At 40.2% G+C, this 144,179-nt stretch overlaps 1 protein-coding gene across 3 annotated transcripts; it reads left to right on the top strand.

The window, feature by feature from the left end:
• The first annotated feature begins 75,832 nt into the window (after positions 1-75,832).
• TRIQK (triple QxxK/R motif containing) lies at positions 75,833-138,275 on the top strand. 3 transcript variants are annotated; one of them, XM_065668583.1, is made up of 6 exons: positions 75,833-75,921; positions 78,195-78,280; positions 90,489-90,562; positions 94,456-94,536; positions 124,402-124,487; positions 134,255-138,275. In XM_065668583.1, exons 4-6 carry the CDS (start codon positions 94,476-94,478, stop codon positions 134,366-134,368), a joined length of 261 nt encoding a protein of 86 aa, XP_065524655.1. In that variant the 5' UTR covers positions 75,833-75,921; positions 78,195-78,280; positions 90,489-90,562; positions 94,456-94,475; the 3' UTR covers positions 134,369-138,275. The 3 variants fall into 3 exon arrangements, with proteins under 3 accessions (XP_065524655.1, XP_065524656.1, XP_065524654.1); XM_065668584.1 differs by lacking the exon at positions 90,489-90,562 and adding an exon at positions 78,486-78,530; XM_065668582.1 differs by lacking the exon at positions 90,489-90,562.
• Positions 138,276-144,179: the final 5,904 nt, after the last annotated feature.

The raw sequence follows: 144,179 nt of genomic DNA, 5'->3' as shown, positions 1-144,179 counted from the left end.
AGAAAAAACTCGTGGGTTGAGATAGAGACATTTTAATACATAAAGCTAAAGCCCTGCATACAGGCAAAGCAAATCAGACCAAGGAATTCATTCGCCACTTCCCATCAGCAGGCAAGTATTCAGCCATCTCCAGGACAGCAGGGCTCCATCACATGTAACAGTTATTTGTGAAGATGAACACCATCACTCCGAGCATCCCCTCCTTCCTTCCTCCACCAGGTTTATATGCTGAGCATCATGTGATATAGTATGGAATGCCCCTTCAGTCAGTCGGGGTCAGCTGTACCAGCTGTGTCCTCTCCCAGCTTCCTGTGCACCCCCAGTCTGTTCACTGGTGGGGTGACGTGGGGAGCAGAAAAGGCCTTGACCCTGTGTAAGCACTGATCAGCAGTAACAAAAAAAAGATCCTGAATTATCAACACTGTTTCCAGTACAAATCCAAACACAGCCCCATTCTAGCTACTGTGAAGAAAATTATCTTACAGTTGGGAGAAAAATACCATCAAAGGTTTTGTTTCAGTGTAGTGTAATACGGCGTCACAAGCATTCCTATCAATGTCACACAGGAACAGGAACATGTTATGAGGTCTGAGTCAGAGAATACAAATTGGTAAATATACCAGCAGTTTTCCTGTCTGTCTTTTTTAAACAATTTCTGGCATTTAAGTTATCTAAAAACTACTTCACAAATCAAAGACTATGGGATGCCAAGAGCAGAGCACCTTGACTTTTGTTTAAACTGGGGATGTTACATATAATTCCTTAAGAAATATCATTTAATGTTCTTAAATTCATCTTCTGTTCATTTAAGTGGAAGCACAGGCACTAAATTTCTAACATAACACTGTCTTGTGTGTCAGCTCATAAGCTTTAAAACCATAAAGTCTTCAAAATGAAAGCAGTTAAAACTGTCAGATATTTTCTCTCACCTGTGCAATGAATTATTTTTTGTATTCTCTTATTTATTCTGTGAAGACAGTCAAGTTCACTTGGATTTGGAATTATTTTCATGTTCTTATTTTAGCAAACCTAAAAATATGTTTTGTTTCCTGAGCTTTTCTTAAGCTGTTAAACCCTAAGCTCACAACAGCTAGAAGGTGCTCCTTATAGAATCATAGAATAGTTAGGGTTGGAAAGGACCTCAAGATCATCTACTTCCAACCCCCCAGCCATGGGCAGGGACACCTCACACTAAACCATCCTACACAAGGCTTCATCCAACCTGGCCTTGAACACCACCAGGGATGGAGCACTCACAACCTCCCTGGGCAACCGATTCCAGTGCCTCACCACCCTAACAGGAAAGAATTTCCTTCTTATATCCAATTTAAACTTCCCCTGTTTAAGTTTTAACCTGTTACCCCTTGTCCTGTCACTACAGTTCCTGACGAAGAGTCCCTCCCCAGCATCCCTATAGGCCCCCTTCAGATACAGGAAGGCTGCTATTAGGTCCCCACGCAGCCTTCTCTTCTCCAGGCTGAACAGCCCAAACTTCCTCAGCCTGTCTTCATACGGGAGGTGCTCCAGTCCCCTGATCATCCTCGTGGCCTCCTCTGGACTTGTTCCAGCAGTTCCATGTCCTTTTTATGTTGAGGACACCAGAACTGCACACAATACTCCAGGTGAGGTCTCACAAGAGCAGAGTAGAGGGGCAGGATCACCTCCTTCACCCTGCTGGTCACGCTCCTTTTGATGCAGCCCAGGATATGGTTGGCTTTCTGGGCTGCGAGCGCACACTGCTGGCTCATGTTCATTTTCTCATCAACCAGCACCCCCAAGTCCTTCTCCTCAGGGCTGCTCTGAATCTCTTCTTTGCCCAGCCTGTAGCTGTGCCTGGGATTGCTCCGACCCAGGTGTAGGACCTTGCACTTGTCATGGTTGAACTTCATAAGGTTGGCATCAGCCCACCTCACAAGCGTGTTGAGGTCCCTCTGGATGGCATCCCTTCCCTTCAGCGTATCAACCGGACCACACAGCTTGGTGTCATCGGCAAACTTGCTGAGGGCGCACTCAATCCCACTGTCCATGTCAGCGACAAAGATGTTGAACAAGACCGGTCCCAACACTGATCCCTGAGGGACACCACTCGTTACCGGTCTCCAGCCGGACATTGAGCCATTGACCACAACTCTTTGTGTGCAGCCGTCCAGCCAGTTCTTTATCCACCGAGTGGTCCATCCATCAAATTGATGTCTCTCCAATTTAGAGAGAAGGATGTTGTGTGGGACAGTGTCAAACGCTTTGCACAAGTCCAGGTAGATGACATCAACTGCTTTACCCTTATCCATCAATTCTGTAGCCCCATCATAGAAGGCCACCAAATTGGTCAGGCAGGATTTCCCCTTAGTGAAGCCATGCTGGCTGTCACCAAGCACCTTGTTGTTTTTCGTGTGCCTTAGCATGCCATCCAGGAGAATGTGCTCCAAGATTTTACCAGGCACAGAGGTGAGACTGACTGGTCTGTAATTCCCCGGGTCTTCCATTTTCCCCTTCTTGAAAATGGGGGTCATATTTCCCTTTTTCCAGTCGTCGGGAACTTCACCTGACTGCCATGATTTTTCAAATATGATGGCCAGTGGCTTAGCAACTTCATTTGCCAGCTCCTTCAGGACCCGCGGATGGATTCCATCAGGTCCCACAGACTTGTGCGCGTTCAGATTTTGCATTAACATCGCTTACTTAATATTGTCTCCAGTATCTCTTTTTAGACTTAAAACCCTCATATGCTTCATCTTGATTATAGAATCATAGAATCATTGAATAGTTATGGTTGGAAAGGACCTTAAGATCATCTAGGTCCAACCCCCCCCTGCCATGGGCAGGGACACCTCACACTAAACCATCCCACACAAGGCTTCATCCAACCTGGCCTTGAACACTGCCAGGGATGGAGCATTCACAACCTCCTTGGGCAACCCATTCCAATGCCTCACCTCCCTAACAGTAATGAATTTCTTAGTTATATCCAATCTAAACCTCCCCTGTTTAGGTTTGAACCCGTTACCCCATTATGTATAGTTTTCTCTTGAACAAGAAACAATCATATGAGATGTTTTGACAGAATTGGGTACCAGGTTCCTCAAATTATAATCAGGTTCTTCATCCGCCAGTGGAGGGGAAAGGGGTATCTCCTGCCACTTCAAAGGCTGTGTCACACAGATAATAACCCGTTACAGCTACTAGAGAAATAATAACTCAGAGAAAAGAGATCTGTGTTACAGAACTAGCCTCAGTTGATGGAGCATGTAGGAGCTGCCGTTTTGGTGGTGAGTGATGGCTGAAGGGGAATATTCCATTTCCCTCTTTCAAAGGAAAGAAGAAATTTCAGGAAAACAAACCTACACAACTTCAAACTGCCAGCAAAGACAAATAAACTCACATTTAGCTATCTTTGTAGGTCTACTATTGCGGTGGAACTTTCACAGAATCACACAGAATCACAGAATCCCAAGGGTTGGAAGGGACCTAAAAAGATCATCTAGTCCAACCCCCCTGCAAGAGCAGGGTAACCTACAGTACATCACACAGGAACTTGTCCAGGCGGGCCTTGAATATCTCCAGTGTAGGAGACTCCACAACCCCCCTGGGCAACCTGTTCCAGTGCTCTGAGGTTACAATACATGTTGTGCCACTTTCCCTAAGCAGTGGTTATGTTTTGGCTTGGGGTATGGTATGAGGTTGCTGTTGGGATTTTTTGTGCATATGTGTGTGTTTTTGTTTTCCCTCAAGCAAGATTTAATTTCTTTTAACAGGCACTGTTGTGCTTTTATAAAATGGTCTGCATGGAAGTGCTGTGATCTGGCTGCCACTGCATGCCCCAGCCATGAATCAGGGCATAGATATTTAGGATCACAAAGGCAAGTGGCAGGTATGCTGTTACACAGTAGATGGCATGGAAACTGATGTAGGGCATTAAAACCAAAGGGGAAAAGTGTTTAAACCTTCCTGAGGGGAGCTCTTTGACCCTGCTAATTGATAATAATAAAGTGTGAGAGAAAGCAGACATTGGTTGTTGTAAAACATGCCTCTGTAAAGAAAGCTGGGGAAAAGAAAAAAAAAGGTTAGGTTTCAAAGCAACTGTTTAAATCTATATTTGCAATGGGTTCAGTGTGCAGTGAAACCAACAAGTGCATCATAGCATTTGTGATTTATCACAACATCATGAGGCAAGCATGAGCTGACAAAAGACAAATGCTGCAGACTGCATCTATCAGAGGGCTGTTCGGGGTGAAGCAGAATGCTTTCTCAGAGAAGCTCATTAAGTCGCTGAGAGACATTGGCCACTCGTGAGTGGTGCGACAACTTTCACAGTACACCTAGAGCAGGAGCTGGCTTTGCAGATGTCTACTGACACTGCTCTGCTCAGAGCCAAGGCAGTGCAAGATATTTATTGCAAGGTGCCGCAGAGACAGAAATTAGCATCACCTGCTTAGGAGGTGCTTGCTGCTTGTGAGCAGCCAGTCTAAGAAGTGGGCTGTATATTGAAACACTGATACATCAATATATGTGATATCCAGCCGTTAATGATTTGTACTGGTGCAAGAGAGCAATGCAGTCAGAATTGTCTATGTGTGTGTATGACATCCGATCCGGAGGTCCTAATGGACTTTATCGGCCTAAGAGCTTTTTCAGGGTGTCATATATGTTGTGAGTGACCTGAGTTTTACTGTTCTGAGGCAGATTAATATTCCAATTTAGTTCAAAGTCACTTTGAAGCACCTACAATTGCTGAACAAGGCTTTGGAATGTTCATTTCACAGAGGGCAACTGAGGGCAATATTGTCATGAACATGTTAAACATGGCCAGAGTCTTCCTATATATTTTTTAATTCTAAATTTAAAGGTTTAATGCCTGACTCCATGCAAGGGTGTAAAGTGTGTGCCAAGAAATTACTGAATTTCTTTATTTGCTGTGATTCTAAATGAATCATCTCAAGTTTGTTACTGATCCGAGATATTGGAAGGGCATCCTGCTTCATTTTCACTGGGAGATAGACAAGGCAGCACCAAATCAGGAACACTCACTCCATTCTGAATTAGTGATAATTTAGTCCACCACCAAGCTAATGCCCCTAAGTATCCACTTTGAACTCTCCTGCTATGACTCAGTCTAGGGGAGGCTGGCAGTGAAGTGTGAGCTGACATCATCAGTTATGATATGTTATAGTTTTCATGTTTCAGGCTGGTTCCAGTTGGTCTGAGCAAAGGTCATAATAAACTTCTTTCTTGAAAGCAAAACGAATGTGACTTAGAAGATTGGAATGCTGGGCTGAATAGATGAAGCTGCAGAAAACCAAAATGCATTCTGTGGGTGCCTGCCTGTTAGTCTGTAATCTAGGAGGTTCTCATCTAGCCAGGTAAAATCATGGGTGCCACCATCCAGCCAGATGGGGGTAGAGACACTGGAAAATCACAGAGAAAGCCAAGATTTGCCTAGCAGGTCTTTCACAGTCATCAGGTTTCATGGGTTCTATGTAGTGCCTTGCCAGAAGAAGCAGGCCCTTGTTTGCCAATGGAGTGATGTAAGGTACTTTCACAGCTTAGTTTCCCTCCCTCCCCATGGAAAGTGGAGAGCAATCCTCCTGTGGTTAATTGAGAGGCCACCATTTGCCGAGGCAGCCTTTGTAGCAAGCCCAGTCATGGGGCTGAGGATGCCTTCTCCTTCACCTCGCAAGCTGCAGGGAGCAGCCCGTGGTGGAAATCTCTCCCAGGAGCCTGAACAGCCACTTTGCTGCTCCTTGCTGCTTTGTTACACAAGCTGCTTTTAACAAGGTAAACACTGTTGTGCTTCCAGCAACAGATGTGCTCAAGGAGCTAAAAAACATCGGGGGTTCCTGATCAACAGTAAAAATCCAAGTCTGAATACAGTCTATCTGAAGCCTTCAGCCACAGTCACTTTCTCTCTGAAGAATCCCTTCAGACACTTTAGTTGAGGTTTCTACCTGTTTGACCTAGCAAGCTGAAACAGCAACAGTGATTTGCTGTGCAGAGATGAAGAGGAACAGAGGCACAATACAGTGAGCTGATCCTCAGCACCATCAGGAGATGCCTCTTTGGTCAAGCTGCTCTTTCACAGCTCTCACCTTTCCCTTCTCTAAACTGGACTTCTCAGGGGTCAGTCCCCTCCCCTGATTCCTAGTCCCACTGTCCCCAAATGCGTCTGCAATGCCTTAGTTTTATGGAAAGTAGGTCATTGGAGAGAATAAGTGTTTGAAAGTGGCTCAGGGAATTCAGTCAGGAATCCAGCTTTAGGACAACATAATTAGTTTGCACAAGTGACAGGAGACTTGTGTGAAATTCTGTTCTTTTTTAAATTATTATTATAAAAAAGATAAATCCTGAAAAATAATTAAAGCCCAAAGATCTTTGAACTTTAAACCCCAGATTTATTTTGTTCTCTGAGAAGCTCTTGGAGGCTTTTTATTGGTGTTTGAATGCAGATATTTGCATAACAGCTGGGTACTTCTGGGGTCCATCCTGATCTCAGCACTGAGAATCCCTTCCACACACTGGTCCTCCTGTCTCTGTGACAGGGGGATCTTCTCCAGGTCACGCCATCTATCGTTGTTTTTCTCAAGAGTAAACATAGTCTCCTTGCAGGTTCAAGTAGAGACACAGTGGCCTTCAAGGCTGAGAGAAGGTGAATCTGTGGTGGGAAGGATGTGTAGTGTCCTTGGAGGATCTTAGGTGCAAACCATAATACAGCCCAAGGCTGTGTTATGTTTCTCATGTAGCCTCCCACTTTGGGGATTACGCTGGCTGCCGTAGCTGGGGGGTGCCCCCAGAGTGTGTTTTGGCAGAACTGTGCTGCCAAGAAGAAGTGTGAGGGCAGTCCTGCAGGCTGGCTGCCCAGCACAGGGCCAGGCCAGAGACCCGGCTCCCTGCAGATCCTCTTGGAGTGAGAAAAGGCAAGACTTTCTAACAAATTAAGTGCTTTTCTGATCATAATAAAAGTTTCTTCTTCCAAATTTTTATGCTGATCTGTTTCTGATTTTAGTCTAGCATCTCTCATGATCCAGAGATTAGATTTTTCGCTCGTGACTCCCCTATTCAGAAAGGTTTATTTTGCCAACAATAAAAATTAGAAAATTATTTTGAACAAAGGGAAGGAGAGAGAGGAAATGAATCCATTTCAAACCTTTAGAGATGGAAACTACCTTTTCCTTCATGCCAGGAGCTCTGCTTGGACTCCACCAGATGTGGGGGCTGGTCCCCAGTGGAGAGCGAACCTCACCCTTTGATGGAATCCACTGAGGCCTCGAGGAGGGACTGTGGGGTTTTCTGCCTCTGAGCCCCAGCTGTCACTTCTTCTGCCACAGGGATGAGCCGAGATGGTGGCGGCTTTGCTTTTGCTGTGGATTTTGTGTAGGGGGTGTTCCAGAAACCCGTTGATGGCAGCAGCTTTAAAATCCCTGTACCAATGCATGGAAACGGCTGCTGGAGCAAACCGAGCGTGTTACCCATCTCTTCCTCTCTTTCATAGGAGGCAGCCTCTCACAGCACAATAGTTCTCATTGTTGCTCTGATTATTTACTCAAGACACTATTTTGTTCTATTTTGTGCATTGTTTATGTTTCATAGTTCAGTACAGGGCATTTAATTTCCTTCCTAAAATTCAAATCTTAGCATTCACATGCTTATTCTGTGGCATGGAAAACCGTATTTCCTTTTTGCAGAAAAATGCATGCCTTTCAAAGTCCTGCTTGAAATCCCTTCTACGGATTCAATGGTTCTTATTAATAGCAGAAAGGCAAATATTTAACACTTCTCCAGTGTGGGAAGGGTAACAGCCCTTTGAATTACAGTGCCTATCCTCTAATTCCTAGCACATGTGGGGTGTCCTCTGTGAACTGAGTGAGAAGACAACTTCTTTTTTTAAAGAAAACTTTACTGAGATAAGCAATTTGCAGTGGCACAGACAATCTGCTCTGTTAAGAATCTGGCACCATTTACAGTGGCTGGAGCAAGAGACTCAGCAGTAGATTAGTGCTAATTTCTCTTCACACAAATAATGGCACTGATGACTCTTGACCATGTGACAGGTTTGTGAGTGATGAGCCCTGAGACTCCAGTAGTGACACTTTTCTTTCTCCACACTGGTAAATTATTCATTATTGGTGCAGCCCTGGGAAAACATAAAAAGAGAGAGCAGGAGAGAGGAGGGATTATGTTGCTAATGATAGAAACTGCTGACAAGTCCATTGGGGTTGGGGCTGGGGCTGGGGTTGGAAAAAAAAAGCTTGCAGTCTATGGGCAGGTTGAGGCATTGTGTTGTTCGCATTTCAGAACACAGCATCCAACGTTCATTTCAGTAATATTCCTGAGAAGTCCAAACATGGATAAGTGTAAAACTGGTGGGAGGAGAGGAAAAGGGGAAGTGGGGTAATAAAAATGCAGGTGCTCCTGGTTTATACCTTAGTCTGATGTCGTTCATTCTGGTTTTTCACTCTATTTATGTGAAAATCACCCTGTACTTTCAGTAGACTCCTTATGCGTAGTGCTTCCAAATGAATACTGTTAAACATTTTCTCCATTCCAGCCCAGGACTAGACACAGTTAAACCTGGACAAAGAATATCTCTGATGGGGGATTTGTGAGAAACTACAAGTTAGGGTTTGCTGAAACCTGTCTGAATGAAAGAGCATCGTATGAGATCCCATGGCTGCTCCTGCTGGTATGTGCTGTGTTGTGAGTCACAACAGGTTGGAAGTATGTTCACAGCATAGTTGCTAAAGCACTGATGAAGCAGTACCAGACTTGTCCAAGTAAGCCAATGAGGGATTTTACCTGTCTTTCATTCCTGGCTGCTAATTTTCCATGTTCTTTCCCTTTTTTTTTTTGGGGTGGGGGGAAGGTACACCACTGGGTGCCATCTTTCTCACCAGCCTACATGCAGTAGTGATTATTTTTAACAAGCCCCTATCTGAGCATTTCTGTTCCACCTAAGATTACTCTTTGCTTCCTCTTTGCTCTCCTGGGCACACAAAACAAACCAGCAGCACAAAAGCAGTGGCAGCCCAATACCTGGAGCTGCAAAGCTTTGAATGCAGGAAAAGAAAAAAACACACCGCAAAGAGATTGGGATGATCTAACGGGAAGAGGATTTGTAATCCACTTGTACAGAGTAGCGCACTGCTACTCAAGCCTGCAATACTATAATAAATTCAACTCATAACATCCACTTCAATAATTGATTTAGGCATAATTTAGAAGAAGAGGTATGATATGCTCCTGTGTTCCAAGGAGTAGTGAAGTGGCTCCTCCACAGGTGTTAGGTAGGAGTACTGAGGGTGCCTTGGGAGCAGCAACAAAGAATGCCCCAATCTGGATGTGGGAAAAGGGTACCAAATTTCCAGCTGCCTCAGCTGCTTCATGGCAATGAAGGAGTTTGGCTAAGCAACTTCGGGGGCTCCCAGCCTCTTTTCAGGAGATGCTATGATCTTTTCTCAAGGAAACAGAGTTTCTTCCACATTCCTTACTCCTTTATATTGAGCCACAGTAGCTTTTACCCCAACTCTGTGAAATGTCCATCTCCAGTGCAGCTCTCTGAATGTCAGGAGCTATTTCAGTCCTCTCTAGGAAGAATTCCTACATCTCCCATCTGTGTCTGCACCTGATGGCTGTCTGTCATGTTGAAGTCTAACCAAGAGAGTGCTTGAAGCCCAGAGAGCAGCTTCGCCAACCCTCCACACTGCATATAAATGCACAGCTTCACTTGCCTGCCTATAGGACTGTTGTCTGGGCACAAGAGCTCCTTTCAGATGAATTTATTCTGTTCCTGTTCATCATCCCATCCTCACAAGCTGATTTGATGCCAGATCCCACACTGAAGGTGAAATGGTCTCCCTCCTTGTCTGGGCTTCTACATGGCAAGATCAGAGGGGGAAAGGCAGTTTCCTTCAGTACCTCTATAGCCTAATCTCGATCAAAGCACCCCAGGGGATACTGCAGTCTCTCAGTATCCCACAGGGTCATAGCTGGCTCTGCCTGGTGATGCAGCTGCTCTCAGACCTGGAAGGACTAGAAAGCAGAAGCAAAGCCAGCAATGGGCTGATGAAGGGAAAAGCAGTATGAAAACAAATTAGAACAGAAAAAGAGACAGTAACAAACAAAACCATCAACAGGATGCCTTCCCTCCCCCTATTCCCATCCTTTGTTTCCTCAGCAGTTCCTATAGTCTTACTGTGCTTGAAAGAGAAAGGAAGAAATAAAATATCAAAATTAACTCCTTGTTAACTAAAGAACAGAAAATATCTCCATACTTGACTTAGTGTCTTGATTTTTCTTTTCTTGAAATTCTTGAATTCTTGCAAAGAATTGCAAAACCAGACTGTTGTTTTTGTTTTTTTTTTTTGCTTAAATTCTATGTAAATAAACACCCCCTGATTCCATACATTGCTTTTTTATATAATGGGTAGTAACAACTCAAAATTAAACCTTCACCATTACTGCATCTGTAGTAAAAGAGAGATGGAAAGACAAGAGAACAATGGCTGTGTCCATGGTCAAGGGAGTTCAAGGGGCTTGGACACAGGAGCCCCCTTTCTGTGGCAGGCTGCCTTTATTGGCAACAGCAGCACTAAACAGCCCACAACGTGGTGAGGGCAGATCAGAAGGAATCTTGTCCACCTACTCCAGCTGAGTCATCTGCTTCTACCTGTTGCTTTGGGAAAAAAGGACACAGTGCTGCCATGACCCACATTCCCGTCTGATTCCAGGAGGAGTGTGAAGCAGTGGCCCCTGTATCTTTCCTCAGGGTCCTAGCTAGCAGCTTGCACATCTCAAAGCAATATTTTTATTATACTTGAATGATAAGCACTTGAAAAGGAGGCAGATGAAACAAGTGCTTAGAGCTCCTTGCTACTGTGCCATCATAACTATGCAAATCTGCAACAGAATTGATTGCTGAGCGGAGCAAAGGACAAGTTATAAGAATGTTGTTCTGTTTAATCGTGCAGGTGTTTTTGTATACAAATATTTGTCAGCCAAACCCTGGGAAATGCTTATTCCTTAAATCTATAAACTAGAAGAAGAAGTAAAAGAAAATGATGACACAGTTCTCAGGCGGTGGAAGCCAGCAGAAACTCCATTTTTCATTTTTAGTACAACAGTAAAGGTTTGGTTTTGGTTTTATTTTTTCCTTTTTTTTTAAAAGTTCTTCAAGGTGATTCATAGCGTTGGTACTTAAAGAGATATATGAGCTCAAGGCTACCTATTTTAAAAGCCTGAGAAACCAACTTCAAGGAGAGATCTCTGAACAATCCATTTAAGCAGACATGCTGCTGCTTCTAGGTGTGTTTGCTTATTTATTTATTTGATGGTCAAAGTGATATGATAATGCTGCAGGATTGGCTGAGTGCTGCTTAAAGTTTGAGCTGATGTCAGAAAGTGCCAGGCAAAATGACAGGGGAAAGTGCATCCCTCATTCATCTCATGCAATGATGGCTGTTTTGTTTGGAGCCACTGAAATGATGCAAATAGAGCTATTTTTTTTAATGTTTCACAGCAGTCTCTTCCCACGCTCTGATGCTTGAAAGGGCCCCCCACAGACAAAATCTGATTTATGCTATTTTTGATTTATATATGTGTTTTTGTTTACTTAGCTTATGAAGCACTTCTTACAAAATCTTTGATTCCCTTATCCATGTGGTGTCTTTGTGCTATTAGTATGTATAACAGACAAATATTTGTCTATTACATGAACAGCCATTCTGTTTAATTTCTGAAATGTTCAAAATATATCAAAGGGATTCAACACACGAAGCATTTTAAGAAACAACATCAACGAAACATCAAGTTGGTTTGGCCAGGAATACAATAATAGCAGTTTGTTTGCTTTGGATTTGCTTTGTGTGTGTGTGTGTGTATGTTTAAGTAAAAAGGAGTGTTTCAGTCACAAAATAGTGGGAAGAAAGCGGGGCTGGGGTTCTTTATGCTTTTGTCCATGATCCAGCATTTTCGGCACATACCTGAGACACTGAGGGAGCAATTGCTGTATGAAGCACCGGACTTCACATTTCCCTTTTCTCGGAAGGACCAGACAAAGGACATGGTGGGGGATTGCTTGGTCTGTCCTGCTAGCACTGTGCCACTGGGGAAACAGGACAAAATATCCACTAGACTGGTCTCTAAACCCCTGGTATCTCATCTCCCTGTTGTTTCTCAGACACTGCTTGGTTCTTTTTGCAGGGCAGGGTGGGGGCATTTGGTATCTATAGCAGCTGGAAGATCATCAACAGGAAGAATTAAGCAAAAACCTGCCTAGGAAAACTTGGTAGTCTGTTGATGCTGCTGGTTCCCTTGAAAAACGGGCTGAGCCTCCACTCCATAGGAGGGAACTGATTTTGAGTCTGACACTTCTCACATGCTTGGATCCCAGCAGTGGATCTGGACAGGGGAAGAAGTGGCATTTCTGTTGTTCCTTGATTTCTTTCCTTTCTTTAGAGGTGACAAAATAAAATATGTGTGTTTGTACGGACACAGGAACCAATGATCAATCAGTTAGCCACTGCATCACACAACATCAGGTCACAGGAGAGAAAACAGTGAGGGAAAAAAATCCAGACGGTGTTCAAATTGCCAAGACCAGCAGTTCTGTGTCTGTAATCTGCCTTCTAGGGGAAAGAGGTATTCAAGGATACACTTAGATAGAGCAAGGGAGCAGAATTTTGGCCAGACTGGCTCCCAGGCAGACACCAGGAAAAAAAGAAAGTAGACCATGCTCCCAAAAACCTCAGTCTTAAAATGACATTTCCATGGAGTATGAAGCAAAAGATATAATTTGTTCCTTCTCAACCCTCTTCATGCCATCATTTGTAGCAGATTAATTATTCTATGGCCACAAGATTACAGGAGACTTGGGGTGGTCAATAAAGAAAGTATTTCAGTTACTGCTCCTTATAGCTTTCCATTATTTTTCTTTCTTGCCAGCTCGAGGTAATATCTTGATTGCCTCCAGTTTGTTTGATGTCAGGAGCAGCACAGTGCTGGCTTGACATGTGCACTAAACACGCTGACAGCAGCTAGGAAGTTCATTGATGCCGGTATGGCAAGAAATGAATGGACTCCAGAAGCAGTAAAATGCACTCTTAGTACATCACAGTGAAGGCTTCACTTTCCCGTGAGATACTGGGCTATTACTTGTCTGTGAGACACACTTCAACACATCGTGTCAAATGGCAGAATCATGAGAAAACTTGCGAAGTATTCCCATTAAGGCTAATTGATTTTTAAATACTCTATTATCCGAAGTTGGCATCTAATTATTTCTTTCAAGATCCTGACACGTTCCTGGTAGCTGCAAGAAGCAATGATTGTTTGGGATGTAGCACTGCGGTGGGCAGCAGAGCATCCGTCTGAAAGGGAAAGACAAGGCTTTTTATATTTCTTCTTACTGACGTGTCTGAGGTTGCTGCAAGAGGAATTGTGGTGCAGTAAAAGATGTGTGAGATGAACTGATGGGAAGCTTGGGGATGTAGTCAGGCTCCAGCTGGAGTAAGACTTTCTATACAGAGATCAAACTGTTCTGGCAGATAATTTATTACCTTTCTCAAACAAATCAGGTTGGCCTTAGGGTCATTAATGTTTATACTGAAGTTCTAATTAAGCAAATATAAACCTTACGCTCAGCAGAGATCACATTAAAAAAGAAAATAATCACAGACCCTTCCTTGTACTCGCCTCTCCCTCTGATTTCGTGATGACAATATTAATGGACTAAAGGCAACAGAAATTAGATCAAATGTTGGAGATACATCAGGGCCAGCCAGGGTCATTGTCTACAGCAAGCACACATCAAGTACAGATAGCTGCCTGGCTGGGCTCTTCTCTGACTTGCATTTTGAGCAGTTATTTCTGTCTGTACAAGAATGGTGTGAAATACCATTAAAGCAAGGAGCTCCATTTTATGTGTTCTGCAAATGACTTCCCAAGGTGTCTGCGCTGTGAGACCGATGCCTGGGAGCTGCTTCCTCACTGCTGCTGTGCTCCTCCCTGCAGAGACCAGCACTCACATCTCGAGCAGTTTGCTGCTGAGAGCTCTTGTGATATTAAGAAAGTGATAAAGGAAGAACAAAAGTCAGTAATCTGTGAATAGTTTGGCCCCAGTATGAACATATACGTGAGCGCTGCTCTAAAAAATCGCAGTGAGCATGTCCTTGGTAGAGGGAAAGGACACAAATGGCAGCTTTGTAGCAGAGGGAAGACTTCTTACCATCTCTTACAGAAAAATCAAAATATGCTAGCTACCTAGAGTATTGCTGTAAAATATGGTTGTGTAGCTCCTATTTAATCACAGAAAAAGACAAACAAGCTGAAATTACTCAGATTTTAACAATTTGCTCTTTGAGATACAGCAATTTCTTCTCAATATCCTGACTTGACATACTGGCTGCTTCATACTTAAGGTTCACTCATGCAGGCCAGCCAAAAATAAAGTATTTCCACGGATTAAAACTGCCTCAAACACATATGGGTTTGGTTTAAAAGAAATAGATGGAGTTTGAAACTATAACTATTTCAGGAAATGAAATACAGTTTTGCGTTTTTGTAAGGTCTTTAAATATTTTATGAAGTACCAATGTTTGCTTGTATTTAAAAAAAAAACCCACCCTCTTATGTATTTTATTATGTACTTTAGTTGGAAAGACACCAAAAAGAGGGGGAGGAAGAATGTTACACCTATGCACAGAACTGGGTTACCAACCTGCATTACTACAACAGGAATATAAAAACATAACAGGACAAATACTGTTAATTTCTTGTGTTTATTTGTTTCACACATTTCTTTGATTAAAAATACACAAATATTTGGTAAGGGAACATTGCCCTGGATGAGATGAAGTAACTGTGTAGTCTAGGTATGAAATAAATGTTCTGTAAAGTGTGCTTTAATCTAATTGCCTAATTACCTTTGCTCTTTATCTGGAAAGACTCACAAGAAGGTGTTCGGAACAAGTGATTATGCTGGGCTGGTAAGTCTTTTGGATCACACTAAGGTAGGTAAATGGGTAAGACCAGACCAGTTCTGGCATCCACATGCAGAGGCATACACTGTAACTACAAAACAGCATGTTCTGAGTCTGTGTTTTCTCTGGGTAGTAGTAGCAGGAACACTGTGTTCATTTAAATTAAACCAGTTCCTTGGATAATAACAAAGTAATTAAAGAAGCCACCAAGGAAAAAGAGCCAATTTATTTGAATCATGTTCATAAAAGCTACAACAAGTGCCTGAAGGTAGAAAATAATGTAGTTAAGATGGCAGATTGATGATTTTTAAAAATGCATCTCGATATTAATTTAAATTATTGTCCCTAGTCCGAGAATAATAATGGATGTGAATTTTTAATTTTAGGATAGGAATGGCTCCTTCAGTTAAGTCAAATTCAGAGAAAAATCTGTCATGTTTGTTGTAAGTCCAATTGGTCTCCAAACCAATATATGAAAATCTGGTCATTTTAATGTATTTCTATTTCCATAACTCTCACTGTAATTGCAAGAGATGTAGACAGCTAGATGACTAAAAACTAATGTTTGATCCTGAAACATGTCAAATGAAGCACAAGAAAAACTGCACTCGAAATCACAGAATCACAGAATCACAGAATCACAGAATCCCAAGGGTTGGAAGGGACCTAAAAAGAAATCATGGGCAAGCTTCTATTCTGCATAAAGTCCTCTACACTTAACTTAAGGTTCTCATATCAATCATAGCTAAAGGCCTAAACAAGGGAAAAAGGAACGGTTTAACATCTTGCACCTCTCCACAATTTCACTGATGCTCCTCTGGTTTCGTTTTGTTGTTCACTCATCGAATCATGGTTGATGTGACAGTTTGTTAGGCAGTGCCTAACAGTTTGCCTGAAGATATTATAGCCTAATATCAAAACGCAAATCAGGCTGATTTATTATTATTGTTACTCACCAGGACAAGGTACTCTTACGTGCCTACTCCTACATATGCTATTCAACCTCTTAACATGAAGGTGGGGTATTTTTTCTCAGGGAAAGCTCTTACTTTAGAAATACTGGGCTCCATCCCCACCAGCACTTTATGGATTTCTAAAAAAATGTTTCTTTGTTATTTTGTGTTGATGGTGAAAAAACAAAATTGAGGTTTGAGAGAATACTATGGTTCGAAAGTACAACAGGGACGACCATTACAAGTTGAGAGCAGCCTTGTAACCTTTTTCTACGTGCCTCTTTTGAGGCTGTCTGAATTACAACACATAACTAGTTTCCACTGATGTTTTTAAATTTTACTAACACATTACAGAAGGCTCATGTGCTCATGTGCTTGTGCAGTAGCCCTCTATGGAGATTTCCCTGGCTATCCGCAGGCTTGGTGTCCCAATACAATTGTGGGGATTCCCAGGCTGCAGCAAATTAGACAGCTTGCTAATTTATACTAACATTACACCCACAGGAAAAGGAGTCAAAGACCCTGGGACTTATGCTATCATTATAGCTCTACTTTTATCATCTAGGCAGAAACAGCTTATAGTTAATTCAGGGAGGAAATCTTAATATTTCTAGCAATACCCAACCTTGGTTCTTTCTTTTCAACAATCTGTTCTGAATACATCATTTCAGTTCATCTGCTACCTACCATCAAACCTGGTATTCGAAAGCAAGCTCATAGAGAACCCACTTACAAGTTTATTCATGTTAATGTAGGGTCATAGGCAGTACAGACACAGGCCAGGGTAGGATGCTGGATCTGTCTCACTGGCTCTGGTGGATGACTGGCACAGAAGGTCTGTTGCTGTCAATGGATACAAGGGAGAAATCCATTCTTATTCTCCATAATATCTTTGCAGTATTTGGCACTGTTGACCTTGTGTCAAGTCTGACAGGTGGCATGAATCCAAAGTAAGTCTTCAACGAGACAAAGACCCATTCTTTCTCTAGTCCCTTTCAACATCTACATGCATCCAGCTACTAAGTGAACTGGGTTTAAAAGCCAGTGATATAAAGATGGCACAGAACTGTACTTCACCTTCCCTATGTACAAATTCTTTGTTATCACTGAGGTTTCTGAGTGCTTGGATATGATCCAGTGCTTTGCTTTTCTAGAATAATGACAATCTCTGCACTTAAGAATAACTTATTGCTACGCAGGAGACAGAACTGATCTATGCAGCAGAAAACCAGGCACAAATGGTCTGTTAGCTGTGCGAAATTCTTTTAGGGTTCTGGCAAAAAAATAGTTTTGCGTAAGATAGTACAAAGCATTTATTGGAAGGATACATGCAGTAATGGTTGAGGATAAAAGAGGGCATAGCACTGCTGTCTTGAATATCTAGGGCAGAAATGGATGTTTCACTATTGCATTTGGGTTTCATTACAGACAGTAGGTAGATATATCACACATACTCAGAGAATCTGGATACTTTCATCCTATTGCAAATCATATTCTGATAAAGTGCTCTGATGTTACACTCCACCACTAAGTGTTGCATACTGATTGATGACAGATAAAAGCTGGCCCGAAAAACTCATCTGGCTGCCCGCAGAAAACACAGCAAACATTTCATAATAAAATGCTGCCTTGCATCATACAGGTTTTAAAACAAAACAGCAAACAAAAGGGAATATGGAACTGAAGAATTGATCTGGGGCACTGCTACTCCATCTTTACCTTTGTGCATTTTCAACCGTAGGTGTCCCACACCGAGCAAAACCCAATGTCGGATTTACTGTCTCACCTTGACTTGGCTCTGTTCAAACCCAGGATTTGTTTAACAGTTAAACTGAACTTAAACAGATGAAGTTTTTTGTCCATAACCCTGGCAGTCACTAGGTATGAGCCAGTGTCTACAGAGCTTATAGAGAGGGTCTCCAGAGCTTATAGAACAGGGTATAAAGCATACTTCTGCAAAGTTTGCTTTTCAGCGCACAATTAATTCTGGGTTAATTTTGACCTCTAAGACCCACCTCCTTTGAATCCTGTATATATTAATAAGCTCATTGCATTTCAACTTGGCAGATGCAGAATCTAAAGAGACAAGACTTGATGTGTACATCTGGCTGGGGGTGAATGCACATGGGATGTACTTGCAACTGTGCAACTGCCAGCTAACCATCTGGTATGATCTGTAAGTGAGGGTGATGTCAAAGTGCACCCTCCTTGCTGGGTCCTCTGGAAATTCACACCTGCGTCTCAATACAGGACAACTTCAAGAAAAATAGTTTCATTATCTAGAACTAGTTTCTCACCCTCTGCTCAACAGAGCCCAGGTCTGCTGTTTCTCAAGACCAGGTTTAAGGCTTATTTTCTTTCCCTCAGGTGTTATTTTTCCTTTTTTTTCAGGGGAGGTTCTTGTGATGGACAAAGGCTTTCTTGCACTGATGAAGCAGGTTTGGCTACACTGGTTAACACAGGATTAGCATCTGTCTACCAGCAGGGATGCACTGTGACATGTCTCAAGGACAGCTGTAGAAAGAGGACTTTGTGCAGACATTTTATACTTCTCTGTTAAAGAGAGTAACTTTCTGTACATGCGGTCCATATATATACAGGGTGAATAAGCGTCCCTTTGTGAAATATTTCTGTAACTCTCTCTCACCTCTGCTACCTAATGTTTCTGCTGTTTTTCAGACCCTCTATAGCCATCCAAGTGAGACAGGATTTCCTGTAAAACTAACACCTCTGGAGCTGTCTTTTTTTTTTTTTTTATTTCAGTAGGGCACTTTATTTACTTATTTTAAAATATTCCCTTTGTGACGCCCTTACACAGGGACTACCATTAAAGTTCCTGCTGCCTTTGGCAGGAGTTGGGTTTTACAAGTCCGAAGAACCCTATGAAAAGACAGTCTCTTTTCCAAAAATTATATCAAATTGAGGATTCCAAGTTTTCTGAAAGCCTTGCTGTTCCCTCACACTCTGTGAGCCTTTTCTTCATTGCCAGTACCAGTCACAGACGTTAAGGGAATGATAGGGATGACTATGCTAGTCAAGGTTTCTGGGCCCTGGGAGCACCTGTAGTCCTTCCTGGCCCTCCCCTGGGGTCATCTTCTACCCCTGACCACAGCCCAGCACCCCATTTCAGTCCCTGCCCTGTGCCATGTTGTAGCTGTGCCCTGCCCAACCCTTCCTCCTGTTGTTTTGCCTTACAGCTGATTTTGTAACATACCTCTTGGAAATCAATTCAGTTTTAATCTGCTGATACAATGCTGAATATTCTCATTATTCATAAATATCTCAAATTTCTCTTCTAGAAAGAAAAAAAAACTTGCTACTAAATACTGCTGGTTATAAGATTTGTAGACTAACTGTACTTTGCGATAGATAAACTCTGGTAAAACATAGTGAAGACTTTAAGTTTCCTGTGCTGTCATTAGGACATTCGAAACAAGATGGACAATTATATGGACAATATACTGTAATACAAATCACTGTTTTCTTCAGAATGCTTCTCTCCTATCTATCTGAGCTTTCTCCTCTTATACCAGGTGCAACAGGCCTAGCCTGGATATAGAAAACACAGCAATACAGGTATCAGTGCTACCTCAGTCTCTGGTGTTAACACCTTTTGTGTTGTTCTGTTGCACTGTACTTTTGAAACAATATAAAATCTCAGGCACTGGGTTTAAGTCAGTCTCTCATTTTAGGGTGTTGGATAAGAGCTCTACAGCATGGGCTTTTGCATTCACCATTTGCAAAGATTGTCTCCCTTTCATTGCCATGTGTGGGATACAGAAGAAAATACAATCTTACACTTGATTTAGTATTCCTTGACACTCACTGAAATCTCATTTCTAGATGTATACATGTACTGACTTCTTGGGGTCTTTGGTAACAGGTGTACATGGATTTTCAGGACAGGAGAAATAAAGAGCAAGCATATTAGGCGATCACAGATAATATAATTTGACCTTTGACTTGTAAGCCTTTATTAGTGGTGTTATTTCTACTTAGCTACTATCAAGCTCTGGTATTAATTTAAGAATATTCAGATTATTTACTTACAGCAGTTTAGCATTTGCACCTAATAGAAACCTTTTTGTTTCTATTACTGCATATGTTGTTGTCATCTTCCGTGCCATGCTTCAGACTGTTCAGATTACAAAACAACCATCGATAACAGACAAAATAATGCATATAACATGTTCATTCTGTGTGGTAATGATAACTTATAAAAACTATTAAAATAACCATATAATTAATTATTAGCCCAGAGTTTATGTGAAGCAAACTCATGTCAGGTCCAAAAGTTTTTATCTTTGATAGTTCAGCAACATTATTTGCCAGTGACCATAATTAAAAATCAGGAATTGTACTCAGTTGTACTGGGAACTGCAGATAGTGTTTTACGTTATCGAACTGGTCATCACTTTCTGAAACAAAGTGACAAGAAACCTCATCAATAAGAGTGTGCTGTGGGGTTAAAGCCTACCAAATTGTTTCATACTCCCAGCTATTACCAATTGCATCAGAAAATACAGAATATGCAATGATTTCCGCTGCAGAATCTCCCAGAAGACTGATAATTGTATATGGCAAAGTTTGAAACATAGGTTAAGTGAGAATGGATGTTTTTCTGTGCCCTTCAGGAGCAGCCGCCAAGGACCTGGGCCGGTTGCTAACATAACCAATATGCATGACTGAGAGATACACAGGTTATTTATAGATGCAAGAATGCAGAATTTTCAGCTTGGAGGTTATTCATACACTTCAAAGCGTGTTTCAGAACTAAATATTTAAATTCTCTTTTCCCTAGAGAAAAAGAAGAGAAACTTGATAAATTTTCCCTGTGGAAATTTTGATTTTGCAGAAACTGCTTTTCTGTCACAAAACATTTTATTGAAAAAACTCTTGAACTGCTCTGGGTGCTCACTTGAAAGTAGGAAAAGAATATTTGTTTAAGTATTTAATGTGAATGGACATGAAGCTTCTGATACTTTTTCAAGAACAGAGCAATTCACTTCCAAGGACATTTATTTCTTCGCATACAAAGTTTGAGAACAATCTAATCCTCTAGTTTTCTTTTGGTCACAGGATATTGTACTTTTTCAACTTTAAATATTAAAGCTGTTTTTAAAGAGCAAGCAGGCTGTAAGATCACGAATTGTAAAAAATGTTGTATTATTCAGTGTAACAATGCACAAATGAATAATTACCAGGGCATAGCTGACCAATTCTGTTGTTGAATATTTTGCAATAAGGAAAACATATCAGGTTTCTCTTCACATAGGGTTAACACTGTATGAATGAATCCCTAGGATAAAGTGTAGCTGATTTCACTTTATTGCAACATGTTTTAACTTTTGTCATCTGTTGATTTTTCCATTGGCCATCTGCAGTAAGTTTTTTCAGCTGTTTCACCTCCTTCACCAGAACACAAGTTTTTTTAAAGGACCGAAAATAGTGGCTTTTCCCTGTGACGGTAAAACCTACATCTATTAATCTACAGCAACTAAATCACTCTTTCAAAGAATGTGGCCAGAATTTAGCAATATGAAGAACCTCTGCCAAGGAAAATCCCATGGAAATATAAGGAAAATACCTGATGTTAACAAACATGCGCTCTCTCACAGTACTACTTTATCTGTATCATTGACCTGATGAAGAACCTTGAACCAGATGCCTTGATCAGTCTCCACCTTTGTTTCCTCGGCCAATCTTTGTCTGGCTGGCTTGTTAAAATGATACACATTTTGACTTATGTGTTTGTATTGCATTTTTTACCCAATCAAGTTCTGCTCATGGTTGGAGCTACCTGATGAAACCAATCTATACTTAATGAGGGTAGCAACTTTTCCACAGAGATGGCAATAATTTAGTTTCTCCTCTTAAATGATGCAGTCTGTGCAATTCAGGTCAACCTTAAAAATGCCAATTGCCATTACTAAAATGTTAATCTTCCTTTTGGATAGGAAATCATGCAGAGAAGAAACAATCCTATGGGAATTGCTCTGAAATCTACAGATATTATAACTTGTTGGTACAATCTCTGCTATGGATTTTGCCCCAGTTTGGGTCTAAATTTGCCTCCTAATTCACCTACCATGCACATAATCTATCTCCTAAGGCCAGGCTGTGCGTCTTGAAGTTCAAAGTTTGATGCCCTTTGTAGAAGGAGAATCTGATGAGAAATGGTTCACCACTGGTGCTCTGATTTGTCATAGCTGACTGGATGCTTATGAGGTTTATTGCAATGCCCTGTTGGCTACTTTTGCCTGTTTCTAGGGAGCAGCTGAGAAGAAAGGGATGGGTGCCTCCCACCTCTTAGGGGTGAAGGCAAGGCAGAACATACAGGAAGTAGTTTTCCCTCTTTGGTGAGATGTGATGAGATGTTCATTGCCACCTCCCAGCCAAGTCCAGCATTGCGTGTGAAGTGCATTTCTTATACCCCACCCGTATCTGCTGTCAAAGAGGGTAGTTTAGTGTCCTGGCAGAATGTCAGAGGTGCTCATCTTGCCCAGCTCTTCCTGAACAACAAAGGCAATCACCACCTCTCACTTTTACTACATCTTGCCTGTGTGAGCCATTCTACATTTACATAAACCTTGACTGATAGCAGCAGTTTTGGTGGAAACCTGATGACTGCCTCTCAGTCTCAGAAAAGACCAGTGGAGCATATCAGGACTGTTCACACATGGAGACCCTGGCCTTGGTTGAGGGGTGGTAGTTTTGAGTGGTTCCTGCTCTGGGGAGCCCCATGTTTTAAAATTTGCAGAGTATCCAATTTTACAGGCTGGAGAAGTGCAGTGCAGCATATGCAGAGAGCATGAACTCCTGCTGTGGCCATAGACAAGCAGAGCATGGCTCAAGTTTTTTTTGTTTCAAGCTCACAGACTCACATTAAAGACTGACTCCTTGAGCCTTCAGTCGATCCTGCTTCCTGATGCAGAACACAGAATAAACTACCTCCATGCTTCATGGCTTGGTCACGATCACAGCCTTTTTCCCATCCGGGATGGGTTTCTTGAATCCCTTTCAACAGCACCATCACATTATAATGGACATACTGTGAAGTAGATTTGTATTTGCTTTTGAATTATGGCTTTGTCAAGCCTAAATATATGAGAAATATAAATGTTCTGAGTTCATCTGCAACAACATTATGCAGCCAGAAAACTTGGGTATCATTCTTCCAGGCCTGTAACCCAGGCCACAGGCACTAATCAGCTGCACATAGAGGCAAGTCTTCCGCGGTGTTCCCATGTGCCTGCTAGCACATATAAAAATTAGCTGCGCCTAATGAGATGGGTTAGAGCAAGACTTACTGGATGTTTAGTGAGACACTGTACCTCTTGTGAATGCTCTTCATGAGATAACCAGGGCTGAAAAGCCACTTGCACTTGTTCAGCTGCCCTGGAGTGCTAGCAGGATATAAGTGGTAACTCGGTTTGCCAACTTGTTACTGGGCAAAGCTTCAAGCTGCTCTCAATTCTTGCCTTCCCTTCAGTTTTGGTTACTTACTCCGATGTCTATAAGTGTCACAGTTGACAGCTGGAACTGCTGTCTGGGCAGAAGCAGCAGCAAAATGGGAGCAATGGGAGGACTCTGTTCTGAAGCAGCATTTTAAGAGCTTCCTTTGAGCTCATCAGGTGTACAGCCTGAGTGGACATTAGATTCTGTCACTGGATCTCCCATGTAACAGGGTGTATTAACACTTACCCAGTTACCCTTATACTGTGGGTTGACTAACATTTATGAAAGGATGAGTAATCAGGCACCATCCAGGCATTCAGTGTTGACTAAGCTTTCAAGACACAGAGGCTCTACCTCAGTAATTTGATCACTCATGGTGTTAAATATTATTTAATTTGTATTACCAATATGCATTACTTCAGATATTATTTTCTGTTAGAATAAATGGGGACTTTAAGGTTCTTTAGGATTAACCATCCAATCATCTCTCTACTGTCCATGCCAGTTCTCAGGCTATGTCTTACTAAAGAATCCTGATAGGTCACATTTCTTTGTAACACATCTTCCTTAGTCTTCACATGATGTTTAAGACTTTTTTCAAATGCTAAATTTCCAATTTAAAGCTGTGTACACAGGACCTGAACACATTGTCCCAACATTAATCTTTTCAATGTGCTGGGAGATATCACCTATTTGGCCCATCTAGTTACAAAGTCAAAATTAGCTTCCTCATGGAAATTGCATTGGAATCTCGGAGTTCTTGTCCTTTCCTACCCTTTAACCATCTTCAGAGCCCCTAGTTTCCAAGGTGTCATCTCTCATCCTGCAGATGTATCCTTCTTGCTCCTCAAATGCAAAGAGGCTTTAAAACACTGTATCCAAAGCAGTCCAGAACAATTTGAGTGACTTATTCTCATGATCAAAAGAACTATATAAGAAATTCTTAACTTAGAGCATCAGAAAAGAGAAAAATCTTTATTGCATAAGTGCACATGGGATCAAAACACTGAAATGCAAATATTTGTACATATTCGTACAGGGACTACATCCTTAGCTGGCATTTTATTTCTGCATTTCCATGGAATGAAAAGAGGTTCCATAGTATGTGAAACATTGCAAAGCCTAAATAATTAGAAATTCAAAGGACTGTCTGCCTAAAAGCATAACTTCTTTGATATTTATTGCATAGTTTGTGGATAAAAAATAGATAAGATTTTGTTGATTTTCAAGCTACAGATTTTCTTCCCACTTCTCCCCCTCCCCAATTTGATCAAATTTACTGAAGTGACACATGAACATTTTTCCATTGTGACAGCCATAGCTGAAACATGCGAATCCAAGAAGTTGTTGTAGAGAAAGAGAAATGGAACATTACTTAAGAGAAAAATCCCAGACATCCCAGAAAGCAGTCAAATATTTATGCAAAATGAGTGTAGCTTTATACACTGGAACGGAGCAACACAATGCTCTGTCTCACACAATACTGTCATTCATGTGCGTACATACTGCCACAGGCAAAAGTCCCACACAATGTATTTTTATACAATTGCTAGCATATTTCATTACAAGTTGCTTTTTTTAATTCCCTTATGCAGGAGATTCTCTTGATAGAGACATTCTGTCTCCCCAGAATTTCCTAAAAGCAAAAAGAGTTGCAATATAGAGAAAATGATGGAATAAAACATTAAATTTCAGTTGTAAATAGCATTAGTAAAGAATATTGTTATAACAATAACAAAGGAGATGCAAAGAAATTTTTTCCTCCCTCAAGAGAATTCAGAGCACACTGAGTTATATTTTGCATTCTCACAGCTATCGTATAAGCAATTAGAAATACAATGAAAAGTATACAGAATTGCTAGTATTAAATTTATGATACACAGCACATTAGGACCTTGACACATGTTAGTGTAAATAAGAACTGGAACAAAGCTGTTCAACTGAAGCACAGACCAGAATGACCATCAATCTCTCTACGTCAAGATGCAAATACCTGGTATAATACTATCTACCAAGTAACAGTTGATAGGATGAGAGAAAATGGCCTACTTGAAGTTGGCACCGGGGAAGGTGAAAAAAATTTTCACTGAAAAGGTTGTCAAGCACAGGAACAGGCTGCACAGGGATGTGGTGGAGTCACCATCCCTGGAGGGATTCAAAAAGTGTAGATGTGGCATTTAGGGACATGGTTGAGTGGTGGAATTGACAGTGTTAGGTTAACAGTTGGACTCTACAATCTTAGAGGTCTTTTCCAATCTAAATCTAAATGATTCAATGATTCTACCTCAAAAGATATAAAAATGAAAATTTCCAAAGACTGAAAATTTGGGGAAGGCTGAAGAAAAAAAGATGAGATGCTTCACTTCAGTCATCTTGCATATAGGTGTGATGGAGAAGCCATGAATGAACACACAGTAATGATACACATGAATTGAATCCTGGACTGCAAACTTTCTATTAAATTGACCTGGGCACATCATGGGCAGTGTTTTCAAGGCGGTTGTAGTGCCTGACCTCACTGCTCCTGGCTCCAGCACTTGGAAGGCCTGTGAATGAGGAAGGACTCAGATACACCTGAGCCTCTTCCGGTTTTACTTTCCCAGATTGGACTGACCCTCTTCACTGAGCATGGATAAGAAATGGGAAATATGGAAACATTGCCTCGTTCTTTCCTGTACAAATAGACCACTATTTTCCTGGGAAATAAAAAATAAATTAAAAAAAAAAAAAAATAAAAGAAAATGAAATAAATCCTCTGTGGAAGCATCTAGTGAGGACCCAGCTGTCTGTTCTTCTTTGAGATACCAGAGACAATGAAATGATGAAATCTGCACACAAGACAGTGTCTGTATCATAAATGAATAAAACATTTTTTTAATTCCTCTGTGGGGGCTTTTCTGTGAAATCCAGGTGTCCTTTCCATTGAAACTCTCAGAAGAGAAAAAAAATTATACTATTCATTATCCCAGGCACAGCATTTGCATAGAACCCTCTTCACACAGTGGCTCCTGTCAAAATATCCATCACTCTGCAACGTCGTCTCTCTGGCTACCATGCACCACTTGTGACACCTTGACACGTGCTTCCTACATCCACTGCACTTGAGCATGTTAAACATCCTACACCACGCACCTCCTTCCCCTTTATAGGACAGTTGCAGTTTTAATTCCTTCCTCTCCCTGGCAGAGCAGCCCTCTCATCCTGCTTAAAACCTATAAATCTGTATGAAAACTTCATGCCTGTATCAGAAGGGATACTCTGAAAGATTTGACGGTGGGCTCATTTTATACGCTTTTTTTGTCAGGTCATTTTTCTGTGACATTTTTCCCAGTGGTTCAGAGATACTTGTTTCGGGGGGAGTCAATTTGGGGTTTTTTCCTTAAATTACAGGGGCTTCACATAGATTTCAGTTTCATTATGAAGCATGGAATAGGTAGTGTTCAAACAAGCTTGCTCCTGTAACTTCATGCCATTTAAATGCACTCCTCCACTTTAATATCCTCTTAAATCATTTATGTATACATCACTATTGAAGATACCATACTTTACATTCCACGTGTAGTGACACACGACAATTACAATAATGCAGCTAATTAAAGCTACAGGGTAAAACTCTGACCCCATTGAAGTCAAAGGGAATTTTGCGTCTTACTTCAATAGAGGAACCATTTCACCCTGAGACCCCTTCTGTCCCACTAAGTTTCCCCGGCTGTTTGTGTAAAAAGTCCTGGAGAATATCAGGTCTCAGAGAGCCAATTAGCCAGAGACAGCAGTACAACAAAGCTTCCCTCCACTGATGCAGAGTGGGCAGCCCTTTGCCTTCAGGAAACAGGTCCAAGCTGGAGCAGGTCCAAGCTGGGTGAGTCTGTGCCTCCGAGTGGCAGCCCCCATGGGTATAAGGTAAAGACGGAAAGGCTGCTCTGCACACCCAGCCCTGCAGTGGGGGCAAAGCTACATGAAAGTAATTGAAGGTGAGGGGAAAGGGCCTGAAGCTGTGTTGCAAGGGCAAATGATCTGAGCACTTGAAAGGCAAATGTTTCCCTAATTGCTGTTTAAAATGACTGCTCCTGATCAGGAGTGCCCAGCCTTCCCCACTGGGTGGGCCACACAGCTCCCTCCAGTTGGTGCTGAAGGGCACTAAGGAATGGCACGTCCCCTGGGAAGGACCAGATGTCCTGCACATGCAGAGCACATGTGACCTTTTGCTTCTATTTTCTTTCCTAGGGGCTCCTTAGCAGGACAGAGAGTAGGCTGCTGACTGGAGGACTTACTCCAGCAGTGGCAAGCCATTCCTAGTCGCTCTGTGTGCCATGGCATCCCTCAGCCTGTCCCATGACATTCAGATGTGAGCTTTCCACACACCAGGAAACAGGGTCCCAGAAGGTCTGGAGCTGTGGGCTGACTCATTGCCATCTCTGCCTGCCAGAAATGAGACACCAGCTGAGATCTCTAATCACCAGCACCACTGGCCCACAGTCTGTGAAGTTTCAAAATGTCACCTGAAGAGATAGGTGCTCATATGGTCAAAATGCCCAAGGTGATAGCATCTTAGAGGATTGTAGATTGGTCTCAGTAGACCAGGGGGGTTAGTTGTTCCCAGTGTAAAATTAGTTTCTGAAGAATGGAAGTCCATTCTTGATGTGAAATATTGAAAGGAGACTAGACTTTTCCTTGTACATTTTTTTCAATGAAAAATGGATTTTGGCATGATCTGGCCTTAATATTGGATAGTACACTGCAGACCATGGAGACACTGAGAAAAGGAAAGGATCATAAGATGTTTGCAAACTTTTGAAAGGTGCTTTCTGGGTGAAGTTACTCGTATTCATAGAAGAGTGCACTGGGACTACTGCTCTTGGACATGTGTAACACTGTGAAACTGAACCTAGAGAAGTAAAAGGATCCTTGAATTTGCTATTAGATCAAGGCTTTTTGGAGGTTTTTGAGGTTCTCAAGCTTTATGAAAACCTGAATCAGACATTGTTCACCTCCCAAATAACAATGTCATTGCCTCAAGGCCTCCTTAGTGCCTGAAGTTCCTTGCCAATTTCATACTTCACTTTCTGCTGTGGGAATTGAGTGTGAACAAACAATGTTCATTTTGAGATTCTTGGGTTGCAAAAGGTCAGTTCAAATTGTATAATTCTATGTATTCATCTTTACAAAGAGATGTTTTGTTCAGTCTGGACACAGAAAGATTATGAAAGCTCTTTAAACTGGTTAAAGGTGGACATGGATTCATTTATCCAGTCAATTTTGTTGTTTTATTGAAGACTAGTGAAGAACTGCCTTTGAAAAATCTTTGTTGAATTGCCTTGAGGAACCTTAGTGAAATCAAAATCAATGTACTTGTGAATACTTAAAAGAGCTCTCCATGCCATGATGTTACATGCTTTTTTGTCTCTGTAATGCAGTTATTGAAGAGGACGACACAGAAAAGGAGTTCCACTGTATTCTTATCATATATAAGTGATGTATACAAAATGTTATCAAACATTTTGAGGTTGCTTTGTGGTTGTTTTTTTGCTGAACTGCTTTAACAACATAGGATATGTTATTCAAAAAGAAGTTCAGATTCAGAAAAATAAAGTTCTCAAAATTAATAACCATGAGCTTCTCCATCCACAACAGTGGTACTGATGAAATGCTGGAGCATCCAGGAATGTTGGATAAACTGTAAAGAAATAACTGTGTTCTAATCTGTATCCATACCCATCCATATCATATCCACAACATGGAATAGTTGTGTAATGATCCCCTTACTTACAAGTACAGACCAAATCTTGAGATTGCATAAACATATGTTCTATTCATTTCCTTTGTAGTGAATTACTAGCTAGAAGCAAAAAAGCCCAATTTTTTTATGGTGACCTGTTTTGGAACACAGGAGCCACCTATGAAAAGGTAAGAATTAGTTTTTTCTTCTAGACAAGCACAACTGGAACATCATCAGGAGACCATGACAGACGGGCAAAGATCTTCCAGGTATTGCAAACACAGCCTTCATTCCTGGTTTGTACATGGCATAAGGTTTTTTAAAAGGGATTTTTAAAAGATGTATGCTGGTGAAGAGATTTTTTTAGCCAACAGGAGACAATAGATCACCATTTTCCTGTCATTGATTAGCGCTTGATCTTAGGCATCTGAAGTGTAGCTCTAATTGAACTTGCAATCATCATCAACATCAATGGGTTCAACTGAGTGTAACTGTAGGCAGAAGCTGTTTAGGCCAGATGCAGTCACCTTCCACAAAATATACGGGACATGCAATATACCTCATATAATGATCTTTTATAGTAACGTTATGATGCACTGAACTGCATGATTTCTCCCCAGTCTTAATTTCTGCCATGTGGGTGCTCTCCTTTATGGATGATAGAACCAGGTATCAACAAATACTAGTTTCCACAAGTCCAGGGAACTGCTAGGCACAAGCTTGGTCAAACTGAGTAGCTTCCGAATTGTTGAGACCACAGCAGCCAATAAGTCCTCCAGTATACGTAGACTATATGTTACAGCAGCTCCAGCTAAGAGGAATTTGGAATTGTTCATGGATTCTGCATAGCACCAACTAGAGACATTTCAGAAGACCTTTAACTGAAATGCTCACGCTTGGAGGTATGTCTTCTTAGGGTTTTATTCACTGCATTTTTGGACAGGTGAAATAGAAATTGCACTACTCCCCATGCTGTAAGCAGCATCTCTTCCTCTGTCAGAGATGTGACAGGCATTTTCAGTCTGGAGCTGTTCTGTGATCATCTATCTTTTGCCTAATAAGTAGAAGCAGGTACAAGGAGGTATCTCAGGCGCTAACCAGGAGGAGGGGAGCCTGGGGACAGTGGCACAGATTGTGATAAACAGGTAGCCATTAGCATCTGCTGTCCCCAAGGTAGGATGGATGGATGCACTGCGGAAAATAAGGAAAATGTAGTGCATTGGTCAAAACCCAATTCCTTTTGCAAAGTCATTTAAAGTCAATCAGTTGGTCCAGTGGAATATGAACGTTCACTGTTCATAGCCTGTGATTGCTCTGTCACTATATGCAATCTCACTACTACCTTTGGAACAGAACTACTACTTCTGTTGCCTTCAAAATAAGAGTTATTGAACCACATTACATTAAGGAATTGGTTTGTTAAATGGAATGTTGTGTTTCTCTCTTCCTTGGATGATGTGAAGAATTGATCTCTTAAATAGGATCATACTTCCTTCTCTGTTCCGACATAAGCACGGAAACCACTGTTGCAAAGTTGCAAAGCTTTCAAACATTAGACTTCATTTTGTTGTTGCAAGATGACGGTTATACCAGTATGTGGTTTTTGATTAAGCAGTGCTAGCAGCATCTTATTTTGCATACCTTGTTGGTGGCACGAACACTGGTTTCCTCGAACTGCTGAAAGGGTTGATTTGCATCACGGGCTAAGGATGGTTCTGATGCCCACAAACCCAGTTCCAAAAGGCTTGCGCTTTCCACTCTTTCTAGGTATTATAATGAAGCACTCTGGAGTAATCTAAATTATGTAAATACTCTTTCCTATAAAATATGCTTCTCATATATTTCCTTAGAGCAAGATTTAAACAGTGTAGGAAGTGTGCTTGATATTCCTCCTAAAATGCTATGCACTTAAACTGTATTTTTCCATGCCTTTTCTACTGGAATGAATTAGGCAAAGAGGAATTAACCTTGTCAGTCACCAAGTCAGCTTCCATGACACACAGTGCTGTAACGAAGAAATAACAAGAGAGCCCCATTGCAGTCACCCTCCACTGATTTCCTGCATCGAGTATGTAAAGTGCTTTGGGGTGCTCTGAGAAGATAGACCCAATATAAATGTAAAGTAATAGCACAGAAAAGCCTTTTTGCCTGGAAGGAAAGGGCAAGGGAAAGCGTTCTTAGGCAAACAAAAGGTTTTATGTCCAAAACCATGGATGATGGGGGAAGCTCAGCACAGACCTCAGACACAGAAGCGAAGCACTGAGTTGCTAAGTGGAGTGTGTGTCCTGAGCAGGAGTCTGGGTGAAGGAGACAGGCTATTTTAACATATGGAAGAGGAAAAGTGGGTGACCAGAAAAATTGAGTGAATTAGAAGGGAGAGATCATGTGCAGAGTGACGCAAAAACTGAGTCCATGTGGTGGTAAACCAGCATGAACCCCATAGAACAGTTGCCACATCTTCCTGTTCTGGGTAATTTACTCTGGTAAAGGCAGGTGATAAACTGGAGGAAGGCAACCATGTGCTTCTGAAAATATGATGCCTGCCTTTCTGCTGATATAAGGCCCTAGGAACATCCTCTGGGTTAGAAAAGGAAATAGTTCTAATTTTATATTTACCTTACTTCTTTCCCTTTGCTGTCTTAAAATCCTGAGCATTTACCTGACCCCCAAGTCCCAGTCCAATGGATTGTTCCCAGGCAAAGGGCGGGATGGATGCAGAACACAGCAGTCAGGCTACTTCTGCTGATGCTCCTGGAGCAGGGGCATATAGAGGAGGACTTAATTCTTCTCAGATTAGGGAACTAACAAAAAAGGGGGAAATAAGAGGGAGCATCAACTGTTAACTACTGTGAACAATACTGTTTGATATGAGTATGTCACAGAAGGCAAGGGGCACTGTGTTAGAGACACCCTAGCAGTCTGGTCTGTTCTGCTATTGAACACTCTGCACAGACCAGCTGAGATAAATCAGACATGCTGTTGCATGATTGGCTAGGGCACACTGACATGGTGCCAGGCCTACCGGGGCAGCTGGCACTAGTTCAGGAACCTCTGCATCACACTCTGTTGCATGGCAAAGACAGGACCATGGCCCACTGGTTACCAGTAGCTCTACCAGAAATGCCACCAGGACAGTTCAGTGATATATTTGCTTTAGAAACACAGCTTTCTTCCTCATTTTTCAGGCTGTTCATGGAGTACCTTACTGAAAACTATTGATGTAGCACACTTAAGAGAGAGTACGGATACTCTGAACTAAGATCTGTGGGTTTTGTGTTTATTAAAAACAAGCAAACAAGTTCCAAAACTGTGGGGTGAGGGGGTTTAGCATTATCAAGCTTCCTTCTCCACCCTGGACTCACTGTTTTCAATTGACTCTGTTCCTGCTTGGTAGCTGTAAAAAATGATGCTCCTCAGGCTTTCCAAATTCATAGACTTGTCACCTATTATAGAGCTCTGCTGTGACAGGATGTTCTCCAATCTGGAGTTAAAGTGCAGTGCTATATCCATTAAGTTATCATTACTAACTAGCCATTTCAGTTTTGTGGTGGTGTTTCCTTGCCACATCTGGTTAATGGAGAAAAGAAGTCCAGAAAACTCTGAAAGGAAGCTATGGGGCAATATCCTTTTTTTTTTTTTTTTAGGAGCCTTTTCTTGCGAGCATTTCAGCGCAACTCACATGAACATCTAATTGTTAATGCACAGAGCTAACTGGCATAAACAAAGTGCCTATAGTCAGATGGAGGGTCCAACAAGGCTCCATGTATAATTGTTTCCAAAGAAATAACAGATGACCGGATCTGTCCTATAAAACTGACAAATAAAGCAGGTATGACATTTTTATCAGACACCAAGTATTCACCATTAACACTGGAGCCCATGATGAATCCAAATATTTCTGACAAGCTTTTCTTAATTCTGTGTTTCTAATAATGCCAGGAAAGGAGACAAACTTCAGCAAAGCAGAAGCTTCAAGAAAAGCATGACATTTCAAAAGGGCTTTCCTTCCTGAGCTTTAGCAGCCTAATTGTCATGATATAGTGTTGACAAATAAGAAGGAAAACATATCTCAAAATACTCTTTGCTCTGCGAATGCCTGTCTGTGTAACAGCAGCAGCATTGTTATTCTGTGCCATCCCTTGTTGACAAGCCTTGTTTGAGTTCCAATAATGGAAAACTATCATGTTGATTTGCTTCAGATTAACCTCATCTTCTTGTCATACTCCAGGTATTTTTCATTACAAGAAACAAATATATGTTGATAGGTAAATGATTTTGATAAAGTCTGACAAAGATTTTAAAACAGCTGTATAGCTGCTTACTTTATTTTAGAAAAAAAAATAGCATCACAGAGATGGCATCTGTCAGATGCCTTTGGTAATTGTATCATTGGTGTTGTCATGACTTTCTACATCTGGCTATAAGCAACAAATTCTTTTTTCTGTGTTACAAATATTACTTTGAATAAGTTAGAACTTCTTAACCAATGAGTAAGAAGATCTGAAAATAGTGAAATCACTAGAAAAGCTAACATTAAGGACTGTAAATAATTGCTCTAATCAATTCTCATATGTTAGCCTCAAACTATAATAATTCAGTATCCCAGGCACAGAGCTGCTGACTGCTTCTTTTTTTCCTTCAGATGTAGGACTTGGGAAAAGCAAATTATTCTGCTCCTATAATGACAGTACTAGTGTCACAATCCAAAAGGTATCAAAGCACACAGAGGTATACACTTGTTCTGTGCAGAGAATGGTGTTTCTAGTTAGCAATTACCAGAAGCGACTCAAACTCAGCACCATTTCTGGCTATAACAAGATTTACCACTTCAGTCCTTTCCAACACAAAAATAACTTGCGCAATCGAAACTTTAACATTTAACATTCTATTTCAGAAGGTAAGTTCTATGCTTACTCAAAATGTGTAGATGTTGCAAGCCTCTAACCACATACAGCTACTTGTGCTTTCAGTCAGTTTAATGCAAATAAACACTTGCATCAAATGCTACCAGCACAGGGCTGCAGCTTGAAGGCAGTCTCTGCTCTTTCTCTAAATATTTACCTTTTTAACTCCTTTTGATTATCAAGGTTGGAGAATGCTTGACTGGTAACAAACTGGTTTGCTTCCACCCCTTTGGAATGCAGTGCATAGCAGAATGTTCCATTGTGTTGTCCATATTGGAGTCAAGCCACTGGGGAAAGACCGACGAAACCAGGACTGTGTGTAAAGCCTTGAGACAGCCTCTACACTCCATGATGATACTGACTTCAGAGATGATTTTGGAATTACCAGGAAAACTTGTCAGGGGCTGGTATGAAAAACCCTGCATGCCCAAATGACAAACCATGTCTCCACTACAGACTTAGAAGGAGCTGGTGGTTCTTTCTGGTGGTTTAATGCAGAGCCTTTTAGACTTGATCTCTATTGCTATCTGATGCCTTCTTGGTCCATACAAAATCATGTGCTGGTCTTTCTCCAACTATGATCAGAGAAACAGACCAGCTACTAACTCCAGCATCACGATTAGCACTAAGACAGGAGAAGGGCTGAAGAGCCAGCGAGGACAAGCTTGAGCCACCTGATTTGATACCTGTGAATTAGGATCTCCCTCCCTTGACAGCCCATAGGAAGGAAATTTAACTTGTCTCTATCTTCTCCACAAGTATAATCATTTAACAGTACCAAACGACCATGACTGTCCAGCCCACGGGATGCAAGACTCTGTCAGAAACTGATTACAGACCACAGTAAGAGAATAGGACCCCTCCTATTGTCCCTGCTTTGTCTGCAAGTTCTGAGCACTGGATCAAGCTTGCTTCTTCTGCTCATGAGTGTCCTCTCAGATCCATGACCCCACTCGGCCATCCAGTTTCTTTGTCCTACCTGAGTGAAGGAAGCACTTGGAACCAAATGAGGGTTTCAGTTATCTCTTCCTAGGAAAATTTAGTACATTTTTAGTGGCATTATCTGACAGTCCAGGCACGAAAGTAAGGTCAGATCTATTCCTAGGGCCCTGTTGGCATCTTAACTGCCTGAGTTGTATTCTAACTGTTTGTGACACCCACCGAGCGAATTTATTGTAGCAATCACTCTGAGCATATCTCAAGGATTTCATCATGATATTTTGCTGCTTCCAATGCTAGAAAGAAAAAAAGTATGAAATAAAATGCAGAGAGCTTCCCCTATTATAAAGAGAAATGGAAGAGCAGAAAACAGGCTGAATTTCTCCAGGGTAATTTTATGTAAAAGAAAGACCAGCAACATCCTTTAAGGCCTGAAATGTCAAGCTTGTAAAAATAGTATTCTTGGGAGTTGTACTTGATCATTTGTTAAATACTGTGATATAAAATGTAGAAATCCATGTGTAATGCTTCAAATCCCTAATCTGGTTTAAAAGGTCAGTTGAAGCCTAAAAGGACTTGACATTTTCCCTTTAAAAATCTGACTTTTTGACTCAGAGCTAACAACATTTGAGCCTGAATGACCTGAAGGATAAATACAAAAGCTGATTTCAATTGAACTATTTAGAAAGCAGGGGATCTTCTAATTTGTAAGATAGCATTCAGGGAGGTTTTTCCATTAAGAACTCAATCGACTGAAAAATGATTTCCTTGGGTATTCCACAATCTTTCAATGCTTGTGTAAATTTTACACAGGAGGGGGCAACGAGTGAGGCTGAAGATGTATAACATAATGCCAGGAGAGCAGAAAGCCCTTTATGAAACAGAGGTAACTGGTATTTGCCTCAAAAATTGTACGCTTTCCACCTCCTCTTTCTCTGCCTTGGAAGACTGGGTCTGCTTCAAAATCTTTACTGTCCGGTGCAGATGCAGCTTGCTGGCTGGTATTAACATCTTGATAAGCACGATGACAGTCCTTTCCAGTGACACCCATTCACATGCCTCAGACCTCCTTTGCCTTGCAGTGAGTACTACACAGAGGTCAATGGCTGTTTTTGTGTGCACTACCCACCGACCTGTCTGTACAGGTGTGCTGCACGGGTGGCTTCCTTGCAGAGCCTCAGAGCCTTATCCTGCCCAGCTCTAGCTGTGCAGCTCTGTGGCGACTATATACCCCCTTTTTCCTCCCCAAACCTCCACTATTTCCTCATTGCCTCCTTCCCTTGTGGCCTCCAGTGCCGACCTCCTCCTGGCTGCGTTGCATCCTCCTGTCTTGTTTTTCCAGTGCAACAATGAAGAAACTAGGGCTGCCTCTTGGGGGTCAGCCTCACCCCTCAGGTCTCTCATGCATGTGGGTGTTGGCTACCCTATACACAATCTTCAAGGAGCCCATGAGACTTGAAGTGAGCATGGGTCCAAACCAGCGGTGAGGCACTGACCTCCCTGCCCAGTGCCATGTCTTGGGGGTCTTTGTGGAGGCCTCAGCCATAGCTGTCCCCAGGACAGTGGTGGGAGGCTGATTTGCAGCCCCTCTTAGCCCTCTACCACTGTGTAATCTGCACTTGTTCCCACCCCCAGCTCTGGAGGTCAGCAACTGGATAAGCAGCAGTGCTGGAGACCACCACCAGCGGCCAGCATGAGGAGGAGGGTGATGGAGAGGTGACACTGCATGATACCTCGTGAGTCCCCCGCAGAAGTTCCCCTCCCACCTGGGCATCCTGCCTGGGTTCCTGCTCCCTTGGACAATCGCCACATGCAAGAAGGACTGTTTTGTCCTACTCCCACCCTTCAGACCATCAGTCACTCACTGGAACAGAAATACCACTGATTTAACAGCGTTGTCCCAGGATCGATGTCTCCCAGCTTCCCGTGGTGTTTATTTTTGATAAATGCCTCAGTTTCAGCTCCCATCCACCCAGCAGCTGGGGACTATTATACCATGACAACCTTCTATTCCATTGTCACGGTGTCAGATGCCTGAAAAGGATAATAGGTAGATATTTCTGCTTTTCGGATGTTAAGAAATAAGTGGCATTCCTATTCCTTATTTAGATACTTCTTAATTTTAATGAATAGCTTTAGTGATAATTACCAGATTCCTATATTGATAAAAACTGGCACATTCTGCATGTTAATAATAGCACAAAATTCATATTTATGAACTGCTGTTCTTTTGCAAATATAGACATTTGGTAATCATCATTATGATGATAAAATTCATTAAAATTTGAGAAACAACCTATTATCCCTTCTGCCCATCATCTTTTAATTAAGTAACACAGAAAGATTTTATAAGACTTTCCTAGTCACACTGCAGAGTATTGTTTCTGTAAGGGAGTCTCAACGTATCAAAATGCCTCCATTTCAGTTTTGATAGGCTTAATGTAAAAGACTGAAAGAAGATTGACAGCAGATTTATTCCAAAATGTATTTCAGACATTTCAAAAAATTCAGCCACACTTAGACCAGCACATACTTGATTCTTGCTTGAGTGAAGACTGGAGGCTATCGCAGTGTTAGAGTCTATATTAGGATTTGGTAGATTATAATAGGAGAAAACCTTTGTGGAAATTTATTCTTCAGAAATTTCCAGCAACAGGAATGCTGGAAAATTTGTGAGGTCAGTTGCTCACATGAAAATTTAATTTGCATCTGAAATTATAAGTAAGTCCCCTTTTCTAATTTGGATTTGGACAAGAATCAAAAATGTATGGGGATGGATTAGATTCAGACACATTCAAAGAGTTCAGACACTTGAGGAGGTTCAGCCAGAGCTTTAGCTCCTTGTCTACTCCTGGTCTCTATTATAATCAAAAATTTTAAAGCTGACAAAAATATAAGCAGTGTTAAAACTAGTTTTTACTTTGGATCTCTTAGACATCAATATCTGGACACAATAATTTTCTTAAGTAATAGCAGTATTTTGTTATTACAACCATGACCTTTAGGACACATCCACAATAAGCACAGTATGCATTATTTGATGATATCCTAAACTGAAATATCTTGTTGACACACATCAGGTGTTTCATTTTTAATGCATTTCTTTACCTGACTTAAACCCAACATTTATTCTAATTTTCTTCGATGCTACCTTTGTACTCGGCAGAACTGTCAAAAATACTGCTGAGAACTTACTTTAAGAGTTCTTATGTATTTCTTTTTTATTCCTGATCACTTTGATGATGGAAAACACTCATGTGGGTAGCACTTACAGCACTAGTAAATGTTTCAGGGGAAAAAAAGCAGCTTCTGCCTATCCTGTCTTTGCCTTTCAGTCTCAACTAGGGCCTAATATACTAACAAATCCAGGCAGATTCTCATGCATACTGTGATATATCATCACTGTGCTCAGCCAAGAGTGAAAGAAGCAATTTTGTGAGGTCACAGGATGGTCAATGCTCTTCTATTTCAGTTTTTCTTGGGTTCATCCAGACAATTTTCGTCTCAAAAGGTTGTTCCCCTTTTTTACATAGTTAATTCCTTCCTCTACAAATCTGACATAACTCATTTGGGGAAAGCTACATAGGAGTTTCTTCTTCCAGACAGAGTCTGGTGTCAGGCAGAGGCTATGATGGCACGATTACATGGAAACTAATGCAAAAAAAACACATGAAACTGAGGAACAAAATATTTTCTCTTCCTTAGTCCGAACTTCACTCTCATATTTGTTTGGAAATTACTGGAGCTAGCTGGGAAAAAAAAAATCCCATTTAAAACCAAGCCATCAAACACACACCACTATTTTAATAAATTAAAAAATGAAAGACAAACTTAATAAATTAAATAGTTTGTGCTAAATGTAAAGATATGACCTGCACTGCTAAGTGCTCCCCTTCTGTTCCCACCATTGTTTGAGGGTTGACTTTCTCTGGCAAGCTGGATTATTCAGTGATGCATGAGAACCACTTCTAGTCTTGAAGTATTCATAGAAAATACCACCCTGTCCAGCCACCCCTCCTCCCCCAAGACTAAGGCAACTGGACCACAACATCCAATATGTACTACGATTGTACTACAGAACTGAAACAAAAAAACCAATGCAAAACAGTTTGAGCCCCAAATTGAAATCTCTTCTCAAATATTTGCTTTGCAAATAAACAAATCAGAGCACAGTAGAGTTTTCTCAGCCTTCCTTTAAAAGTAGTGTAAAATCACAAAGTTTAGATGAATTCTGTGATAACTACAAATTAATATAAACTTGCTGGGAAGGGGAGAAGAAGTGAAAATATTCCCCTTACTAAGTTTAGGATTCTAAATTGAAGCTACCTGGAATAATGGTGAATTTCTCTGCAAATATTTTACACAACTCTTGGTAAATATACCGTATTGTTCCTCTGAAATGACAGATAAAACAAGCTATTTTAGCGCAAGACAATCTGCCAATCAAGTACTGTCTTTCACAAATAATAATAAAAAAGGAGATGGAAATATGATTTATATCTCCAGAAATTTCCAAGGGACTGCTAAATGTTGTCTTGAAGCACCCCGCTTTTAGGCAGCCACTATAGTTCCCAACAGCTTTCTAACACAGAAAGCAGGAATAATGTAATACTCTTCCTCCAGATGCATTACATTGTTAAGCACTTAATCTCAAGGACCTTTTTGAAGTTCAGATAGTCCTACTTTATTCATCATCTCGTGTTTAGTTTAAAGTAACAAATGATTGAGCTGAAAGTCTTTCAGGAACAAAATTCCTTTTTTCCCCATACATAAACAGAGTTGCAGCCTTTGCATTTTTTGCCATCTGGCCCGCAGTGTGAAATGACATTAGTAGCATGTCAGGTTTATTCCCTTTTCAAAAAAAAAAAAAAAAAAAAAAAAAAAAAGAAAGAAAAACCAAAATCCTAATCTATAGTAAGAAGAGTATAAAAATGAAACATCTGCCACACTGAAATGAGTGGATGAACTCTGAAGTCTACAAGCTGCTGGCGTTTGTCAAGTATATGTTTACATTGCTGACTGCTGTAAATTTGCAGGATGATGACAAGAGTCTACAAACGAAAATATCTTATTCAAATGTTTTTAAACATCTGTTTCAAACAGAAAAGGACAGAACAATGAAGTGGCATGGTGATCACAGGCAGATCAGGGACACAGTAATATCATAACTTGGGTTACATAATAAAAAACTATGACAAAAGGAGGTTTATAACTGTAGTTCCTGACTTGTGGTGTGAAGTTGATAGAGTGGAGTGCTGAGATGGTTGTGTCTGCTGTCTGATTCCATCCAGAGCAAGGACAAAATACAGTCAAATGCCCCTTAAAAAGTTTGCTTGTGCTACAGCACCTGCTGATTACAAAGCCAAATAAATTCAGTGCTCAAGAGAACAGTTTTGAAGATGCCCAGGAATGAAAGATGGCAGATTCCTCAAGAGCTTCTTTGCACGAAGAAACCCTTAACCAACGAGACTGTACTGTTTAGAAGTTTGTCCTCACTATCAAAGGCTTCTTGCTTTGCAGGACTTCAGATTCAAGTTCTAAGATATAAATCTTTTCCAGTCACCAGTGTGACCATTAGATGTTGCCATGTACTGAATATAAATCTCTATTCACAACCTAAAAAATCCAGAGATTATTAATAAAAAGGTGGTAGATTTTTTTGCCTTTCATTTTTTTTTTACTTTGTGATATGATATCACATTCTTCTGAAAACCACAGAACCCCTTTAGAGTTTGCTGGGACCTATGGACTTTTGTTATAAAGCAGGGAGAATTCTGGGATTTATTTAAGTCCTTAGCTCAAGCAAAACAAAAATATGCCACTGCCTTTAAAATGCCTTTGAGCTGATGAAACATGGTGACAGGAAGCTAAGCAGGGTGACCATGGCAAAAACGTGGCTGTGGCATAATTATGGCCACGGCTGTCCACACTATTTATTGTTAGGCCTCTCTTCAGTCCCATTTCGGTACATGCAAGTCAGCAGCTAATACTCAGGTGTAGTGGGAGAGGACTAGGATTGCTCCCAGTAATGATTATGTAAGACAAAACCACTTTTGTTTTATTTTGGGGGAATAGAAGCTCATAGAAATTAAATTTAATGATATGGATATGAGAAGCGTCACGTGCTTTGAAAGCTAGAAAATAGTGCTTGGCCCATTTTATTTCCTAGCATCTGTATGAAAATTTATTTCAGCTAGAATTATCACAAGCAACAGAATTTTACTGTGTATTTGATTAATCTGAATGATGCAATAATATATTTGCACCACTGCTTCACCACGTTATCATGGAGGATTAATTCCCAGTGGCTTAACTTTATTTTTATACACCTGGGGTAGCAGTGTTTGCTTGTGTTTGCAAATGAATGACGCTATTATTGACTGCATCAGACCAGAGCAGGATGAACTGCCTACCTGTAAAGGAAGCGCGTGTCCCAGGAGTACTGTCTGGGCTGCTCTGGCTGTAGTGAGTACTAATGTGGGTATCCAGACTGAGCCTTCCTGCAGACATGCAGCTGTGCAGGTCTCTGGCTGCAGCGAATGCCTGAGCCTGGCACTTGTGTTGGAGGGAGCCAGTGATACTGCTTGTGTTCGCTGTGAGCAAATAAATGACCTGCTCAGGCAGGTGGCTGAACTGAGGGAGGAGGTAGAAAGGTTGAGAGCCATTAGAGAGTGTGAAAGTGAAATAGATTGGTGGAACCACACCCTAAGGCAAGGGCAGAGGGAAGTGGTTCAACAAGATATGGATCCCCTTCCCTCCTACCATCAGACAGAAGGAGAGAGCTTAATGGACAAGGATGGATGGAGGGAGGTTCCTCCTCGGAGAGGTAAGCGAAAACCCTCACAATCCCTTCCTCCCTCCCAGTTGCCCTTGAATAACAGGTACGAGGTCTTGGAAATTCAGGGCCAGGTGAATGGAGATGGTGAGGCAAATCTATCTAGTGAGTCACCCAGGGCTAGTCACTCACCCACATGCCTCAGAACTTCCCCAACCAAGAAGAAAAGAAGAGTAATTGTGGTGGGTGACTCCCTTCTGAGGGGAACAGAAGGGCCCATTTGTCGACCGGATCCACCCCACAGGGAGGTCTGCTGCCTGCCTGGGGCTCGGATTAGAGATGTTAAAAAGAAGCTCTCTGAACTGGTGCAGCCGTCTGACTACTACCCACTGCTGGTTTTTCAGGTTGGCAGTGACGAAATTATTACGAGGAACGTAAGGGCGATGAAGAGAGACTACAGGGCCCTGGGACGGCTGGTTAAAGGGTCTGGAGCGCAAGTGGTGTTTGCCTCCATACCTGTTACAAGCGAGGGTGAAGGGATATATAAGAAAACTCTGCAGGTTAATGTATGGCTACGTGACTGGTGCCAAAGGCAGGGGTTTGGGTTTTTCAGTCACGGGCTGCTGTATGGGACACCTGGTTTGCTGGTGACAGGCGGGATACACCAGTCCCAGAGAAAAAAAAGGGTTTTGGGGCAGGAGTTAGCAGGGCTTATTGACAGGGCTTTAAACTAGTTAGGAAGGGGGGAGGGGATTTAACTGGGCCTGTTGGGGACAAGCCCAAGAGGAACATGCTAGGGATTGAAGGATGGCGGGCTAAGGAGGACTATCAATCTCTTGTTTCACTTGTGGGAAAGGATAGCTTTTTAGACCCTGTCCTGCAGGGGAAAAAGGGTACTAGGACTGGCTCCCTGAAATGCCTGTACACCAATGCACGCAGCATGGGGAATAAACAGGAGGAGTTAGAAGTCTGTGTGCAGGCTAAAGGTTATGATCTAGTGGCGATTACAGAGACATGGTGGGACAGTTCACATGACTGGAATGTGGTCATGGATGGCTGTGTCCTTTTTAGGAAAGATAGGTCAGCAAAGCGAGGTGGTGGAGTTGCTCTTTACGTGAGAGAGCAACTAGAATGTATTGAGTTCTGTCCGGGGTCGGATGAGGAGCAAGTGGAATGTCTGTGGGTACGAATCAAGGGGCTGACTGGCACGGGTGATACAGTTGTGGGGGTCTATTACAGACCTCCTGATCAGGACGAAGGAGTTGATGAGGCTTTCTACAGGCAACTGGAAGTAGCCTCGCGACTACATGCCTTAGTCGTCGTGGGGGACTTTAACTACCCCGATATTTGCTGGAAGACTCACACAGCCAGTCATTCACAGTCTAGGAGGTTCCTCGAGTGCATTGATGATAATTTCTTAATGCAAATAGTGGACGTACCAACTAGGGGAGCAGCGCTGCTAGATTTAGTACTCGCCAACAAGGAGGGTTTGGTCGAAGTGGTGACGGTCAATGGCAGCCTTGGCTGCAGTGACCATGAGATGGTGGAGTTTAGGATCCTGTGTGGGAGGAATAGAATACCTAGCAAAGCCACAGTTCTGGATTTCCGAAGGGCCAACTTTGGCCTCTTCAGTCAACTGCTAAGGGAAGTCTCATGGGAAAGTGTACTAGGTGGTAAAGGGGCTCAAGATAGTTGGTTAGCATTCAAGGACCGCTTCTTCCAAGCTCAGGATCGGAGCGTCCCAATGAGTAGGAAGTCAAGTAAGGGATCTAGGAGACCGGCGTGGTTAAACAAGGAGCTGCTGGGCAAACTCAAGTGGAAAAGGAGAATCTATGGATTATGGAAGGAGGGGCTGGCCACTTGGGAGGAACATCGGACAGTTGTTAGAGGATGTAGGGAGGCAATTAGGACAGCTAAGGCCTCCTTGGAACTCAATCTTGCTAGTCAGGTTAAAGACAATAGAAAGGGCTTCTTCAAACACATAGCAAATAAAACTAAAACAAGAGGCAATATAGGCCCACTGCTAAATGAAGTGGGTACCCTGGAGACAGAGGATATAAAGAAGGCAGAGGTGCTAAATGCCTTCTTTGCCTCTGTCTTTACTCCTGCAGACTCTCCCCAAGGGCCCCGGATTTCTATAGCCCCAGAAGGAGTCAGGACAAAGGAGGAGTTTGCTTTGGTAGATGAGGATTGGGTTAGGGATCAGCTATGCAAACTGGACATCTGTAAATCGATGGGTCCGGATGGAATGCACCCACGGGTGCTGAGGGAGCTGGCGGAGGTCATTGCTAGGCCACTTTCCATCATCTTTGGTAAGTCGTGGGAAACGGGCGAGGTGCCTGAGGATTGGCGGATGGCAAAGGTCACACCAATCTATAAGACGGGCAAGAAGGAGGACCCGGGTAATTATAGACCGGTCAGCCTTACCTCCATCCCTGGAAAGATGATGGAACAACTTATTCTTGACTCCATCACTAGGCATATCAAGGATGAGGGGGTCATTAAGAACAGCCAACATGGTTTTATGAGGGGGAAGTCATGTATGACCAACCTTATAGCCTTCTATGAGGAAGTGACTAGGTGGAGGGATGATGGTAGAGCGGTAGATGTAGTTTTTCTTGATTTCAGTAAGGCATTTGATACTGTCTCCCACAGCATCCTCACAGATAAGCTAAGGAAGTGTGGGCTTGATGATCAAGTAGTGAGGTGGATCGAGAACTGGTTGAAAGGAAGAAGGCAGAGAGTTGTGGTCAATGGCGCAGAATCTAGCTGTAGGTCTGTGACTAGTGGAGTCCCTCAGGGGTCGGTGCTGGGACCGGTGCTGTTTAATATTTTCATCAATGACCTGGATGAGGGAACTGAGTGCACCCTCAGCAAGTTTGCTGATGACACAAAACTGGGAGGAGTGGCTGACACACCAGAGGACTGTGCTGCCATTCAGCGAGACCTGGACAGGCTGGAGAGTTGGGCGGGGAGAAACTTGATGAAATTTAACAAGGGCAAGTGTAGAGTCTTGCATCTGGGGAATAACAACCCCATGTACCAGTACAGGTTGGGGGTTGACCTGCTGGAAAGTAGTGAAGGGGAAAGGGACCTGGGGGTCCTGGTGGATAGGAGGATGACCATGAGCCAGCAATGTGCTCTTGTGGCCAAGAAGGCAAATGGCATCTTAGGGTGCATTAGAAAGGGAGTGGTTAGTAGGTCAAGAGAGGTTCTCCTCCCCCTCTACTCAGCCTTGGTGAGGCCGCATCTGGAATATTGCGTCCAGTTCTGGGCCCCTCTGTTCAAGAAGGACAGGGAATTGCTTGAAGGAGTCCAGCGCAGAGCCACAAAGATGATTAAGGGAGTGGAACATCTCCCTTATGAGGAGAGGCTGAGGGAGCTGGGTCTCTTTAGCTTGGAGAAGAGGAGACTGAGGGGTGACCTCATCAATGTTTACAAATATGTAAAGGGTAGGTGTCAGGATGATGGAGCTAGGCTTTTTTCAGTGATATCCAGTGATAGGACAAGGGGCAATGGGTGTAAACTGGAACATAGGAAGTTCCACGTTAACATCAGGAAGAACTTCTTTACTGTAAGAGTGACAGAGCACTGGAACAGGTTGCCCAGGGGGGTTGTGGAGTCTCCTACACTGGAGATATTCAAGGCCCGCCTGGACAAGTTCCTGTGTGATGTACTGTAGGTTACCCTGCTCTTGCAGGGGGGTTGGACTAGATGATCTTTTGAGGTCCCTTCCAACCCTTGGGATTCTGTGATTCTGTGAATGTCTGGCGTAGGTGTTAATGCATAGACATACACAAAGTTTCTCAGGGCAGTCACACATCAGCACAATCTAATTAACGTTGGACCTTCACAGAGAGGAAGTAAGTGGAAAGCATGAAAGGGAAGAAGGGTGATTTATAAGCTAATGATAAAGGAATGAATGAGGCCCCCATATCCATTGCCCACTATAGGGCAGTACAGGTCTTTGTTCTGGAGACATAACTCAAGATACAATTTATACCAAAGAATGCAGTTAAGCTTCATAGCTGTGTTCATATTAATCTTTAACATAGTTATCTGAGTTTGAGATAGCTTTTAGTATCATCTTTTTAATATTAGTTCCTGCTTTAATGTATCTGCATATTATTTCAGCCTTGCTAAACTCGTAGTCAGTATTACTAGCTATTCTTTTTTTTTTACAGTGGATTCCTTTCAAGGGGACGATCCCAGTAGTAAGTCTTCAGCAAATACATCTATGTCAAAGACATGATTCTCTCTGTCCTGGGTTTACCAGGAGCTGTTTTGCTCCTTATTAGTAACTGGTGCAGTGCTGTGTTTTGACTTCCAGCCTGGGCAGAGAGCTGATAACACCGATTGGTTTTAATTGTTGTTAAGTAATATTTATTCTGGCCAAGGACTTTGTGAGCCTCATGCTCTGCCAGGGATGAGGGGAGGCTGGGAGGAAGCAGAGACGGGACACCTGACCCAAACTAGCCAAAGAGGTATTCCATACCACAGCACGTCATGCTCAGGGAGGTAACTGGGAGTTACCTGGAAGGGCACGGTCGCTGTTCAGGGGGATCAAACTCGTTCGGTGGTGGTATCATATTCTCTTGTTATTTTCTCTTATCAATATTATCATTGGTGGCAGCAGCAGTGGTTTGTGTTATACCTTAGTTACTGGGCTGTTCTTATCTCAACCCGTGGGAGTTACATTCTCCTGACTCTCCTCCCCATCCCTCCGGGAGTGGGGAGGGTTGGGGGGGGGGGGGGTGGGTGAGTGGACAAGCTGTGTGGATCGGTTTAAACCTCTCACAGACTTTGCATGACTTAAACAAGAACTTGGCTATCCCTTTATACTGGATATTCAGCTTCTTTGTACTTCCTCATAGTCAGATCCAAGACTGAGGATTTGGTTTCTGTAGCATTTCAGTTCATCTCCCTACACAAAACTGAGCTGTATTTAAATAACAGCTGGAAAGAACACAAGTCTTATGAGAGTAGTTTAGATAAGATATAGTTAAAATAACTTAAGCGAAGAGATTACTTACCCAAGTAATAATAATTGTTTCTGTAAAGCACCTTTTTGTTTTGGAGGTTCTTCAAGTTTTCACAGGCTTTACATTATTACATGTTGCTGTAAATACTTCTTACTCTGATGTTTAACGGAGAGGTGGTGGTCATGCATTTTAACATGGGATTTGGTGAAAAGCAAGCTAGGATCTGGTGGAGATACTGGAACAGGCTGTTTATAAATGTGTCACAGTCCAGCAGTCAGTAAGGCAACTTGCTTAAAAGTCTGCATCAGCACTAAGAACCACTGTTTAGTAGTCGCTGAAATAAAGGAGCACCATTTTCAACACTTCTGGTCAGCTGCCCCAGGCTCGGGTCTGTTTCTGTTGTAACACCTGGTGAGATCACCACTCTTGAGCACACAGTCCCAAGTTAATATGTAAATAAATTTTCTCCATCAAGGTGAAATTTTCTACATCTCTTTTTTATTAATGTTTTTAATTGCACTTGAACATAACACCCTCTTTTATCTAATTGTTCATTTATTAGCAGAAAGATTGCTATCGCAAACTTACGTACTGGATTTTCTGAGTCCTTGGTTGTCAGTGAGTGATGTTCCTAATTTAGCATAGGGTCCACTTCAACTAAAAGCACTGGCGTGAGATCTTTCAGTCTGAAAATTTAAGAGCGTAAGGGATATGTGGAGTCCTCATTCACTAGTAAATCTGTTCCTATTGGAACCACCAAATGTGCAGGCATGCCTAATGATAGAAGCATGTCTCTTAAACTTAGAAACAAATAATCACAATGTAGTTAACGCTTTAAATGCTATTTAAATGAGAAAAAGGATCTAAATACAAAGAATTTTAATTTTCTAACTGCTTCTCACAGCTAATGCAGTCATATAAACATAACACAGCCTTTACACATGGAACAAAACTTTCTTTAACATGTCTTTTGGGTTCTCAGCTCATCTGATTGAAGTTCAGACATAACACCAGAAAAAATCAGACAGTGTAGAAAATGTGCAAACACAAAATCTTCTGTAGCTGTAATTCCAACCAGTGGTATTGTACTACCTCATTCTATATAGGAGTACAATATGCATATGTAAATATGTCTTGTGGAAATATGTGAATATGTCTTGTACATAACAGACTTAAGGAAAGGTTGTTTATTGGACTGCACTTATACTGAGGAACAAATCCACAGGGAAAGAACAAACAATCCACCTCACTGAAAAGATGTTTCCAGAACACTGCCTAGGAGACAGAGGGCATGAGAAGCCCCACGATGCTGGTACGCAAACCTGCATTTTGTGGAAGGGCTTTCTGCAGAGCTGCAGTGGTGCTAACAAATAGAGTCGCAGATTTGTCATTCTGAGCACTCAGGAGCTGTGTCAGCTCCATACAAACGCAAGCACAGCACAAAGCCCACTGGATCCTCTGCTGAAGCCAGTGGAGTTGTACAAATATATAATTCATTAAAATCTTTATCTAGACACATGGTTTCTGTTGTAGTGAGGATGCCAGAAGCACTGTTAACTTCTCCACTTCACTCTCTGATGAAGCAAAAGGACTGACCAAACTTATCACATGGTTGGGATTCACATGCTATACCGCATGGCTGCAAAAGAAAGAAAATCATAAAAAGACAATGTTGTTGGAGAGTTTTCTCTTCCTCTGTGGACAGAAAATTACTCCTCATCAATGCTAAAATAATTGAACTGATAATTAATGTTAGAGCTGCATGTGTAAAATAATTTTTAAACACAATTTGATTCAGTAGCAGCAAATATTAATGCTAACATTTCTTGATGCAAATGAAACAGAAAACCTTTGTACACGAACGAATATGTGGACATTGAGATTAATTAAGTGGAGAAATCTTTCTTTCCTATTTGCTGTTTTGGTTGGGAACAGGGAAGGCTAAGGAAGGTGTCTATGAAACCCAAACTGCAATTTAAAATCCACAGGCTTTCCAATTGCTGAATTTTGACTGAAAGAAAGCAAGCTGGTGATAGGGCAGCCTTTCAAAACCATGAGTGTTTGCAAAGAACTGGAAAAGCGCAGGGTTACTAAGGCGCCTGTAAATTATAGTTTTCTCAATTAACTAGAATTTCATAAAATGGAAAAAAAATATAACAAAGCATTTGTAGCATACTCAAAAACGATAATTGACTTGGGCTAAATATTTTGGCAAAGACTTCACTCTATACAAAAATATGGCAAAATTTGTATAACATAGCGTACCTCAGTACCTATGGTGCTGTTGTCAATGAAAATCCAGTTTGCTCAGCATCTTTCACTGATCACACAATCCTTCAGTTTGACTGTAACTTGATAAAACTCTATGAGTTGTCCTACAGGGCGCTTAATACTTCCCCAGTGGATTCCCGACGTCTTCTCACATGTAAAATATTTCATGAAGGGCCAGGCTTTTCTAATCAGGCTGCTTCTGCTTTCCAGTTTATCTAAAAGACACATTATTGAAAACCTTTTCCTTTCACAGGAATTTTGTCTATTGTTTATATAGGTATCACAGAGAGATATGTTTGATACAAATTGTTTCAGTTGGAAAGAGCTCTGCCAAAGAAAACAGACAGGCAGCTGTTTGCATTGCGTATAAAAATTTTGTTAAATATGGCTGCACCTGTGTAAACACAAATTTATTTCCAAGAAGTACCCCTGCAGCTGCAAAAGCTTTCAGACATTGCCAGACAAGTTATTTTTATTAAACCATGTAACATACTAAATGGCTCTTTCAATGGGTATCATGCCTTAAGAACATGTAACACAAAAAATCTTCTCCTTTTTTAGGGAAGATATTTTTTTGGTTTTATTTTTCAAAGCTAACAGAGCAATGGGCCAACTTGACAATTTAGCATTATTAGCATGAAACTTTAAAGCAATGCATACATGTATATACTGTATGAACACCATGTGTGTGTGCGCACAAGTATGTAGAATTTTAGATGTTAGTGCCTCAGTATCTGCCTGATGCAGAATCTATCAGAGGTGATAGAGAGATTTTTAATGCCTGCAGCAAACTATGAATCAGAGTTAATTTGAAATGGATGGACCTGGTCTGGCTCAATTTTCCCTGCTTCAGTTCCAGAAAGCATAAACGAACAAGACTGTGTTTAAAGACTTGGAGATGCTGTGAAAATTCTGCTTCTTCACAAAGTAGAAGCTCTTTGTTTCCTCCCAGCCCACATGGATACAGAGCAGATGCTGTATGTTCACCGCCATACTCTTACCCAGGCAGGCTGAGGTGGAAGCTGGGGAAGGCACAAGGTCCCTCTTTCCTGGCATCCACCAACTTGCTTATGCTCACACTTCAGAGAGCAGAAGGGTAGCAAGTCTTCTGGGTGCACTGGAAACCTGCTTGGACTGTTAAGAATCTGGAACCCAAATAAACTGGCCAAAGAAAGCAGCACATCCATGCAGCTGACAAGCAGGAGAAGCCCAAGTTGATGCTTTCTGTCTGTAAGGCAGAATTTCTTTGCCTCAAAGATGTGAAAATACCTTGCCAAGGCAGGTGCAAATGGGTCTCTGGGGACTGCCTGTGTGACCAGGGAACACAGTCCACATTTATGAGTATGCATTCTCCAACTTTTAGGAGTCTCTGGGGTAGGATTAATTGACACGGTGCGACTGGGCTCCAGGTTTCCCTATGCAGATGAACATTGTGTAATTTGTCCAGTATACTTGAGCTCACTCTGAGGTCCATTCTGCTGTGATGCCAGACTTGGACTGAAAATACGTGTATCGTCATTCAAATCTATACGCATACATGTTCAGTCTATGTGCAACACGTCAAGAGGTCTACCTCTGCTTAATAAGTTCACAGATCTCCCACTGACATTTATTTTAGTTATTTATATTAAATCATTTTAAAGGAGAATAGAAGCTCTCTTTTATAAACTGTAGGCTGTATGAATGGCTTCTCTAAAAAGCTGAAATCAATAGTGCTTAGCAATTCAACCAGTGTTAGGTGCAGCTCCAATTCAAGGGTTAGGGAGCCTATATGAAAGGGGTAATGGTGCCACGAGCCTATCTGAGCTTAGCTTTCCTTTCTGTCTTGCCATGAGGATGAAGAGGGAAGGGTGCTAGGCACACTATTTGAATTATTAGTATAAGCTGAAGTAATACATATAGTTTAATTTGGAAAGTGATTTAGCCATACATAATTCTTTTCTAAGGTCTAAGGTATTTCTGGTGACTAATGTGTAAATGCAAGCACACAGAGACACATACATCAATATACTTAAATATAAGACATTTCTCAGCCGTGTCTCCCCTGACCAGTGTGTCTATGCTTCTAATTCAAGCACAAGAATCTTCAGTAAATGTCACAGTAACTTTTCTCAGCAGCCTCAGTCCCCACTTCCCTATGAAGGTCTCTAAGAGGCAAAACTAATTGGTATGTAGGATATCACGGAGCTGCCACAGCAGCATTCAACGAGAAATATAAGCATCAGACCAGGTTCTTACTCACTTTAAAATGAATGCAACCTGAATCAACAGCACTATTCTTCATCTTTGCAGGACGAACAAGCTTGAAATACTAAGAAGCAGTCTAGATACAGCTGGCATGTATATGTTTGACATAAAGCAGCCAAATTTCACATGCTGCTTCAGTTTTGAGCTGCAACTCTGAAATTGTGGGGATGATAGCAAGCCTAGTTAGGAGAGGGGAAAAAGTAAAGCCTACAGATGTAAGAAAGACAAAAAAAAGCAAAGAGAGTGTGATATAAAGGGATCACCAATGTTTGCTTGAATTCCAAAGGGATGCTGTTTCTGTTCTTCAGAAGCAAGTTGCCTTTGGCTCCCTCAAACCTTTGGAGAATGCTTTCTTTGAATGTGTCAGCAGTGACAAATGCTTGGATCTGCCATGCTAGATCAGACAGCCGCTGGAACATAGCTTGCACCCAATGCATGGGAAAAATGTACATGGAGCTTAAAGGAGGCAAAGTTAGAAACGATTTGACCTTCAGAAGATCTCAGGCAAGTCAAAGAGTAGGGACTCTCATAATTTTGTAAGCTGAATTTTGAGGTGTTTGCAAGAATGAAGTATCGAAGTACTGTGATTCTGGACAATCTTGCTATAAAAGTGAGTTGCATACATGCACAAGAACAAGTGAAATTTGTTGCTTACTAATGAGGAATTTTTTATTACTGTTTCATAATTTCAAAAGTTGGTCAAAAAAAAAAAACAAAAACCTGAGCATGTACTAAGAACAATTTTCAAACAAAGAGATGTTTAAATATGATCATGAATTCAGTCACAATTGAAAAATTTTTTATATAAAAGTGGTAATAATACACACACACACAAATCAAAACACAAAAGCAATAGAGGAGTGGGGAAGGGTGAAAAAAAAAGTCTTATCCTAAGAAACACCTTCCCACATTCACATTTCTGCTGGTGGAGGAAGAATATGAATCTCAGATTGTACGTGCTACTCTCCTGCCTTGTAAAAGATAAGTTTATGCAGTAAGCATTCATCCCAGCGTCAGATTGTAAATAAACAAGCACAAGACTGAATTATATTGTGTCCAGATCCTGTGACCATGATGAGTGAAGAGTAACTGATTTCTCTGCCATTCATGTATGAATGAAAGTTTGCCCCGTGGTCTGGAAGTGCTTTACTCGAAACCCATGCTGATGGCTTGTAATTCGTGATGTGTGCACATGGCTTTTGTGAGCAGCATATTCTTTATTAGTTTGTATGAGAGCTGGCCAGTTGAAAAAAAAAAAAAAAAACCAAAATCAAGCAAATACACAAACCCCAGAAAATTAAAAAGACAAGGTCAGTATGTCTCCAATGTTCTTGGTAAGTAAGAATTTCATATTCATAAAAAAGGGAAGCTTGTCTCCACTCAGTGGCAAAACTTTCACCTTTGGCAACAAGGATGCAGTCCCATGTCAGAAGGCAGCATTAGGGTACAACAGGGGACATACAGTTTCCACAGTGGGAGGCCTTCTGGCATCTGTGAGGGAAAAAACACGGCCATCAGTCCTCCTGGTGAATGGCTAAGGAAACTGATGACCATGATCAATTTGTGTTTTTTCCATCCAGACAAGAAGGATCATTTTCCTAACTGTCTGCTGTGTCCAGAATGTACGAGAGTAATTTTGGGTTCCTTATTCCTGGGAGAAAGTGCAGTATGACTGTGCAGCAAGCACTGTGCAGAGCAATCATGAAATGCATTGTTGATGTCATAATTCATATTTTATTGAAGAAAACCCTAAAATATAAACTGTTGGTTGATTATGGGTAATCAGTTCATGTTAGATGTCCATAAGCAATTACAATAAAATATTAAAAGAGTTTTATAGTCTAGCAAAAAAAAGAAAAAAATATGGAGCCACATACTTTTGATTTATTTGCTTCAATTTCCCTTTTTGTACATTAAAAATGTATATAGGAGCTGACATCTCAGTTGCATAGGATATCAAGCCACTTTATTTTTCAAGAAACACCAACCTAAGTACAGCTGATTTGCCAAGTCATAAAGATTCACCCCCACTAAGCTACATGTAACTGAGTCACACTCACGATCCCTCCTTAAATAATAAATTTAGAATCCTTATTAGAAAAAAGTGTTTCTGTCGAGCACTTGGAGATAAACTACATTGTAGAAGTCTCTTGAAAAAGATAGAAATAAGTCACTTAATAAAGTCTAAATCATTCCTTAGGTTAGCTAATAGAAGCACCCGTGGTTACAAAATTAATCAGTCTCTGCTATTACAGCAAATTGGTGAAGATTGTATTGACACATCTTCATCTGCATGTCTCATCAGAGGTGTCCGTGCCATTTAGCTACAAAACCCTGGAGGCTTTACTCTGCACAGAATCTTATAATACTTCAATTAAGGGACACCAAGCTGCCAGCCAGACAGCAGAGCATTTATTTCTTGATGACTCCTTAAGTTGTGCCACAGGCCTATCATTAACAGAATATTTTTCACAGCATGTTGCAAAGATCCTCATGCCATTAAAAGGAATTGAAAAAGCATCAATTTGTTGTTTCCACCTAACACAGATATTTTTCATTGCTGGAACAGCCATTAAAAACAATCTGTTTTATTGCATTCTGAAAAGATCACAGGAAGTACACATTGTGATTTAAGTATGACATTAGTATTAAAAGCATAGTGAATCTGAAGTATTTGAAATAAATACTTCAGAAAACAAGTTTTAAATATACTATCTTAAAAAACTTGCTGAAAAATCCTTTGCCATAATTTCATATGAGACCTTCAGGGATTCTTTAAAGCCCTTGAGGAGAACTTCCCTTTTTGAGAGAGAAAAAGGCCCTTTTTGGCTGCATGATATTCAGAATCAACAAAAAAAACCCATATAATGGATGTAAACTGAAAAGTGAATTTTTGTCTCCATATTACTCCCATGGCTGTGACCTTTCCTCAAGGTGGGATAATATAACGTCTATGCCAGGGCATAGGAAGGTTTACATGAAATAAAATATGTATATTGAATAAATTATGCTCTAACAATTTATAGCCAATCTGCACAGGGACTCACGCATTGCTCACCTACTTGAAGTACTTCAAGAATAGGAAAAACCAAGGTCCTCAAAGGCAGAAAAGTCTCCAAGTGCCTACATTTCCTTAGACACCAAGGAATTGCTAATATATCTGCCAATATGACAGGCCAGGGTAACCTTACTGGCCTGTTGTGTGCCTAACCCCTGGGTACTGTGGAGACCAGCAAGCCCACACTGGTGACTCCTGCAAACCCTCATCTAGGGCTCATTCCCAGACCTGCCTCCTCCCTGGACATGACTCAAGATGTTAGGGTCTAGCTCAGTGATATGTACTGCATCCAGCCCTGGGGCCCCCAGTATGAGAAAGACATGGACCTGCTGGAGTGAGTCCAGAGAAGGGTGACAAAAAAAATCAGAGGGCTGGAGCACATCTGTTATGAAGACAGGCTGAGATTTTGGGCTGTTCAGCCTGGAGAAAAGAAGGCTCCAGGGATGCCTTATAGCAGCTTCCAGTACTCAAAGGAAGCCTGCAAGAAATACGGAGAGAAATTTTTGACAAGGGTATGTAGGGGTAGGACAAGGGGGAATGGTTTTAAACTGAAAGAGGGTAGATTTAGGTTAGATACTAGGAAGAAATTCTTTACTGTGACATTGCCCAGAGAAGTTCTGGATGTTCCGTCCCTGGAAGTGTTCAAGGCCAGGCTGGACAGGGCCTTGATCAACTTGATTTAGTGGAGAGTGTCCCTGCCTACAACAGGGGGGTTGGAACTAGGTGATCTTTAAGGTCCCTTCCAACCCAAACGGATGATTCTATATGCTCAGTTTTACTGAATTGTTAAGTGAATGGGGCTTTCTTTTCTTTTCTCATCACAAACTTCAGCGGGGCAAGTAGTAGAGGTTAAAGCAAACCTGGCCAAAAAAAATAATTGGCTAGTTTTCAGCCAGATCAGTCCTCTAAAGATCAATGTATGGCTCCACAACTGAGTGGGCTGACATAGACTAGGGCAGGCTGAGAAGGCAGGAACAAGCAATGTGGAGCAGAGCAGAACAGGAATCTTTACACCAGGAATGGTGTCAAATTAAATTATTTTCTCATGGAATTTTACTGCTGGCACATTGTTGAGTTAGAGATGGCTAAGTAAAAAATAGCATATCCTGACTCTTGCAAAAAAGTTTGCTTCCTGAGCATCTCTAACATACAGAAAGGAAAAGTAGCACCGGAAAGTGTTTGTCTCCCAAATGATTCCTCAAGTGGACATTTCAGTGTAAAATATTTATTTTATATATACCAAAATGCAATCAATTATATTAGCCACTGGTTTATCTGACCTTAATCTTGATCATGGAATCACAACTCATGTGAGTAATCCCACCGAATAAAATAAGATTCTTAACATGATTAAAATCTGCTTCCTTAAGCAAAAATTTCTAGCATTAAGCCCCTTATTTGTAGTAAGTTGTTTTGGGATGAGCCATTAACAAGAGACATCTTCATTTTAAATCAGCACTGAACTACCATGATAATATATGAGAGAGGGATATTAAATTATTTGGCCTCCTACTCTTATTCATAAATGTGAATTTCTGAAAACATATTGAAAGATGCAGCATTTGCAATTTCATCTCCTCTACAATTAATTTATTTAAAACTAACATGTATGGTGAGTATAAATTTTGTGGAAAAAAAATACCTTATAGAACAAGAGCCAGATTCTATAGCTCTAATTCATGTGAATAGTCTTGCTTGTGTGAATGGTCCCATCAGTTTCAATGGACTATTCACACCAGTTCATTGGGATTATTCGCGTATATAATACCTTATGGCATTTGGGATGAAAGGCACTATATAAATGTAAACTATTATAAAAATATTAATAATATGCATTTTTAGCTACAGCAAAATATGCATTTATCCTGGTAGTCATTAGAGTCGATAAGGTAAATCATGCTTGAGTGAACAAAGTCCTATTTTACATTCAAAACACTTATTTAACTGTGCTACTAATAAGTAGGTTTTTTGTAAAAATACAAATACACATCTACATGAACATAAATACAACATGTATTTATGAAAAAGTTTCTGAGACCTTTCAGGTAAATACTAGTTATGTTTTCTTATTCCATAAAGGCAATTTACGTTCTTTTTCCTTTTGACAATAAACAAAATACAAAGGTCCAAATTCATCGCTGCAGTAGATCTATTGACTTCAGTAGGGTTTTACCAAAACCAGGAAGGCAATTTTACACAAAGGGTATCACAAAAAACTTTACTGCCAACCACTCAAAGGGCCAATTTGCAATGTGTTGTGTGCAAGCAGTCCTTGCAAACCAGCATGCTTCAGAGGTGCTCAGTTGTGCATTAGGCAACATTCACGTTTCTAATGCCAAATCTCAGAAATCCATAGTTGTGGTAGATCCACAAAAATTCATGGATATCAGTCACAGATTGCAGTAATAATAATAATTAAACAAAAATTGACAGACAAGTTACATCTGAAGAACCTTTTCCCAGTAAAATAGCATGTTAAAAAAAACCTCTGTGGGGGCACAACCACAGCCACTGTGACTCTGCAGTCTTCAATTCAAAGTCAGCCAACTCCTAAACAAAAAAAAGGAGAGAGAAAGCATGTGAGTGATGTGCAGTTTTGTGTCTCCCAAACCAATAGCTGTGCAATGAATTAACGCATAGTCTAGGAAATCAATCACTGTCAGGGAAACAGTCTGCTAATTTATTAGTTTGTTATTACTCTATTTTCTTATTTATTTATTTCTTGCCAATTCTTCAGGATGCCGAGTAATGCAGTGAGTATAATGCAAATCCCAGTGGTGCCCCTTTAGGTTGAGAGGAAAGCTTTTTTAGGTAATCTAGCATAATGAAATCCTGCGTTTGTGCTAGATGGGGCAGCTCCTCCACTCTTCTGCCCCTCTTCCCACTTCTTGTTCACTCTGCACTGGAGACAAAACTGGTCCCTGATGATGGGAGTGGTGGCCCAGCCTTCAAACCTGGTCATCCAGACAGAGCACTGTGCACTGTCACATCCATTGCGGACCTCTTGGGCTCAACACTTCCACCACTGTACTTCAATGATGTGTTTTTAATGTCCCTCTGTGTTGTGTTTTGACCAATGTGGATTTGCAAAGACAAGAAAACAAAGGATATGAAAGGTACGTCTACATTACCATACAAAGAAGGTAGGACAGAGGTTTGATTGTCTGGGGCCTTGTATGACTCCCACATGTAAGTTGACAATATGACTTCAATGGTGAGGAGGTCTGGAAGAGGTACCAGTCCCAGGCACACACAGTCCGTGCACTAAGGACAAACTGGTGGAGGAACCTGCAGCCACACTGTAGGTGGACCACCTAGATTGGTGTCTGAGTGTATATCTTCAACTTTGCTTCCAGTAAGAGGGAAACTTCAAGTACAATGGTGTGTCCAAATGCACGCTGCATTATTCCATGTATAGGCATAAGGCAAATTTGCACCCAAGAGAAGCCCTCTTGTTCACTCACTATATTGACACAAGCAATGGAGGTCTTAACCTTCTCACTTCTTTGTTGCTCCTCCCACTGCTGGTGCTGGTATGGTGATGGCAGAATCACAGAATCCCAAGGGTTGGAAGGGACCTAAAAAGATCATCTAGTCCAACCCCCCTGCAAGAGCAGGGTAACCTACAGTACATCACACAGGAACTTGTCCAGGCGGGCCTTGAATATCTCCAGTGTAGGAGACTCCACAACCCCCCTGGGCAACCTGTTCCAGTGCTCTGTCACTCTTACAGTAAAGAAGTTCTTCCTGATGTTAACATGGCACCAGATGATTTTCTCACTGTGATGCTCTACTTCTTTCTGAAATGCTCTATCCCATATATTAGACTTGAGAAGACAGAAGCAATGCACAAGGGTGAGAAGGGAAAAGCAGAAACTTACCCCTGACAGATGCCCTGCCATGTACCCCAGTCCCTGTAACATTTCTCTCTACATTTTTCAGTTATTGGGCTTTCCAAAGTGAGTAATAAATGTTGACCTGAATCAGAGCTACACTGGAATGATCCAGAAGCATGCTGATTCCTATCCCTTGATTTGTCTCCTTTTCTTGGCTTGCCTTTACTTTCTCCTTCCTCAGGTGAATTTCTTCATCTCATCGCTACACATTTTCTTTCACTTCTTCATCTCAGAAAAAAAAAAAAAAACCCAAACAAACCCCAAAGAATGCACTTTTCTAATAAGTATTCCACAATAAAATTTAGTGGTCCCTGTGACTCTTCTTTTTTCCCCTTCTGCATTTTGCAGTGTGTCCTGAAAAGGACAAAGTTAACAGGAGGGCCAAAAATGAACAGAAACAACAACAAATTGCATAGCCTGGAGAAGAGGAAGCAAATCTAATCTAGTGGTTTCAATCTCACGCGATTTCAGCCTGGGACATAGTGATCAGGGAAAGGCAGCTGGATACCTGAGGCCCATTAGGCCATGGGAAGAAACAAGAGGTAAAATAGAAACTGTACTTTGTACTGTCAGTCCCAAAGGTAAAAAAGGAACTGTACTTTTGTACTGTTAGACCCTACTTAAAGTCCAGGAAGGCTTCAGTCTCTCAGAAAGATCAGGCAGATCCACCCCAGTGGTTTCAAAAGGGCCCATGAAGATGTGGTACTTTCATCAGCATCATATGAAGACTGGTATATTCATCATCTTTAGTGGCTCTGCACAGGGCTTAGTGCCTTATATCTGAAAGTGAAGTAATAAGCAGGTGATAAGAAAATAAAATCCACCAAGTGGCTTCTTGAGCCAAGGTTTCTTTCCACCAGTCATGTTTTAATATGTACTAATGAATCTATCTTACATAAAAGTCTAAAACCAAAAGACAAACATGTTTTATCTCCATAGTCTTGTAGCAATGAATTCCACAGTTTAAATATGTATTTTGTTTTAAGTCTGCTGCCTGATCTCCTCTGAGCCTGCTCAAGATATTGGCTTGAGAGGTACTCTCTGCTTTTGTTTAATCTCATCTTGCTCCTTCATCTCATTATAAAACCAAGTATTTTTCCCATCCTAAAAAAGATTGCTCATCAATTGCCTCCCTACTTCTATCTTGTCTCTTCCATTTCAAAAATCTGGAGATTTTTCTGTTCAAAAATTATTCAACATCCTCTTCAACGTGACTTCCACACCAGTAGGGCTGGCAAATTGCACTTGAGTCTCTCAAGAGGCCATTCTGACCTCTGAGGCAGTGCATAAAACGGAAGCAGTGGCAGTAATTCCTCTTCCAGATGTGTTTTCTCTGGGAACAGCAAATTTTCACAAAGCTGCACCTTATTATTCTCTTTAGAGCCAGCCTACAATTCTCCATTTCTGTGAAACCTACAGCAAACAATGCTGAGACTCCTGCTCACTTCAATGTTCCCTTTAACTTCCTTATATCCATCTGCCATATCTTCTTTTATCCTTTGAAACTTACTGAAACATGTCTTTTTGTCCTGTGCTTGTGTCTTCCCTTGTACATAGAATTCTGCTGTGCAGCTGAGATTCCAGATGCTACCAAGCTGCAAGCAGTACTAATTCCACATCCTGCGCCCATGTTTCTGAATGTGGAACGTGTACAGATTTTCTTCTTCATATGCAATGTGAATAAAATTTTGCCTCAGGTAGAAAGGCACACTTCAAAAAAAAATCCACAGGTACCTATTGGTAATATGCCAGGTATAAATGTCAGCATTTTATCCCATTTAATTACTTGTTTTCACAGTATTTTGGCACTCTGTTCATGAAAAGGGCAAAGCTAAAATTTTTTTACCCCTCTTATAATAGTCTTGGTGAGACATCAAACCAGTTTTCATTCTCACTGCAAGTTAAGGTCATGGACATTGTGATTGCTTGACTAGTTACCACCAAAAAAGAGACTGAGTTAGTGCATGTTCAGATGTTTGTTTGTCATTCAACTACTTGTTGAACCTCCAGCACAAAACTGTTGTCCCTTACCATGTGCCATTTCTACTTCAGTGTGACTGAAGAAAAATGAGGGTGCTTAATACCATAGGTAGTCTCCAGTCCTCCAGCAACTTTTTTCCACTGTTCTGTGGAATATAAATATCTTAGGATGTAGAATGTCTCAGTTGTTTTTCTTTTTTCTGATGCCTAGTTTTGAGACAAAGGGATATCTGCCTATATATCCATGTCAGTTGTGATTGTGACAAGACTTTCTGCTTGCAATGCCTTTTTTAGTTTTTTATGAATTTGAGAAAGATACAAACACAACAGCAATGATCAGCTTTGCCTCTGATCATAGAAATAAATTTTATAAACTATTAAGTATTAGAACAACATTATTTACATACACAAAATGAAATGCATATATAAATCTCTAAAACTCAAATTCTACCTAGGCACAGAATAAGAGTAAGAAAATTATACAATTAATATACTAGGGAAAAGTAAGATATAAATACTGCTGTGTGTGTGGGAATTTTTGACACCAAAACACTACTAGTGGTTCTAAAACACTACAAAGACTGACCTTGATCGCACAGACGTAATTTTAGTAACTTGGGTCCTCTGCACAGAGATTTGTTTCAGCATGAGAGGTTCTGAAGCCCAAAACATGAATTTTCAACTGACTCTTTCCCTTTAAGAAGCCACCATAACTGTGGCCTGAAGACTTTCTGCAAAAGTGTTCTTCCAAGTAGACTAATACCATAAACATAGATGAATGCTCATTCATGCTGGACCTTCAGTAACAGACTTGCAAGTCACTGTCAGATGATTTGTTTCCATAAGATGCCTCATTTTTCTTACGTAATTGAGGCAGCTCAAGGCATGAGTATTATTTTGACCTAAAAGAAAAAAAAATAAATCTCCGTATACAGAGTTTTGTCTTACTCTGGCCAAACTCCCCCATGAAAGAACTTATGTTCTTCAAACACCCCGCTAATAGTACAGTAAATTACATTTTCTCATTTGGAACATTGTAATAGATTTCTCTACAGAGTGATTTATCATGCAACAATTAGGAACCCTAGGGAATGAGATGACCATTTTAAATTTTATCAGCTTGTTTCAATAAACTGTTAATGTGACCCTAATGTTTGGGAAGCACTTTAATATAATCAGATTTCAGTTGTTCAATCTACTGACATTAATGGCTACCTCATTAATCACAGGATTCTCTGAGACCTCAGAGGCTGTGCTAAGTTCAGTGGACCAGCTCTTACAATAATAAAAATAACAGGCAATTTTCAACAGGGAAAAATTCTCACTTTAACTGCAAAACATTGGGTTTTGCTATCCTCCAGAAGACAAGGTCATTTAATCGTCCCCCAAAGACTGGAAAAACAACATTTTTTGTGTAGTTCAGCATTATTCATAAAGTGGGCAACTAAAAATGATACAGTTATAAGAACTGCAATCTTGTGCTGTAAACAAAGAGTGGCAGCCTAAGATGCAAAAGAGGAAGACTATGTAACAGCTCACATCTGATTGGGTGTTATGGATCAGAATATCTATCCAATGTCCCCACAGACAGTTATGTTTCCTACCTGAAAGCACTAGTATTCCATGGTAATGGGTCTCACCTTGTTGAATGCACCAGTAATTAGTAATAAAGCTTAACAATCTGTAAGGCATTACAAGGATACAGCAGTGGCTTTTCTTCTATCACCATCAAAGTATCTTCTTATCCTGAGGAGTTTAATAGAAGACCATGTAAGTAATACCAAAGGCTTTGTAGCAGATAGGGTGTTAGAATTTGTGTCTCAAGTTCTAGGAAAACTTTTATGACTGTCCTTATGAAGGTCTTGACCTTAGGTGTCCTTGAGGAATAAATTAGGAAATATGTTGTCCTATTTCAGTAGAAACCTTAAATAAGTTCAGGCATGGTTTGAAGGAAAGTTGAGTCCTTTGCATGAACAGTTAAACAAACCAACCACTTGAATATTTCTTTTCTTTCATTCACAAAGTTAGTGAGAAGAAAGTTGTGACATGGGATGTGAGGAGATACTAAAACAATTTCTGAGAAATTGCAGCAAAAATCACTAGTATCATAAAAAGCTGTCAACTAAATTCAGCAGAGAAAGGAGCTTCATAAAACTGGTTCAGCAGCTGAGGACCTGCTTGTCAGCCTTTGATGGATGGCAGAATGGTGGAAACTTCCATTACCTCAAAAAGAAAGCACTATTGCTAATAAAGTATTGTCTGGAATAGAAAGAGCCAATAATTGCTCATAACTCAAACACAGTCTGAGAATGCCAAACAGCAGCAAGTACTGACACAGTTAATTTTAAAAGTTGATTTTAATAGGTCTTGGTTTCTTTATTGATAATGCAATCTAACTTAGGAATATATAATTGATAAGTTATTCACCTGACAGTCAATATGGTTAATGTGTACTTAGTTTATTTGCTGAGTTAATCTATCTTAAACAGGAAAATGGTACCAAGCCAAAGAGGATATGTACAGTATTGCCATATTTATCCCATTGGTTGTTGAGACTTTAATAAAATTAGGTTTACCAAGTTAGAGAGTGGGTTCTTTAAGACATTAGCAAGTACCGCGCATTTTGGTTCCTATTTTGTTTAGCCATGAAGATAACAAAGATCATCAAATTAAGTTTATATTGCTAATACATTTAAAATAGAAAAAGATGACTTTGATCTTATCAGATAGATGTGTTCAGAGGAGGAAATGATAGCACCAGTTTGGATAGACTGAAAGGCAGGAATATAAAGCCATACAGCAGAGGTGACTGCTTATGTAGTACCCAAGAAAGGGATATGGCATTCCCAGATATATGTTCAAGGTCAGTGAAAAAAAACAAGGAATATTAAAAACCTCTGCATCATTAAGTCTATATCCTGGCTATCACAAGCACCACACCAGGCACTCTCCTTAGTGTCTTAAAAAGGGTTGCATTTCTTGCTACAAATACTTCCACTGAAAGCTACTCAGTCCTGTACTCAAATGGTTAGAAACCTTAATAATCAAATAATAATCATCCATGGTGAGTTTTGTCATTGTATCACTCTTTTATAAGAGTATTACCATATTCTTTGTTATTTGACTAGCATTATTACCTAGCTTAAATACTTTCCTACCAGGCATCCCTATTCCCTTGGCATATATCTCACCAAACTCCAGTCTTTTAATTCACTGCCACATGAAATATTTCTTATTACCTGACCATTCAAAGTTTTTCACTGTCTGTTCCAGATTCATCTAGTTCTTCTGGAATATGGTTGATGAGTCTTGTGAAGGGGTCTCTTCAGAAGGTAACCTAATATTGGGGTGCAGAGACCTGTAACAAACACATAATAGAGTAGTGGATTTATAATTAGTATAGAAAAGAAGACTGTCATATTGAAAGATTGAGAGCTGGTGTTCTGAGCTAGCCAGTTTCACATATGTGTAACTATAGCAGAAATTGTGAGAGAATGGCAATTAGAGAACACAAACTCACAAGGTAAACTATCGTATGACAAATTTTCAAAAGCTTATCTTCTAGTTCTGTAGAGATTTTTTGCTTACCAGAAAAAAATCCTATGAAAAAAAAACCCCTCATATAATTCAAAAAGGCCAATGTGAGGAAGTCTGGATTAGCAAGAGAGCAGAAGTACTCTTGTGACAGCTATCATTAGAAGCTAACTAAAAAGCTTGAAAGGTTCTGTAATACAGGAACAAAAGGTTCTGTAAGTGCAGGAACAAAAGTGAGGGAAAGAGCTTCATGGAGACAACTGAGGTGGGGAAAGAAGAACTAGCAGAGAACATAGCACAACTGGACGCACAGGAGATCAGAACAAAGATATAGGAAAATTAACAGCACTGCAAGATTTGGAGAGATACGATCATTTTCATTTTGACCAAAACCCTTAAGAAAAATTTCAAGCCATAATCTGTTAGTGATTATATATGTGGCCTTGCCTGGCGGTCCAGTGCAGGAGTTACCTGATGTATGGCTTCAGTGTGAAATGTGACATTTTTACTACATGTTATCAGCAGTGATCCATCACGGCATAATATGTAAGATTACCCACCAGAATCCAGTCTTTTTGCTTCAGGTGATTTTATTTATCGTTTGTACAGGCACAGATGAGGCAGTGAATCTAGGCTGGCATAGGAAGAGTAGAAAAAATGAAGCATCTTCCTTCTGAATTGTGCTTTGAAACAGAAAGAGAATTGTTAAAGCATCTCATGTTGAAAACCTGTGGCAGGCTTTAAGGGGACACTTGACTCCGGGACACAGGTCTGGCTGTTTGCTCTGGGGTTTTAGTGGGAGGGAGAATAGTAAGGGTTGGTGTTTCAAGGGAGGATGGTGTTGTTCGGATTTCATTTATTTTGCTCTTTCTGATTGCCTTTTAGGAAGGAATGGCTTTGAACTCTTAATTGTATATTTTGTTTTTATCAGAGAGCAGACCCGTCCTGTCGTTTCTCACTCCCCCCCACCTTTCTGCCACAGTCCTTACTTTACTGCTTTCTTCATTCTCTCTTTCCTTTCATCTTCCACCCTGACAATAAACAGTCTGGAGCTGAATCCAGAGAGCAGAAACAGCTCCGATTCCCTCCCCACCTAATAAGGATCCCAATAAAACTTTTAAATAGCATCCAGATCCTAGCCGCATGGTATACAGTATGTCTCTAGTGAAGAAGAAAACAACACAGCATGATTAGTCAAAGAGGAGATTTTTCCTCAAGCAATCTTCCACACTAAGGAAGGTGCTCCCACATTAGCAGGAATGTTTTCATACAAGGAAATGAGCACTAGGAATGGAAGTAGCAGCAGCCTGGGAAGAGGTGGAGCCTGTGCTGAAAGGATGATGAAGATGCTATGGATTAAGAGCCTGGTTGCCTCTTGGTGCACCAGGTATTTATGTCAGTAATTCTCATTAGGTTTAATGTGAATAACAGCCACAAATCCCCTGGGGACTGAAAGAAGAACAGACTCCTTAATGTTTCCATGAGGAATACTTTGAGACCATAAAACATTTGTATTTGATGGAAAGGAAAAACTACTTTAATAAAACATGTTTACCACTATAAGATAATAATTGCTTAGTATTTTATCTATGTAAGTATCATGCATAACGTACTTGCATTGCCAGTATATATTATAAGGCTAGGATCATTTTACTTCATATTGTTGGTTTATCTAAGATTAACAGCTTATTTTATTGTAACATCAAAATGGAGTATTTTAACTAAGTAATTCAGAATGAACCCAAGTTTACAGAACAGTTTTTCATTCTCTAAGAACCTATTTCTGAATGTGGCTTCAAAGGCAGACATCTGTACCACAAAACTGCTGAGTTTGAAGTGCTTGTTATTTAAGGTTTATTTTACTGCCTTAAAGAAGGTCACAGTTAGGTTGGGGTCTCTTGTTCTGGGCACTGCATAAATGCAGCAGACTTTCAGAGCCTATAGTTGATTATAAAGGGGTGTCACGAGACAGCTAATGTGCCCTAAGGTATTTCAGCTGGCTGCTTCTGAAGGCCGAAATGTCTTGCAGGCTGTGTTACTTATGTGCCAGTCCGTCGTGGAGGCTCTTTGCACATCATGTCACACAAAATGGCATTAGATGGCTATGTTGAGACAACTTCAACCCATCTTTAAAATGTCTGCTGCTTCCAGAATACATCCAGGGACATTTTCCTTGTGACTGCACACCTTTAATATCCTCTGACTACAGAATGGCACAAGACATTCATAAAACAAAGCAGACAGCTACTGAAAATACTCAGGGTTGCATATACACTGGTACTGAAACAGAAACAGCTCAGAAGAGAGCAAGAAAAGCAAGCTCTGCTCCATAAAATCCCTTCTCTGTCCTAGTGTAATTATCTTCATATAAGAAGAATATTCCAAGGCAAACTAATGAGTATCTACTGTTGATTAAATTTTACTTATTGTAGGTTATTTTTCATACATGTGCTTATATTTTACAAATCAAGGGCAAAATCTGTCCAAGTTCCAGTACAGCCAGATAAGTACAGGTGTGTGATCCCCAGTGTTTTATATACCTTTTAATGGTTGCTGGCATTTCAACCATTATGGAACTAAGTAGTACACACTTAAAGCTCACATATCATGAGCAAAATCTGCCACACTTCTTGAGGAAATGTTAAAATGTTCAACATCCATGTTCTCAACAAGTAAATAACACATTATAGGGCTACATTATGACCAGATTATATCTATTAGTTACTGCTGTGCACCATGTAAATCTCCAGATTCCCCTGGGAAATGAGAAAATCATTTCAGACTTCAATAACTAACAATCAGTTATTGCTCTGGGCAATAATAAAGCTGAATGCAATTACCTAAAGTGAAGTTAGCAGTGTAACAAATGAAATACAGATTTCTTTCTCTCCTAAAATAAATGTACCATCTCCTCATCACACATACTGCATGGTATTATAGGGTCTTCTAAACACTGTGTTGTCTGAACAGCCTATTTGAGATTTAAAATATATGTATGTGATTAAAACTTATAAAAGTTACTTTTTATGACATCACTTGCATGATTAATGCTGGAAAAAAACTAATAGCTATGAAACTGCAAAAGTAAAACACTCATTCTAGGAAAACAGATTTCAAAACAAGATTCTCTGTTCCCAGTAGTACTCCTCTTTGCATAGTAAAAACAATTTACCCCAAAAGGAAACTAGAAAATTTCTGTTCATAAAATGCTTTTGATCAGATTTTTCTTAAAACAGATTAGAGTTGTAAATGCAACATTTCAGTCTTCTAACTTATCCTATCTCCTGTCCCATTAATTTATTATTTATTCTGCTAACATGAAAATGTGCAGGCTGTTAAGGAGGAAAAAAAGTGGCTTTATTTTAAGCTGATTTTTAAATTAAGTGTTTGAGAGCTGAAGTCCCTAGAAGATGGAACTTTTCTTAACTTAGCACTGGATTGTATAATAAAAAGCATATACATAAATGTTTGCAGGATGAGGATTTTTGCATATAACTCTAGAATGAATAATATTTTCAGTAAGAATGAAGAGATTAGGTACTGGGTGAAAGAAAAATATGTGAAAAAATATTCATAATTGAGAATATTACAGTCTCTTAGCTATGACACCTTTTGTGTTCTTATGCAGGTTAAGTATTAATTGTCAATGCTAAAAGCCTGCAGGTTTGAGAGATGGACCCATGCGAACATCATGAAGTTCAACAAGGTCCTGCACCTGGGTCAGGGCAACCCCAAGTGTAAGACCAGGCTGGATACAGCTTTGAGCAACCAGGTCTAGTGGAAGGTGATCCTTGCCATGGCACAGGGATTGGAACTAGGTGATCTTTAAGGTCCCTTCCAACCCAAATGATGTATGTTGTTGAATATTTACATGATGCATAGCTCAACATGTCATTAGTATTACCAGTCGTAGTAATAATATATTTTAAAAATATGTTGAAGCATCTCCAGGCGTACCTGGCTGCCCTTCTGCCCTAGTTTCAGGTGTATCAATTATTTTTCTTCCTAGTAGCTGTTGCAGTGCTGTGCTTTTGCTTCAGTGTGAGAACAATGCTGATAACACACTGATGGTTTAGTTGTTGCTAAGTAATGCTTACCCTGATCAAGGACTTTTCAGTCTCTCATGCTCTGCCAGTGAGGAGGGGCACGGGAAACCAGGAGGAAGCAGAGACAGGACACCTGACCCAAACTAGCTGACGGGGTATTCCATACCACAACACGCCATGCCCAGTATATAAACTGGGGGGAGTTACCCCTAAGGGACTAATGACTGCTCAGGTTGGGCTAGATATAGGTCACCAGGTGGTGAGTGGTTGTATTGTGCATCACTTCTGTTTTCTGAGCTTTCATTTCTCCTCTTGTTGTTCCCTATTATTATTATTGTTACTATTGGTATTCTTTCTATTGTCACTATATTTTACTTTATTTTAGTTATTAAACAGTTCTTATCTCAACCTGTGGGGTTTACATTCTTCCAGTTCTGCTCTCCATCCTGCCTTGGGGAGGGCGAGAAGGAGGGGTATGAGCGAATGGCTGTGTGATGCTAAGTTAGTGGCTGGGTCTAAACCACAACACCTTCATTTTGGTAAATGCATTATTGGAATAAAGATAATGAGTAAATGGATGTTCTAAGCTGATGAAAATATAAAGATGCCTTGCTTTGACTACACTAACCCTAAAAAGATTCTTTTTAGGTAATTTTAGCTTATATTTGTCATTACTTGGATCATTCTGATACAAATCTCATTAAAAAAATATAGAATCCATGCAGCCATTAAAGCAGGGCACTATCAAAAAGAGCCATAATATGCAGCAGCTATGATAAAATATTACAGAGCAAAGCGGGATCATTTCGGTTCAGTATTTTCTCAGTTAACTGGAGCAGTACTCTGAAATTATTTGTAAGGATTGAGGAGTTCCAGCTTGTTACTGCTCTACTCTTATTCTACCCCTGCAAAACGTGAAGAACAGGGATGCTCCCCATGAATGCTGTCCACCATTATGAGCTTAAGTGCCCAGATTCTGCAACTGACAACATTTAGATACTGTTTTTATAGGAGAGAATGAAACTCACAGAGCTGTATTGCAGCCAAGGGGAATTATGGAACTAATTATGCTACATCTTTGGCCAGGTAGGAAACATCGGTTATGTCTGTACTTACTTAGGTGGTCTGAAGAGCTGACAGAGGAAGCATCCGCATTTTCCTTGAATTCAGGCTGTGTAAAAATCCCATCTGCTCTTCCTAGCAGGTGATGCCAGGATCTTTCTAGGAAGGTTCCTTCTGCCTTGTGTCAATCACTACCAAAGGGAAAAGGTGTTTGGGGGTGCAGTCTTGCCAGGCACAGCATGCCAGCTGATCGGAGAGGGAGCTGGTGCTCGTGTGGCTGCAGAGAACTTGCCACCGCTGCTGCCGCCTTCCTGCCTGACACCTAAAAAGGACCATCAACAAACATGGTTCAGAGGACAGCCTTGAGGTTGATCCTGCACTTCAGTGGCCTGTCTATACAGTGCATCTGATCAATCAGGTAAAGTTTACTAAACTACTGAGGTTTTGCAGGGAATGACAGCAGACTACACATGCTTTAAGATTTTTGCCAAAACTCCAGATAGAAATACAAACTCATTTTGATAAAAAATGAGAACAAAAAGGTTGGCAAGTAGTAAGTGACACTAAGGATGGAATTAAAATAGTGATAAGAATCTGTTGCTAATCTGGAACATGAAACCATTTTTAAATTAAGCCAAAGAATCACAACTGGTACCTACAAAAATGGGAGTCTCTATCCTAAAAACAATGATTTGAAACCATTATAGTTTCTGATTCCAGATGATTCAATGCAGTTTGTCAAAATCAAATTTTCTCAAAGCACATAGTAGTTGGATATAAAATCATGCAATAAAGTAATGGTCAGTGTTAATTACACGCTTTAATTCTGAATTTGTCACTGATGGAATCAGTTTTTTAATAACTTACACACTTCTATCACCTGTATTTTTACAAGAATTTTGAAAAATGCAACAGAGAGCTGTAAAAATTATGTGAGAGCCGAAGTATTTAACAGTAAGAAATCTTAGTAAAACTTCCCAAATCTCAGTATGTACAATTTATCAAAAGGAGGGTTAGATACTAGACTCTTTTGAGAGTTGCTGCATCAAGTTGCACTAGCATGATAACATTTGGTCTGGTGGCACTTCTGAGATCATACCTTACACAAGTTTTCCCAATATTAAATGCATCACTGTAATTACCTAACTAAATCAGTAAATATGAGAATCTTCTCCCACAGTACAGATGACAACTGTTCAGGTGTAAGGACTGTATGCAATACATAGACCGTCTTAGAAAAAAACATCATATATTATAATATTGTTAATCTTCAGCTGGAATTGGGACATGAACATGTATATATAACATTATTATTGAGGTGTGTGGGGAAGTCTGAATGCCCAAATTCAGTTCACAAGAACAGACAGTCATTACCATATAGGAAACCTGTTAATATTATAGAACGTAAATAAGGAAGTGTTCTTATTCTGTAAGGTTCCTACACAAATCACAGCTTACCTCTGTCTTGTAATAAGGCCTGTTCTAAAAACCTTTGAAGTTTCCAATTGAGTCAATAGGCTCTGGATCTGGCCCTAAAGTAGTAAAACCTTTGTTGAATGTTTACAGATAACCACTTAGCCAGTGCTGGCTTAAGAAAAGAAAAAGGAAATAAATTAAATGCATCTTCCAGTGACATAAGCCTCATGAAGAATTAACTAGGATAAGCACTTATTCTAGTTGGTGCACTGTCGATCTGAACAATGCAGACAAAAATAATAATTAAAACATAGCTTCATGCTGAGATGAAACTTTCAAGAGTGTCTACTGTGTTAAGCTTACGACTTCTCTGGTTTTGTATTTGCAAGCATAATTATGTCCCAGAGGCAACAGGAGCTAGTGCTTGTCAGTCCCCATTTCCCCCTCCGATAGGCGATTAATTTCTTTACACAGAAATCCAAAAGTTGATGCCAGAGCAATAATAATAATGTAAACAAGTCTTTTATTCTTTTAATCTAGAATGCATAATTTAATGGCATAGTTGTATAAATAATGAAAATACCACATCTACTTTAGACAATTAAGGCTAAACTGAAGGTAACATTTAATGTAGCATTGATTGACTGTATCAACAAAATGATGGCAGACATCTGTATGGATGATAGCAGTTAGGAAAATGCTACCAAATATATCAATACAGGTTAAGTAGTGGTGGGATGGAGCAGACTTGATGGCTCAGAGTCCTGGTAATGGAATATGGAGCCTTTCACCTCCAGCACTCTGATTTGAGCTAGCCTAGGTCAGTCTGCATCTGAAAGTCATTACCACCAGATTGTTCTTCAGTGAAATGAGCTTGCCTTAATGGGACGCTGTCTGTGTCACAAAATGCACCATTTATCATGGCTGACACCATGTTGAGATTTTCAACTGGAAGGCTGGAAGCAAAGAGAACAGTCATCTGGGGCTGTGCTGAAGAAATTCTAGGAACTTTAGTGCTCCTAAGTACCAGCCAAGCAAAGAGCAAGAGGAAGGTACCTGTGCTAAAGAAATTACAACTGAAATGTAAGACAGACAGAAATAGTAAATACTGGAGAAGCAAGATAGCAGTAGGTTCAGCACATCAGGAGCATCAAGTTACAGTAGCTATCCTGAAGTACTTGTCTTTCGGATGGATTCGAGAGTAACAGTGTTACATGGGGAAACCAAAACAGGGTTTGTTAAAAGACATCAAAACCAAACATGAAGAAAAAGGCAGTGGAAACCAGGATCCTAGGTTAATCAGAGGCAAGAAGTAACATATTAAAGCTAAGTGAAAACAAAATTGGATAGGAATAATTTCAAAATGAAGGCAAAGTGCATACAGGACCGGTGTAGAGATGAGACACGCTGGAGTGATGCAAAGTGAGGAATGACATGAACAAAGGAATGAGTTAAGGGGTTATTTGTTTCAGCAGCAGTTGTGGTTGGATATGAGCAGAGCAAGACTGTATCTGTTAAAGCCACCAGAAATGACGTTAGGAAGTGACGGGAGCATAACAGAGTTTTAGCATTGTGGCTGGATGGGGAATACTGTACTTCATAGAAGTTTGGGAGTAAGGTATTACCCAAAAGATTTAATGACTGTGTCAACAGCAGCCCAAATCAAATAGCTGTTTTATTTGCAACACTCAGGCTGCAGTTCTGGAGAGACTGGTCAAAACTCTTTATTTATAGTGATGGCAATATGAATACAACAAAAATAATTAAGAAAAGTCTTTCATGTCTTTGAGCTTAACCTGGTGGTTAGACATACACGAGGAGACATCAGGTGACACGGCAGACAAGTTACTGCATTTTGGGGAGTTATTCTTCTGTATGTTAATCTGTGTTGTCAACTTGGAACAAAGATGTCGAGCATCATTTTCCAGCCTTTTATCTACTTAACTCTAAAAGCTCAGGGATTGCTTCTAGGAGCTCTGCAAAAAATAAATAAGAAAAGGCAGCCTACATTCAGCAGGCTTAATTTCTATTAATTTTTTATTTTGATATTTTTTAAATCGTAAATTTGAAAACCAGTGCATAGAAGAGGGGCAAAAAGGGACAGATTCTTGTCAAATTGTCAGCATAAGTTCAAGATCCTGTGAAGAAATGAAAAACAGGACAAAACCAGGAAAAGACAGTCACTGAAAACAAAGGCTGATACATTCTCTTGAAAAGTATGTGGGCTAAAACCATGTTAGTTTAAAAAACACTTTTGGATTTTTAAATTCATCTGCTCAAGGGATACGGCACCAAACTGATGGGTGTGACAAGATCAATAAAATATTCCTGATTATGTACATTGCAGTTACAATTACATACTTAGTAATCATATCCCTTGTGGATTCATACCTGTAACAGACAGCTTATAAATATCCTATGACAAAAACACTCCCAGACTGCCTCTTATCCTACAAAACACAGCAAGCTGGTCAGTAGTGCTTTCTAGCATATAAGTGTCAACCACCCTTCTGACCATTCCACCAGTATGCATGCCTTCTCTGCAGAAGAAACCTCACAATGGGAAACACACATTTTTTTCACAAAATGAGGATGAGGAATGAAGAAGTTACAGAGTGAAAATTTCTCAGTGGTTGTAGTTTTCTTTTTCATGAAGTTGTAATTCCTTATGACTTCTTTATGGATTCAGCATGGAAGCTGCTGGGCATACACAAGCTTGCTACTTAAAGGAATAACCTGGTGATGAAATGATTAGTGTAATTAGGTGAAACTGAACTAAAACTAGGTGTATTTTGCTTCAAGGACTCACAAGAACAAACTCCTCCGCAGTGGTTCAGATAACACAATACCGTGTAGCCATGTGATTCTGATATTCATTCATGTTTATTTATTGTGGTTGTGATTACACAGTCAAAAATCACAGGTAGCAGCTATTTAGAATCATAGAATAGTTAGGGTTGGAAAGGACCTCAAGATCATCTAGTTTCAACCCCCCTGCCATGGACAGGGACACCTCACACTAAACCATCCCACACAAGGCTTCATCCAACCTGGCCTTGAACACTGCCAGGGATGGAGCACTCACAACCTCCCTGGGCAACCGATTCCAGTGTCTCACCACCCTAACAGGAAAGAATTTCCTCCTTATATCCAATCTAAACTTCCCCTGTTTAAGTTTTAACCAATTACCCCTTGTCCTATCACTACAGTCCCTGACAAAGAGTCCCTCCCCAGCATCCCTATAGGCCCCCTTCAGGTACTGGAAGGCTGCTATGAGGTCCCCACGCAGCCTTCTCTTCTCCAGGCTGAACAGCCCCAACTTCCTCAGCCTGTCTTCATACAGGAGGTGCTCCAGTCCCCTGATCATCCTCGTGGCCCTCCTCTGGACTTGTTCCAGCAGTTCCATGTCCTTTTTATGTTGAGGACACCAGAACTGCACACAATACTCCAGGTGAGGTCTCACAAGAGCAGAGTAGAGGGGCAGGATCACCTCCTTCGACCTGCTGGTCACACTCCTTTTGATGCAGCCCAGGATACGGTTGGCTTTCTGGGCTGCGAGCGCACACTGAAGCCGGCTCATGTTCATTTTCTCATCGACCAGCACCCCCAAGTCCTTCTCTGCAGGGCTGCTTTGAATCTCTTCTCTGCCCAGTCTGTAGCTGTGCCTGGGATTGCTCCGACCCAGGTGTAGGACCTTGCACTTGTCGTGGTTGAACTTCATAAGGTTGGCATCAGCCCACCTCACAAGCGTGTCAAGGTCCCTCTGGATGGCATCCCTTCCCTCCAGCATATCAACCGGACTCCACGGCTTGGTGTCATTGAATGATTGCTGTTTTGCACATAACACTATATTCAAACATCTATGAGCATAATCATGATTTGGTTTTAACTGAATCATATTAAAACAATCAAGGACCTGGCTTACCATTAGGAGTACAAATGAAATAAAATACTGTTGAAAATTCTGAACATGTAGAAGTCAGAAAAACCAGAGGTGGAGCCCATAGTGGATATGACAACCGCTGTCCCACATGGGACAAGGTACCCTGGGAAGAAAGCATGAAGCTGTGTCCAGTGAGCTGCCATGTTCAAAGCAGCTAAATAACCTTAGTGTGAGATTTCTTGGCAGAAAAGGTACAAAAACCTTTGTGTCTCATCACTCAGGATCAGGAAAGGCTGTATTCCTAAGTAAGCTGTTTCATTTTAGCCATCCATTAAGCTTACTAGAGAAACAACTAGAGAAAACTGTGGTCTCGTATGCATGACACACAGAAAACTCTGATTAATCAACTCTTCTATAGGCGCATTCTCCACTCTGTATGCGTGTCACCTAGAAAGATGCGAAAGTTCAGCTGGGTAGGGCTTTCACTTCCGAAGCTGCAGAGCTAAACAAATGCAAATATTTTTTTGTGTATCTTTCCTTACAACAGAGTGTTACACTTGGTTATTGACTGCCATTTTGGGGGAAGCAAAGCATGTGTTTGCAATACTAATCAGCAAACTGCTCCAAGAGTCGGTGGCTTACTTCTTGCACTGAAGTAAACGGATTATCTGTTGCAAACGACCTAGCATCATCTCAAGGCAGTGAAAAATTACCTGGCAGGCTTAATAATTTCCTGTATGATACTTTTTTAGGACCTTAAATACTCAGCTTAACCATATCCCGGGTTGCATCAAAAGGAGTGTGACCAGCTGGTCGAAGGAGGTGATTCTGCCCCTCTGCTCTCATTAAGACCCCCGTTTGGAGTAATGTTTACGGTTCTGGTGTCCTCAACACAAGAAGGGCATGGAACTGCTGGAGAAAGTCCAGAGGAGGACCACGAGGATGATCAGGGGACTGGAGCACCTCCCGTATGAAGACAGGCTGAGGAAGTTGGGGCTGTTCAGCCTGGAGAAGAGAAGGCTGCGTGGAGACCTCATAGCAGCCTTCCAGTACCTGAAGGGGGCCTGTAGGGATGCTGAAGAAGGACTCTTCATCAGCGACTGTAGCAATAGGACAAGGGACAATGGGTTTAAACTTAAATAGGAGATTCACGTTAGATATAAGGAAGTTCTTTACTGTGAAGGTGGTGAGGCACAGGAACAGGCTGCCCAGGGAATCTGTGGATACCCCATCCCTGGCAGTGTTCAAGACCAGGCTGGACAGGGCCTTGGTCAACCTGGTCTAGTGGAAGGTGTCCCTGACCATGGCAGAGGGGCTGGAACTGGATGATCTTAAGGTCCTTTCCAACCCGAACCTTTCAATTCAATGATTCTATGAAGTTCCCACTGAATGGGGCTTGTGATAGTGATGATGTGAAGGTGACTAATTGCTTTTCATCCCACGTCTGGCACACCAATTCCAACACGTTGGGAAAAGAGTGGTAAAAACTGAGACGAGGGTGTGAAGGGGGGGATGCCAAAATACTGCACCACTGAACTTCCAGCCTCCACCAAAGCACGTCTCCCGGGACACCGAGCGAGACAGGTGGGTGCGAGGCCTCCTGCGGGCAGGCCCTGCGAGGTCGAGGCCGCTGCCGCCCCAGAACCTTCCCGGACCCACCTGCGGCCGTGCCCGCCGGGCCCAGCGCCCCAGCCGCCCGCAGCCGATGCCCGGCAGGGCGGGCGGGGCCGGGAGGCGGGGCCGCCAGGGCGGGAGGCGGCGGCAGCCCCGCCGGCGCAGGAAGTCGCCCAGCCGCGAGAGGAGGCAGGAGGCGGAGCCGTGCCGCTCGGCCCGAGGTACCGCGCTCCCCGGGGTGGGCAGGGGGCGGCGGGCGCCGGGGCCGCCCGCACCGCCGGGGCTGCGGTTGTCACGGCAACTGCTCCCCCCCCCCCCCCCCCGGGGCGGCGGGGGCGCGCTACCCGCCGCTGCTCCGGCGCCGCCATTGGCTTGCGGGCAGGGAGCGGCCAGCGCGCGCGGCCGACCCGCTGTCCGCGCGGGCCGCCGCTGCCATTGGCCGGCAGAAAGCGCTCGCCTCCGCGATTGGCCGGAGCACGTTGCCAATCGGGGCGGTGCTGCGGGCGCCCGGGTGCCGCCCTCGGAACGCGGGCTGAGGGGCCGGGAGGGGTCAGCGGCCGCTGCTGGCGCGGCCATGTTGGGTGCGGGCGGGCACGGTCCCCTCCCCTCTCCCGCGGCGGCGGGCGGCTCCCCTCGCGGCCCGGGCCGGTGCTGCGGCCTCACAGCGGCCCGGGCGCTGCTCGTCCGTTTGGTCAGCGTCCAGTGTGGGCGCAGCTGGTGCTAGGCCGGGTCCCTCCGCGGGGTGTGAGTGGCCAGTTCGAGGGAAATAAAGCCCTCAGCAGGGGTCTCCCGTGCGGGAGCTGTGGTCGAGGCCTGTTTCGGGGGTTGCAGGGCTGGTTGAGCCGGCAGGAGCCTGCGGTGCTTCACCGTGCGGCCAGCCCATGGCTTTCCCTCATGAGCTCAGCTCTTCCATGTACTGCCTGCCAGTGCGGTGCGGTTGGGTGTGTATATATTATGTGTGAAGCCCATTTGAGTGGGGTTTCTCTGGGTCTGGGAGCTAGACTAGCAGCTGCTCTCTGTGTGTGCGCATACACATGGGCTGACCACCCTAGTGCAGTGAGGCCAGGGTGTGTTGGAGATGCCACATGTGCAGTGTGTCACAGCTGGCGGTGGGTATGCAGTAAATCTGATACAACCCGGGCTTTTTGAGCTGGCTGTGTTCACCTCTCAGGTGTGATGTGTTCCAGGTACATTGGACTTCTTTTGTGTTTTGTGCAGAGTGCACTGGTCATGCTTATGTTCAGAAAATCTTGGAGAGAAGCATGGGAGCCACAACTTCTCTAAATGTGAAATGTTGGCAGAGATGTCTGCCAGTGTGGATTTGTATGGCTCTCAAAGTGCTCTGCCTTATATCAGCCTACATAGTTACGAGAGCAGAGCACAGTACCGGAAAGCCCCTGTAAAAGAGCGTGTGGTATAACTGGGCTGTATGCAGAGCACACACATTCACACACAGTAATTCAGTTATGTATCACATAGGGCTTGAGTTGTTTGCTTTTGGGGACCGAGCTTGTGCCTAAAGAGCTAATCAAAATGGAAGGGTGCCCGTTTCTAAAGACATGTTGACTCTTCCAGCCTTTGCTACTGATGTATGATTTCCATAGTGGAAAACTGTAGAAAGTATGTTTAAGGAATACACAGAAATCTGGGAGTATGGGGAAAATAGATCAATTTCTTAAGTAGTGCTGTTTGGCATGTCTTCCTTGCCTGAATCACTTCACCTCTTGGTACAAAATGGGTTAGGGACAACCACTCTTGTTCAGAAAATAGCTTGTCTGCTCACTGAGGAAGAATTTAGCAGCTGTTTGTGTTGGCATGGGTATCTTTTCTCATGAATTAGTACTATCTGCCCTTCTAGGACTTCATACCTGTCTTCACGGAAGCTGTGAAGACGTAAGCCTACTTCAGGTCAGTACCGTAAGCGTGAGCATAGTGAAAACAGACAAGTGTCAACTTGGAAATAAATTTATCACACCAGTACAAATAGTTGCCTTTTTTTTCTTCTTCTTTCCACAGAAAGGGCAGTTGCTCACATTTTCCATTATTTTTGCTTCAATATGTAATTTCTTTTGTAATTTATAACTTGTAATACTGTATGTATATTCTTCTAGCAGAGCCTGTTTGAGCAGGTTTGAGCCCAACAGATGACCTCAAGAGGTTCCTTCCAACACCATCAGTCCTGTAACTTTGTGAATTTAATTTAATTTAACCATGTAGAGGTTATAATAATGTTTTACAACTGACTTTGTCTAAGATAGTATTTTGTGTCTGCAAAAGCAATACAGAAGATACTCAGTTTCAGCACAGATGTAACAGCTCTTCAAATATCTAGGTTTTGAAAAATCATTTAAAATCAAGTGATTAAACCAGATTTCTGTTAGCACTGGCAAAACTCTTCTAATAATTTACTTTGATTCTTGTATCAATATACATTAAACATATGTATATATTTCTATTAAGTTTCATAAAAACAGGACTATCCCTTCCATTTCAGATGCAAGCAGCTGAGTTCCTGAATTCAATTACTGCATCACATTGAATGAACAGGATTTTGTCTATAAAAACAGACTTCAGCAAAAGGTAATATGCAACAAGATACGTACTTATCAGTATAAAAATCAAGAATAAAGGCAGTATGTTTATTTCTGGTTTGTTGGGGTTTTTTTAATTACTATTATTTTCATAACCTCGAACTGTACAGAGAAGGTTTGTATGCATTGGGAAGATTCCATGTGACTTCTGCCAGTTCCCCTAACTTCATAGCTCTTGCTGTTACATCCTACAGCCGCTTCAGGAAAGGAAGCCAGTTTGCGTGCCAGTTTTGCACCAGGTACTGGAAAATCTTGCAACTCACTATAAGTCACAAATGCAGAATGAGGACTGGTAAGGTAAACTAATACATTAACCTGTGATACTTCCCAGTGTATATGTAGGATTTTATTAAAATACTTAAGCCCAACCTTGTAGCCCAGTCTTCAAGGATGACTTAAGCTCAGTGTACTTTATGGAAGTAGGAAACATCAAATTTTAGTGGAGTCTATATAGAAAATGATATAAGGGTTTTGGTTTGTGTGTTTCTGTTTGGTGGGGTGTTGTTTTTTTTGTTGTTGTTGCTTTGTCTTTCATTTTTAGTTTCTTGTGGTTTTTTCTTTTTTTTTTTTTTTGAGTGTTTTTTCAGTGCAGTGAAGACATTTTCCTTGGATTTATTGTAAAATTTGTTTCTTGAGACCAGTAATTAGTTTTTGTTCCTTACATAGTTTTAAAAGTCTTTCAAAAGAATCTGAATACCATCAAAATTAGTTACAGTTCATCGCAGTTGGAATGTTAAGAGTTTCTGTGGGACTTTTTGTCACAACTAAGTTGTTCCTGGTTTTGTTTTCCTTTGGGATATTTCCATATTAATCTAGATTTTTCATTAGGGAAGACAAGCTGTGAATTACAAAAATGTAGGGTAATTTGGAAAGTCGTTATGTGTTGCTGAAGGTTAATATTATAAAACTGGGCTGTATGTTAAAAAAAAAAATAAAAAAACCTCTGAAACCCCAAGTTTAATATCATTTTGGAGACTCAAGTTGCTCTGTTAAGTACTGTGCTTCATAAGTAAATTGTTATGTTTACGTGTTACGACGTAGGTAAAGATTAGAATGGAACATAGATGGTTGTAAGGTGTAGACAAAGAAACTAACAATTTCTGTTTACAGTTGAAGTCTCACTCAATGCTCCGACTCCCTTATGATACTACTGTTGTAATACAGTTACTCCTGGAAAACAAGACTGCAAAAGTCCTCTGACACAAACTCTGCTTTAAGATTTCTGCTCCTGTAGATTTTTTCATTTGCTTGCAGGTTTACTTTTTATTGAGGAAAAAAAATGTGGTTATATACTAGTTGATCATTTTTTAAACTAAAAAATGAAGTGCTTTTCAGTGAATGGCTATCCTCATTTCAAATGAAGTCTGCAATGATTAAATATTAAAATGATCGATGGTTTAAATTAATATAAAAACTTTTCAGGAGATTATTACAAAGATTAACATTTTAAATGTTTTAATACTTCTGTAGTTTATCAATCACAGGCACAGTGAAACTGTTTTTAGTTACCAAGCTGATGAGCTCATATATCATTGCAGCATTATGCACAACATAAACATCATGGTAGTGGTGGTAGAGATGAAAAATCAATGTATGCTGTGGCTTTTTAATAACTTGTTTTTGTCTTGAAGTATTTTGTGACACACAAAATAAGAATATTTTTTCTTTGGAAAGATGATGGGAAGGAGTGTTGCAGAAAAACTGGAGTGTGCCATTTAGGAAGGAGCTCTGTTTCATGTAATGACAAACATAGATAGAAGAAGAAAAAGCACTTGCATTTATGCAGTTTTAACATCCCCAGATTGTCAGCAACAGCCTTATGATTCCTGATACATTTTTATTCATCAGAATTATGTTTGAAGGTCATGGGAAAATGTCAAGGCACCCCAGGTGCTTTTGTATCACTAGCTGTGCATAGATACCCCTCTGATTCAGTGGCTTGCGTAAACACTTACTCTAGGCGTTCTTGACATGGACAGTGCTAATCCCTTTGTTTCCCATTTCTTCTGCAAATTTTTTTAGCAGCAAGGGCAAAAATTTTTAAGTTTGATTTTGCCTCTGTAACCACATATTGTAATGATACAATGGAGGGGTTTATACAATGCAGTTTATTGAGTCCCAGGACTTTTTGTAGTGTTAAATATGATAATTGATATATCAACAAAATACTGTTTATTCATGTGCTGTGATTGGTTTTGGCATCATCCTTCGTCCTGTGTGTTTTATGATCAAAACCAAGACGGAATTGGAAAGACATGATATAATGAATTAGCCAGCATAAGCCCAGTAGCAAGTGTAAAGAAGGATGGGAGGGTAACACAGAAATCCAGGAATAGATGCTGAGCTGGTAAAATGAGTAAATGGGGAAAGACTATTATGAAAGCAGAAGCTTATAGTGGAAAAGTCACGCCAGAAAGGGTAGGTGTGAGAGAAGGGAAAAAGCAAAAGTTAACAGTGGGTTAATGTTGACAGTGGTATTGGGAAGTTAAAATCCAGAGGGCAGGGGGAAGCGTGCCATTTTGTACACAAGTTTGTTGTCACTTACTAATGCTGTTATTTCTATTCTTAAGTAAGACAATAAAAGATGAGGTTACATTGCCTGTAGTTGGTTTCCTCTAGCCAGAAAGCCAAATTTATCCTCATGAATTTCCATTAAAATAAAGTAATGGAACAAAATAACCTTTTATGTTATGAACTGGTTTTTATAGTGGGGAAACAGATTGGGTCGGAAATGTAGTAGATTGCAAAGTTTCAATTGTTTTCTCTCCGGCTGTGCTGTATGGTGTAAATGAAGAAAAGGTTAAGTTTACCCATGATAATTCCCTCTCACATTTACATTATCAATCAGCCTTTGTAGCTTTTTGTGCTTTTATCTATTGTGTTTTCATTGTAATCTTTACATACGAAGTTCTCAATTCTACAAACTCTTATGCTCAAATTTATTCACGAATGGCTCTGACAGATGTGCTCTGGAAGCCTTAGATGCTGCGGTTTAAGATGCTGCCAGCTGGCTGCTTTTTCCCCACCCCTCGGATTGCAGGCTGTACAGAAGACCCAGCAATACCTGCACCCTCACGTTGCTTCCATCACCTTAACTGACACCTCTTTTTGCGCAGCTTGCGCTATGCATAGTCTGGGAATGGGGTCATGGGAGCAGAATGTACCCCTTCTTGTTGCCCTTTCTTACAGGCTGCTCACCCTGGCAGAGAGGTGATTATTTGGTGTCAGCAATATCTTAAAGCTTCTCAGATACTAAAAGCTTATTTATAAGACTCTCCTATGTTTTCAAGCTGAACATGTTTTAAAAATTTTATTACCTATGTGTTCAACTTGTGCTGTACTAAGTCATTATGGATAACATTTCAGTACTTGGCTTTACCATATCACTGTCTCAGCTGAAACTCTCACCTTGTGCTTTTGTCTTCTTTTAAAAGCTCATACTAAAAATCATAATCTTTCTTTCATGTAATGTGTAAGCTATAGAAATTGTCCAGTAGGCAGTTCTGGTATTGCACTCGTGTGTGGAGGTAATTATGCTGCCTTCAATTAAGATTACATCACTTACTTTACTGCTAGACCAGTTTTGTATTACTTATGTTCTTGCCAAAAGGAAACAGTTAACCTGAAGCAGTGTATTACTTGTTTTTGTGTCTTGGCTGTCAGACTGTAAGTACACTCTCTGTATAGCTAACTTTTAAATTTGATTAGGTCCTTGATTTACTGTTACTCAACTAAAATTAATTTAAAAATTAGGACTGTACAGTAACAATAAAATGCATAAAGACCTGGTGAGCTGCCAGCACTCAGAAGTAATGGTTCGAGGCCACTGTCAGCGGATGTGAGCTTGTGGAGACTTTCCCCAGTGTTTGTGTCAGGTGTGATGCTTTTTTTGCTATTGCAGTCAATTGTGTGTAAATGTAAAAGCAGTAATGGCAAACAGTAGATGGTTCAGTGATTGCTGGGTTGATGAAGAAAGGATGAAGTTAAAAGCATGGCTGAGATCATGGTAATACTAGTCTGTTAAAATGCAGTTTGCCTGCATGTGCTGAGGAAGAAGGAATGCTGCATGTGCATGCAGATGGAAGATCTTTATCTTCTAAATCTGTGACTGTGGGAGGTCTTGGGGTTTGTGGGGAAGCTTCTGTAGCCATAGGGAATTCAAGTGCAGGGCAGTTCAAGAAGGGCTGGTGCTGCCTAGTAGAGGTGGGGGAGAGGTAAAGAGGGTGCTTTGAAATGGCTTAGTAAGACCAGTGCTGGAATGTTGCTTCTAGTTCTGTTTCTATGAAAAACATGCTCTGAAAAATTTGAAGGCATGATGAGCTCCTGGAAGAGGCAGATGGACTTCTGTTCATGATACTGCCTTTTATGTTTGCTGTGATGTTTCTGATGATACATCTACCTTAACCTCACCCATGTTGGACCTCAACAAGTTCTGTTCGCTACTTTGCTGCAAGGGCCCTCCTGCATACAGTGTGGAGTGCTGTATGCAAGGCTGTGCTGCGTCTGTGTGAACTCATCATTTATTCCTGTTACAGAGGGTGTGGAAAGCACTTTTGTCTTTTGTTGTATGTATGCATCTTGGGAAGCTGTGTATAAGTTCTTTTTTCAGCTTTAGATTTTGGTATGATTAAAGTATGATTTTTAAATGCAAACACAAAGAATTGCAGCAGCTTACCATTTGGGGTTTTTTTGATTGGCAGTCGTAAAATGGTCAGAGCAAGGATGGATGTTGCTTCCTTTAAATTTTTCCGTAATTTGGAGTGAAGAGGTTAACAAAGCATTCCTAGATTGCTGTTTACTTCTTTGTTCTGAAAGGCAGGATAATTTGAAAGCCTGGATAATTTGGTATCTTTTTGGGTATAGAGAAAGCAGCAGACCATCAAGTTAAATAGGAAGAGGCTACTCTGGAAAACTGATTATTGTAGAGACAAACCTGTTCAAAAAGCTTCAAACAGTTTTTGTTTTAAGTACACCAGTGGGGTTAAATAATATTAGTAACTTTTGTTGGAGTAACAGATCATCATAATTTAAAACAAAAGGTCCCAGCGCACTTGCTTATATCATTTACTGCTTCAGTAAAATACATCTGAAATGATTTACAAAGCAAAGCTTCTGGGTAAATTCTTCCAGTTCTACATGGGAAGAGAGCCTGTTTATCTTCATGCATGTTTATATAGATCCATGGAAATTATGATCTAAATGTGGGTACCATACTAAAACATAGCCATATATGCAGAGTAAAGAATTCAGAGTACTTGTATTCTGTCATTTATTGCACATAAGTAATGTATATTGTATAGGCTTGGTGTAGTTCTCTATCCTGACCATAGAAGGACTCTATAATCTTGTCTTGTACCATGAAGAGACCTTCAAGGGGACAGAATGGTGTGTGTAGGAAAAAGCTCAGGGCTGTGAGTCTCTGACCAAACTTGTCTGCTTTTAAGCCTTCAGACTTAAGACTGTCCATGCTGGAAATAGTGAAGAGCTGGAAAGATGTTTCTCATGTACTGTATTGGTACACAGTTTCATTAACTCACCTTATTTAGAACAAAAGTAAATCAGTATGGAAACAACTAGGATGGCTTGTAAAGGTGAGTGCATGGGATATTTGTAAAGCTATAAGCAGAAGCAGCTCTTTTTCAGAGTTGGCCCAGCTCTCGTTAAGCTTCTTAAGCTTGGTTACAGGATTCAGCTTTTGGTACAGTTGTAGTCAGGCTGAGTAGTCATAGTGGGAAGAGAGCAGACCTGTAGTTTCTTGTGATGTTGGTGTTGAATCTGTTTGTTCTTACGAAAACCAGCCTGAACTCATTTCACTGTATGCTCCACTAGGTTTGGAGTTTTCTTTTTCGTTGTATGCAGTCTACAAGGCTAGATTTCAGGCATATCTCCTCCTCCTAATAAAACTTCATGGCAGTGCTGAAGCATACATTCCCCTTTGACTAGCCAAAGGCATGTGCAAGCCCTTAGTGCTTAGAGAGATGCATGCAGGAAATTAGAGCAAATGGAATGGATTGTCTGCTGTTTTATTTCAGGCTGGGGTTTCTGAAGAAATGCTTGCAAGCTGATGGCTACTCATTAAATATTCTCTTTTAGGAGTCTCATAACTATTCAGTTCCTATCTAGCTTGAGGTGTAGGAACCACTCACTCATTGGAGGTATCGTTTAGGCTGGAAAAGGCTAACCTTTCACACGTTAGAACCCAGGATCTTAAAAATGTGCTGTCTCTAAAAGCAGAAACCCATGAAAAAGTGCTCAATTTTGTGTTTCAGTAATATTTTTACAGTAAATAGAATTTTGTGTGTACTGTGTGACTTGAAACAGAGTACTTTTTTTGCAATGTGTTAGTCTCAGCTTGTTGGCATTCTCCTTGACAGTGAACCTGCAGCAAAATTTCTTCCTTTTGAAACATGCACTGTTCAGCAGTGGCAATATATGGGACATAGTCATCTCCCATCCTGTGGTGGTATGGGAAAAGCTGAGAAAAGAACCCAAGCAGACCTTGCACAAATGGTTGCATCCGGAACTCTCTGGCATCCACATGACTTTCTGATATTTCAACTGACGCTTTTCTCTTGGTTGATGATTTTTATTTTTGCTACCTGTTCTTTTTGGTTGCATTCCACACTTGCCTGCTCTGCCTTAAAATGAGGCAAGTAAATAGTTCACAGCATTTTTTGATGGCTGTCAAAGCTTATTTTAAAATTTGACCATATGAAGATTTTTACCTGACTTTGATCAATTCCTTTAATTCAATTTTTGTTAAAGACTCAGGCTTTTTGTAGGTGTTGGTGATCTTGTATTCCATTTTTGCCCAAATAGAACATAAAGCTCCTCAAGAGATGGTTTCATGTACACTATTACTTTATTCTTGTCTTAAAAATCACTGCCTTTAATGGGATCTCTGGGTAGGTTTCAGGAGAGCCAAGTCTTGAGCAATTTAGGTATAATCTGCAGAGTGTGCTTGGCCTATTGTTTTGAACTACTTTAGAAACTACTGAGCTGATATTATTTAAGCCGTATTAAACTCTTCACCCAATTATGGCCTAATCCTTCAAAACCAATAGAGTAGGACTTGGTTTTGAAAATGCTGCTGCTAATGTCTGTGTGTCTGTTCACTAAGCCTGTCTATTAAGCTCATTATTATGTGCTGTAGGGCTGAACTTTACATTTGATCTGTTAACACTAAGTTATCTGCTGTTTTATTTACTGGGTTTTGTCTTGGACAATATTAAAGGAAAAAATACAAAAAATGATATGTTAAGGCTGAGGAAATGCATGTCAGCTTTGTCTTCTCATTTTATGTGAAAGATTAACAGGTCGTTATTTTCATCAGTTACTTAAAAATAGAGGAAAACACAAATACCAAACCCACCAATTTAAAACTTTTTACAATTAATGTTTCTTCTGCTTCGTGTCTAGAATAGATTTTTATTTTTTTTTTATATAAGCTGAGTTGCTTTTCTGAATGCCTAATACAGCATTTGAGACAACAAAAGTTGCATAAAGCTGTTCTTCATTCATAGATTAGCTATTTAATACTTACCAAGCTACAGTACTTTCAGAGAAAGGGGAAAACCACATTCATTCTGAGCCCCGGATGGAAAGATTACTTTTTAAGTCCTTTTGATCACCAGGTTTGGTAATAGAACTAATAATTCAGTTTTGCTGAAGTGTTACGTGCTGCTGTCATTTGTGGCCTGCTTTCAACTTTTGTATGCTTGCTCAAGGTAAGAAGTGGGCCAATCATTAGGATACAAATGTGGTGACCAGTGTTAGTGATGCCTGTGACTTGGAGTCATACGAAGGGACGTTGTATTGTACTACAGTGAAATGAATAACAGAAGGGCACATTTGTCTGCCTTCTGGCTTTGTGCCTGTGTGGCTTATTTCTGGCTCTTTTCTCCACTGGTTTTCAGTTATTAGGTTGATTGTCAAGCATGAACAGACTGTTTGCTGAGTGTATTTGCTTTTCGCGAATGATAGAGCAATTTCAGTGTAAATGGAGTCAAAATAGATGGGATATCACTATTAGAATTAATGGGGAAAAAATTAAGCTGAAACTTAGCCTAGCATACTTTTAAAAGCTTTATTTTTTTTTCTTTAAATAGGGTGAGAGAAAAGGAAAAATTCCAGCAGTTTCAAATTGTCTTGTTTTGATATATTTGTTAAAAGAAGCTGTTTAATTTTTAAATCATTCACTCAGAAATTTTGTATTTTTAATGGTCCAAGATAATGCAAGCAAAAAAAAAAAAAAGCACAGTACAAGCAAACAAAAAAAGATTAGTATGGAATTGTGTGAAAAATTGGGTGTGAACAACTTCAAAAGTTACAAGCTTTATTCTTGCTGAAGATCATTATCCCATTTTCCAGTATTGAAAACATCATGAGACTTTCTGGCCTCTGGAAGGTTGTGAACTGTAGTTTAAGATGGGAAGTAGAATTACTCCCTAAATATTTCTTCTCACTTAAGGAAGAAATAAGAATCTCATTTCCATCAAAAATGAGCCTAAAGTTAAAATCTTAAAATGAGGAACTAATAAGTGTCTATAATTAAAGCAGCCAGTTTCACAGCAAGCTATGACTTGTAGCCGGTACCAGGAAAGGAGCAACATCTGGAAAAAATGGAATTTTTGTCACTTCTAAAACTGAAGAGATGGGAAAATAAGGAGGTCATTTTCTGTTTTAAAGAAATGAAAAAAGATGCTTTTCCTCTGCTGTAACACCTAGCAGGACAAAACAGAGTTTCTGAGGTTTTGGATTAAGACCTCAGTGAAACCACGTGACGCTCTATTAAATTAAGGAACTGTAACTTCATAACATATTAGAAGTGAAGTGCTTAGGCAGACTTAGCTGATTTTGAAATTTAAAGTCTATGACCTCTAGCTTTATACCTGTTATTTAAATTATTCCCTACTTCATCAAAGGAAATGAGTCCTGAAGGGGTGTGTGGTGGGGATCAAAGAGGGAATAAAACTGCCTGGATTTATCTGAACTGCAAAATGTTCATTGCTGATGCTTCAGTAACTGAGACAGAGCAAATAATTTTCTCATCATTGCTCTTGATGAACTTTTAACTCATGAGGCAGAGAGCATGTGTTTCATTTCCGTCCTGTGCAGTTGTGGTGATGGTGATGTCCTCTGTACTTACCCTCAGACTACAGTGGTGGCTGTACTACAGCATCTGTGATTGCTCCCATGGAGGCTGTATCCATCCCTGGTGAAGTGCCTCTGGGCATCAGGGTGGTCTGGCTGCCCATTCTCTTCCTACCATTTTTCACTTTGATTTTTACCATAGTCCCTGTTCCTCCCAAAACCCCAGAGTTTAAACATATTCTGTTATTCTGGAATACTGCATATGGTGTAATTTATCATGTAATTTTCCCTTTAGCACAGATTATGCTTTCCCATGGGAAATACTACTTTTTGAACTGTCTGGCAAGGCAGAATCAAACCACATGTATGCTTTTTTTTCCTTCACGAACTTTAAGCGTATTTTCTTGATACACCAGTGCAGTCATTTTCATAAAAATGAAAAAAAAAAAAAAAAGGTTAATCTTTGAGCGTTTGCAATTTTAAATTTGTTCAGATGAAGATCTGTCTTCATATTAAGCTGAATATGTTTCACAGATGGTATATCTCTGCTCGGCTCTGATGTGAATAAGGGAATTCAGTTCTGAAGACAAATAAGAAACCCAAATAATGAAAAGTAAATGTAAGGTGCATGGAATACCTATAAATAGAATATTCTTCTGCAAAATGTCATACTGTTGTTATAACAAGTGTAACACAAATTGCTCAATAGATATCTTCTGTGTCAGTAATGTTTTTTTAAGTGAGTTTTGGCCTAGTACATTTTGATTCTTCTTCCCATAGAAACTGTGACAAACTGTACTCTACTGGGGATTGAAGGAACTTTTGACATTTTTAATATCCTCTTTTTGCTTAAAAACCCTAAATTGTGTAAGTATGAAATCTTTAACAAAAAAATCTTGGTCAGGTTTTACAGTCCTTGAAATTTTTACTTTTTCCAGGCTATGATGAATACATTTAATGATAATCTTTTCAACTCTTCAGATGTTTAAAAACATTTAACAACTAACAAAAGTAAGTAGTCTTTTTGCTAGAGAAGCAAATGCAAATATTTGGGCTTAAATAATCCTACCCCATTTTAGGTACTTAGAGGAGGTTTAGGAGCATAGCGAGGAAGATTGCTGCAGGCGGTTTGGATTCCTTACCATTGCATCTCTTTCTTCATTCACTGCAAAAGGAGTGGAGGTGGCCTCCTGCATAACTGGAGTGTCTCACTTACCTTCCTGAAATTAGGCGGAACTAATCTGGGTTGTTGATGAAATTTATGTTTCATAATACATGCTGCCTCAGGATTTTGAAACATCCAGGAGAATATGTTGAGTATTCATATAGACTATTACCTGTGTACTACTTCTGTAAGTAAATTTAGATCTTATTTCATGGGTTCTCTAGGCAGTGTAAAACTAACAAACAACAGGACAGCTCCTTTCCCTAGAGTGCAAAGGGTTCTCACTGGAAGTAACAGTGTGTGTTTTGTTCCTAGTGCTTACGTGAAGCTATGAAACAGCCTCGTATATGTCAAAGTTGTAATTCCTAGATAGTTTTAATCTTGGGATATAGTACAGTGTTTGTTGTCCTTGTGCAAAAAGATAAGATTATTTTAGCAATACTTGTTACAGTTAGAGTTATGGATCCTGGTGTTTTTTTTAATTTATTTTCCCAAATTTAACTGAATTTATGTCATCTCTGCTACTTTCAAGGTTAAATTAAGTAAAGAAATGTTACATTCTTTTCATTAAAAGAGAATGAAATAAATCCTCAAGGAAGGCAGAGCAAGAAGCACCATAGGCAGGTACTCTTTCCTTTGACGTAAGCGTGTCATCCTTTGAGAGAGATTTTCCAGAGGAATGGTTAAGACTTACCAGTAGAACATGAACGTTTTTGGTTGGTTCTTTCAATTTTTGTGTTTGTTTTATGTTTATTGTGTTTGGGGTTTTTCTAAGTAGTACTAAGAAAGTTTTTTAAATTCTATCTTTTGGTTAAAGTATGGTTAAAAAAAATCAGCTGCATTGTTCTTGCAGTTTTGGCTGTGGGTTAATTCCACTGCATTTCTTCCAATGCTTTACAGAGAGACTTTCTGTACTTCAGCAATGCACCAAAAAAGCTAATTAAAATAACCAACAGCAGTGATTTCCAAAATACCTACATGCAGACAGCTTCCCACTTTAAATGCAGTGCTAACAGTTCTTTGGAGTAACTTGATGTTCACAGAGGATCTGATGTGCTCATTGGATTTTACCCGAGGAGGATAAAAGGCAATTTTTGCTATCTTATAACTTGTGGTTTAATATCCTTTATTAAACTATGAACTATGGAATTGACTGGTAAAAGACCAATTCTTTCAGTGACATCAGTAAGCTTTGAATCATATTAAAAAATTATTTGGGTTGTGGGTTCAGATTATCAATGTGCACTGTATCCAACAAAAAAAAAAGGATTATAAAAAAAGGGGGGAGGTTAAGTTAGATATCCGTCTGCAATTAAGGATAAGTTACTTCTGCATATATACACCTATTCACTGTGCATTCACCTGCTTTTTCAATTACAGCTGGAGACTTGGTCCAGTACCTTTACATTCTGTAGTGGTTCTTTTCTATCTAATCTATCAGGTGTATTTCAGCTGCAAAACTGACCATTATTTCTTTAACATACCCTCTATATTAGGCAGCTTGTTGTGGAAGAGTACAGACATATTGTCAAATACCACCCCTGAGAAAGTTTGCACACGTGCACATACATGGATCTTTGAGTGTTCACTGGTTCACACTGAAAGCCTTATCACTGTTATTAATCATTTGTATTACACCATAAATTCACAAAGTGCAATCTCTGTGCTACACAGTCCCTGTACTTCTTGGTATTTCTGAAGTCATTCATGGTTATGTTTCTATTTCATTCAAGGAATTGATTTTAATTTTTTTGTTTGTTTTGGTTTTTGTTTGTTTGTTAATACGGGCTTTATATGCATCAATAACAGTGAGTTGGGATTTAAACACTACTGTGGTCAGACCTTGAATGGACAATCAGAACTGCTTTTCTGTCTCACAAAATGCTGTTGATTGTCAGAGGTGATAATAGGCAATTTATTGTGTTTTTTTAATTATCAGTCATTGCTTATGAATAAAAGAGGAGAAGAATCGTGTGTTGAGGGTATAAGCCTTCAAAGCTGAACTACTGGAGGGTAAGAGAAAGAGACTGAAAAAACAGTGAAGGGTGCCACAAAAGCATGGATGTATTTTGACCTTGTGTATGTCTGTAGTGGCAATAAATACAAAATAATTCCTTTGGACCTTGCTTTGTTTTCTTAAAACCAGCTTATGGAAAAGTTTGAAAGTTAAGGAGGGCTCATGATGCCTTCACATTGTTACTCTTGAAGTATTTTTAATAGCCTGTAAAGAAAAGCAGTGACAACTCCTTTACATGATTCTTAACTAGTTATGTAGTCATTAGAATTCCAGGGACCTGAATGCTGCTGGGGTACACACAGCATGATCACTGCCTATCCCTTTGGTTTGGCAAAAAAATACAGCAAAAGCTAGATCTTTCACTTGCTGATTTCGAAGGTGGAGCAGCCAGTTGGGAAAGACTTGAGCGCTAATTTTGCTTACACGAAAGTTAGGATGACCAGTTATTCCAGGATGATCACTGCTATTTTAAATACAGAAAACGTGCTTTTCAAATTGTTTCATGGCTCATAAAGGTTCCAGGATTTTCCTTCATGAAAGTCTGATCAGAAAGTTACATTGGAAAGCACTCCTGCAGCAAGATTCATAAATAATAAATATTATCTCTTATTAATCCATATTTTAGTTTAACTCTGGCTCATGGCAAGTTGCTTCCTTGGGGAATGCAGAATTCTTTACAAGAGAAGGTGATGAGCCCCAGTCCTTGAGGAATTAAATTGTGAAAACAATCTCTGTTTCGTACATGCTAATATAGATCTGTTATTCCCTTTCCACATCTATCACAACACATTCTAAATTGTAGCTGATCTTTTATGCAAATAGCTGTCTTATTAGACATTGCGGCTGTATGTGCTAATGTCTCCATGGGTTTCTTGGGCCTTTGCTATCTAACCGTCAAAGCGGTGGAAATGAATGATGATTACTGCATCCCTTTGAAGAGCAAAGAGGAGTCTGGGTTCTAGATGTGGCAGTTCGTGCCACTGAGCCACACAGACAAAAACGAGCATTTCAGTGGCTACTATTAAGTCAGGAAATACTTTTTTATCTGTGTTTCCTTCTTGAGTCTTATTGGCACTGCTAAAACTGCAGACATCTTTCACTGCTAATGCTTTGTTACAAAATGTTGGTAGGCTATTGAAATTGCAAAAGGCAAGTCAAAACAGTCTCTAAAAGTAGGATAAAAAAGCCAAGAACTAGTTTTGCAGTGTAAAAATACATGTTATCTCCAACTAGCCAGAAGTTCAAATGGTCCTTTTATTTTCCACTCTTGCTATTACAATGTCAATGTTATGTGAGAAATAAAACTCAGTCAAGAGAATAGCTGGGAAGCATATTAGAGGGGCAAAACCACCAGTGGATTACAGTTCACTGTTATGTGTTTTACATAAGATAGGGGTATGCTCTTTGTTAAACAAAAGTAATGTATGGAAACATTAGAACTCTATGATTGAGTTTTCAGTTTGGATTAAAAAATAATGGCAGTCTTTTATACCTTGTTATTATTTCTGAATACCTTTTTAAAAAAGGTGTTGACTTCTGAGCACCTAAGTTCCTTTTAAGCTGCGTCCCACACTTTAAATTAAGGAGCCTGGATTTGTCACTTGACATTAAATGCTTATAATTCTTTCAGAATAGATAAATGCAAAAGAAGAAACTTTGTGGATTGAAAACACATAAATAACTGTTGGGGTCGTTCCTGCAGCTGTACATTAAACTGTGTTTGAAACTATGGAGGAGATAATGGTACATGTTTAAGGCTGAGATGCTGATGGTAGTGCATTTATCAGTGTCTTGGCATGGTTTTTGGCCCATGATTTGGCATCACAGTGCCTTTAAGGGCTGCGCTTCCCAGACAGTGTGCCTTGGCAGAGCCTGGGGAAGCTCGTCTTGCTGTAATGCATCTGGTAATGCCTAACAGAAAAGTATAACTCGCAGATACTTCAAAGCCATATGTGCACAATCTGTAGACAGTCTGTGGTTGCCCGGGACAGTTCAGCTGAAGTTTGCCCTTGGCACAACTTGCCAAGGCCAGTTGGGAAAAGGCAAGTGTTGGCTGTTGTGCATCTTCTGCGCTCAAACAGTAGATCTGACACTGGAAAATGTCAGCCCTCTTGTGAGTGCAGAGGTTGGTGTTTGGAGGCTTGTGTCATAAAGGTGGTCAAATGGTGGGGCTTACCATCATAGTGATGAGTGAAATACTCAGCCCATCCAAAACGGTTGAAAAATAGTGTTTTGAGGAACAACTGTGACTATAAAACCCAGGTTTTTTTTGACTGTGGAAAAAGAGGTGAAATATTTGTAGAATCTTTCCATACCTTTTGAGTGGCAGCCCTGTGAAGAGATGAATAAGAGACCATAAGGTTTTCCAGATGAAATGGACATATTTGGAATTTGCTGGAACACAAGTCATATGACACTTGTTCAGTTACACTGATGGTGTGACAGTAACAAAGTACCAAAAGAGCATCATTAGATGAATGATGGTGCAGTTTCCTGTGCAATCCTTGTGTCACCTGTTCGTGCTGTGCAATGCAAGAAGCCCATTCAAGAGTCAGGATGGTTGTTACTTAAATGCATTGGAATCTAAATTTTCAGTACCTTTGCTGAGAGGTGTAAAAAGGGCACAGCTCCGGCTTTGACCTTTTATTAATCATAGAATCATAGAATGGTTAGGGTTGGAAAGGACCTCAAGATCATCTAGTTCCAACCCCGCTGCCATGGACAGGGACACCTCACACTAAACCATCCCACACAAGGCTTCATCCAACCTGGCCTTGAACACCGCCAGGGATGGAGCACTCACAACCTCCCTGGGCAACCCATTCCAGTGTCTCACCACCCTAACTGGAAAGAATTTCCTCCTTATATCCAATTTAAACTTCCCCTGTTTTAAGTTTTAACCCCTTACCCCTTGTCCTGTCACTGCAGTCCCTAATGAAGAGTCCATCCCTATAGGCCCCCTTCAGGTACTGGAAGGCTGCTATGAGGTCCCCACGCAGCCTTCTCTTCTCCAGGCTGAACAGCCCCAACTTCCTCAGCCTGTCTTCATACAGGAGGTGCTCCAGTCCCCTGATCATCCTCGTGGCCCTCCTCTGGACTTGTTCCAGCAGTTCCATGTCCTTTTTATGTTGAGGACACCAGAACTGCACACAATACTCCAGGTGAGGTCTCACAAGAGCAGAGTAGAGGGGCAGGATCACCTCCTTCGACCTGCTGGTCACACTCCTTTTGATGCAAATTATTCTCCACTTTCTTTTCATTCACAAATCTCTAGAGCTCGTGGCAGGAAGGTAGAGTGTGGGGTTGTTGTGTTTTAGGTATCTGTTCCTCTCCTTAGCCCAAGGTGGCTGGAGGGCAGTGTCTGCAAGAGGGTTTCCTGAGCAATTACACTAGTGCATGCACGCATGCCTAGTCCAGCGTCAGACTCCTGGGCATACTGTAAATGTGTTTGCCAACAGCGGTAGCAGCTCAAAATACAACATTCACTCCCTGGTTTACAAAAAAAAAAAAAAAAAAACCAAAAAAGAAAAACAAAAACAAAAACAAGCAAAAGAATGAAATTCAGTGGTACCAAATGCTGAATTACTGTGCAATCAGTTTAAAGCCTTTTCTCTTTTTTATTCAAACTAACAGGCATTTGGTAATGTTAATAACCCATGCAATGGGGAAAAAGGTGTGTTAGAATTTATTAAGAGTCTTCAGAGTATTGATGATTTAACTCTGATGTCTCATCGTACTCTGGGAAGGCTTATGACTGTGTATAATCATAGCATAACATGAATGTTGCGTGTTAGTTTTTTCCAATGTTGTATGTCATTGATTTCCTTAATAACTTATTTAGGAATGATGTTTACTTTTTTTCTTTTCTTTTTTCCCGTGCTGTTGACAGTGATTTTTGGATTGAAAACCATGGGTAGAAAAGATGCTTCTACAGCAAGAACTCCTGTTGACCAGTACAGGAAACAAATAGGTAAGAAAAGCTTGTGTGCTTTAAAAAAAAATATTGTTGTGGGGTGGGTTTTTTTTTGTTTGTTTTTTGGTGGTTTGTTTTGTTTTGTTGTTGATATTTTTGTTTGTTTTGGTTTTGTTTTTGCAGCCAGACCTGTTAATGTAACAAAAAGTATTATTCCTCTTCAAAAACTTTGTTTTGCTTGTGAGTGGTGCAAAATAATGCACACTCCGGAGAAACATTTGTTACATGCTGTTGACTAATTCATTTAGCAAAACCTTTTATGAAGATAGTGTTTCAGGAAGCTTGATAACATCCATGTTCTGTGTTTAGAAATAGTAGTGAAATACTGCAGTGCAGTGGTTCCATGATATTTTTGAACTGCTGGAACATTCCTGATTCTTCCGTTTGTCTCCAGTTAGATATGGGCATTTCTAACAAAATAGTGTTCCTGTTTCATAACAGTTTTTGATATGCTAAATGATACAGACCTTTACATTCTATAACTGCATTTATTCTCACACTAATGAAATACTTTTAACATGTTAATCATTTATTTTCCTAGGTCTCTTTCTGTTCTCACCTGTTGTATACGTAGGTAACTTGTATACAAAATATGCACATGCACACGCATGAATGCACTCCTGTACTCATACACGTACCTTCATAGCAGACTCAAATCTCTGTTTCTTTTTTAAATGCAAAGGCAGGTGACTTATTGTTGGAATCCATATATGAGGATTTTGTCTCTCTAGGTGTTAAATAATATTATAAACAGACACAGTATTTTAAAAGAATGCATATAAAATGAAGTACCTTAATCCATACTTAGTTATCTAAGTAAATTACTTTGTTTTAAAGTTGCTAAGCATCCACATCTGTGTTTAAATACACAGAAAAATAGCAAGTGTCTGTGAAAAAAAGGCTGTTTATAGTGTATATTCTTACGGTGAAAGAGCTACAGGTATGCAAACAGTTATTTTTGTCGTCATATTTTTTTAGTGCTGCCTTATTTTAATATAACTTTTAATGGTCTTTTCTGCATCTGAAGTTGAGAGTAAGGGAGTATTGTGTATTTTATTTATTATAGATTGCTGTGGAATGCTCTATATTTTCAAATCTTGGGCAGTTTTTTCTGGCTTTCTTGGTTCTTTCTCTGAGATAGTTAGAAATGTGGCTGAAAATTTCCGATTACCTTTGCAGATGGGAAGCAGATATACTGGAAAAAATGTTTAAATGGGCACTCTGCTTTTGTGCGATTTAGGTTTCATGTAGCAAACCTTGCAAGGAAACTATTACCTAGCAAAAGATGACACCACAAATATTTCACCCCAGTGGGTTTGGTGAAAAATTGGAGCCCTGCAGCCAATAGTCACATGTAACTGGGTATTTGAATAGAGGATGATTGCATTAACTTTCTGGCATTTTCTCTGTGTATTTTTATGGTGGTCACTTCTTTTTAAGCCACCTCCTTTAGGGATGCTTTTCTTCCTCTTGTGCATGACTTCAGGTGGCCATGGTTGAAATTGTTTTCATAGTTGTCCGCAGGGTGAGAGAGACTGGTGATTTCCAGCGGGATCCCTGGAAGGCAGTATGGCCTGCTGGAAGACCAGGGGGATGTAAAGCTTCATCTGAGTATGAGACTTACAAGATTTCCTCTCACTGTTTCACAGCTTGGGCTACTTCTTGCATGTCACTACTGCATGTCACTGTGGTTGCACATTTCACAGTTGTGAGATGCTAGGACTGATTATCTGTGCCTTGGTCAGGGGAGAGAACACTGTGCTGTGTAGCAAGGGGGCAAGAGTATTTGTATAGGGGCCCAGTACTCAGAGGGATCCTGTTATATTGCTGACTTTCCAGTTTTGAGCTAGCATGTTGTCTGAACGATTTGGCACCTTCCCTGTTATACGATGCAGCACCGTGATCCGTTGGGTACTGCAAAATACAGTGTCTGAGGGGTCTTATAATAAGCTCATTTTCCTCAGATGCGACACATTGCTCTTAACTTGGCAAAAGCAAGTGTTAAAAATCATCGTAGGGAAGAATCTCACACTGGCAGGCAAATAAACTACATAACCTTGGAGGTGTTTCTATGATTGTACTATTCCTTAGAGGACAGAGAGCAAGAATGAAAATAGACCATTCACTGCCTTTTGCACTGGTGATGGTTGTTTCAACTCCCATTCTGGTCATTCACTATAGCCATAGAGTTTGCCAATGGAAATTATTTTTCTGAACTTAATGAATTAGAGGGGGTTGAAAATTCATGGATACAATTTTCTACTTTAATGTAGATGTATTTTGAGTTTTATGTACAAGCATTTTGGGTTAGCTTTAGCTGAGCCTGGTGGAGCCATCTCTCTAGTGTCATTATGCCTTTAGGTGTATTAATAGGACAGTAGGTGTATTATTGACAATTGTTGGCCGATAAAGAGTTTTTCTTGCCATAATGACCATGGAATCCTTTTTTTTTTTTTCCCATTACTTCTTGATTTTTTTCTTCTTACATAGTGTTGCATAAGTGATGATAATTCATCTGTTTATCACAGAGTCATGGTTGAAGTTAGCAGGGACTTCTGGAGGTCATCTGGTCCAACCTTCCAGCTCAAGCAGGGTCACCTAGAGCCAGTTACCCAGAAGAGTGTCCAGATGGCTTTTGTATATCTCCAAGGAGGGGAACTCCACAACGCCTCTGGACAACCTTGTTCCTGTGTTTGATCACCCTCAAAGTGAAAAGACTTTTTCTTACGTGTTTCAGTGTGTGCCTATTGCTTCTGGTCCTGTCACTGAGCACCACTGGGAAGAGCCTGTCTCCATCCTCTTTGCACCCTCCCTTCAGGGGTTGATTGAGTTCCCCTTCATTGCTGAGGTCCCCCCACACTGATGAGGTGGGTCCCCCTTGAACCTGATCTTCTGCTGGGTAAACAGTCCCAGGTCTCCCAGCCTTTCCTCGTAGGAGAGGTGCTCCAGATCCTTAATTTTAACTCCTGTTGATACGATTTCAGAGTCTTAATCTGATTTCATTTACGTACTTACTAGAAATTTTACAGAAAGAATTTAAATTTTTTCCTAAAGTCCATTCATCAAATAAACCCTAGATTGGACAGCTTAGGTACTCTTTCAGGGATGCTTTAGTGTGAGGCTGTTCAGTAGAAGACTGCTCCAAACACAGAATGCCGTCATGGTCCAGGCCCATCTATTTTGGAAGTGGTTGTTTGATCACCCTTCCTCAGATAGGTTATATCTAGAAACAGTAAGCAAAGGGAGATTGAATGGGACCTGTCTTTAAAAGAATTAATTTATCACATGCATTAAAAGTTCTAAATACATGTGTGGAGTGATTGCCATCCTTCCTTTCGAGGCATGTGGTATGTATGGATTCTTGAAAATATGATGGATGCTGGCTGAACAGCTATCTCTTGTTGACTAATGGTATGGTGTTATTTCTTAGCTCATGATTTAATGTTTTCTAGCCTGCTGGATAGAAGGTAACCAGATTGAAACATTTTTAATACCTTTTTTGTTTGATGGAAAATGGCAGTTTTCAAGGAGCAACATGTCACAAAGTCATGTCAACTTCAACACAATTTTCAGTTACATGTTTAGCGGAGTAATTTAAAATAAAAGCAGATTTTTAATTTCAGTTTGTTCCAAGCTTTCTGTTTTGTTCTGAGTTTCCATACGGCATGCCGCATGTTTGCCCTGTGCCATGGTTCAAGCTCATGTTGATCACTTCAGTTCAGCCGTTTGCCTTTTTCTCTCCTTGATTGAGCACGGGATCGCTCATGTCTTGTTTGCCACTGTGCCATTAGCAGTTGCTGTTTGCTTCAGTAGCATTTTCAGAGGATTCCCCTGGCATAGAGACTGATATTGCTGTTCTCTGTCAGCTGGCTTTCAGCCATCTCTCCTGCCACCAGCCAAAATTTGTCTGTAGTGCCTCTTGTTCAGCAAGTGCTCCGGTATCCAACAGAACACTGCCTTTTCCGCTGGGAGCAGAGGCAGCCTTTTCATTACCAGACCAAACTGGCACTAGCTTCGTGAAGACTGTCCCCAAGTGGGACAGGGAACAACAGCAGCAGCAACCTTCTCAAGCTCCTTAGACTGTACCTGGAGGAGGGAGGATGGTGCTGAGGGAATCTTTCCCCATTCAGTTCCCCATGAGCAGCTGAGGTTTTGGAAGATGAATGAGGAAAAATAATTTTAACACTCATTATTCATCTCTCTCTCACATACCCAAACATATACCTGTAGTGCAGCAACAAACGGGGCAGCTCTTCTACATAGTGTTTCCTTCTCACTGCTGCTGTTTGTGCTGCTGTTCCTAATTTGCCATGATCGGAGGAAAGGTGTGAGGCAGTATGCATCTTTCTGCATTTATGCAGCTTTGCTCCACAAATGCTGTGAAAATAGCAACAGGTTTTACACCATATTTGCTTTGTTTACTGTTATGTGTGCTTTAAGTTCCCAGAACAATTCCACATGTATATTTTCCATCCTTCTTCATCTGGTGTGTCGCTTGCTCGGCATGGAAGCTGCAGGATTTGTGGGTAGTGTTCATGACTCGTGTGATTGTGGGATCCTAAGCAGGCATACTGAGAGGATTATAGCATAACTAAAACCTGGTCTACAAATCAGGAATAGACATACTTTTGGCTCCTATTACTATTGTGTTGCTGTAGCATAATTTTTCATGAGGAGAGGTTGTTTGCCAATCATTCATTCTCCAATTTGTAGACTCAAGGTCTGCTTATTGTTTCCTCTGTATCTTCTGACTTGCTGGCTGGATCCTTTAGGGGCTGGAGCTTATGTAGGCGCAGCCCAGAGGATCTCTAGCTCCTCACATCCACTGAGAAGGAATAAAAGTTACGAGTGAAAACAAATTCTCCTTTTATTTTGGAAACCACAAGTTGCTAGGCTGAGCACGATCGCAAGGTGATGGAGGTGGTGTTCATTGGCACAGCACATGCAGAGCGATGGGGTGGTGAAGGGCACTGGGCGGGAGTCCTGAGACCCGAGTTGCAGCAGCACAGGAGGGAAAAGAAAACTGCACACCTGAACTAGCAGGTAAAACTCTGGGTGAAGTCAACCCTTTTTTGAAACTCCTTGGTGTGGGGAGCTGGTGACTTGTCCAGAAGAAAGGCACCTCATCCTAGGACCAAGGGTTATGGTCCCGCTGTAGCCCCAGTGAGATGAAGAAGAGCTTGTGTCTCGGCATGATCATGGTGGGTGGAGCTGGCCTCTGTTGTCTCCCAGCCTCCTGCAGAGTAGCTGAGCTGTCAGCTGGGTGATTGTGAAGGAAAGTGGCCCCAGTCTCCCAAACCAGGACTGGTCTGTGGTAGTATGGTTGCAGTGACAATATGAAGGAATAGACAGACCTTGATGAGATGGATGGTTGGGGACTAGCAAGAGTGTCTCTGGACTTCCCATCTCCAGCTCCCAGCTCAGTTGTGAGCATGAACCTGTTGCCTCCCTGTCTCCAGAGGGAGGCCCTTCTTGTGGCAGATTTCCACCTCTGCTTGCCCAGCTGTTAGAAGTGTCTTTACCCTCCACCACCTCACTTTTTTATGTTTTCCATGGTTCACCTCTTCTATTTTTTACAGTTAATTTCCCCCCACCTCTTTTACCCTCAATAGTGCCATTGCTCAAATCAGACTGCTAAGACTTGTCAGCTCAAAAAAGGGAAAAGTATTACATTTTGACACTTTCTTATGAAATATATTTCACACTTTGAAGTGAAATGTGATTCTTTTGTTTTGGATCAGGAAATGTTTGTAATCAGTTTGAAAATTTTAGATTTAATTTCTGAAACAACAGCAACAGCAAAAAATGTTTGGATGGAATTTGTGTTGAAAATTTCAAAATCACACCATTTGTAACAAAACAGGAATTCCTGTATCTTTTGTCTGTTAAGAGAAGGCACGGAACCAGAATTCAGGGTTTGCATCATTGAGATTGCTCTCCACTGTCGCAAGCAAAGATGTAGCAGGATTGATGTCAGTGGAATTAAAACTCTCCAACCTATTTTTTTAATTAGTCATCTCTTTTTTCCCCATATTTGATGTCAGTCACCTATTTACTGGGGGAAAGCTAGGGAGGGGAAAAGTACAGAAACAACTACTTGCTATTCTAAGTGGAGACAAAAATGGGAGAGACCTGTTTATTCAGAGTGTAAAAACAAGTAGGTAGTTCCAGTGCATATGGAACATTACATTTACTTTCTTGAATTTTTCTAATAAAGACTTACTGTTAAGCACATAATAAAGAGAAGCAGAAATAAACCCCAAACCTCGCTCCTTTTGCTATTACGTGTTGGCAAGTTTTGGAATCTTTTCCTCTGCTGAGTTTTGTACTTCACACTGATATGCCATGGATACCACATGCAGTCCCTTTTCTTTTGTTTGGGAGGAAGTTTTAAGAAGAATGACTTTCATTGTCACAAAAAATGAGCTAGATCTTTTGGTCAGTGATTGCTGTTTTGAATTCAGTTTTGTGCCAGTGGCATCACTTCTTGGAAACTAGAGCAGGAGCAGCTGAGGAAAACACTGCTGTGAAGTGAAGCCTAGTCTGGCTGTACTAATTTAATCCACATTTGTGACGATTGGGATGTTTTTAAATATGTTCTGTGAAGGCTGATGATGGATTTTAAGCACATACAGTATGTGATCACTTTATTTTTTAAAGTCCAAAGCACTAAAACTCTTTTATTGCCTTGGCTTGGAGCATAAAAGGTGATGGTAAATCTGGATATGTAGTTGTGTTTGTGTGGATATTATTTAGTTTTCGTTTGCAGGGCAGACACAGCCCCAGCCTGAGCAGGGGGTGGAAGTGGTGACTGCAGAGCCAGGGGACTGTGGGAACGTGTACACACTCCATGCAGAGATGCTAAGGAGAAGGGTGTATCTAAACCCTTGTCTCCCATCCTCTCTTCACAGCAAACGCCTAGAGTTTCTTTGAACTTGTTTGATTATACTACTCTTACTGTACATTTATACTACACTTGTTTAGTACTTCTATACAGATGGAGGCTCACAGTCTGCTCTTTAATCTCATCGACAACATCACCATTTCACTTAGTGGAGTTGCTGTGAACTTTTTTATGGGTGTAAATGAGAGTGAAATTTGACATACTGTTTCCAGTTGCTGAACTGCATTTCAGCATGGTGTTACTTCAAGCACTTGCAATTTCTGTAAGATATCTGGTGTCTAAAGGGCTTTTGCAGATACATATTTGTGCTTGTACTTACTCTCAGCTTCTGATCCATTCTTCAGTGGATTAATTTCTGCAGTCAAAAAAACCTAAAACAACCTCTTTGCATTCTCTCCAAAATTCATAAAAGTTTTGCTATAGACACATATGTGTGTGTATATTGAATTCAGAGGCAGAGCAGTTTAACTTTTTTAGCAATTCTTTCACCAGGCTTTGAAAATCTTTGCTTGTATGTGTGAAGAGTGGACTTCAAAGTACTTGTATTTCAGTGTGAATCTGTAAATCTAACTTCAGACACCCATTTTTAAAAATCACAGGCATAATTTTTCTATGTGTACAGTGTTCATATATATGCACTCTCTGTATATGGTGCATGTGCTTACATTTGTAGGTAATATTATGTCAATATAAATGCAAGAAGTGTTGGGCAGTGAAATACAAATCGAATTTCCTGTTATTTCATCATAAGGCAGCAGTGCAGAAGGCATAAGAATGAAGTGACCGTGCACATGCATCTATCAAGATCTGCTTGATGGATGTTTAATGTGGACGGCATTTCTTCAGTTACTGTACTGTGAGATACAGCACTATTTTCTTTTTTATGAAGTGTAAGAAGAAAGACATAGAGTCCCCGTGGCTCAATTCAAAAGGTGTATCTGAAGACACTTCTGTGTTTCATGCTTCAGGACATGACCACTTCCATTAGGTAGTTCAGCAGGTATTGCACCTATTTATGGCCTTAATGTGTTAGATGTCTGTGTTCAGGGTAAGCATAACCACAGAACAGTCATCTGGATTTTGTAATGAATTTGTTCACATTGGTGATTGCTATCACGTAGTCTGTTAATTGCATGTTGTCAGGGATCTCTGTAACTGGTTTGTATTAAAAATATTTTTTTCAGTGGAAGCTTTTGCTTCTACTATGCCTTATTTTGGAAGAAAGTTAGGAACTGGCTACATTGTGGTTTTCAAGGTCTTGAACTGTTTATGGGATTGTCTGCTAGGCTCTGCATATTACTTGCAGGCTTAAAGTGTGGATGGGAAATGAAGTAACAGGGCGACAGATCTTAGCTCAAACTGCTAGAATGAAAATATAAAAAGGCAGTTGCTTAATTTGAATTACAGTTACAGAAATTACAAGCATTGTGCAGCTAGTTTTTGCTTTTACTCAATGGTAAAGGCTGATTAAAAATAAGCACTATTGAAAGTATTCACACATTCAGAGGTATTTTGAGATTTTTCATTTGTGTAGCAGTTAGATCAGTACAGCAAAACACCATCATGTGCACAAAGAGCTTCACAATAAAAAGTGGAATGTGGGAAATCAAATACTCTCCCCTGATTGAGTGCTCTGGTTGTAGTTAATAAATTTACAGTTAGTCTAAGGCAAGTAACTAATCTGTTTTTTAATCTCTGAAATACATTACTTGAAATCTTGTCCTTGTCATCATCCCAGCTTCAAAATACCCTATTTGCCATGGGACCAACCAGGTCGTGGCCTGCTAAGGTATAGGTGTTGTTCTAAAAGAACCAATATATTAAATAATAATATTTTGAAGAGTTTGGACTGTCTGTTAAATAGGGAATATGGGAAAAGCCTGCCTTTTCCTTAGATTATTTTCTGTGACTTAGAATTATCACTGTATCTGCATTGGTGCTGTAAGATTTGTAGCAATACTGATATCCTCGATTGTGATACTTGATTTTTCATTAACATTTTAGAATGACTGGGTTTTTTTTTTGTTAGAATTAATTTTCCTCTGGTATTTTCACCAAATACCTGTGGGCTTTCTTGTTCATAAGAACTGGGGTTTGGATGATCTAAGGTGTAATAGGTAAGAGGATGTGACACAGCTCATCACTAAATCACTTGCTCAGGTTCAGCCTAGGTGATAGTCATGGGAAGATGGTAACTGCCTACCAGATGTTGGGTGGCATTTATGATGCGATGTTTTTGCATTCAGTTCCTAGTGGAGAAGTGTTGAAAAACATCATTATTTGTTGGCAGTCAAAACACAGGAGCTGGATAATGAACTAGCATATGGAGTGTAACAGTGTCTTAGCATTAGACATGGTCCCTTCAGCTCAAGGTTACAGCGTACTGATGAGAGCGTGTCCCACATTCCCTGAGGCTGTTGTGAGTAAGTCTGAACTTGGAGAGTGCATTAAACCCCTCTGCTTTGGACCCCTTGGGCACAGTGCTTGCGTTGACCTGCCTTTTTGCAGTGCTGATTAACTTGGCCACAGTTTTGTGCATTATGACAATGCATCTCCCAGTTTGAAGTTGGCTTGCACCTAACCAGTTCATTTCACTGGCAAAATGTGTGCAACTGTTTGTGTAGACCTGGCCTGAAGGAACTTCAGTCACTGTCACTGAAGAGCTGGAAGAAGTTTAAAGTAGGATGGAAGTTGGGCCACCTAGGAATTTTGCAGGTATTGAGTGGGGATGTGTAAGAATCATCTCTGTAGGCTTCTGTTCTAATGAGTGAAAGGTCTGAATTTGGGCTCGTGATTCATGTAGCTTGTAGGTTAAACGAGCCTGGTACTGCTTTCTGGCACAGAGGCCAACTGGCATCAAATGACACTGACCATACTGTTGAACTCTTTTATCCCTAAAACAGAGTGGCTGCTTGCAAACCTCATATTGAAAATTTCTCTAGGCTCACATTAACTTTTGGGCCATGTGTAAGAATTGCTTGAGAGAGGGATACTCTGGGTACAAACTGTGCCAGGGACTGTTGTAACAGCTGAGTGTGCATACTATTGAATTCCAGTTCCATTTGGCATTGTATAATATATTGGTACACCTGCAAGCAGATCGCCAGAGGGTACAGTTTGACATTACAAAGCAACCTTTAGCAACACCTACCTCTCAGCTTGTTCCTGTTACTATGTCACAGTGTGTGCCATGTCTCAGGTGGCACAGCTGTTTGAATGCCATTTTGATCCAGCTTGAATCAAAAATTGTGCTGGGCAGTTTTTCAGTTGAATGAATTCCCTGGTCTACTTCATCATCTGGCTGCATGCACAAACTGAGCTGATATGCATCAAAGAGCAGGACAGCACACAGCAGACCTGACGTATGTGGCAAAACTCAAGCCAACAAATGCCATAAGCCAATATTGCTGTTGAACATACTGCCAAGCCAAGCCACACCTCAAGTGGGTCTAGGGAAAATCTTTATTCCATATAACATGCAGAGTGACCAGATTAGGAAGTGTGAAGGATTGGCTTCCTTTGTAGACTTCCCCCAACTTAGAATCACTTCTGATTTCCGTCCATTGGCCTCTGTTGGTCAGATGAGTCCTGCTGTCAGAATTACGTTACGAATAACTATGATAGTTTAAATCCATGTATTTTTAGAGGTATTTTACACTGTCTGCAGTGAACAATGATGCTGCCTTCCCTACATGTGGAAGGTATAACAAGACATGAATGCAGTTATTATTTTGGCACAACCTCTTCCGTAATGTTTAGGTATAGTATGGTGTATTTTGCCTACGAAACATTAGAAAGAAATTGAGTGAAGCAACTTGTGGGATTCTCTCTGAAGAAATACTTTTCCAAAAAAGACAGGCTGAAGTCCACTGTGTCTTTTCTGGAATAGATGGGGACTGTGCAAACTCGAATGAACTGCACAGGGAGAAACATTGAATAAATTGCAAGTCAAATAGAACTGAAGGTACAATTCTTAACATACTTCATAGTGTGAAGTGTCTCAGAAAATCAACCTGTTAAGTACAATACCAGATGGAAATGATTGGTAGAGTTACAAGAAAATCAGATTCACGCCTGCAACACAGGAGGCTCTGTGTATCTTGATAGGCAGCTTGGAAAACCACAGACCCCATAGCATATATTCCATGGAAGAATTTCTGTCCAAATGGTTTAATGGAAAAAGCAAATATGACCTGTTGTGTTTGTATAGAGAAAACTATCAAATTCTAATGCGTAATTGTCATGAAAAGGACAAAGAAGGAAGTGCTTTCATGTGCTCTTTGAAGAGGGACAATAAAATATTTTATCTGTGGCAAAACCAGAAAAATGTAGTGCACAGAGGATTGTCTTCCCCATCTTACTTCTGTCACTGATGCAAAAAGAGAAATTAAAAAGCCTAGTTCAGTGTTAACTTTTTTTGCTTTATCCAGCTACCTTTCAGGTAATTTTTATTCTGGAAAAAAACACTTCCTACCTCCAAGACACCATGAGTAGGAAGGTTGGATTTTATGGTGGTGGAGACTGGGGACAGGTATCACACTACTGAATTTAGCAGAGTTATTTCAGATGCTCATCCTTGTAACTGGGAGCAAAATTAAACTCATGAGTGTGAAGATAAAATGAATAACATTTAGATACTGGAAAGGCTCATTATGTTTCTTCAGGATTTGTTTGTTGGCTGTTGTCAAAATACTATCAAAGATCTGTGCATGTTGCTAACTTAATAATAATTTTGGAAAAGTTTCATGATAAGGAGGCCAAACCCCAGTACAGGTTGCCAGGGAAGTTGTGGGATTTCCATGTCTGGAAATCTTTTTAAACTGATTTGTGTGAGGACCTGAGCCAAGTGATCTGACTTTGAAGTTAGCCTGGCCTAGCTTATGTTAGAGTAGGAAACCTCCAGAGTCCTCTCCATCCTGAGTTAGGCTGACATCATGCCATTATTCTCATTTGTTTCTGAAATGCCAGGAATATTTGGTTAGAGTGGTACAGGCATGGAGTCCTGCTACAGAAAAGGTTCTCAGAGCTGCTCAGTACACTGCTGTGCATGGGTAGCTGAAGGAACAGAAAGCTAATGATATAGTATTTGTCATTCATTGCTACATAGGAATGTCAGGGTGGGTTGCAGCAGCATATTAAAACATGGTTTATATCTTTACTTTGATGACTGGCTAGTTCCTTACAATGCTGCCAGTTCATCAGCTGGAAATCATAGAGGAAAAGTCCCCTTGTTTCTGATGATCACCCATGTATGCATATAAAACAGAGATAAGAAATATTAAAGCCATTAAATATGGCACTGGAGGCACTGTGTTTGAAGTACTGAGTACTGCTTTGCCCATCTGTGTTTAAGAAAGATGAATCAAAAGTGAAGGACATGCTGAAAGAACTACTAAGGTGACCAAAAAGAGCCGAGATGAGCCTTGTTTAGCTCAGCTGAACACAAACTAAAAAAATATGGTTCCTCTTGGCGAAATTTTGGGGAGTAAGCACTTGGGAAAGACATGTATTTATAGTCTGTACCTGGCTATAAATTGTCTGTAAAGAAACATATCTGGAAACTAAAAAGCAGTTTCTTACCAGTAGGAGATCGAGCTTCATGAGTAATGTCCTACAGGTAGGGCTAAAGACAAAAAAACCTCACAAAACTAACTTGTTTTCCAACTGATTGTTTTCTATGATCAGTTTTGATCAAAACTGCATGATATGGGTGCTTTCACTAGCAGAGTACTGGATTTTGTAGTTCACCACGTCCTTCCTAGTCATATGTTCCATATGGACAAAGTTTCACTGGGAAGTGGAGCAGCTTTCCAAGATATTTATAGCTAGAAAATGCATTTAGAAGGATTACCATAACTTTCTGACTGTAGCTTTACTTATGGAAAAATTAATACTGAGTATTTTCACCAAAATCAAGATTTTAGGAGAACGTAAAACATAATCTTGAATTTCGCAGGTTTTTTCAATTTATGATGAGCAGAATATAAAATTCAAGCTGAAAGTCCACACTGAAAGAAGAGACATGAGGGAAGAGGGGCACATTTTGATTGTAACGTTAACCTTTGTTTTTCAGTGCCTGTGCTAGCAACAGAATGTGGTGAAACTATCAAAAGTTTCCGTATCATATTTTCCTGTTTGTTTTGGCTTTGTTGGGTTTTTGGTTGGTTGGTTGGTTTTAGTACACTGCTGGGTGTACTTTTGGTGTTGCTGCTCTTTTTGTTCTTTGTATTATAGAAGTGCAGTACTTAATAGTCTAGTAGTATGTATAGTATGCAATTTCTTGGGGGATCCTCAGTTGTACATCTTTGACATGACGTTCCTATGTCACCCTTAGCCCTAGGTTGCAGCATGTCCCACTGGTAGGAACAGGAGGTGACTCGGGCATCCTTACCATCAAAACTTAATTTAGCATGTTTTGAAGAAATTCATATGGGCATGCAGCACTAGGCATTACTGAAATCTTTGGCATAAAATTACTTGGATCTTCAAAGCGCAAACCAGTATGGGGGACATTGAAAGAGCTTCATCCTCAGTAAATCTTGGATTAGGTTGATAAGTTGGCTAGAGTGGGTTATAGTTGGGTAAACACTTGGAGTAGAAAGTGATCGAGGCACATGTGTTTATGAGGACTATTAGCTGTTAACATATCACAGGGTCATATTGACTGAGGTCGCCATTTAATTGTAGCATGGAATGCTTTCCTCAGAGAAGGAGATAAGACTATTGACTTGTTTTACCTCATCAAATCTCTGTACTTCTCCTAAACCAAAAGAAGGAAGACTTATCTAGGATTGCTTGTACATTTGATGAGTCAAAATGTGCACGTCTTGTCCAAGTTCATTCGCAAAATATGTGGCTGAGAGAGGAAAAGATATTCTGGTCCTTGTCTATTACCCTAACCATAAATGCATTTGTCATAGAATCATAGAATGGTTTGGGTTGGAGGGTGCGTCAAAGATCATCTGGTTCCAACCCCCCTGCCATGGGCAGAGACTCCTTGCACTAGACTGTTGCCTAAGGCTCTGTCCATTTTGGCACTGAATACTTCCAGGGATGGTACGTCCACAGTTCGTCTGGACAACCTGTTCCAGTGTCTCACCAGCCTCATAATGAAGAGTTTCTTGCTAATATCTAATAATTCATCTAGTCATCCTATCTAATCACAAATATAGTCATCTTCCATTGGTCCCTTACCTCATTTACTGTATATCGCGCAATTTGATCAGTGAGTCTTATTGTCCATACTTACATAGCTGCTGAAAGAGGAAGGGGCTTCTAAGCAACATACATTAACATAAAATGATAAAAATTCATAACATTCTGTATTCTGGTATGTATGTTAGGAGCAGACAGCTTTATTCCATGACTTTTCAGTGCCTGCCTTTGAACATGTTGGTATCCGTATCTGTACTAAAAATACAGGTAGGTGCCTAAGGATTCTTCCTATGATATTTCTGTGGAGAAAAACAGTGAAAAATAAAGTATTAGCACATTACAGAGTGGACAGTCAGTGAGTCTTCTTGACACACTCTGTAGCCATTTAATTGTAAGAAAGAAAACCCCTAATTAGAACATGATTATTAAATTAGCATTGTGCTTCTGCCACACCTTTGGATTTTGAACCACAAGAACTAAGAAGTAACTTGATGGTATCTTCATTGCATGCATGTTTCACTCAAATGTTAGTTGCAGTAATTTTGTTTTAATAGTGTCCTCTATTCTGTGTATGCAAAATCTCTTTGCTAAATTCTTAGAACTTGGCATATCAGATCCACTGGCTTTTTCTTGGCTCTAGGAAAAGTAAGTGTCATAAGGACTGCATTGTTACTGAAAGGGAAGCTGTGCCTCTTTTCTTCCTAGGAACTGAACTGTTGAAAATAGGCCATAGACAGGGTGTGTGGCTTTGTTGTGTTCTGTGTTTCTCTATCTACAAAATGGGACATTCAGAAAAGCAATTTACTCCAAATGTGAGTCAAACCTTTAGGTTGTGATTAGCTGAAAAATGACTGAAAAAGAAATGCACTGCCTGTTTTTCAGTCTGCATGCTATGTGTAATAAATCTGTAATTTCTGTTACGTTTAAAGAACGGGATCAGTCAGAGCAAGAAATGTCAATAGAGAACTGTTCAGGTAGTTTACGGGTAACCTCTTTCATCTGTCCTGAGCCATGCCTGTCCTGTTGGCATGGTAACCCACTGCCATGGGAGGTGGGGGTTTCTCTCTACTGATGCTGCACATCAGGACTGTCACAGGAGATGCACTTGAACTAGGACCAAGTCACTGGACACCTAATGGTGCATGGCTGAAGTTCTGTGTCCTGTATGGTGCGCTAGACCCCATTTGGTGACTCTAGGCAAAGGGACTTCTCCAGTGAGAGAAAAGAGAAGGGAGTGTGGGATTATGTAGGACCTTTGTGATCAGAGCAGTGTCTGTATAACAGTTTGTGAGGAAATAAGCACAGCTAAAAGTTCTGTTTAGTTCTGTTTAATTTTAGAAACTGAAATTGCTTTGTGCATAGGTTTATAAATATTTAATACACATTTTTAATAAATAAGAAATTGACTTTAAGGGTCAGTAGCAGATTCAGTTACTTTTTCAGGTACTTTTTTTAAGTGTTTCTCGTTATATTAGTAAATGTAATTTTAAAATACTTAAAAAGAAATTAATATAGGCCATCAGAGTATTATCTCTTAATAGATAACACTTATGAGTGTTTTTCACTTCTATTGCACCATTAGACCAGGATCTTGGATTTTTTTATGAGTACCAAAGTCTTGTAAGGAAAAGAGATTTCCCAAGGTCATACAGTAATTTTATGGAAGAGTCAGGAATAGAAAACAGTTCCATGCTTTATCTGCTCTAATTGAATACTTTTCCAGATGGTATACTGTTTTCCTTAGCAGTCTCTCCAGCTTTTGTATGTTTCCTCCAAGAAGCAGCATACTTAAAAGATCATCCTGTGGAATAAGGTTTTGGAAAAAATTATGCTGGGAGCAGTCCTTGTTTCTTTGAATAAATTGTCCTAATACATACCTTTCACTATTGTTCATAATATAGTCATGTTCAAAATACGACTATTACTGAAGCCAACTTCATTCATTAAAACATGAACAGAGCATTGATACTGATGCAAATGATGAAATAAAATCAAAAGGCCACAGACAAACTCATTGCCATCACTCTGATGGCAAAATAATTAGAAAAATGCAGAATTAAGTTCCTTTGCAAATGTATATGCCTAAAGAAAAGGTGTACAATAAAGCCTATCTAATCTTCATTATATATTGAAGATTGCAGTTATTTGTGAATGATACCAGATACTTGCCTGTAAGGCAGCAAGTCCTGTCCTGAAGTCAGGAGTAAGATGCCATTATTTTACATGTTTTAATACACTACACACACGCACACATAGTTCCTTTTCTGCGAGCCTTTAGAAAGGGAAAAGGATGAATTAGTACGGCTGGAAAAATAAATATAAATTTTGAAGTTAGCCTGGCTCCTCTATCCTGTTATCTCATCACAAACACAGATCTCATTACTGACTGTAACCCAGTTTGGCTTTTGAAGGTAAAATTGTGTCTCCTGATAATGCTTTCAAGACATTATCACACCTTTAGTTCTAAGGTCCATAAACTATTACTCTGGGTACTCATAAATATGTATTTTCTTTACACTTTTAAGTAAGCTGCTATTGCTGTCATTCACTTTTAGTTAAGACCTGTCAGGTGGTGTTTCTATTGAGGGAAGGAAGTTTAAATTATGGGAGAACTAAAGATATGTAGTTCTTAGGAGTGCTAAAATTATGAGTGAGTTGGAGAGATTATGCCTTACAAGTAATTTTAGGATCCCAAGGGATAATGGTGATGTGTACAAGAGATGTTCCCTTCTCCGCTAATTCCATTAAAAGCCTCTGATTTCTGCCCTGCTGGAGTGAAACTCCAGAAACCTGCTTTTCCATCTTACATAATCACTTTCACAGTATCCTGTAGCATCCACCTCTGCTAAGACTGTCAGTGCATTGACTTCTGGAGTGACAGTGATATATAGGTCTGACAAAGCATCCTTCGCAATATGCTTCATTGAAGTGAGAACTGCAAATGCTGACAGTATTACTGGAAACCTTTTACTTTGCCAGAATTAATAAATTACAACTCGTATTTTGGGATGGTGTTGTAATATACAGCTGGTCCAGAATGATATGACTTACTAGTACGGAATTAGAGCATCTTGGCAGACAGCATCCAATTTATTTTCAATTCTGAGAAAAGCATTATCCACTGCATAAGACACTGGCTCAGGAGTTAAGGCATTTAGGATCACAGTTGTGCCATTCTTCTGATGCCTGATCCCATGCAAGTCTCTTCACCCGAATGTCTTTTCTTCCTTCCCCTACTCTTTCCCTTTTTAAATGTTGCCGTGATCATTCTTAGGTTGTCCTCAGTTCTTGCAGCTTCTCTGCTCCTAGATGAACACCATAAATCCCATACTTGTAGTAAATCCATAAATCTAGTTTGTTACCCAAAAGTTCTAGTGCCAGTCCAGGCTTTGTTTGACTAAGATTTAGGAAGCTTTACTTCAGCAAGTTGTGACCAGTGGTGAGTTAATCTGAAGCAAAGAATGTTTTTAATCTTGGCAGTAAGGACGCAGGCTAACATTAAAAGGCATTAGAAGTGACCCTAGCTTCTCCAGAGCTCTAATGTCTCTGAGGCTCTGTCCCTGGTTCATCATGTAGCTTTATTAATGTTCTTTGTTTGCTACAAGGTGGTTTTGTTTGTTTATTTTTCATAAAACCAGATGTAGGATTTAATGTCGGGTGATGTACTGGTACTGTTCAAATACTGCCATCGTGTTGTGTGTGAGAACAGAAAATCATTAAACTGTTAGAAATGGATGCAATGCGGTATCTGTGGTGGAAGTTCTGTACTCTGTTTCTTAAGGCCTCATCTGTTTCACAAGTTGCTCAGGTTTTTCCATACCACCACCAAGATCTCTCTGTTCCAGGTGGGGAAAAGGAAGCTGTGAGTGACAGGTTGTCTCCTCTCCTTCACAGACTGTTGCCATACCTCCTCTGAACAAAGTCCCATTAAATGGCTGGTCAGGTTTGGCTGGGCAGGTCTGTGGCTCCTGGGAGGGTGCTCGTGGAGGAGCAGGGGCATGGGAGAAGAGGTGACTTCAGATCCATGTGGTTCCACAGTCCCACTGTGACATCCCTCAGGGACAGGCCCTGGTGACCTAATAAGATTGGACACATCAGGTACAGCAGCTACAGGAGAGGAAGAGAGACCCTTCTCTCCTGAAACACCATGGACTCTGTCCAGAGTGTTTAATATTATTATTATTACAGTATTTGGTGACATGGTGCTTATTCAGCAACCATTGTTGTGAATGACTCAGTGATGATGTCTGGCAGTAGTAATGATCATAGAATCATAGAATAGTTAGGGTTGGAAAGGACCTCAAGATCATATAGTTCCAACCCCCCTGCCATGGACAGGGACACCTCACACTAAACCATCCCACACAAGGCTTCATCCAACCTTGATTATCCACCCAAGTAACTGGGAATAAATTTCTAATTACTGGTACTGAAAACATTTTTCAGGCAGTGGTTGGCTTGGTCCTGTTCAAATACTCAAGAGGTTAAACTTACTTCCAGAGATGTGGTCTAGAAGGGTTTCTTGCAGGTTCAGATAAGCTAGGGCTATTGAAGGGTTTTTTTTTTTTTCAGTGGGGAAAGAGGGAAGGGTGTACTGCTTTCATTTTGATCATGGTCTTAGAATCATTTAAGTGTATGTTGGTTTTCTTCCTAAAAAATACCCCAGTAGGGAATCTTTGACTTCTGTTACCTCAGTTGCTCCTGTCAAGGTCAAAAGAAAGTAATTTATGTAAGACAATGGGAGAAATTTCTGGCTATGTAATTGCAGGGGTAAGAAGAAAAGAGAAGATGTTTTGAGGAACATCTGTTCCATGGATATGCTTTATTGTGGGCAACTGAATTGGATGACCTGGTCATCAGTGTCTGTATTTTCCTTTATTGTCTTTAAGTGCTCTCAGTGGGGAACTATTAGTAGTATTTTCCTACCTTCCTGCTGAAGCACAGGCCAGCTTTTATTGGAGTTAACCTCTAGTAATTATAAAGCCAACATCACAATAACAAGCAAACAGATGTGACATATAATATTAATAAATTATTGAATGCAACTTCCTCAGCCTTCACAGTAAGCTCTTTGGGACAGGGACAGTTTCTTGCAAGCACTCACAGTACAACAAGGAGGTAAGCAACAGCCAACATGATTTGTAAAATCAATTCAGTTTCCTTCTCTGACAGAGTAGCAAACCTTATTGATGGGGAAGAGGAAGAGGTGCTGTGTGCCTTGACCTTGTCAAGGCTTTTGGACAATTTATTCTGGTAAACAAAGTAGAGATGCGTGAATATGAAGCTGCTGCAAGATGGGCACCAAAGTGGTATGAAAGCCATTCTTGGTAAATATTAATGGTTTAGTGTCTGTTTGTAAAGGTGTAATGAGGCATTCATAGTGGTCTGTCCTGGACCCAATGCGAATTGCAAGTGAGATGATGAATTTACAAATTATACCAGTATGGGAGGCAGTAAAGAGCTAAGAGGTTAAGATTAGAATTCAGTCTACATTTAAGACATTGATGAAGTAGCTTGGAAAAGTAGAATATAATCCAGCAAGGAAAAGGGCAAGATTCTTAACTTTGGTATAAGTAATCAACCTACAGATTGAGTATGGGTAAGGAATGCTTAGGCAATGATTTTGGAGAAAGGGTTTGTAACAGTGAGCAGAGAGTCTCAGGCAGACTGTTATTGAGTGTGCAAGGAGAGTATATACATAAAAGATGCCAGTAAGGCCTCAGATGAAGTGCTGTATTCAGTTCTGTACAAAGATCAGAAAAAAGGTCTAGAGGAGAGCAAGAGGAGCGTAGAAAACAAAGATTGAAGGACAGATACTGAAGGGCTGGATCCATCTGGAGAATAGAAGACTTGAAAGATGTAGTGGCAGCCACTGAATATATAAAAGCCTTATGCAAAGAAGGGAATAAATCAACTCTCCTCCAAGTCAGTGGAAGATAAGACAAAGTAATGTGCTAAGAGTTCAACGCGGGAAGTTGGAGTAAGATATTGGACGTGAGGAAACTTTCCATGTTAAAACTAGTGAAGCACCGGGGGAAAGCTAGTGAGGCTATGCCATCTCCATTTTCAAGGACCTGTGTTTCTGAGAGTCAGTACTCCCCATGTGGAACATGGTTGTGTGTTCCAGGTTGGTATCTGTGACAACAGTGTAATCATCTCTGTCTTGTCTTTGCTACTTAGCTTCTATCTGGCAGAGCCCCTCCTGTTCAGCTTTTTCCCCTGTTAAGTGAGCTATGACTACACCTTCAAATGGGAAATATTAAAAAAATTCTGAGGCCTCTAGAGACAGAGCTGGAAAAGTCCAGAGGAGCACACTCAGGACTTTTGCAGCTCTGGAATGATGGTGCTGCATGCTACCTCCATCTTCCTAAAGAGCTCTGACTGTAAGTCTGTTTCTAGTTATTTCAGGATATATCACATTTTCCTCTATTTGCAGCCAACAAAGTTAATAAAATCAGCATAAGCCAAATGGGAGCTGGGCGCAGTCTGTCTCAGAAAGGCAGAAAGACTCTTTGTGTGCTGCATGTCCCTCTTACCACGCCTTATGCTGCCTTTTCATACCTCTCATCATCAAAGAAATAGTACAGTAGTTGTCCAAAAATCATCTAATCAAATGTTTGAAAAAATATGGCTTTTGATTTCAGTAATGGTAGTTACTTCACTCCTAAGCAGTAGTATCTTTGTTTTGCTTTTCTCATTTTCAGAATTTATACTAAACCATGGTTGTTTATGTAGAAATGTGACTATCAGTAGCTGTTCCATAGCAAAGTAATAAAAATGTGCTCAAAACTGCATGGGCACATCAATGTGTGTATATATTATGTAGGTGGAAAAGAAAAGAACAAGAACAACCACCCAGTGATTTGTTTCAGATTACTTGTGTTAATTCATTTTTAAGGAAGGTATGTGATGTTTTCATAGCTGTCTGTTTGAGTAGGAAACGTTAAGGATGTTGTTGGGAAAAAGAAGAACATTACCATCCCTCAACGTGTTCAGAAACTGTGTGGATGAGGCACTTAGGGCATGGTTTAGTGGTGGACATGGCAGTGCTGCTATAACAGTTGGACTTGATGATTTTAAAAGATCTTTTTGAACCTAGTTTATACTATGATCCTATGTATGTTGAAGATAGATGCTCTTTAACCTGGAGCTCTTATGTTTTAGTGGCTGTAGGCGTGCACCTGTTGGGCTTGAGTTAAAGACTGTAAAAGTTAATTTAGCACTGCAAAGGATGAAAAAGGACTGCCCATCAAATAATATCTATTAAGCGTCAATATTTTTAGTACTGTTCTTCAGATCCTTTATTAAGGTCTTGCAGTTAATTGAGTATATTCTACAGGTATTGAAAAAAATGAAATTATCTGACTAATCAGATGATTTAAGTACTGATGTTCTTTTTTGGTTTGTACATTACTGATAACCAGTTTACTGAAGTTTTTTTCTTAATTGCTTATATAGATTTTTAAAATACTCCTTAAAAGAAGAATCAGAAAAGATGGTAATTTAAATAGGTTGTTAATTACTAATTAAAATCAACATATGTCTAATACAAATTTTAAATGTAAAGCATTTATTGAAATACTGCTTTTCATAGCATCTCATAGCAAATTCTCAGGGATTTTCTAAGGGATTCTGTTTCCAACGAGAATATTATATTTAACAGGTATTTCTAGACTTCTAGTTTGAAATCAGAGAAAGACAGCAATAATTAAATGGGTATATTATGGTATACTTAAGAATGCTTTATATTTTGTGTTGTTGGTTTGTTGGGGTTTTTTAATCTTGCATGCAGTATAAAAGGAACTTATTCATTTTAATGCATCCTTCTTGTTGGCTTAAACCTGAAATATAGTTGCTTGAAAATTAATTTACCCCTCACGAATGACTGGTTGGATTATCTTTGTAGCATTAAATGTCAACCCTGAGCTCAGAGCACATTGTGTCTATGGTAAAAAGTTGTCCCTGAGCACTTAATGTTGTGTTAAATGATGATGTGTCCTTTGCAAATGTATTATTAGTGTCAAGCTGTTCCGTCTCTCAAGATTGAAAAATGGTCAGTGATTTGAGCTGCCATTAAACCTGTATAAAATAGAGAGGCTGTAGGGGGTTTTCATGCCTTTTCTGAGTACGCACATACTCATAAGTAGGAATAAGACACATCAAAATATTTCTGTTAACCTAAGACTCAAAAAACTCCCTTTGGCATCATAGCAATTAAAAATAAGAAAATCTCACTTCTTCTCAGGAAAAGAATGGTCACTGAGTATGTCTGTGTGACACTAAGAACACAAAACCCAGTAATAAACACTTGAGAGCTTGCTCTTCTTTCTGTAGACATGAGTTAGAGTTCTGTGGCTGATTCTCAAACATGGATCATAACACTGTTACTGATGTGCAGTTTTAACTAAGTTTAGGCCTAAAATGTTGTTCCATCTCTGAAAGTGTTCAAGGTCAGGCTCTCACGTCCTAAATAAATAGTTATTTCCAGGTTTAGAGTTACAGTGTTAGAGATGAGACACGGGTGTTTAAGATGTGTCAGGTGTGCGTAGAGTTACACAGAATTTCACTGGATTGAAATTCGGTTACTCAGTGAATATACAGTGACTGCTTTATTTAATAGTTATTTCATAGTATTCTTAGTTATTCATAGTATTCTCAGTTATTTCATAGACTCATAGAATGGTTTGGGTTGGAAAGGACCTTAAAGATCGTCTAGTTCCGACACCCTGCTATAGGCAGGGACACCTTTCACTCGACCAGGTTATATACTTCTGTACACACACCTTAGAAGCTAGGTGCTAAGTACCGTTATGGATCTGGGTGATGCATTTGACAAAACACTCCTTTCCCCATGCCAGACATCTAACTTGCTGGCATTATTAAAGACAGTTAAAGAAAAATTCTGCTACTGTATGAAATGATAGAGGTTAGTACTGAGGAGCCACAGGGCATGTAGGAAAAAAATAGTTATGTTCCCTGCTATTAAAAAAATGAACTACTGTTAAGCTATGGAATTGTTAAAAATGCAAGATACGAACTTTTTAGTCCTTTGACTTGCTGTTTATAGCTCCTACTGAATTCCTTAGGTGCATTTTAGTTATATTACTACAGCTACATTAAGGTATTTCAGACAATGTGATTTTTATGGACAAATATTCCCTGAGTTGTCAGCCGTTTAGCTGGTTCCAGGGAAGTGTCCCTGATGACTGGAAAAAGGCATATGCCATGTCCATCTTCAAGAAAACTAGGAGGACATGGGCATAAGTAGAGTGAGTCCAGTGAAGGGCCAAGATGACCATCCGAAGCACAGGATATATAAGGAGAGGCTGAGAGCACTGCTTTGTTCAGCTCCAAAAGGCTAAGCTGAGGTGTAACTGCTGTCTACAGTTTTAGTAGGAGGCTACAGACAGGGTCAAGCCTAACTTTTCTCAAAGGTGTGCAATGGTAGGACAAGAGGCAAGTTAGGACATGGAAATTCCTATTGGGTAGGAGAATAATGGTTTTACCAGGAGGATGGTCAAATGTTGGAAGAGGTTGCTCACAGGGAGACTGTGGAACTTCCACCTTTGGAAATACTCCAAACTCAGCTACCCTAGCTTCCTGAATACCTACAGCTTTACAGTCCCTTCATGAGTGTGATATTTTCTCTATAGTAATAAAGTACTAAGTAATATGGCCATGTCCGCAGATGTCCTGAGTCCAGATAAAATCATGTACGAAACTAGTTCTTCTCAAATTGTCCTTTAGATCTTTAGTTTCTTTGGCTCCAGTTCATTCTGCTTTACCTTAGAAGTGAAACCAATCCACCTGAGTTGGGTGCTGAACATCAGTAGGCTCTCCCTGTTGTTGATGGCAGTAAAGTAGTCACTGCCAGGGAACTCTTTAGGCTGTCCTAGACTGCTGTCAGTCACTCTTTGGAGGAATTTGTGTATGGAAAGTAAAAGAGACCTAAACAAGCAACCACCTAAATCTGGAGTCAGGTGGAATGGCTGTGGCTTTCTGTATATTGCATGTAAGGAGGTTGTGGAGGATAAAATGACCGAGCCTTCTTCCTTCATGGACCTTCACTCCTGCCAGTGAGATCTAACTTTTCCTTTCCCCCTGTTACAGCAGAGAAAAGGAGGGGATGCTTGCAATCTGACTGAGAATCCTGCAAAGACCACAGTACCGTTTTCTTGTTCTATGTTTGTTTTGTGGGGTTTTGTGGAGTGTTCCTAGAACCTTCACTAATTCAGATCAATAGTCATAACAAGAATGTTGATTTAAGCTTAACTAGGTGTGTGATTTCACACTTCCAGTTTGACAGTAAAGCTTGCCACAGTCTGTCTCTGGTTTCTAATTAGATATGTATACATTGTAGTATGGGTTTCAGCATCAGTTACATTAATGTACTTCAGTTAAACTACTACTGGTAACTGAAATTTAGCCAGTAGTTGTAGTTTTATTACACCTTAAGCAATACTTTAACATATGAAATGTGTTGCTACTGTATGGAAAATGTCTTACTAATGTTTTGATTACAACTATAATACCAGCACAGGAAGATTCAGGACAGCAGTTTGTTGCTTGTTACAAATTATAGTGAAAGTGTTGAAAGGAATTTTAAATCTGTAATGTTGATTAGCAAATTTTACTATCTGTGAGGATTTTTGGCATGCTGTAAATAACTCATCTTCAAATAATTTGTCTCAGTAATTAAATTTCGATTGCACATTTCTCATTTCAAATATTTTGACTCTTATCTATTTGCTTTTCCATTGTGGCTTAATTGGTGTGGTCTATATAAACGGACAATAAATTTATATACCTTTGTTATAAAGATCAGTCAGTGAATAGAACTTGGTATTCATCCCAGACAGAATTATGATTGAATGTATTTGCAAGATTAAAGCACTGAATTTACTTTTTTCCAATTAAAGGCAATTAAAGATTTGCAGACACAAATAAAAGACAATGAATTGAGGAATAAGTGTAGGAGCAAGTCCATTTGCAGGTGAAAAGAAGTGCCTTTGAAGCAGAACCAGCTGTATTTTCATTGAAAGAATAACAGTTTAGGAAGCTTTTCTGCATGTGCTTGCTTGATAGCATAATGTACTCATAAGCAGCTTACGCAGTACAGTATTCAGAAAATAGCAGTGCATTAATTTTTAAAGTAGCAAATGCAGGAGAAGAGCAATGCTGCCACATGATGATAATGAAGGTGGATATTGTAAAGTCTACTGAGAGAAAAGAAATCAGGGAGCTCCTGAAATGTGAACATTTATAAAACAATAACTAGATATTCATATGATAATAAGCTTGGACAGCAGCATCAACAAAGGCCAAAGATGCAGTCCTGTTTCTGCTTAAGCCTGATGAATTGAAAGGCAGAGAGGCAGTCTTTAGTCTGTTATTCAATTCCAGTAATGAGCTATTGTTAGAATGAAAAAGTAAATATCTAGAAAGGCTGGGAATCTATTTTTTTTTTTTTTTCCCTCATGAAGTTATTCTTGAGATTTGTTCAGGTTGTGTCTTTATGGCAGCATCTTCAAACACAATCATAGTCGGTTTTCTTAAATATAGTGCTCAGCATGTTGCATTCCCAGTTACATGCATAACAGAGCTTGGTATGTATGCAACAGTACAGCATTATGCATACTACCTGGTAATGTCACAGTATTTCTGCAGACTAAATAAACAGTCACCCAGAACATCACGAACTTTTCTAGCTCATATGTAGAATTTAGTTTTATTTTTGCATTACTCATAGTGTCACTTGAAGGTTTAAGTCAAGAAAAATACTGAATATAGAAGATCAGGTCATCTGTAGTATGTTAGGAAAATTACTAAATAGAAGATATATAGGATCTCAATTTGCCTTATGAGTAGAGATAAGTAACAAAAATTATTTTCAAATCCATAAATTTTTATTCCTAGCTACATGAGGAGAAACAAGCTTACGTTACATATTATGTGAATCCCTAATACTTGCTCTAAGGGAGACACTTTGGCATTTTTTGCAGTACAGCTTTGCTTAGTAGTGAAAAAAGTCCCTATATTTCACCTTGTCTTCATCCTTTTCTAATTCCATGCCTAGTAGAATAGTCTTCATTTCTACCTTTGGAAAGCTTTCCAAGCAGGATCTGTAAACAGGGCACAACTCAGTTCAGCTGCTACTGAGGTCACTTTGCCACCAAAGGAGTGGGAAAAAATGTGCAAGAAGGACAGAAGGAAAGGGCGAGATGAAGGTTGAGCTCTGGAGAGTTTCCGAAGGACAAGGGCAACTTCAAGCGCTGAAATGGAAAGGTGGATGGTCTTTGCATGGGGTCCCGAGAGGAACTGACGGGAGGCAGGAAGAGAGATGATGGCTGTAGTCAGTAAGAAGAGTTGTCTTATAATGGACTAGTTCCTTGGCCTTAAAAATGGAACGTTGGCCTTACAAAAAGTTGTAAGGAAAGAAGTGGCAAATTTGTAAGGAAAAAAAAAAAGGGAAATTAGGGTAAGTTATAAAAAAATTAAGAAAAGCTGACACTGAAGTTTGAGAGGTTATTAATTAATAACACTAACGAGAAGTAGAAGAGGAAAGGCTTTTGCTTAAGTAACACAAAAAGTAAGATTTGGTCTGGAAATTCTCCAGTTCTATCTTTTTGGCTTCTTCTTGCCTTTGTACGTTCCCTCGGGAAAACTGTGTGTTGAATAGACATTGGATAAAGCAGACAAATGGGGCTTTGTCTGATGAGTCCGCTTTAACTGGCTTTCATGGTCACTTCCTGGGAAGAAGAAACAGCTTAATCGTGATGACTCTTGACAGATAAATGTACAAGAAAGCTTGCAGGGTAAGTGAGATAAAACTAGAAGACATTGGGAGTGTGAATATACATATTCCAACTGGTTGAATTCGCAGGCCCGAAAGAACACAGGGGGCCTGTATTATCTAGTTCTGTTTGTTTTCCAGGTGGCAGTGATCAGTATTCACGTGGTAGGGGCTTTGCATTTCATAGTTCTTTATAGTTCTGTAGTGCAGATGTCTTTTCCAAGGCCTCAGAAAGTTCTGATGTTTCAAAAGTCTTTCAGTACAATTGCTGAATCTGGTTTTCATTGCAAGAACTCCACAGATGCCCTTTTTTAAACTTTTGCACTTGGTGCACTCAGTTTCCCTACCTTTTTTTTTTCATTTGTTTTTTTTTTTCATTTTGGCTATCACATTTAGCAAGGAGAGTAGTAAATTAATGGCAGGTGCATAGATTTGGAGGACTACCAGCTCTAGAGTCATTATTGAAATAGCCTATTTGTTATGCAGGGGGGTTAGTTGTTAATATCAGATTTAATATAAATCTGGAAGTATTCTCTAGATAAGTAGAATCCAGTCTTAGCCATAGCCATGATAAACAATAAACAGTAGCATAGTGTCTGAAACCAAGGGAAAGAACACCAGTAAGCTTTCCATTTTCTAATAATAGATATGGTTCTGCCAATAGATGCAGTTCACACACCGGGTCTCCTGTGCAGTGTTTATTCCTGCTTGTATCACCTTCACAGCTGACCCTTGGAGAGAAAGAGGGAGAATAGGCCATTGGAGGAAGGGTAAATGGGTTTCAGTAGCTCACTTGTTTCCCATTCCTAATGATCCTTACAAAGCTTCATTATCTAGTGCTGTTGCATCACTGGAAGGGAAACCTCTGACTATCCTGCTTTATTTACCCCAGGTGGGAGAGCAGTAAACATGAATTACGAGAACTGAAATTGAACTTAGTCCTTGTCAGTTATATACTTCTGAGCAAAGGTATTGTTTGTGCTTAAAACATCTCAGAAGGATAAATTTCTATAGTTTGTTCACAAGTACGTAAGAACAGCTGCATCGCTTTATTGAAAGCTGGCCCCCAACAAACAAACAAAAAAATTCAAGGCTGGGGTATATCTGTGCCAAATTTCAGTCTGGAGTGAATTTTCATGAGTTATAAACTCCTGCCATTTATAATGGAAATTCTGACAGCTCTTTAACTATTTCATAGCAAAGATATGACTGCAGTACTTCAGGGAGAAGAAACGTACTCTTTCTGGCTGGCTTCCTTTTATGACTTAGCCATTTTGGTGGTTCCTGTAATTCTTTCCCTAACTGTTCAAAAAACTTACTGTACTCTTGATGCATCCTATTACCAGATGTCACTGATTTCTGAAGAATAATCCTGTCCTGCAATTAAGATAAATTGACTGGATAAATATATTGGATCATGAGACATAAATAGTCATCTTTTCTTCACTTCATCTTCTAAAAAGGTTCCTTGTATATATACTTCCTTCCACCAGTAGACATGGTTTTTGTTATTTTTCTAAGTTGAATGAATAATACCTGATCAAACGATAATATGGAGATATTCACAATATATAATCCCTAGGGTTGAGGAGAAATTATGCAATGAAGGCAAGTTTGTAATGTGAGTTCAGCGTCCACAGTATGCTACAGAGTTGGTCTGTATTGAATATGAGCAGTGATAGAAAAAGTAGGCAGAGGTGCATTTTCATGAATCCAGAGTATCACTGGAGAAGACTTTCTTTTCTAACTCATGTCTTAGAATTTCACCACTGCAAAATATTCCAGTTTTGAAGGTGATAATAAAATAGAAGATTGCACTAGTGATTATGAATGTAAGATCACATCTGGTTGAGAAAATGGGAGTATTGCATACAAAAAACTACTGGGCACGGTCTTAGAGGAAAGGTTGAGTTACTTGAATATCACAATAATGAAAGCTAACGTACAACTAGATAAAATTAGTGGTTTAAAAACAGCCAAACACTCCTGCTTACATCATTGTAGCTTGGCTTTGGGAATAGGCAAAAAGGACATAAGGGCATGTATGCATTTAGGGGAGCAGGGGAAATGGAAAGGACATCTTTGAACAGCCAAAGCAGTTACACTGAAGCTCTACCTCTCTGAGGAGTTTTTTCGCTGATTACTCTTTTCTTCTCCTTTTGTGACTGTATCTGTACCTTGACTCATGTTAACTTAAATAGTACGTAATACAGCAATAACAGCCCCTTCAGAAAGCAAAAATATCCTTGAGAGATATTAAGCATTTTATTCTGTATTATTGAGATAAATGATTTATGCTATTTCTGAGTACTTGTGTGTCCTCCTCTGAACTCAGTTCATATAGACGCACAGTAGTCAAGCATTTGGATGCACTCTTTGTGCCTGCAAGAGATAGTCCCCATAACTTTTTAAAAGTTCATCTGAGACACTTCTAGAAGATTCTGTGTAACACATTTCTATAAGCAAGTGGTGTGAAGCAGTGGTTTTATAAGTGCTTACTTGGACTGTCACGCATGTCTCTGAGTTCTGATACTTGCAAATAATGTTCCGGTTTATAATGATGAAACATTTACACTCACCATAATGTCCTGTATTATACATTTATATATGCATTAGGGATGAATAACCAACAAAAATTATAATGAAAATTTTTATTGAAATGAGAGGGAAAAACATCATCCATCTTTAATCTACTTATTTGCTGTCTGATGCTTACTGAACAATTTAATAAACATTATACTAGTAGATGGCTAACCATATGTGTGTTTTGGTGTTCCTCTGGAGTACTAGGTTCTGCACTGGTTTGTTGGCTCTTGCTTGTTGCTGTCGTTCTCTGTGCTGCCTTTTCTCCACAGACCAAGCCCCAGTCTCACACAGTAGCTCCTCTTTAAAGTGCTGGACTGGGGGATGTTTCCAAAACATTAGATCTGACTTTTCAACTGAAGTAATTGCTGACATTCTTTATATTATTTTTTGTGTCATTTTCCTTAAATGTGCTTTTCTACTCTAGGAAAACAAGATTATAAGAAAACCAGGCCTATGTTAAGAGCTACAAGATTAAAAGCAGAGGCCAAGAAAACTGCACTAGGCGTAAAGGTAGAGATCTATTTGATAGCTTATACCACCTTTGTGTATATGTTGTTTCTTTTCCCCATAGATGTACTGTGTGAATATTGATTTTTGAGAGATATTGTTTATGACACTTCAAAATCTAAGTGGAATGCCAGAATCTAAAATATTTATGATGGATTTCTTTTACTTAACCCTAAAATAACTATAACAGTTGAAATGCTAAAAGATTTTAAGTGGTCCATGTCCTTGTTATGACGCATACTTACTTTAGGGTCAATAAAGTACTGTATGCATGGAAAATTGATCTTTTCAAGGAGCCTCTCTACACTTGGAACAAATGCTTTAATGATTTCATATAGTTACAAAAGTAACTCTTCCTATCCTATACCCTGGAGTAATTTGAAGACTTGTTAAAGTGTTATAAATTCTTTGCATTATTATCTCAGTCTACATCCTTGTGTACTGCTTCTGACTTGGAAAAAGGTGGTTAACTAACAACAAAACACACGGAAAGGTACTGAAATTTATTTTGGAAATGTCCCCTTTTCAGGCAGGTATGCAGTATAATAATGACTATTTGATCATGGCTGTGAAAATGAACAAGGAAGACAATTAGGAATATATTGTGCTGTCTGCCACCCAATGTGTCATCAAAACGGGATTTGTCTGAATGCCTATTTTTTATTTAAGTTGCAGCCACTATTTTTCCCTCAAACTTATTTTTGAAGCAGGTTAATATGCAGTTAGCTTAGCAGCAAGGGTAAAAACTGAGCAAAATAAGAAAGTGGATCAAATACCTGGATATTCTAGTGGAAGAAACTTCAGAAATGTTAAAAGGAGAACATTTTCTTGTTTCTGGCAGATGAGAAATCAATTTTTTCAAGTTATAGCTTATAGCAAATGCCAAGGTATTACTACCAAGCTGTAACAGCTGTTGAGCTGCCAGATGATGTATTTGGTTGTCTTCCAGAATTTGCTATTATAATCACGAAACAGTGCTTTCTTTTTGCTCCTGATTGCTGATCTCGATCAAGCATTACCGTGCAATGCAGTATGTTTTCACAACATAATCTCCTCAGTTAGTGCTGTGTGTCAGGTTTTAATGAGAAAAAGTAGATTGCCTTTTTTGTTTAAGGGATAGATTATTAACCTTTTGAGTTCAGTGTTTTTCCCTTCCTTTCTTATTAGATCTTGGGTTTTTTCTTTCCATTTTACTTTCAATGACATGACCTTTTAAAAATGATGTTCTACTTGGAGTACTGTTTTACTGTACAGTCCAGTTCTAAGACATGCAAGGTTTTTGCATGTCTTTCACAAATGAGAAAAATACGAACCTTGGTTCTTCAAAACCTGTTTTGATTCCTTATTTTCTTCAGTAATTCTTATTTTAAAATGAGGGAGAATAGGAAAGCATATGTGTAATCCTATGTATAATGAAGAATAAAGCATTAGTGAGAAAATAAATTGAGAACAGTGTATTTTGTGCAAGTATTCTCCTGCATGTTTTAGCAGAACACCAGCTGACATCTGCGTAAGAATGAGTTTTGTCATCAAGGCACACCCATGACCATCTCCACGTCATGGGATGTTGTGTTTTGGGGGTTCTGATAATAGTGCACAGTATCTCAGGTTTGCAGTTCTTCCTCTGCCTTTAAAAAAATCCCAAAGTCTTTAAAATACTGTCTTCCAGCTGTAGTATTTTTTGCACACCTGGACCTTAAAATACCTTTGGATCATACCCAAACAGATCACAGTCATTTGCTTTGCTTCCTAATTGCTGAGAAAATCTGACAGAGTTGAAGCAAAAGGGAAGGTAAGTTGGGCACCTTTCCCTTGGGATATGCTTGTGTAGGGGGAAGGAAAGCAGGGCCTTTGTGTGCATCATTCTCACTGAGCCTGCTTAATGCCAACAACCTCAGGCTTACTAAATGTTATCAATACTTCTAGCAGAATATGGTCAATCCCTGTAGAATAAAACTGTGCTTCTACTGGCAGACTGTGCAGTGCTCACCACAGAACTGGGGTATATTTAATGTCTCAGGGTAAACTTGCACCTCCTGTCTTGCAGTGACAACTTTTCACCCCGCTGTATTCCCCCAGTTCAGCAGAGCTTTGCTATGTGGGCAGTGGATGCACCTGGAGTGTCTACAGGGGAATCGCCATCCTGAGCCCAAGAGAGGCTGTTTAGTTGTGAAGCCCTGTAACCTCTCCCCCTCTCTCATGCAGGGCTTGTTTTGCTCAGGCCACTGTAAGTTCTTACAGCTGTCCAAAAGCAATCTTCTTGCACTCATTCTCCACACCTATCCCAGATACTTCTGTTGTCTTCTGGATAAATTTTGAAATTAGAATTTCTTGAAGTCTTGTGCTTAGTGTGACAGCAGAGTGTTAAATCGCTCCTTGTCCTTTCAGGTTCTGTACATTCACTAAATTGTTTTGGGGCTTGAGTGTGCATTCCTTTAATTGTTTCCTATTATTCAGGGCTTTTGAGTGTGCCTGAGCTCTTCCTTTGGGAAGGTATCATCACAGTTGTCACCTCGTATTAACAAAGTTTTCTCATAGTGATAAACAATATGATTTGCCTTCCAAAAGCTGGAACTTTAGTCTTTTTACGTGATGTAGGCTCTGATTCTGTCCAGTGACAGTTGATTAACTTTGGTCTGTGTTGAAGGAAAAAAAAGAAAATAGTATCACCACAGTGCAATGCAGTAAGTAGGCAGCACTTTAAATAGAATGTCCACAGTTCTTACAAATCTGTGTTTATTTACCATACATTTTATTTGTTTATCCAGGTTTCAGTACATAATGCAGTGTGCAGCATTTCAAAGTATATAAACATTTTCTTATAAAAAGCTAAGTTGCAGTTAGTAGAAGTAGAGGAAGGATGTTCTTTTCATACATATAAAAGTACAAGTTATTTGGGAAAGAGGAATACTTTTGTAATTCTGTGAAATACCTAAAACAGTAAGTGTCATACCGACTCTTGAAACTATAGGATTTTTAGTGCACATTGATACTTCTAGAGCTGTGTTGCACTAGTGCCTGAACAGCTTATATTCCTGGCTGTAAACTAAGACTCGGTGTAGTATTTAGGCAAAGAAAAAAAAAAAAAGAGGACTGGAAAATAATGGAGGTATTTTAGTCCTTAATTTCTACAAAGATAATGAAATTCAGATGTTGTGTATTTCACCATGAGAGCTGACAACATTTGCTTTAAAAAAAAAAAAGCCCTGTAAATGACATAAAACTTTTCAGAACCAATCCCCTGGAGATCCTTCACATTTCATTGCTGGCATACTAATTAGCTTGTCTTGTCAAACTTTGATTGCCTTGTCATTTTAATGCAAGGTTTAAAGTAACAAAGTTTCTTTGAGTCACTGGCATTTAGTACTTTTTAATTTCCCCAATGAGAGATTTTATCCGTGTTGATAATGTCAGAGAAGCAGCTGAGCACTAATAACTATCAAAAGTTAGTTCAAGCAGGGTGACCATGCTAGTATTTGGTGTGTAATATTTGCTCTTTAAACATGTTTAAAGATTAAATATTGTAGCAGAGCTATTATGGTGGCTGTGCTTGTACATGTGACTAATGCAGACAGTGCCAAAATATATGGTATCTATTGGGAGAGCAGGACCCCTGTCTTCAAAAACAACTTGTAGAGAAAGCAGTATGCTGTGTATCTCCTGGTGTTTGGGTACGACATAATTCTTTGTAGCAGTACCAAAAAGGGAGCCTCTGAATCTTCTCTGTGTGGTTGTTTTGTTATCCCCCATGGGGAGCTTGTGCAGGTGGAAGCCCACCTGCTCATCCTTAGCAGCTCAAGCAGCAAGAGGTCTGCACCATCAGTGCAAACTCGGCTCTCAGAGGGTGAGCAAGAGGTGCCAGCAGGAGGGTGGCAGGCAGAGAATGGTTTGAGGAATGTAGAGGCTCAGCACCAAACAGGTGGGGTTTGGTATGCAGAGGCCAAAACTAATAGGAGTTCTCAGGGAAAGACTGATTAGAGGCTGCAGAATGAATCAGTGGTCCATGGGATAGATGATGAAGTTTTCTCTCTTGTTGAAAGCTAGACACAAATTGAACAATAGTATTTTACACCCACTTGCGAAAACATAATTGACTGCAGAATACCACTCCATAGAGAATTATTAGCAACATAGTGCATTGATTGAGCTAAGGAAAAAATGCATCCTAAAATACTGAGAGCTTACTGTCTGTCATTCTTTTGCTCATCTACTTAATCTATTGTGTAGCTAGCTAGCTCACTATTAACAGTGTATCTCATCTGGAACAAGTTATGTATGAATAGATAACAAGACGTTCCTGGTGTATTTTGGCAAATAGTATTCTGTGATTTCATGCTGCTCATGATCTGCTAAGTTAGTGAACTACATTTGCCAAGATAAGTTGGGAATATAGTTTCATAGTTTTGCAGGAAATAAGCCCGCAAGGGACTATTAGATCATTTGATCTAGCCTTCTATATGTTACAGATCATAAAATTTCATCCAAATACTTTCTAGGAAGTCCAGGCACTTTATAAGGACCAAAATACTGGGTCTTCAGCTTATGTGCCTCACATAAAGAGCAGGGCAGCTTAATGTGCCAATAGTGGACAGACTCTGATACTCCCAGTGATCTCAGTAGTCAGACTTAGATCCCTAACCTTGAAATGGAAGGGCGTGGAAAAACTGACAGGAAAACAAAGTCAGATTGATCCCTTGTGACCCTGGCCTGACCTGTATACATAAGTACAGTAATCGTGGTGGTTTGAACATGGGAACAAGATGCACAAGAAGCACCAAGCAGGAGCTTAGGGGGATCTTCTGTACCATCTCAAAGCACTAGTCCAGCCTGTTCAGCTTTGGTGTGTACTTGTGACCAATCTCTAACACTTCAAAGTACAGTTGACAACAACAAAACCTCAAATCCTAGAAATTAAATCAATACAATTGGAGGAAAGGTTCCTGGAAAATAAGGAAACTTATTTTGATCCTATACAGAAAAGTCTGAAGCACTGAAGCATGAGGTGCCATTACTTTTAACAATATGGTACTTCAGGGGTTCAAAATATAGCACTGACCATGTAAGTAATCGCAGTCTTCCCTGTGTCCTAAAGGAGGGGGGAGCAGTCTAGAGGGCTGAGTTTACCAACTCCAAGGCTGGTTGCCAGGACCTCCTTTTCACATAAACCCAAGTTGAAGCTAAACCAAAATGTACTTTTTTGAGAGATCTGACCATAAAAGACTCCCAGCCATGGAAGTCCGTATTTTCCCCAAGAGGTAACTGGAATGTTCAATCATTCTTGCTTCTAGGAAATGGCATCTTATTTCAAGACAGATCTTATCTAACCACAGCTGGACCTTGAGAGGTTCTTGTAAACAAGATAGGAGGACCCCACACTGCGAAGCACCTTAAAGTTATATGCTGTAAGCAAACTAGCTCTCATTCTTCTCTATAATAAGATAAATACCAGTTATCTCCCTGCTGGAAGCTCTTCTGCCTTTGCACATCCAGAGTGCTGAGGAGTGGTTGCCCCTTAAATTCAAAAAACTTTCTAGAGTCACTGTTTTTCAAAGCAGAGTCCTCCACTTTGTAAGTACTATCTACATCTTTGATACCTGCATATATTATCTTGCATTTAGCTATATTAAAATGAATCCTGTTACTTTGTGAACATACAGCCAGGCCTTTTAGGTGACTCTCTAATAATACCTTGTTCTCATTATTTGAGACGAGAATGATCTTTCTTCCATCTGAAATTTTTACAGTAAAAAAAAAACCCAAGCACAAAAATGACTGATGGAAGTTAATGTTTTCTTTTGTTACCTCTTATTAGCTGCAGAATGTTCTGCATCCATTTTTAAATATAGCTTTTTTCAAACTCTAAAAAATGGTGAATGCCCAGATAAAGTCTTCTGGTTAAAACTTATATGGGATGAAAAGGTTCATGGCTGTCAAATCCATGTATATTTCTTTAAATTCTACAGGTATCCTTGGTCAGCATGATTTTCTTTTCATCTCTTCCCTGAAATCAGTAGGGACAGTTTAGCATTTCAAAGACAGCAATTTGCGGTACTCTTTCACTTAGTTTTAAGCTGGTCGCAGATATGAAAAGTATGATTCTCTTTGTAGGACAATAAAAAAAATATATATATAAAATCTGAAATTTCCTAAAAGTGTACAATTTCCCAGTATGCATGGGATGTGATGCTGCCATACACAGTGTCTGGGATTAGAAGTTGTGGATGTGGATTGCCTCAAAGTGTTTAAGGCCAGGTTGGACAGGGTTTTGAGCAACCTGGTCTAGTGGAAAGTGCCCCTGCCTGTGGTGGGGGAGGTAGGAACTAGATGATCTTTAAGGTACTTTCCAAATCTAACCATTCTCTGATTCTACAGTTTGTGTTGTTATAGCCAACTTTTTTTCCTCACTGCTATTTTTTCAATTTCTGATTAATCTTGTTTAGCACCCAACTCTGCACCTTGCTCCATCAGGGTGAATCTGAGGACATGGAGTGTTTTGGCATGAGAGACATAGAACTGTCAAAAAATGAAAGAACTAATGAAAGAACTAAATCTACATTATGCTGTTATGGCATATGTTTCCTTTATGGAAAAGTTTCTGAAAAACTTAAGCTGAAATTTGTGGGATTCTACAGACATTCTAAATGTAAGAGAATATAATAGAAAATTCTGTTCCTTTTGAAGGCTTCTTTGGGATTTGAGAGCAGGGATGTTATTTTCTAGTGTTCTGTACCATGTTAAAAAAGAAAAAAGGAGAAGAAGCCCTGTGTTCATTTTAAGTTTATTTCTATAAGACTTTTTCTATATTGGTTAATTATTCATGGTGAAATCCTCTGAGTAAATGGATTTCACAGAGGGATGATGGGGATGATCCATAAAATGCAAGAGAAAGGGAGCTGTATATGCCGAGCGGGGAGTATTTTAACATTTCATTTCTATGCATGGCTTAAAATACAAATAGCAAAGCCTGATAAGTAGAAAACAAATTAAAATGACAATATAGACTATTGTTGCAAAGATAGTATAGTGGTGTAGCATCTCATTTGCTATTTACATTGCAAAATTTATGTTTATAAAAGTTCATAAGCTGAATGCAATTCTTAAGAGAATGCATATCACTAGCTGAGAGCCAGGTGTCCTTTGTTAGGCCATTTATTTTAGATTTTTGGTACTCTTTTAGTAACTCAAAATTAAGGTTCTTGCATAATTTTCAAACCTGGAATTTCAGTAAGGCTTTTCATTCTGAGGGTTAATAAATACTGAGCCAGCCACCCAGTTCCTAATGCCTGAGCAAGGAAAGTAGCATTGTTATCTCAGTGTTATTCACTGTAAAGCTTAGGCAGAGGAATAAAGGAACTACTCCTGTCAAAGCAGTTACTGGGCAGCTGGAGAAAAAAAGTAGGATTTTCCCAGTTCTACTTCCTAGAAAACAAATCTTTGATGCAAACATTCCCCATAATTTTGCTGCTACAATCACAGTGTTTCAGAAGTGTGGCTGGGGAGAAGGGATAGAACAGGTGAACCTATTGTAAAGCAAAGTGTCGCATCCAAACAAGGGAAAAAACTTTTTAATATTGGAATGAATTTGCTCTCTGTGTCAAGCGTGAACGGTGCCTGCATTGTACGGTTTTGTGTCCACTCTCCTGAGCAGATGGAGCTTGCAGTTGTATGTCACTTGTTTATTACATCCTCTTAAGATTAGTAGCTGCGTGGCCAGATGGGTCTGGGAGCACAGCTGTGGATACAAGGAAATAAATGAAACCTGTCTGATGCTGCCATGCCCTTTTGTGAGATACTGACGTGTTGCAACTACAACAAAGCAAAAATCACTTTCCTTTAATATATTAGTGAATTAGATGTACTTTCTTTTTAATCAAATCACATGAAATCAGGAGGATGAGGTTCAGAAGATGATAATTCTAAGAGGAAAATGTAGTTGAATTCTGCAGCAAACAGCCTCAGCAAATTTACAGGAGCAATTTTAATGTGGTAAAATAAATTTAAAGTACATCTCAATTAATCATCTGTATAAAATGTAAAGCAAAGGTTTCTATAGAACAAAGATTCCTATAGAGCATACGCCAACTAGGCAGTAGTATTTCAAAGTTTATTAGATGGCATATGTTGAATTATTGATCCAACATTCTGATGAACTAGTTAATGCATTCATGTAAATGCAAATGAAATGCTGTTCTATAGAAGAATGCCAGATTACGGGCTAGACTTAAAAAAAAATGAAGCCAACATAGTTTTAACTCCTTCATGGCAGTGGACGCACAAAATCGATCACAAAGCCACCATCAGTCTAGAGATCCTGGATAAAATTCGTCCTACAGTGCAGTATCATCTCTACTCCCCTGCTAGTCTAAGGGGAGAAACAGGCATTATCAGGAAGAATTCTCTTGATGTATTTTAGAGGACACAATGAATTCTGCACCAAAGAGGGTCGGATTCTATCTTTGGATGGTAAAGGGTGTACAACTGTGTGGGTATGGTGTAGGCATCTTGTTTCAATCCCACTGGCAGAGTAGTTTTGATGTGGCATCTTCTGTACTGATTCAGATTAGTTGTTGTAAAGTCACTGAACTGTTTTTCTTCTCTCCTTTTAAGTTTATAGCTGGATTGTTCTGATATAGATGGTTTGTAGGCCAACATGAAGCTGAGATTTCGGAAAACAGTTTAGGGTGGAACAAACTAACCTGTTCCTTTTGAGCACCTCAAATTTTTAAAATGCATCATGATGATAAAGGATGAAGCAGTGCGTGGTGTTAGCTGTGGAAGTTGCACTTTCTGAGAGCTCCAGGAACATAAAGGTTTTTGTCAAATTTGTATTTCTTCTTTCATTGTCTAGCGAAATGAAAGTCAACACTATAGGAAGTGTGCTATGCTTTCCAGGAGAATAAAAACTTTAAAATGTGAAATAGTGTCACTTTGAAAGAAGTAATGTTATAAAGAGTATGGTAATTCTGTGATTTATTGTATTTGAGATCTAAAGTTGGAGCTTAACAGAGTCCAGCTTTAAGATAGAATATGATGATAGGCAGTCACATAATGAGCATGACGTGTAGTGCAAAAACATTTTTCTGCTTCTGAAAGCTGCTATAAATCATGTATACTTTGGAAGACTCTTCTATGTTAATTAAGGAAGATGCAGCAAGTTGCAATATTTTATGGGAAGAGAGGCAAGCGAAAGTGCATATTGTGCTTTTTGCCTTATTGCAAAGGGAAGGAAGAAAAGTTTCATCCAATTCTGAACGATTTTGTAGCTCCATATTGTAGTGCATGCCAGGAGGTTGGGAGGTAGAGGTAGCAATTTTCGTTGACTTCCACCATACTGTGTTTGCTTCATTAAAAAATTACAAATTTGTTGGCAAAAAGCAGTAACATATTGCTAGAAAACATCAAAATTCACAGTGTAAATTCATAACTTAAATTTGTGTTCAAAACTGTGGTTTATGGATTCTGTCTTTTCTTTTAAAAAAGAAGGAATAGCATAATAAAAGGATATAAAGCTCCTATTTTTAGATCTTGAAGCCATCCATCCCATTTTTGGCAGTATATCGGACTCACCAAAATCTTTATTAAGTGAATGGATCTTATAACATTCTGAAATGGTGATCACAAAGAAGAAATCATTAAAGTATCAATGTCTTGTGCAATTATATGTCTGATCTTGTTTTGATAAGCATTATAGAAGGGAAATAATATTCCTGATTTATCCGAAAATATGGTACTAACACATTTTGTTTTACTTTTTTCTCTTATTCCTACAGGAAGTTGCACTTGTCCTTGCAGCTATACTGGTATTTTTGTTGGCTTTCTATGCTTTCTTTTATCTTAACATTTCCAATGAAGTTGACCTTGATCTGGATCCAGATGAAAACTAGCAGATGCAATGAATCTATCATCAAGATTTCTTCAGCTTCAACAAGACTACATAGGAACACACAGTCCCTTCACTGTGAGACAGTAAATGATACCATTTCTTGCAGTCCAAATTCAAAAGAAAATTTTGCAATACATCAGTCACTTTTACATTCCAGATCTCCAAAATAAGAGAACACCTATGCCCGGCAAGTGTATTCGGTTAACAGGAAAACCAGGAGCATCCATACAATGCATGAACTTTGTTGTTTACATTATTTATTTTCTCAGGCAGAGAACTTTGATGTCAAAAGACAGGTGCTATTATTATCCTGGGTATTGATGCCGACTTCACAGGAGGAGAGTCTGCCTTGACTAAATTTAGGAATCAAAGCTTCCTAATAGCCAAATTGGTTTCCTTTTCCTTTCCCAAAAGAAAGCAGAAATGCCAAATAAAAAGGCTTTTCTTGATTTGTATTTAAAATATATCAAAAATCCTCCTCATCCTTTCTCTCCCTTTTAATCTTTTTTTTTTTTTTTTTGTGCATGTGTGCACACACGCGCTTACAAAGATGGAAGAAATTGTAGGGAAAAAATATCTTTTTAGAAGCAGTCTGTCACCTCCTATATGGACTTAATTTTATGTCATCCCAGATTCTGTGTGCCCATATATCTGCAGTAATCTTTTTCATTCCTTTGCCAACTGTTCAGCACACATGTGTTCTGTCAGAAATGGCACCTGGATGACAGAAGCTCTAACATTCGCATATGCCTCTGAAACACAGTTCTTTGCCTCCTGTGCTGTCTGAACTAGTGTAAATAGAAAGTTCAGTTGATGTTGGTTTTAATTAGTGTATTGCTCTATTCTTAATATAAAGTCAAAATCATATATTAATTATACTGTTCCTGCTGGTTGTGGTATCAGCTTGCTCTACCTGTTAGGAGGATGTTGTAAAAAAGATTTCAGTTATACAATCATTTTAATCATCAAAATAATGTGAGAAGTTGTAAATATTAAGAAACCTTTTTTGGTTTGGTTTTGTTTTGTTGGGTTTTTTTTCATTGTTGTTTTTTATTCCATGAGTACTAATAATTGGGAAGGTCTTGGCTAGATTACATCCTTCAGTTCTTGCAAAGTACTTTGCAGAATATGCACTGTAGATAACATTTCTGATCCCTTTGATAACCACAAGCCACTTGAAGAAGTTGGTATGTCAAAGCCGCTGCAGGGAGATGTAAAATTCTGGCTGTATCCTGTTCTGCTTTGAGTTTGCCATATAACTGAGCTTGTCATTGTAAAGGTTCAGTTTTGATCCTTTTAAAAAGGTGGTCAGTCTTTCTCTATTTCGGATTCACTTAGATGCCAAGAAAAGCATCAAGCCATTTTTGCTGAATGTGGCAAGGAAGTTAGGCAGATCAACTTCCAGAAAAATAATTATAATTCTCAATTCTGTTAGCAAACTAGGTTGGCTTCATCTTTGACACCAATTTCGGGGCTGTATGTTAAGTGTAGTTGCAACTGAGATATTTACTGCCTTGCTCCAGAAATGCCTAAGGTTTCCTATAGTAATTTTGAAAACAGAGGGATACAAATCGTAGCAGATACTATAATGGAAAATATACTTATTTTAAATTGACACAGTTCCATTATCACCACTTAAGGAACTTAGATCAATACAGTTAATTTTTAAGCCATACGGTAACTATGGCCATATACATTATGAGTCTCTAAGGATCCACTTCCTATCTGTCATTCTCCTCGTTCACTTTATGCAATGCAAAACAACTCCTGTAGAAATTCAGAGTACAACAGTCTTCCAAGAAGAATATGAAAGAGAAACATAAACATGTATGTGCAAATATTCCTCATTTTCTAATTATGACTGTTACAGACACCAAATCCTAGTATTTATGCATGCATATGACTTATTGTCCGCTAATACATGCTCATGTGACCAGATGCTTAGTAACGTGTTGCATTCATGGTGAAGCATTATCTGACACGTGTGGACGGAAAAGCATATCACAAACCGTCTCCTTGGATGTGACATGCTTTTCACTTCACCATTGCCACACCACATGTCACAGAAGCTGCAGACTTCTCCTGTTACTATGCATGAGCAATATTGTTGTTCCATGAAATGCTGGAAATACTGCTTTCTTAATGTCTGCATGTAGCTCTCCAGGTGATATGTGGCCTGAGAAAGATGTGTACTTACCCCTTCATGCAGGTTGTCTCATAACCTGCTTTCTGCATCAGTTAGATTAAAAAGCAGGCTATTCTTACTGTCAAATTTATGAAGCTACTATAACAGGAAGATCGTATTTCCCATAATTACGACTTAAAGACAAAATCTGAAGCATGTATATGTGTGACTGAAGCAGTTTCCCTGATCTGTGACTTGAGTCCATATTGCCCACAAGTGCCATAGTTTGCAGTTTGTTGGCTTCATTTCGATCAGGCCTTTTTGTTGACGTGAAAGATATTCTCATGTAATAAGAAAATTTCCTTTGATAAACTGGGCAGGCTTCTGTTCCATGTACATAGAAATGCATAATTAATATTGCAGCAAATATACTTTTATTAGTGCAATAATTTCTAATGTGACTATGTCAATAGTCTTTTCAAGCTAAAGGCCACCACTTTACATGAAATGAAATGAACCATCCTTGGTTTTCTAAAAGGCACAAGCACAACAATGTTAGAAATGAGGTCTGATTCTCATGAGACCCCGCTTGGAGTACTGTGTACAGTTCTAGTGTCCTCAACATAAGAAAGACATGGAACTGTTGGGACAAGTCCAGAGGAGGGCCACGAGGATGATCAGGGGACTGGAGCACCTCCCATATGAAGACAGGCTGAGAAAGTTGGGGCTGTTCAGCCTGGAGAAGAGAAGGCTGCGTGGAGACCTCATAGCAGCCTTCCAGTACCTGGAGGGGACCTATAAGGATGACAAGAGGGACTTTCAATCCAGAACTGCAGTGATAGAACAAGGAGTAACGGGTTCAAACTTAAACAGAAGTTCATGCAGCCTGGAGAAGAGAAGGCTGCGTGGAGACCTCATAGCAGCCTTCCAGTACCTGGAGGGGACCTATAAGGATGACAAGAGGGACTTTCAATCCAGAACTGCAGTGATAGAACAAGGAGTAACGGGTTCAAACTTAAACAGAAGAAGTTCATGTTAGATATAGGGCAAAAATACTTTACTGTGAGAAACTGGAACAGGCAGCCCAAGGAATCTGTGGATGCCTCATCTCTGGCAGTGTTCAAGGACAGGTTGGACAGGACGTTGAGCAACCTGGTCTAGTGGAAGGTGTCCTTGCCTATGGCATGGGGGCTGGAACTAGATGATCTTAAGGTCCTTTCCAACCCAAATCATTCTATGATTGTATGATTCGTAAGTTTGCTAATTTATGATTCCCCTGAGTTCACTGAAATTGCAACTCTTGATTTACTCTAAGGGGAAATCAGAATCTGACCCCAAGTTATTTCTGCTTTCTGGAGTGCTACATTGTCCATGCCTCGTATTTTAGAGACTGATTTTTGTCTTGCAAACATGTGGCTTATTTTGTCCTTAATTATATCTGAGAATGAAATACACCTCTTGGGTTTTGGACCACCTATCTTTGTATTAGTTGCTCAGTGTCTATTTTATTAATAAATGTATTTTTACTATTTTGGTGCTCTTACTAATGTTGGACACACTGAATTATATATACATTTGGAAGAACTTTAAAGCAATATAAACAGCACAATGTTCAAATATGAGTAGTTATACTCACTAGTTTTAGAATATCTGGATGATTCTAGGCAGTTTTAGCCTCCAAGCTCATATTAAAACAAAGTGTAGCCTCTGAATACTTAAAAGACAATAAAGAGGACTTCCCTTGGCATCCTACCCAATAAATCAGATCTCTTTCTGCAGACAAGTTGTTCTGTGTAGCTCCATCAACTTCAGACATTTATTTTGTTGTAAAAATAATACTTTTATATGCTTGTTTCAAAGAAAGATTGCCGAACAAACCATTTATGCAGCAAACCTGGCTTAACAGGACAAGTTTTTTCAAGGAAATTCACCTGTGGGGAAAGGGTAGATATCATTATTGTTGTTACCCTCTGCTTGTGGAGTAAACTGAATTTCTTTCCTGCAGAGGTTGTGGAGGAGATGTCTGTACTGGGTCCTCATGCTGTGGGTCTGAGCACATCCCATCTGCAAAAGTCTTTGGCATGGTGGTCTTCCAGCAGTGATTTTGCTCAGTAGTTTTCCTTTTCTCTTTGATCCTACAAAAGCTGAACCATGTAGGCCATCTTAGGACAGAAGTCTCAGTATAGTAGTACTGCTGATGAACATTGCCAAGAAAGTCTTCAACTGTGCTTCCTAAAGTCCATAAATACATTTTACTGGAAGCTTAGGAGGCATGTTAAGCATTTCCCTAATAGACCCTAGAGATATATTTAAACTTTTCTTGAAGAACGCTTTATTTAAAGTTCATTGTTGCATATCATATAGACATCATGGGATTCAGGATCTGTCATGGCCCTTTCCATGCATCAGACCAGCTGTAGCGAGGACAACACGTAGATGACGAGATTATGCAGCAACATGTAATTGTGAACATCTGCAACTTGAACAAACTCACCTGTTTGCTAAAGTGTCATCTTAGAGGAGCTGACCTAAAAGTTGTGTTTGGTAACAGTTTTTAAACAACCCTACTAAATGAAGGCTCAGTGAAAACGCTACATAAACTGCTCATCCCATTTCCATGAAAATTACTACCAAGGAAGAGGCATATCTGCTGACTTGGGGCCAAGTTTTGGATGTCGCCCATTCAGGGAAGAAAATGTTGCTAGCAGCTCCTGGTAGAATGATGATTCATTTTACTCTGATAGAGGATTGTGCCTGTAAGTTACAACTGAGCCTGCTGGTGAAGGTCAGATGCATTTAGGATAATTCTCAGTAAAAGACTGTACTTGAAATGCAGACTAGGTAAATTAAGAGTGCCAACAAGTGGGATATTACAGATCTTGACTGCATTTCAAGTTTTACTTACAGTAGCATAATAATTACTGGTGCTTATGACTAAGAAAATAACAATATGGCATATCAATAAGACAGCAGAAATGTGATGTTGGAGCTGCTTCTTAAAAGATTTTGTAGGGGATTATGCCTGCACTTTGGGAAATGAAGCCATGAGATGAATGAACTGGCAAAGATTGACTGTGATCTTACGCTTACTGTATTTTTCCGTGAAAGAGCTGATTTTGCAACACTTTTTCCCTCATCCTCTTATTTTGCTATTATGCATTCTTTTGCTAATGTATTTCTACACTTTTCCAAAGTGGAATATTTTTGTTGTTGTTGTTGTTCATCAGTGCGTTTAGTCGACAAAATCCCCTACTCTTCCTTTTATTCCCCCTTAATCACAACCAAATTGGTGGGGAGACAGCCAAAATGTTAGGTACCAGTGTCTCTCAAGCAGATGTCACACCACTATTTCTTAGCTCGTTTAAATGAATAAACATGTTAAACTGTGAAGTATTACATTCTAGATTTTTTCATTACAAAAAAAAAAAGGGACAATCTGTTTACTGTCCTTAATTGAGACAACAATCCTGGTGGCTGCCAGTTTTGGCAGTTGTAATGATGAACTATAAATACTGGGACAAATCAGCTAACTGGTGACTGTGGAGGATAGTTCAAGTAGAAGCCTCATTCTGCATCAGTACTTTTCAGTGATCACATGACTAATATCCTGAAGCTGAGCTTCCATTCTACTCTGTTGCTGGGAATTCCCATTGGCAAAACACTACAGAAAAGGGCTGAGCTGATGAGGAGCGTGGAGCAGGGCCTGCCTGTCAGAAGGCTGCAGCCAGCCGCAGAGGAATTCACCAGGCAAAAGCGATGGGCACAGATCCCTTTGTTCTCCAGTTTGGACCATGCTGGAGGGGAGAGAGCAAATGCCACGGGGAATGAGCACCTCTGTGGGACCAGGGACATGTCCAAGGGCTGCTCTGCCCCTGCCTGGCTGGCTGCTGGGCAGGGCTGGAGGCCTCGAAGAGCAAGGGGTATTGCAGGCACGAGTGTCATGGTGGGTGCCCCCTGCCCAGCCTGGGCCCTGCTTGCTGAGGAGAGGAGTGGCCCTGCCCCAGCATGGCTGAGGAGCTCCTGCCTCCCCCTGCGCGTGCTCCCAGCCCCACGCTGTCCGCCTCGAGAGCCGCTCTGCCATGCTGATTTCTTGGCTTGTAGTGGCAGATGGAAACCTTCACTTGGTACAGCAGCAATTATGGTGGGGAACGTGCCTCAGAACTGGGGAGCAGGCCCCAGAGCTGGGGAACGGGCAGTGCCCTTTGGCTGCTGTAGAAACATGGTAACAGAAACTTTGGTGTCACACAGATGTGACACTGAACTGAACTCGTAAAGAACAGCAGCTTTGCCACTTTGCCACCATTCTCGCTAACCTAGGCAATGAGGATAGGAAATTGCTTGTAGCCTTGTCCAGAGGGGAACAGAGCTGAAGCGTGTCCAAAGTCTCTGGGTCCGCGGTGCGTGACTTTGCGGGGCGAGCCGCGAGGGCCATGCCGGCTGGGTGGGTGCAGGAGGGAGGTCTGGGGAAGATGCTGCTGACCCCCAGGGAGAGGACAACGCTCTGGGCCCAGCCCCTGATGCTGCCCCTTGAGAAAGGGAGAGGAGGAGGAGGAAGCCAACAAACGAGCCTGGAATCTCCCAGTCCAGAGATGAAGGGACACCTTTATTGTGCTGGTGGGCGGGCAGGCATCAGAGCCAGCGCTCAGGGATGGAGCACGGCTGGTCCCGTGGAGGTGTCCTGGCCGTGTGTTGGGAGTCTGGGCCTGATGTAAGCGGGAGCTCCGCTCAGTGCTTGGTGATGGTGCTCTTGGTCTTCTCCTGCTCTCTTCTAGGCTGCATGTAGGAAGTTTGGGTCTGACGGTTCAACTGGGTTTGGTTTCTCTGTCAGTTGGGTCCTGGGGGGCTGTGAGAGACTGATAAGAGAAATTATCATAATAAAGAGGATAGTGATAGGACAGATTGGAAAAAAGGTAGAAAATGAAGCAAGAATTCGGGGTGCAGAGAGAGAGACAGAAGTCACCACCACGGATCCAGTGGTGTCCAGGGGATCTATTGTCAGAGGTGGTGGGAGTCCTTCAGGGTTCGTCGGGTATTGGAGCAGAGTGTCCCCCAAGAGTCCGTAGTAGTCGTCAGAGGTGGGTGTCTTCATGGAGGGGTCCTTCTGGAGTTGCTCCCTTTAAGGTACCCTTGGAGGTGTCCTGATGGGAGTTGCCCCCATGGCAATGTCTCAGGGAGGGTGTCCCTCAGGGTCCATAGTAGTCATCGGTGGAGAGTGTCCTCATGGAGGTGTCCTTCTGGAGTCGTCCTCATGGCAGTGGCTGTTTTTCGTGGTTACATTTTCCCCCTTTTATTATGAGTTAGGGGGAGAGCCTCTGTTCTTCATGTCACATATTACTTGTTCCTGATGGACTAGTTTCCCCGGTCTTGCAGCCAGCTCTTCAACTGCATGTGCCTGCAGCAATTCTTGGGATAACGGGCAACAATTCCTCACACCAATCCTTGTGGTAACGGACTGTGTGCTTGGTAGTGGATGGCAGAGTCTTACCTCAGCTCTTTCCCAGTCATCCCTCAGGTAATGGATGGTGGAGTCCCAGTTCAGCTCCTCACACCCTTCTCCCAGGCAATGGATATTGGAGTCTTAACTCCTCCCACCCATCTCTGAGGCAAAAGATAGGTGGAATTCCATCTCAGCTTCTCATGCCAATCTTTGAGACAATGGACAGTGGAGTCTGATTTCAGATCAGTCTCTCACAGCCTGTCAAGTACTTAAGTGTGAAGATCTAAAAGAGCAAAGAAAGTTAAGCAGTTAGATAGATACTTATGCCCAGAGTATTATCTCCAACCACTGGGGACTGCCTTGTCCTCGATGGAGTGATGTTTGGTTTCCAACTGCCTTTAATGGGTTTAATGAGTGGATTTCACCCAGTGCTCAGGGAATATCTTGAAAAACCAAACTGGCGTGTTTAAAGGTCACATAAAATCTGGCTGTGGGGATTTAGAGTGTGGTCCTGTAGCACTTGCCATTTCACGTGCTGGTGGGGAAGTAAGCCAGGTGTGTGGCCTGGGGGCAGATGTCACAGGAGGGGATGTAATTGCTAGATTTAGAATGGTGGTTTGGGAGCCAAAGAGTAATGATTGTGGCCAGCCTGTGGACACTACCGTTCCTCTCTTGATGGGGACATGGACTCCACCAAATAATCCTAAGGTAGTAAAGTTAATTGAAATTAAAGATTTGAAGTAGATGTTTGAAATAGAAACAGGATATGGAAATACAAATGCCTACGTAGAATGGTCAAATATGCAGTGAAAAATTTAAATAGAAGCAATTGTTATGCATGTGCTTCAGGACAACTTACAGCACAGGTAGTCCCTTTTCCATTTGGATGGACTTGAGACCGACAGGGAATGATGTGCATAATCACACTGCACCAGGAGAAGGCTGCCTGGGGAAACAAATCCTGTAAGTCCCTCTCACTCTTACTCCCTGCTCTGCAGGACAAGGACATCAGGGTACCTCCTATTTCTCCACAGCATCTGGTAACCATACAGCTTGTCTCTCATGACAGGGTGTGAATGCTACCAGGTATCTAGGAGAATTAGAGACATGCAGATCTACTAAATGTGACTGAGGATGATGCAGGAAGTACTCAGCTATAAAAATTCCCAGATCGGATTTATAGTGGTACTGTGGGGGAAAAATCCTAAGGTCTATGCTTCCTCTGAACTGGAAGGGCACCTGTGCAGTTGTTCAATTGGCAATTCTATTTGACCTAGCATTTGAAAGGGAAACAAACTCCTCAGGGCATAGAGTAAAGAGAAGTATTTTAGGAACAGCCTTTGACAAAAGAATCTATATTGATTCAATTGGAGTCCCTGGAGGAGTTCCTGACGAGCACAAAGCTAGGAATCAAATAGCAACAGGGTTTGACTCTTTGTTGTGTGTATTTTGGTAGGTTAGAATCAATAAAAATGAAGACTGGATAAATTATATTTATTATAATCAGCAGAGGCTTATAAATCATACCAGGGACACAATAAAAGGAATTATGAAACCTTTTTTTCTAACTTCTGTAATTGTTATGCTGGTTTTGCGTGTTAAAGCCACAAATAAATACATGACTAGTCAAACAATAGGCTTGATTCTGTTGTTTTATTCTGAATCACTAAAAAAGCAGCTAAAAGCTGACAGCCCTGCAGTGCAGTTCATGCCTTGCCCATATTCTTCCTAAAAGGTGTTTGCTCAGATCAGTTAAAAATGTGAGCTACGAAGAGCTTCATTTTGCTGAACCTTGTAAAAACTGAGCAGCACATAGATCTTTGGGAGTTTGCCATTTCACAGAGAGATTGTAGGAATTTTAAAGAGCGAAGCCACAGGAGGTGAGTATGGAGCTTGGTGACAAACTGATGTCATTCTTTTATCACAGTTCTTCTGGGAATGAGTGGAAGAAAGTCAAAGTAAAATGGACTGTTCTTCCAGGAGACAACCACCTCACATCTCACCGTCTTGTGAGGGTGGGAAAAATGTTACTTCTAATATAAAATCAGAGCTACCTCAACTTCTTGTTTTCCACAGGGGAAAAAAAAAAGGCCAGGAGGAGATAAAGATGTGTGAAATGAAGCAGCTTCTCATTGGATCAGTGGTTCATTTATTTAAGCAAGGAATAAACAAGGTTTGGGAGATTTACAAAAGTCAAGCTGATTGCTGTTGCTTTCATGTATAAAAAAAAAAGTCGCATTATGCCAAGCT

This window comes from Lathamus discolor, chromosome 2, assembly GCF_037157495.1.
Source record: "Lathamus discolor isolate bLatDis1 chromosome 2, bLatDis1.hap1, whole genome shotgun sequence".
In the NCBI taxonomy this organism is placed as follows: domain Eukaryota; kingdom Metazoa; phylum Chordata; class Aves; order Psittaciformes; family Psittacidae; genus Lathamus; species Lathamus discolor.
This window is presented reverse-complemented; position numbering and strand designations above follow the sequence as displayed.

What these genes read in the sequence shown, in the direction of transcription:
- TRIQK (XM_065668582.1), top strand. Translation starts at nt 94,476, where the DNA reads ATGGGTAGAAAAGATGCTTCTACAGCAAGAACTCCTGTTGACCAGTAC. An exon ending in CCAGTACAGGAAACAAATAG is followed by an intron (nt 94,537 to 124,401) that starts GTAAGAAAAGCT and finishes TTTCTACTCTAG; the next exon opens with GAAAACAAGATTATAAGAAA. An exon ending in AAACTGCACTAGGCGTAAAG is followed by an intron (nt 124,488 to 134,254) that starts GTAGAGATCTAT and finishes TTATTCCTACAG; the next exon opens with GAAGTTGCACTTGTCCTTGC.